Source organism: Maniola jurtina, chromosome 4, assembly GCF_905333055.1.
Source record: "Maniola jurtina chromosome 4, ilManJurt1.1, whole genome shotgun sequence".
Classification (NCBI taxonomy): domain Eukaryota; kingdom Metazoa; phylum Arthropoda; class Insecta; order Lepidoptera; family Nymphalidae; genus Maniola; species Maniola jurtina.
This window is the reverse complement of record NC_060032.1, coordinates 9512356-9656534: the sequence shown is the minus strand read 5'-3', so window position 1 is coordinate 9656534 and position 144179 is coordinate 9512356. Positions and strand designations below refer to the sequence as shown.

Sequence of the window (144179 nt, the reverse complement as noted above, 5' to 3'; positions counted from 1 at the left end):
TACTAAATTATTATCCTAATTTACAAAAAAATGATATGGATGTCGTTTTCGGAGTTTTCCAGGGCGCTGATTTTGATAACGATATTTATTTTGAAATCCAAGATGGCGGACATGCACTTTTTAAGAAAAAAATTGATATGGGTGTCGTTTTGTGGGTTTTTGTGGTGAATTGTGTAAATTAATAAATAAGTTCGGTTTAATACAATATAGTAAAACCTAACCACGTCACGCGAGCTGCTTTAGCAGCTCGCGCACCGAGCAAAACACTAGTTATACTATATATAGCTCAATTACCACTGACTGACTCACTGACTCATTGACATAATTGTTCTCCTAGAAGGAGACGGAAAATGATATAATGATGTGGGGGAGTTGTGTTCGGATTCGGGAACCCTCTGGGGAAAAATTATGACATTTCGGAAAAACAAGATGGCGGCCGACGTGCTTTTTGCAGCTCCGTTGTTTTCCAACCGATTTTGTTGAATTTTGCAAACTTTGAAGAAAGAAGTAAATGGTTAACAGAAAATGTGGAAAAAATTGGAAAAACAAAATGGCGGCCGAGCCGTAGCGTTTTAAAATTTTTGATTTTTCGACCCCGAACCGCGGCGCCACAGATCCGAGACGGGGTAATCGAGGATAATTATTTTTTTTGGTTTCGCCCACGATTATCCTGTATTTTGACAAAACGGGAGTGGTTTTTAAAAATTCAAGATGGCGGCTGTCATGGCGGCCGTTTTGTTCGAGGTACGAAAAAACGCAATTTTAAAAGTTAAATATCTCAAAGTTGGCAACATCGGAGCGATTCGGTTTTTATGAAGCGATTATACGTATAGGCTCGAGGTATAGATTGGAGGAAAAAAATTACCCCATTTTTAGGGAAATTTCAAGATTTTCGGGAAATTGTAAAAAATCGAAATACGCACTTTTAGCAAACTCCGAGTATGAGCGATTACGTGTTTTGCTCGTGCAAATGACATTTAGGTACTTTTGTCGCCGGCGACTGGCAACACTAGAATTTATCAAAGCAAAAGTGATTTTCGACATGGTCTTTTTTAGGGGCGATCGGTTCGCCTGGGTGCGAGCGAGATGAGAGATTGAAACGTCATCGGGAGCGGTATATTCTGTAGTTAATAGGAAAATTATGAAACCGTGTAAAATCTTTCTGTGAAACGAGTTGGCGGCCATTTTGTATTTTTTTTAATTTTTCGAAATTTTGATCACGTTTTTGAGGCAGTTGGCAACATTTTGGAAAGTCAATATGTATGAATCGATTGTGTATCTCGGCTGGCAGTATGGAGATATGCAACCAGTGTTGCCACTTTTGGGGAGATTTTCGAGATTTTCAACTAAGAAACTCCTGTAAAATTTTGTATGAAAATTTTTTTTTTCACTGATGGTGTTGTATAGAAAACAAAAACTTAGTAAGCCAAAATTATGGAGACAGCTGATGATTGAGGATTTCGGAGACGGGTGAAGGGTCCGCTTAAGGTATTGAAGATAGGTGGGGGGTGCTCGAGCAAATGTCATTCATGACGTCATCCAATTGCCAAAAAGCTGAAAAAAAATTCAAAATAGCGAAAAAAAGATGGCCGCCATACAAATTTCGCCGGCGTCCAGCTCGGAGGGTATAAAAGATGGAGGTGCGGTTTCTTGGCAAAAGAGGATCAGAATCCAAAGATTTACTCGATGAATAGAAAAAAAATTCAAAATGGCGGAATTTAATTTTCCATACATTTTGTATGGTGAATATTGAATGCCTCATTCTTCTAGAAAGAGACGGATAACGATACGATAATGTAGGGGAGATATGTTTTGGTGCGCAATATGAGTAGGGAAAAATTATGACATTTCAGAAAAACAAGATGGCGGCCTATATTGCAACTCTTTTGCTTTCCAACCGATTTCGTTGAAACTCGCAATCTTTGAAGAATGTAGTAAACGATTAATAGAAAAAGTGGAAAATTTTGGAAAAACAAGATGGCCGCCGTACAAATTTCGTAGGTGTCTATCTCGGAGGCTATAAAAGATGGAAGAGTGGTTTCTTGGCAAAAGATGATCAGGGTCCGAAGGTCTACTCGGTGGAACAAACTCTGCATGCTCGCGGACCACTTTAGTGGTCCGCGCACCCACGCACCCTACTAAATTATTATCCTAATTTACAAAAAAATAATATGGATATCGTTTTCAGGGTTTTCCAGGGTGCTGATTTTGATAATGATATTTATTTTCAAATCCAAGATGGCGGACTTACATTTTCTACAAAAGATAGAAATGCCTGTCATTTTATGGGGGTTTTCGGGGTGAATTATGTATCTTAATAAATCAATTTGGTTTTATATAATAAAGTTAACCTTACCACGTCACGTGAGCTGCTTTAGCAGCTCGCGCACCGAGCAAAAACTAGTTATACTATATATAGCTCGATTACCACTCACTGACTGACTCATTGACATAATTGTTCTCCTAGAAAGAGACGGAAAATGATATAATGATGTAGGGGAGTTGTGTTCGGTTTCGGGAACCCTCTGGGGAAAAATTATGACATTTCGGAAAAACAAGATGGCGGCCGACGTGATTTTTGCAGCTCCGTTGTTTTCCAACCGATTTCGTTGAATTTTGCAATCTTTGAAGAAAGTAGTAAACGGTTAATAGAAAATGTGAAAAAAATTGGAAAAACAAGATGGCGGCCGAACCGTAGCGTTTTGAAAATTTTGAATTTTCGACCCCGAACCGCGGCGCCACAGATCCAAGACGGGGTAGTCGAGGATAACTATTTTTTCGTGTTTCGCCCACGTTTATCCTGTATTTTGACAGAACGGGAGTGGTTTTAAAAAATTCAAGATGGCGGCTGTCATGGCGGCCGTTTTGTTCGAGGTACGAAAAAATGCAATTTTAAAAGTTATATATCTCAAAGTTGGCAACATCGGAGCGATTCGACTTCTATGAAGCGGTTGTACGTATAGATTCGAGGTATAGATCGGTGGGAAAAAATTACCCCATTTTTAGGGAAATTTCAAGATTTTCGGGAAATTGTAAAAAATCGAAATACGCACTTTTAGCAAAACTCAAGTATGAGTGATTACGTGTTTTGCTCGTACAAATGACATTTGGGTATTTTTACTGCCGGAGGCTGGCAACACTGGAATTTATCAAAGTAAAAGTGATTTTCGACACGGTCTTTTTCACGGTATCCCCTTTCGCGTGGGTGCGAGCGAGAGGAAAGATTGAAACGTCATCGGGCGCGGTATATCCTGTAGTTAATAGGAAAATTATGAAACCGTGTAAAATCTTTCTGTGAAACGAGTTGGCGGCCATTTTGTATTTTTTTTAATTTTTCGAAATTTTGATCACGTTTTTGAGGCAGTTGGCAACATTTTGGAAAGTCGACATGTATCAATCGATTGTGTGACTCAACCAGCAGTATCGAAATATGTAAACAGTGTTGCCACATTTGGGGAGATTTTCGAGATTCTCCCCAAAAACTCCTCCTGTAAAATTTTGTATGAAATTTTTTTTCCCACTGATGGTTTCGTATAGAAAACAAAAAAAAAATCGAGGAAAAATTTGGAAATAGCTGATGATCGAGGATGTCGGAGACGGGTGATGGGTCCGCTCAAGGTATTGAAGATAGGTGGGGGGTGCTCGACCAAATGTCATTTATGACGTCATCCAATTGCCAAAAAGCTGAAAAAAAATTCAAAATGGCGAAAAAAAGATGGCCGCCATACAAATTTTGCCGGCGTCCAGCTCGGAGGGTATAAAAGATGGAAGTGTGGTTTCTTGGCAAGAGATGATCAGGGTCCGAAGGTCTACTCGATTAATAGAAAAAAAATTCAAAATGGCGGAATTTATTTTTACATACATTTTGTATGGCGAATATTGAATGTCTCATTCTCCTAGAAAGAGACGGAAAACGATACAATAATGTAGGGGAGATGTGTTTGGGTGGGGGAGGCGAGTAGGGCAAAAATTATGACATTTCAGAAAAACAAGATGGCGGCCTGTATGATTTTTGCGACTCTTTTGTTTTCCAACCGATTTCGTTGAAACTCGCAATCTTTGAAGAATGTAGTAAACGATTAATAGAAAAAGTGGAAAATTTTGGAAAAACAAGATGGCCGCCGTACAAATTTCGTCGGTGTCTATCTCGGAGGCTATAAAAGATGGAAGAGTGGTTTCTTGGCAAAAGATGATCAGGGTCCGAAGGTCTACTCAGTGAAACAAACTCTGCATGCTCGCGGACCACTTTAGTGGTCCGCGCACCCACGCACCCTACTTTATTAACCTCAACTACCCCGTTTTTACAAAAAATGATATGGATGTTGTTTTCAGAGTTTTCCAGGGTGCTGATTTTGATAACGACATTTATTTTTAAATCCAAGATGGCGGGCGTGCACTTTTTAAGAAAAAAATTGATATAAGTGTCGTTTTATGGGGTTTTCGGGGTAATTTGTGTATCTTAATAAAAAAAATCGGTTTAATACAACTCATAAACCTAACCACGTCACGCGAGCTGCTTTAGCAGCTCGCGCACCGAGCAAAATACTAGTATACTATATAATCGAGAAGTATATGTGTACAACAAATACTTGTCTTGTCAAACGTTATGTACAAAGATTATATTTTATAATAGCTAATAGTGCGATTGCACTTCGTCTTTCGGGTAACCGAACCACTTATACCCAAATTCGTGCACCGATGCCTTCTTAACAAGGCAGCCGTAATATTTTACGCTAGTTAGTTCAAATTATTCGTTTACACTTGCTTGTTACTCCGAATATTATAAATATCCAGAATCGGAGAATTGGTATAGTTTTATTGTGCTATTATATAATAGATATTTAATACTACAAAGCTAAGTAGGTAGTATTGAGCCAAAATAATTTCTTAAATGGTATGAATTGACTTAGATTCTCTTTGCGATAAGGCGTTCGGATATTCACACAGTGTCATTAATATAGTCTATTTGATAAAATTCTATAAATCTAACACTAACTCAGAACCTTAGGTGTGGTTTATTCTTCATCATGTGCCTGTAACAAAACATATTCTTTATATCTTAAACATCCATATATTATAAAAGCGAAAGCCTTAAAGGTTAAACTGATTTTGCCAAAATTTGAAACCCAAGGTAGCTTTGCATTTCGAAGACAGACATAAGCTATAATTATATTCCGGAAGATCAAAGTTTCTACAGAATCTATTACAGCTTAAGGGGTTGTAGTCCACAGAACAAAAATAACTCCAAGGAGTTTTGATCACCCACCCAGCAACACCCTCGTTACGCTTGGGATTTATCCCAGCGCCCGTGACGTAAGACATTACATTACGCCCATGTTGAATAATCTCCTATTATATTGTCGCCGAGTAAAGCGGCGGACGGTTGCTTGCACGTACTTGTCAAGGGTCTCCCAGAAGCCGAGCAGAGCAGCGCGGTCCAGATGCCGCTTGGTGCGGCTCAGGTTGAGAACAGTGACCGCCCAGCGCGCCACGTTCGCGTCCAGCTTCATCTCGTCGAACTTCAGGTGGAACGCGCATACTGTTCGACAGAAACATTATTGACGACCTTCTACTAATAAAACCACTGCGGTAGGAATAGCGCAGTGGTTTTATTAATAGGGAGTCCCGGTTTTCATCCTGGTAGGGGAAATTTGGCATTTTATAATTTCTAAATTTTCTCTGCTCTGGTCTGGTGGGAGGCTAGTTATCACCCTACCGGCAAAGCCATGCGCCAAGTGATTTAGCGTTCCGGTACGATCCCGTGTAGAAACCAAAATGAGTATTGGTTCAATAAAAAAAACTGCCATACCTCTTCCAAGTTAGCCCACTTCCAGTCTAAGACTGCATCATCACTTACCGCCAGATGAGATTGCAGTCAAGGGTTAACTTATATCTAAATAAATAAAAAACAACTACTCTGCTGGTCAATCTCGAAAAAGCTGCATCAATATTATTTTGAAACCACCCTCATTTAATCTTTTGTATACTTTACAATAATATATCTCATATAAAAACTTGTAATGAGGAAGGAATACCAGTGTACAGAAACCCGATCAGGTTTTTGATGCACCGTAAATTAGGAAAAAATAAAATAAAAATCTGGAGGAGGCCTTTACTCAATGAGAGGTCCTTAAAATTAAAAAAAAAATCATTTTTTTGTCAACCAATTCTTTGTTTAGAAATTTATTAAGGATAAATATAAGGCTTTTTTATTTTCATTTTTATATTTATTAAATTACGTAAATTAAAACTTTTATCCTATTGATTACCAACTTTTGTAAGCTTAACTAAAAGTACAAAAATATACAAACTGTTAGCAAAGATTTGAACAGGATTGCCGTCCCAGGGCCATCCCTTGAACTGCCAGGCTGGACCCTGCACGAACACGGCCACCACGCGGTCCCACTCGGCCGCCGACAGCCTGCCCGGGCTGTCCACCACGCGGTATGGCACCTGTACACATAGACTCATGGCGTAAGTTGTCGTCAGGCTATAGGCGTCCACTGCTGGACATAGGCGTCCACTGCTGGACATAGGTCTAACACAACCCACGGTGTTGGGCCGCCTGAATCCCTACAACTCGTTTAATGTCACCAGTTCACTGAGTAGGGGATCAAGAAGCCTTTATGGGTTCTCCAGCAAGATTCCGTGAAATCGTCACTGACCTGTTTGGATTCTGGATTGAGCTTGGCTGGCCAAAGTGATATGGCAGGGAGCCAGTCTCACGTACAACAGACTGATAACATCTACTTGATTAAAGTAATGGACTCAGGGAATAAGTAGAAAACAGTGGCGGTATTTGTTCATCCGCGCTCATACCAGTTCAAAAACGTCCATATGTACGAAAATTAATAGATGTTGGGTACAACTGGCTTTAAGGTTTGTTATGCTCCTGAGACAGTGTCCTTTGACACTGAAATTAACTCTTTGAACGACTAACTTGTCGGGTACCGGAACTCGTGTTTTTGACGAATTTAATACTTCTTCTTATTTTATTTAATGGCTTTTAGTAGTGCCACACCAGGAATTTAATGCTTTGAGTTACTTCAATCTACTGTTAAAATATTTCAAACTATACAGAATAATCAATCTAGTAGCTGGAGCGAAAAGAGATGACATAATCAAATCACAAAAATTAACAATTTCATTGCAACCTTTTTTTAATCATTGGTTGGTCTATTGGTTTTCTATTAATCTATTATCAATCTACTGTTAAAATATTTCAAACTATACAGAATAATCAATCTAGTAGCTGGAGCGAAAAGAGATGACATAATCAAATCACAAAAATTAACAATTTCATTGCAACCTTTTTTTAATCATTGGTTGGTCTATTGGTTTTCTTCATGTTTGAATCAAGAAAATCAATAATTCATGAAATTGTAACTACATTTGTTTGTAACAACACTTGATTTAACAAAAATGTTGCAAATCAATTTAAGTTTACAAACCGTCATTGTTGTGGCATTGTTGGGCACTTGGTCACCTTGTGGACCTTTTCTCCTTTGTAAGAGTACTTCATTCTCACGAGCTGCTCCTTCTGTTTTCTTTTGCTCTACAGGTACAAATCTGTAATTGATTGGAAATAATTCTTTTCTAAAAATGAGCTCTGATACAGAATCTGTTTAGAAAAATTATTGGTTCAATTGCCGCCGCCTGCAGTCGTTAATGTAATATTAAGTTGAGGTGTTGAAGTATACATACTTGAGGTCTTGCAACATGTCTTTAACGTTATACATGGATATGAGCGAAGTGGTAGCGGCGGGGATGATGATGATGGGCGTGCGCGAGGGCCGCTTGCCGCCGCCCGTGGGCGCACGCGCAGCTGCCACTGGCAGCAGGTCACGTCTGCCCGGCGTTCCCGGAACCGCGCCGTTCTCTGAAAATACAGGGTGTAACCAGAATGTTAGCAAAAACTTAGCGTTATTATTATACTACCTTAACACAATCCAATGCCAATAACCATTTGCTTTATCTTGTAGTTTTAGTGATTTAGTATTTTTCAAACCCGCATTGTATAGCGTGCAAAACTCAGGTTAATGCCCCACCTATGACGCGGCATTGGCTTCGAGTGACCTATTTACGGAACGTTCGTTAACCTCTAGCATCAGTCAGATGCTTTATTAAATAAATAAATAAATAAATAAAATCGTTTTATTGCAGGTTAGGGACCCATATAAACAGTAAAAAATACAAAATATAATATAAAAATTAAAATAGTTTAAAATGAAATAGTTAGTCATTTTACGTTAGGGATCTGGTGTACCCGTAGCCAGTGTTTATAGAACACATTGTCAGGGGACGCCTGAGCGACGACTTTAAGCATCTTATTTTTAGAATTGCGGACTGTTTCCCAGAAACCCGCAATTCTATTTCGTATAATGGCGTAGTAGTCCGGGACTCCAGCGTCGGCGAACATGCCCGACGCACTACAATACCTTGGCATTTTTAATAAAATGCGAAGGGCATCATTATACTGTACCCTGAGGATGTTAAAAGATCTTTTGGTGTAATTGATCCATAGTTGTGAAGTATAAAAACTCATACAATAAGCTTTAAACAATGTAACTTTAACATCCTCAGAGCACCGAGCAAATCGGCGAGCGAGCATGTTGCACCGTATTGCCAGTGACCTTCGCTCTCGTTCTATATCAAAATCGTCGCTCAGGGATCCCGTTAACATGTGTCCGAGATACCTGAACTGTTGCACAACCTGAACTGGTGTTCCATCTAACAAAACTGGTGGTATCCTCTCCGGGCCTTTACCAGCTCTAAAAATCAACATTTCTGATTTGCGTACATTGTATTTTAATCCATGTCTCAAGGCGTAACCTTCGCAGATCGATACTAATTTACGGAGACCGTTTATTGAGGGGCTAAGCAGCACCATGTCATCGGCGTAACTTAAGTTGTTAAAACAAACTCCGTCAATATGACAACCGATGCCAGTACCACTTAGCTCCTCAATCAGGTCATCAACGTATAGATTGAACAGGTCCGGAGAGGTTAAACCGCCCTGACGTACACCACACTCTAGTCTAAACTCACTAGAGGCTGTGTCGCCCCAACGCACAATGTTCGTTTGGTTCTCATACCAGTATCTCATCAGCCCGACAATACTGCTATGTACATTTGAGTCGCGCATTTTTCTCCATAATATATTATAATTAACAAGATCAAATGCGCGAGTCAGATCCAAGAAACACGCATACACCGATGTATCACGACTTTTATAGTAATTTACGACGTGCTTCAGAGACAGAATTGCCGAGTCTGTAGAGAGACCGGGACGAAAACCAAACTGAGCATCACTAATCTGTACATTCTTCATCAGTTCAGGCTGCAACAACCGCTCAAGTACCTTGCCGGCAATTGTCCCCAGCGAAATGGGCCTATAGTTAGCTATACTGGACATATCGCCCGTCTTGTTTTTTGGCACAGGAACCACTACCGTCTTTAACATATCTGCAGGAAGATAACCATGTTTAATGCACATATTAAATAGCGTTGACAAGGCCTCATACAATTTGTTTCCAGCGTATAACATGTGCTCAACACTCAGACCATCATGGCCTGGTGATTTACCACGTTTCATATCTTTAATCGTTCGGAATATATCAGTTGGACTAAAGTGTACTGTTTTAGGTGATGGTGACAAAGGCTGAGAGTGGAGCACATGTGCAACGTCTAATGGTTTCACGGAGAAATGTTTTGCAAACATGTTGGCTATCTCCCTGCTGTCCTGTACGTTACTGACACTCACTGGCCTACTTTCTTTTTTATTTAATGATTTAGTCGCTTTCCAAAACTGTGTAAAATTTTTGTCAGCTCTATGCGTCGCTAAAATGTCCATTTTTATAGCTTCCTCATTATTCTGGCACCATTTTAATTTCTTTTTAAATATAGCACGAGTCTTTGTCATGTCATTATATATTTCTCCACTACTGGGCTTACCACAGTCTATCCAAAACTTAAAACACAGTCTTGCAGTTTGATAATACTCTTTTACGTGATGATTCCAGCCAACAGCCAATTATTTGCAATATATTGTGAACTTTTAAAAATTAAAGATTTTTAAAATTTCTTTTTCGTAGTTTTTTTTATGGTATCTTATCAGTAATCATCAGATCTATCATCCGTTTTCTTTTGTGCTAGCGTTCTGATTACACCCTGTATTTTTATATGCAGTTGAAAGTAGATAAGTGACTTGAGTTGTCTGGTCCCATCATTCTTACCACCCAAAACCTCTACAAGAGAGTAAAACCTCTATAAATGAGACGTTTTCATGTCTGGACCTCCTTAAGAAGACTGTCATATCTGTGTACTACACATAATCGAGAACCTCATGAAAAAAATAAAAATTATTTGAAATTTTATTGTTTCAAGCTGCTGCTATATTTGTCAATCTTTAGTTTTTAAAATAAACCTAGTGTTTCTTAAAATAGGTTGTTTTTTTAATTCTGTATTTATATAACTTCAATACTTACGTGGCATTTGTCTTGGGTGGTTCGGCGTTTGTGGCGCCCTGGCCGGTGCAGGCGCGCTGGGGCCCTCTGTCACAGATTTAAGGGTCATGCCGTGGTATGTACCCATAGTGTCGATTTTGAAGCCCTCAGTTTCTGAAACAAAACAAAAAGATCATACAACTTTTCAGCACATGCCTCTATAGATATAGGCTATATATTATACAGTATATTATCATTTATACAAGACAATTATTTTATACCAAAAAATAAAAGTACTACAATTCTGTTGTGCCTAAACTAAAATGACAGGCCAAAATATATTGCTATCCCTTTCATATTTCTACCGAAAGGATTAGCACTAGATTTAGACCTACTGATTTAGTTTTTAGAGATAATGTGCACAACAGAATTAACCACAATATTTGTGACATGTATGAAGTTTTGAATTCAGATCAAAGTCAAAGTTAAATCATTTATTCAAATTGGGTACCATTGTACACTTTTTGACTGTCAGTTGTGGAATTTGTAAGAGGATGATGTAATGGTGATAATTATTATTAATTGTATAAACTTAAAACTAAAGCTACGAGTGAGCATTACATACCTTCCTTTTGCCTAATGAATCGTTCCTGATCGTATCTGTTGTACTGCGTCTGTTGCATGGGCATCGCGGTCGGCGGTGGCATCACCACGGGTTGCGGGCGCGGGATGCCTGGCCTACCTTCCTCACGGGCTCTTATGCTACCCAGCAGTGCTAAAATGCTCTTTGCGAATGTCTAAAATATAAACTAATATTTAGTGTTGGCAAACTAGCAGTTAAATTAGTCAATTTATTTACGAGGGTTGCTTGTTTTTCAAAAAAAATTCTTGATATTTGGGACATTGTAATAATAAAGCTGTATTTAAGTTTTTTGGCATTTCAACTATCAGCAGGACTCACATAATATTTAGTTGAGTATGCCTGACAAATCTTGTGAGTCCAGGTGTTTGATATTTATAATACATATATTTAAGTTGTTATCAAGGCAAGATCCAGCACTATGGCTTCAACTCTGTAATTCTTATAGTTAAATAAAAAATTGGGGTCTTTATTTTTGATAGTTGTATACACTTAAATAATGTTGCACAATACTGCACTGTTATCAAATGTCACTTTAAAGTATAATTTCACCACAATCCCTTTGTTTATTATACCTTTCCATTGCTCTGTAATACTGTGGTCCTAGTTCTCCATTGCCTCTCCCGGCTGATAATATCTTTAGTGAGATCCACATCATAGTCCAGAATAGCTCTAAGGTCTGATCCAACAACACCCAAAGTGTCAGCATAGTCATGGCTTTTTATAGTTGTCCTCTTTTTGGCTAAACGTTTAGCTTTGATAGCTGCAATTTTCTCCACTGACATAGCCTCAGACAATGACCTAAAGTTAAAGTCTATAGTAATTACAAATCAAGTAAGGATATGATATTACATACGTTCAACAAGTCTGTCTAGACAGATTTGTTGACAGCAATCGTGCGGTAAGTGTGAAGAGAAATTTATAGTTAATTTAAATTTTTATAATGAATCATAGTGGGGCCACTCCTACTGTAATGTGTGGTCAGTATAAAAGTTTTCTTATAATTCTTACTTTATATTATCAACAGTGACTGAAGCTTCTTTAGGGGCGTCCAACCGAGCTGCCAGCTGTTCACGAACTTTTTGTACATGAGTTTCCTCAATGCGAGGCTTTTTAGCAGCTGATTCGCCACCATCATTATCATGTGTGCGTTTGACCTGTAATTTCACATCAAGCCTATTCATTTTGCAATACATATTTTGATTCAATCTTTTTCGCGGCTGAGAAGTGAGCTGTGAGTGCTGATTCACAAAGATCATTGCTGGGTAACTACTAAGTACTATCTAACTTCTCAGTCACTAATGAGTTTGAATCCTCCCATAACAAAAAACATACATTTGAAAATGAAAAGTGATTTGACCTGTGTTGGAATTTCCAGTGGTGCACTTTTGTCTATTGATGCACAAGTGGCTGTTTCACCATTGAGATAAGCAAGCAGCTCTTTACGATCAGGACGACGTACAGGTGGAATATTCGCTGCCTGCAAGGGAAAATAAATTGCTATTTCTTGTCACTAATGTAACCTAATACCAATGTCAAAATAATACTTACAGCTGCTTGCTTGACATACACAGGATGAGCAAGTTGTATGTTTTTAAGGATAAACAGCAGACATTCCAGAGTATAATATTCTTTATCGCTGCCTTCCTTGCCAGACCTATTCCAAAATAACATTGTATAGCAGTCAGCACTGATTATTCTAATTATGAAATTATAAGCATAAGTTACGTTTACTTACCCCCACATAAGATAGTTAGTTTTGACATTCTTGGGCCACGAAAACTCGCCAAATATTATTTGACCGTCACGCTCAATAATTTCTTTTTTATTTACATTATACTGTCGGAGTAAACTGAGGGGGTCCGCCATGATTACGATTTATTGTTCTTGTAATCAACACTCAATAAATGTTTTATCCAACAAAAATATTGAAGGGTCACTTTTTAATGATCAAATTGCATAGTTTAACCTGAAAGTTAGGTATCTAAAGCTCAAAATATTCATTGCATTTTCCACTTATTTATTTCAAGTTCCGCGTCAAACACTCCATTTTCGACACACCGACACCTGTCAAACCTGTCAACCACTGTCACACCACTGTCAACCACAGACTAATATAATACTGGCTGTCAACTGCTGTCAGCAGAGCATTGCCAGATGATAAGACGTGGCAAATCATAAATCTTACGAGTGAGACCCTAACCCTAAAACGACGATAAAAGCGGGGGATATGAAATTTAGTTTTTTTGAGGTGTGAACGGCAGAAAATGGTAAATGGTCCTAAATAAGTCTCATTGAAAAGGATACAAAAATAAGACTGAAGATACGAACGTGACCCAAAATTATAAATTAAATCCACAAAAATTTAAGGGTACACCATGGGTACACTGAAATTAGTAACTTTAGATAACTACCTACGTGTTTATTGAATAACAATCAAATTATCCAACTGTTATTATTATTCGAAAACAATCAAATAACAACTAAACAATCGAAAATCAATCGAACGTTTTCAATTGTTCATTTGTTACTTATCGCACGAATCTATAACGAATGGATCGAAAATCAAATGCAATTGTGCAATTAATTTAGACTTTCAATTTTTCGTTCCAGACCGTGCGCTTCACATTCGTAGATTTAAGAATCGAAAGATTTTCGATTATTATTTTAGTGTTTTTGTGAAGATAAATAAATCTACAATCAATTATTCAAATTGGTTGATTGTTCGATTCATACGATTGATTTTTTGCAACAATCGCCCTTGCACCGTTGACACCGTAGACAGAATAACCAAACAAAGTCTGTATTGTATTAAAACAGGCATCAACCAAAGATACAGCCGTGTAGTAGGTACCTACTGTGTACACCAGGACTTATACCTATGTCCAATGTCCAAAGCATAAACAAACATAAATTTGACAGATTCAAAATAAAATATGGTGTCTAATATGGCTTCCGGTCGATTCTTATTTTATTAAATATTTTAATTTTTATTACAAACTTTTAAATAATTAACTTTGGAAACCCCCATAATTTGTGTTAATATGTCAGTGAATTGAGATCAATGTAATGATGACTTCTACTCCAAAGTCAGAGAAATGCGGACAGGGTAAGCTATGCGCTACTAACATTCCATCTTTCTGTAAACTTTATTAGTATTCTACTTTTGTTGTATATAAAAATAGACACTAATTTGGTATTTAATATTACCCTTGCATCAGAAATTCATCTACTATGTTTAAAATATGCGTCTTCCTTGTTTTCTGACTCTATAGATTGTAAACTATATTAACCAATATACTTGCTAATTAATGTAATGTACGTTTCTTAAATACTAAAGTCCGATTGTTCAGTGGTTTTCTATATAGGTAGCGGATTGCGTTCCTTTAATGTTAAGTGATACTGCAAACTATTGTTGTTTCGTTTGTGGTATTAGTGCACAAAAAATAAACACTCATATCAACAGAAGCACAGATATAGATCTATGCAATAAAATATTACGATTTTCTGTAAAGAATAATATAGAAATCAATTTTATTAAATGAAATGAATAATTTTGTTAATTGCATGTAGAAAAGTTGTGCCACTTGTAATGTTTCTAGACTATCAAAGGTTCAGAAAGCAGGTTCTTCTGAGTAGAGCCGGCAAGAAACTTAGTGGTTACTCTTTAAAAGGAACAAAATGTAACAATATGTAGTACATAGATATGCAATACATAAGCTATGTAACTATTACACTACATTGTGGGCTGATAAATGCAAAACCGACCATTTCCATGCAACCTTATAATTAAGAAATTTGTACCTTATTGCATTATGATAATTGTGACCTAACAATGGTTTCTATTTAATGAGAGTATTTTCCCATGGATTCCTATTGTCGTGCTCTATAATATTCATTTGAAACATCTTTTAACAGTTTATTTTAAATAACCATTGACTGTCTTAGTTAAGTAACTCTTAAGTTAAATAAAAAAACTCTCCATAAATGTCCCATTATTGTACAAGAACTTCTTAGATAGTATGCACTACATATTATTATAATTTAACGTTGCCTGCAGCTCTGAGTTCGTGTTTGTTCAGACTAATCTGAGAAACTACTGTATAGATTGTCATATGGTTTTCATCAATAGAAAGAGGAATTATCTAAGATAGTATAAGCTGTAATTTATGAACATTTTGCGAAAATAAGCCACCGCTATGAAGCTATTAGGATTGTGAATTAAATCGAAAAAATTCTATCTGTGAGATTGTGTTGCTGTGTGAAAGTTATGCCAGAAATATGAACTTATTTCGTTATGATGTGCTATAACCATCTGTATGGTGTAGCAATAACATTAACTGTGCACTGTCTGCCCTTCCACTACTACACCTTTAGAAAAAGCAAGCAATACTCACTAATCATGCCAAACATTAGGTGTTGATGCAATCTAAGGGAAGTGCCTGCCTTGTAAGTGCTTATTCATACCTCTTTTGAGCTAGCGTGGAAAACGGAAGCCAAAAGAGCATTACATATTCTAGCTGCTCTAGCATACCTATTTATTCCACGTCATTACGATGATACTTCGATTCTGAAGTATCAACAGAAAATGTTGACTCTAAAATAGCGTAAATCCCCAACACTTTGCATTATATGGTTTCATTTACTGAGAGTTACAGTTTTTTTTTATCTGAATAGGCATGCGCTTGACTAGAATCATACCAGAATAGGTGGAACGCGCCTAAATGTTGCCTATTCATTCTTCTTGAAAAGGTTCCAATATTTCAATTGGGTAGGGAAAATGGAAGCCCATACAGCATTCCATATTCTATGAATATAATAAACGAGGAAGCAAATCGATTATTACAAGTCCATGGAATTTCGACTATGTAGGGTTCAGACCTTAACAATATTTTAAATTATAGCAAAAAAAACTTTTTCTCGTGTAGGCTGATACTAGCCTACTTAGGCACTTATTCTAATTCAATTCTTTATTTGCATAAATGTGGGTGTGTGTACATACAGATGTTACAATTCCGAGCTTCTAAATATCTACGAATGATGACGAATGCAATGCGTACTATTCATACCAACAACTAAGCATTTTGCCTTGTGGGAGGCTATGGCGCCCAGGTAGAGTTGCCACTCTTCCTGGGCGCGTTTGGAACCCTCGTAGCTTTAATTTTAAGTTTACGTAATTAATTATCATTATTGCCTTACAAATTTAACAGTTGATAATCAAAAAGTGTACAATGGTACATACCCAATTTGAATAAATGATTTGACTTTGACTTTCCCACCAAAGAAAGTCATGCCGCCAAGCGATTTAGCATTTCGGTAGGATGCCGTGTAGAAATTGATAAGGGGTGTAATGGGTTTTAATAATAAACCGCTAACCCTTTCCAAGTTAGTCCGCTTCCATCTTATACTGCATCATTAATTAGCACCAGGTCAGATCGCAGTCAAGGACTAACTTGTAATAGAATAAAAAAATACCTATAAATTGGTAGCAAGTATTTTCTGTAACCGGGTGTTTAGGATGTTTGGCTTTTCGTAATTTAAATTGCAAGATGTTTCGAGTCGCGTGAATCGTGATGGTCATGGTCAACTAGATCACAACTGTCACGCACATGTGTTGTTTAAAAAAATTAGAACTTTTTTCACGTTTGTTCAACTACACTTCATAATAATAATGTATTTATAATGATAAAAAAATGTGGTCCATAGCTTCTTCTTTTTCTTCGTGTTGGTTTTGCGGCTATGCAGGGCACTTCAGACCCTGTATCACGTTGACCGTGCCGATTTATGGTGATTTTACAGCCACCGTTTTACAGTTCTCCATAGCTTGCGAAGATATAAAAATTTACATTAATCTTATTGTTTAATAGTATACGGTTTGTTCGAAATATTTAAATTAATAGTTTAACACACGTTAGTAGAAATGGCTTTAACGCCAGCATTTTGCAAACATTTTGTGTGCCAATGTGTCGTTGGATTCGATTGGGTCATTTGAGTTTCTAGTCGGTTGTGAAAGTTTCGTTTCTTCGTGCTTCCCCGGCCACTTAAATTAGCCGTGAAGTGAAAAGCGTTGACATTTTACATCTACTTTTTAGGGTTCCGTACCGGATGGGTGCCAACGGGACCCTATTACTAAGACTCCGCTATCCGTCTGTCCATCTGTCTGTCTGTCCGTGGGATGTACCTGTCTCGTGAACCATAATAGGTAGCGACCTGAAGTTTCACAGAATATGTATTTCTATTGCCGCTATAACAACAAATACAAAAAATTTCAAAATTGCCACCATGAAAATCAAAAAATTTAAAAGTGTTATTTCTTATACGATGGTAGTACGGAACCTTTTCTGTGCGAGTCCAACTCGCACTTGACTGATTTTTGATAAAAATATAGCAAACAAATACTTAACTAAACCAACAATTATATCTGTCTAATAGCAGACATTTTATACGGATAGTGGTTCCACTAGGATGACCATCTCATTTTAATTTAACTAAGTAGGTAAAATCAGTTGTTTCTCGTTGTCACAAACAAGTCGATTTCTTTCAACTGAGAGGTACTAGTAGGTTAGGTAGGTAAAGATTTTACCATATACAACATCGACAATAGCTGCGAAATTCTCAATAATATAGTTAGCTACCTATATCTTACATCTCCATAGTTTATCAGTTCTTTGAGCTACGTAACACTGCGCTGTCCAGTGTCACCAGCTTCGTAACTCGTAAATCTATGTAGGTTACTCTAGTTCTTCTACAGAGCTTTTCATTCTTGCTTTGAACACTGCATAGATTGTACAGAACACCTAGTATGGCTCTTTCTACTCGTAGCATGGGCGCTGGCCGCTGAGTGACGATCTCAACCGAATCGCAGAGCCTATTTCAAAAGTACAATCGGGCAGATTAATTGAGATTACTTTTGAATAGCTACAAAGAATTAATGTCAATCAAATAAAACGGGACGTTTTGAAGTAAAAACACAAAGCGTTATTATATTCCACCGTCTTTCGTAACGGGACCGACTATTCTTGAATAGGGTATGTTGGAATTAGACATAGCTAGCTGTCTGAGTTTGAAGACGCGATATTATGCATGCTATTCGGTTAGCTTCGGAGCGCCGCCGTTCGTCCGTCCGACTATTTTATTAATATTCCTGCGGTTAGTGCTTGGAAAACGTCTTAACGCCGCCATCCGACCACATAAATATAGCTATACCGTAACCAGTAGGTACCTATATACACTGAAGAAGTTCGCAACTTACGAACTATCACAGAAACACGATTTTTATAGTTGTCAAAAGTTTTATTTTGAGGGAGAATGTATATTCTGTACTAAATACTCTGAAGAATTTGACTCCACTTGACTTTCTTCAATCAGAAAACTACTTTTATATGCAAATATCAAGAAAAGCTTATGACAAAATAATTTCACCTGAGAGCACCCGTTTCATAAACTATACAATGCATCAAAAAGGAGTGCTTTCTCTACGGCATAGGTCTCTACATTCTTGAAATTTTTGCGCTAAGAGCAAGGGACAGTTATTTTTATTAATGTCATTTACATAATTAATGAGCCTCGATAGCTCAACGGTTGAGGAGCCCTACGGAACCCTAATAAGCTAGCCTAATCCATATATTTTTTATTCAGTTACTTTGTACATTTAGATTAAGTGCATGAACTTCGCTTTTTCCATTAAAAAGTTGATGCAAACTTGTAGCCCGATTATAATTATTGTGATTGGATACCAATCGATACCAGTGATCACGAGCCATCGAGCGAAGTCTGAACGTGATTGCGGCTACGTCTAATACTTTTTTCAATCGAGTCGCGGCTTTTTGCTTTGATCTTTGAGAAAAATACGAAAAGAGAAACCTAGGCAACTAGCAAATTGGAAAACGTAGGACGTCTACGAAGTTGAAAACGCTGCGAATTCAATGAATTTGTCACAACCACCTAGAACATTAATTTCATAAAGTTCAATGAAACAAATATAATGTATATTGAAGACAAAGATGTATGAACTGACATAATTACATAGTTATTCCGAATGGTTCTAATTGTGTTAGATGCAAATGTAGAATCGATTACTTTCATATGCTAAGTCCAATATGGCATATTATGCACGTTATGCAGATATTCTACTAGCTCACCGTGCTCTGGCCTATCTGTTAAGGCACTGTAACGGGATCTCGTTTGCCGACAAGAGTTCAAATACCCAGCTTCTATTGCCTTACTAAATTTCAATACTCAGGTATCTATACACTTTACTGAAGTAACTAAAAACCCGATAACTAGAATAGCTTAATTACTCCAAAGGTTTTTTTTGCATTGCAACCGAATTGGGAAAAAGGTACTGAGATAGCTTGCATGATGTATCTCTGAGACAGACATATATGGTACTTTCATCCTGTAAAAGAGTCCTCATGGGATTAAAAAAAATCTGAATCATTTAAAAAACCACGCAGATAAAGTCGTGCCTTCATCTATTTATTCATAAATCACTTGCGTGTATCGTAAATGAGACAATAATTTGGCAAGTGTTGCATGTTCCCATAGACCTATAAATACTCCATGTTCCAAAGACCGGCGATTGTTATTGTGTAGACATTGAAAATCACTGAAAGATTACTAAGAAAAGACACTACAGAAATTTTTTCAGTGACTGAAAGAATTTCTATGAATAATTATTCATAGAAATTCTTATAATATATATTTTTCTTCTTATTCTATAATAATTATTCATAGAATTTCTATGAATAATTATTCATAGAAATTCTTTCAGTGATTTTATTTAAGAGATGTGCGACGTGCGTTTCATAAAATCTATCCTTGATCTGCCTCCCTTCCACGCCTTTTGTCTATCATGCCTTTAACAATATTTTTATTGAAGTCAATCATGTCCTTGATCTTTATGATATGAATCTTCTCTTATACTTTGTAATGTTCTAGTTAATATTTCTTTTCCCTTCTCAGCACTTCTAAGTTTATTATATTTTCTAATCAGCTTATTACGCAGCATCTCGACTATTTCCAACTTCCATTTTTTTTGTGCCATAATCCAAGTCTCGCTGCACTTCCTGATCTATAATGGATGAAGTAGTTGTTTTTTTAATTTGATTGAAACTTCAAAATTACCTATTAGCTGTCTATTTCGTGAAGAATTTTATTTGACTGTGTTATATGTATGGAGGTTATATTGAAGTCGATTTTGAAATAATTGATACCTGTACAAAGCTATAAAAATCGGCCTGCATGCGAAGTACTACAATTAATATATAGCATACTGGATGATACTCGCGACTTCGTTCGTCTAGATTTAGGGTTTTTAAAAATCCCGCGGGAAAACTTTGATTTTCCGGCATCAAAAGTAGCTTTTATCCTTCCCCGGGATCCAAACGGCGAGTATCTCTGGACTAAACGTCAACGTTTGGTACCAAGGATGGGCCGTGAAATGCTAGCAGACAGACAGACACTTTCACATAAATGTAATTATAGGTTTTGTGTATGAGTTTCAATGTTCTCACGAATTGCATTAACAGCATTTTTTTAAATGCTTCAAGTCAAGGTTACTAGTAATTAATAAAGTTTAGATTTTTATCAGCTTGTTAAATAAAAGGAATTATGCAACTACATCACTCCTTCATAATGGTTTTAACCAAAGTTTTTCTATGTTAAATTGTATAAGTTTCTTTATACACGCCGCACTTTTATATTATATTCTAAGCTATGCTATGAGCAAACTCCGATACGGCCTGTTTTCTGGATTATGCAAATGATGATGATTAGTTATGCAAACCAAATAATTTCAAATTACTTATGACTAGTCTTATGATTATATTATACGTATTGTACATAAAAACGTATAATGTAGTAGATTATCATAAGTTCGCGTCACAGTGTTTCATAATCTGTTATATAGTTACATACAAATTTCAACCGTTTGTGCTATTTTAACGTTATAAGCGATTTTGCAAAGCCGTTATGGAGAACCCCACTCAACGCATGTCGTTATTTCCTCCATTATCCTAAGCTACACACGTATTACTGTTTGCGCAATTGTTTGTTTACCTATTCTGTGGTAGGTAGGTGCCTTGTGAATCTCAACTCGTATAGGATTTCGAAGCAGCAGGTGGTGGTAGATTGCCTAGCCTTGACTCGGTCGGTACTCGGTAGCATTAGGACCTGTCGATCGTCTCATTTACAGACGAAAGTGAAAGGCGCTAGAAGTCCTTAGAGTCTAGTGTCAAATTATGTTATGATATCTGCAAAGAGTCAATGACACTTGATGCTCTATGATTGGGTTACTTGGGTAAATTACAATGCTGGTGATATTAAATATGAGCTACAAATACAATATAACAAAGTAAAAGGGAAATTTAATTAAAGATATCTATTATTACGATTAATTAATTTTGCAAAGACGAGCTCCGATATATTTGGTGGTTGGCATCAACCAAAAACCGGCTAAGTGCGAGTTGAACTCGCACACGTAGGAATTTTAGGAATTCAACAATTTGAGCCTGGGTATTAAAGACATGACCCTATTTTCAAAAGGTGAATTATGTGTGGAAGATGATCTTAGGCAGGTACATGTAATTGCAGAGGCCGTAATGATGGTTGATGGGATGTTCTCGTGATTTAAAAATGTTGTAATGCAATAAATCATACCAACTATGTGAATCTTTTGATGTACGTAGGTAGGTCAATTATAGCGCCATTAAAATTTTAACTATCATGTATATTTTGTGTATTGTAACTTGAAAATTTAATTGATGTTAGCAACCGTTGTAAAACGTCGAGACAAATCGATTAGTTGCTCGTTATCCGTTACCTAAAATTATTGTAGTGTATTGCTTAGCTAAAGCCTAAACGCTTGCGTAACGGTGTAATAAGAATTGTCGGTATGATTTGTTCGTTGGCATTAACTTGTCAATGGCTAGATTATCTCACGTAACACTTTCATATAAATTTATTTTAATCGCTCCGCTTACCTTCCACGTTACAACAATAATTGTATAACAAGATAATAAGTTTATTTATTATCATCTTTTTTGTACGCCTTCGCCTGCCCTGTCCTGTGATGTGATGTACGTGATGATCAGGGAAAATAAACAACTGCGCAGTTGCAGAGCGATACTACGAGAAAATTTAGGATACCGAAACTAAAATTCAAAACTACTTACTAAAAATAAATTAGCTTGATTACTGATACACCTACTGCTCAGCCTTTAGCTTTGCTTAATGTATCCTTCAGTAATATAGAAACAAAAAAACCCTGAATTATTCATACTAACCAAGCACAAGCAGTACCAGTTGTGACAAATTGATTTCGTAACCTTTAACAGTTAAGACATTGTGTTCTAATAATTCTTGCCACTAAATAGACCTTCATAAAATCCTTCGCCTTCCTCTTATTGATACATTTCACGGTTGCCATTGTTAACATAACGTGAGAGATGAGCTGTGAAACAGTCGTTAATTGCCCTTTATCACACTCTAATAGTTAATACATACTTGGTTTTTGATGTTGAGAGAGTTACTTATTTATATGAAAATAAGTTAAGCCGTTTGCAGAATCATAATTAATTTCTTTTACGTTTAAATTCTGTAAACTTGGTTCGACAGTCTCGTTTGATATTACGGAACTGTAAACGTGATGTCTATCCCACCAAAAACATTTCATGTAAAAAGGTAGCCAAGACTCACAAGTTCATAATGTTTTCACTGTTAAAAAGTTATGAGATCTCTAGTAGAGCCAAGCCCCTAGCTGAGCTTAGATTTGTGCTGGCCATGGGAGCTATCCCAAGTCCAAAGTATATAGCTTTTAAATGTTCTTGACTATATGACATTTAGAACAATAAATAACAAATCACTCTACTTACAAGCTCTGATTCTACAAACCCTACATCTTGGTAAAAAAGGACGGCTTGGCCGTTTAATGTTCGTAAAACTAATACATGACATAAATATTTTAAGGCCATAAGGAATAGTTTGTTCGACAATTACTAATTTGTATTGTACTTCGTGATGGTCGCAGAAGCTATTCCGGGCTTAAATGTTATTTCAGATAAAAAATCCACGAACTGTAAACGGCCAAGCCGTACTTTTTTACCAAGATATAGGGTTTGTAGAATCAGAGCTTGTAAGTAGAGTGATTTGTTATTTATTGTTATAAATGTCATATAGTCAAGAACATTTAAAAGCTATATACTTTGGACTTGGGATAGCTCCCATGGCCAGCACAAATCTAAGCTCAGCTAGGGGCTTGGCTCTACTAGAGATCTCATAACTTTTTAACAGTGAAAACATTATGAACTTGTGAGTCTTGGCTACCTTTTTACATGAAATGTTTTTGGTGGGATTTCATTTCTTTTTGGCAGGTGCCCTAGATTTTTTTTGGATCTATTTCTTGTAGGTACATCATTTACATAGCCCACTCTCTATCGTTACCTCTTTTTTTAAAAGCTTTTATTCAACTTGCAATGTACTCGTATGTAAATATTATTGGCGTCACTCAGAAAAGCAGGTATTATTTAAATATTTTTATCGAATTATTGGAATGTCCTCTCAAACCAACACAAAAAACATCAGGTTCAATGTGTAGAGGTTATCCGAGAGTTTTAATCTAAAAAAAACTAATGCCAAAATAAATAATTTAATTAGAGCGTGATTGCTATCACAACATCTAATTATCCAGTTCACAATACAAAAACCGAAAATATGCGATATCGCCCCGAATCTCGGAAGGAGACTAAACTAAAACCTTCGAAACACCCGTATTTATGCAAGTTCAATCTTGTTGACCTCCTAGCAACAGATTGTATGACATCGAATGAGCCAAATATCGATTTTATCAAACTACCTGCATTAGGTAAATTAATAATTTTTATATTATTTTTGACAACTCAAATCAATATTTTAAAAATAACCTTACAGTTCGGCCGTCCTGAATTTAACACGTCCTCGTGTTTCTAATCAATCTTGTCATGTCAGTCGCGGGCTTCCCTGCCCTAAGTCAAATCCAAATCATGGGCTATCCTGCCCTCCGTCAAATCATTAAAACCTATCCATGAACTGCCGAACTATCAGTTTTAATATCAAATCAATAATAAATCCAAACGACTAACCTCTCATTCGATGTACACGAAATCTGAATTACTTACTGCAAGTTACTTTCCACTTCACAAAAGACTAAATTCTTTAAAAAAAAAACTAAAAATTTTAATCACCAAATCAAACTCAATAAAAATTTTAATCAAATGTGGGTTGTTTACAAAAAGATACCAAAGCGAAATTAAGACAACGTGAGACACGTCCCGCTTCTGAATTATTGGCGTCACTCAGAAAAGCAGGTATTATTTAAATATTTTTATCGAATTATTGGAATGTCCTCTCAAACCAACACAAAAAACATCAGGTTCAATGTGTAGAGGTTATCCGAGAGTTTTAATCTAAAAAAAACTAATGCCAAAATAAATAATTTAATTAGAGCGTGATTGCTATCACAACATCTAATTATCCAGTTCACAATACAAAAACCGAAAATATGCGATATCGCCCCGAATCTCGGAAGGAGACTAAACTAAAACCTTCGAAACACCCGTATTTATGCAAGTTCAATCTTGTTGACCTCCTAGCAACAGATTGTATGACATCGAATGAGCCAAATATCGATTTTATCAAACTACCTGCATTAGGTAAATTAATAATTTTTATATTATTTTTGACAACTCAAATCAATATTTTAAAAATAACCTTACAATATGTTTGTTCGGGTAAATCTTGCAACTCAATTTTGAAGCAGATATACCAAACTTCAGTCTTTTAGGACTTCAGGAAACACAGACACTTGGTACGTTTGATAAATCTGCCACGGACATCTTATCTTGAAAACTTTAGTATTCGAGTAACAGATTTTACAGATATGCATCTCATATACGAGGGGATGAAGGGGAACCCGATTTCTTAATTTATCTGTTGTTCATAATTCTTGCAATTCCTGCTTAATGCCAAATTTCAGTCTTCTAGGACTTCAGAAAGTACCCTAGAATTTGTGACTAGAAGTTTCGACTGTCAATAAATCTGAAACTATAAAAGCTAGACAATTGATACTCAGTGCGTTTAATACATCTGCCAAGGACATCTTATCCTGAAAATATCAGCATTCTAGCAACAGAATTTACAGATTTGCTTTTCTCATAAGAGGCGTAGAGGGGGGAAATTTCCAAAGTCTTAATTTTCCTGTAGTTTGTATGCAATTTCTAGTCTATATACCAAATTTCAGTCTTCTAAGACTTCGGGAAGTACCCTAGAATTACAGACTAGAAGTTTTGACTGTAAATAAATCTGAAACTATAAAAGCTAGACAATTGATACTCAATGCGTTTAATACATCTGCCAAGGACATCTTATCCTGAAAATATCAGCATTCTAGCGACAGAATTTACAGATTTGCTTTTCCCATAAGAGGCGTAGAGGGGGGGCAATTTCCAATTTCTTAATTTTCCTGTATTTTGTATGCAATTTCTAGTCTACATACCAAATTTCAGTCTTCCAGCACTTCGGGAAGTACCCTAGAATTACAGACTAGAAGTTTTGACTGTCAATAAATCTGAAACTATAAAAGCTAGACAATTGATACTCAGTGCGTTTAATAAATCTGCCAAGGACATCTTATCCTGAAAATATTAGCATTCTAGCGACAGAATTTACAGATTTGCTTTTCTCATAAGAGGCGTAGAGGGGGGGCAATTTCCAATTTCTTAATTTTCCTGTAGTTTGTATGCAATTTCTAGTCTACATACCAAATTTCAGTCTTCTAGGACTTCGGGAAGTACCTTAGAGGTTTTGAGTAGAGGTTTTGATGATCATCAGTGAGGGACGAAATCGGCGTATTTTAGGTATCAATAAATCTGTAACTATAAAAGCTAGATATTTGATACTTGGTATATTTAGTAAATTTGCTGAGGACACCTTATATTGAAAATTTCAGCTTTCTAACGTCATCCAGACCGAAGTTATGACGGGTCGAAAATACGGCGAAACACTTCGAGAAAAAGGTACGTAGCGCCCCGGCCGCCGTTTGGCTCGTCTTGGCGGGGGCACTGCCGTGCCCCCTGATACTTGCACTCATTGGCGTACCTACAGCGTTAACTCAACTCTTGTACATAATGTAGTACCCCAATCCACTGTCATTAGAAGTCGTGATGGGATGTTCTGTCACCGCAATGTTGAGTCAATCGTGATGAATGCGTTTCATAATTACGTAACAAGAATTTATCTAGATTTCCAAGTAAAACTTGGCGCCGCTATTACTCTGTAGAAAAAATGCTTCGTACGTGCTAAAACGCGTAATATGATCTTATAGGTATTTGAACGTTCTAGTTACAAAATGCTATGTATTCGGCAAAAATCTTATTAGCAATGCTTCTACCCCAAAAGTGGTACTAATTTTATTCATATTTCATCTCAAGAAGTCTTTTAGTGCCAATAAATCGTAAATTGAAAAGAAGTCTTTCCTTGCCATGAAGAAGATTTGATTAATCGCGATGAGTTCATATTTTTAGTGCGCGCTCAATCGCAAGTTGTCACAATATATGCAGTGTCAATAAGCTTATTATTGACACTGCATACATTGTGACAACTTCGTCGGATTTCACCTATTTTGGTTTCAAACTCGCATTAGTAGGTAGGTATTTGCAGGTTGAATAATTGAAAGATGCCCAGCTATAATGGTTGGGCGAGCTAAGTATAAGGCAACGAGTAATACAATCCCGTTAGACTAGGTATCGCGATCGGGCTAGTTTATTGGAAAGTGAGTTGGTTGGACCGTGGCCGAGCGTGCGTCTGGGTGGGCTTCCAGTAATAGGAAGAAAAAGTATCTAAGCAACCAACGCTCATTACTGCATTCAAATATTTAGCGATTTGCTCTTGACATGAAAAACAGCAATTTCCAGCATTTCATTTCAATTTGCACCGAGTGCTTCATTTATTAGAATTTTATAAGTGTATAATTCCTATGGCTGATATTTTAATTTTGAACATTGTATTCATCGGTTTAGAATTAGTACATTGCATTGGTATCATTATCAAATGTAACTTACGTTTTCCTTTGGTGATCAACAATTTTGATCACCGTTTCGAGATACTTCTGATATCGTTTTTAATTAACATCGCTGCTGCTGTAAATATAAAGGACTTTATATTTTCCTTAAATATAAGTAAAAAGATTTCTATTATTTTTACTTCCATTTCAATCTTGTAACGAAAACTTGATATAAGTTACTAACCTCTATGAGAAACTAAACTTCGAAAGAGAAGCGTACGTTATAAAAAATTAAATAACATTTTTATTACTGGGAAAATACCGTTATGTATCGGAAGTTAACTACTCTGGCAAATATACAAAAGGTAATACTTAGCCTAGAATATACTTCGTGACCAGCACTTCTTTATTTGTCTTGTCAAGCGGCGTTCTCATGGAGCGAGTCAGTCGGTCAACTTTTCGAAGTAAAATAATCGTTTACAAAATAATGACTTCAAAATACTGCAATGAGAAGGAAAAATGAATTAATTGTTATCAAATATGTTGTGTATGAAATTACAGTAGGTATAATTTCATCCACAACATATTTGATAATAATAATAATAAATTCATTTTTCCTTCTCACCTCGTACGAAGCCTTCGTATAATTATGATAGAACTTCACTTACAGGTAGGTAAGTTCGTTTAATCATTATAAATGCGAAAGTGTTTTCGTCTATCTGTCAGTTTAAAATCGATTTTGATGAAATTATGTAATTACAGAGTTAGTTTACATCTCGGGGACGGACATAGGCTACTTTTATCCCGGAAAATCAAAGAGTCAAAAATCAAAGAGTTCCCACGGGATTTCAAAAAACCTAAATCCACGCGGGCGAAGTCGCGGGCATCGGCTAGTATTTAATATTTTTAAAAAATTGGACCTGTTGACATCGTTGTACTTTTATTACTTTTTTACTTAGTTGCGTGATCGGTACTGGCACAAGCCTTGCGTGTAACCCTGGCAGCTGTCTGCTAATGGTCAAGTGACACAGATCTTTAGCACAATTCTATTTTACCTTATCTGTATAATTACAGATATAATTAATACACAAGTGTTATTAGGTACCTTATACCTACATGTTAGGCAGTGGCGGTCTTAGGGGGTGGCGAACGGGGCAATCGCCCGGGGCCTCGCTCTCGCAGGGGCCTCGCGCAACAACCCAAGCAAATTATAAAAAATATACATTTTTTTAATATATTTTTTAATTAAAACTTTTGATTCTGATCTTTAATTACTTATTAAGGTTATAAAATAACGCTAAATTAAAATAAAGTTAGTTAACTAATTCATCGCTCGGGCAATCCCCGTATTTTACTTCGTTCGTCAGTTCTTGTCACCTTAGAATTATTGTGCTTGTAGTATGAGTTACAAAATTGTTACTGGTAAGGTTTTGGGGGTTCAAACTCCCAGATAAAGAAATAGACTAATTCTCGAATTCCTTCAGGCTCAAAATGTTGAATTCGTAAAATGTTGAATTTGCAAAATGTTGAATTTCGGAGTTGCTAAATGTTAAATCCCAAAATGTTGGATTCGCAAAATGTTGAATTTGAATTCCCAAAATGTTGAATCTTAAAAGTAAGCTTTTAATTCGCATATGCTTATACGTAATTCACAAAAAAAAACTGGCCAATTGCGAGTTGGACTCGCGTACCGGCGAGGGTTCCGTACTCGGGTATTTTTTGTGACATTTTGCACGATAAATCAAATATTTCAACATTCACACAACAAATTCAACATTATAAGAATTCAACATTTTAGGAATTCAACATTTTGGACCTGAAGGCTCGAATTTACCATTCTCTTATTTAAATATATCGAAAATTTTGCGCTCACTTCGCTCGCGCTTTTATATTGTATTAGTTGATGCCTGGAACTTCGTTCCCATCGATTCGGGTTTTAAAAAACGCCGTGAAAACTCTGATTTTTCGGAATAAAGTATCTGTGCGCAAGCTATCTCTGAATAATACCAAATTTTAGCTAAGAAGATGGGCCCTGAAAAGGACTTTGGCTAATATTAATATGGTTTTTTTTTTCTAATAATACATCAAAAATTTCGCGCTCGCTTCGCTCGCGCTTTTATTGTATATTAATTGATACCCGGAACTTAATCCACATGGATTTAACTTTTTGAAAATCCCCCTTGGAACTCTTTGTCTTTCCGGGATAAAAAACATGAGAAAAGTAGAGTGAGGTGCTTTGAAACATAAAATTTTGTTATGGCTGAGCTCGTTTATATTTCTCTTTTTTATCTGTATTCAACAAAAAAATTGCGCTCGCTACATATCTTTCAATTTTATTGAATACTAGTTGACCGGCCCCAGCTTCGCACAGGGAGCCTATCTATTCCATAGACAAAATATGGGTGGTATTATGAACAGGTAGACTCCCCGTGCGAAGCCGGGGCGGGTCAACTAGTTATGACTAAGAGTCTACTTTCTACTAAGCTATTATACTGATCGCGATCGTTATGCTGTTACCCGTTGAAGAGTTCCAGCCTCTATTTCCGAAACTGTTCATCAGATCTTCACCAACCTTACATGGTACAAACCTGACAGTACTATACCTTTGTAAAAAAAAGAATTGTGAAAATCGGTTTAAATTTTACGGAGTTATTTAGTAAAATCGATAAAAAGTTTGATCCTGTATCTCGAAGAATCCTTAATTTTTTTGGAATGAAAACTACCCTATATAATTAACCCGGAGTATCAGCTTTCGGTGTACCTTTCATTTAAATCCGTTCAGTAGTTTTCGCATGATGCGCGTACAGACAGATAGACAGACAGACAAAAATTCTAAAAAAAATTGTTTGGGATCTATATCGATAATAATACTTTCTGCGATTAAAATTTTCAAAATATATTAAATGTACAGAAATCGTTCAGTTACAGTTTTATTCTAAGTATCCAAGATTACGTTCTTATAGGATTTAAAGTATTGAGTGAGCTAAAAATGTGTAAATTAAAGTATTTGAAGTATTGAGTAAGGTAAAAGTTAAAAAAACTGTGTGATACTTAAAAATTATTTCTGACTGTGCGAAACAAAACAAGATTCACGAAATCAGTTCGCGTGATCGTGAAGCCGGCAGAAAAATTGAGTCAGGTAGTTCAAAAAGGAAACGAGGTATCAAAAGAAAGCAGCTAAATCTACGTGGATCTTTCGTCTTATAATTCGTTAGATTATTGTGCTTTAATTAAAGATTTTAGTCTTAGGAAAAGCCACTTATATCAATTTTAAAATTTATCATCTCTGTATTTGTTAATTTTGTAAATCTTTTAATGTAAAATATTTTAAAACTCTATTTATTTGTATAACTTTAGCATTTCTCCTCAAACATGAAAAATACCTAAACAAACAAACAGACCTACTTTCGCATCACATACTTTTCACGAAGAACAAACTAGGGCCTCGAAAGATCTGCCGCCCGGAGCCTCGCAATGGCTAAGACCGCCTCTGATGTTAGGTACCTATACTGTACAAAATCAATATTTGGTTTGATTTAAAATTGTGTGATTTAGATGGAGCTATTTTTGTAGGCAATTTTTTTTTAAATACTAGACTTCCCTCCGACCAAGCGTACAGCTTGTGCTAGGAGTAGGTACGACAATAGTGCAACGGGTGGGGTTTGAACCGCCGACCTTTCGGAATTCAGTCCACTATGCAACCGTTGAGTTATTGAGGCTCTCTAAATATCTGTTGTTGTGGAAAATAAGTGTAGTAGTCACGTAGAAAACGTGGTCGTTGAGAGAAATAATTGCAAATATACCTTACATTACGATACCTAGGTAATAATTTATCATCGTTATCTTTAATATTGTGGAACAGTTATAATAACAGTATAAAACGTTCTGTGCAGGAAGAGTTATGTTTATTAGATAACGTGTATTAACCATAGTATATTATCGCAATTATGGCGTTTGTGAGGACAGGTGTGCGCAGACGCAGCCGAAGTTGCGGAGATGCATGGATCTAGCACTTTCACTCTCGTCGGTCCGGCATCAGCCAGGGGCCGCTGGCGCAGTGCCGCCGCGCCGTTGCCGTCGGTCGCACCGTTTTCTATCGCGTATCTCGGTAAATGATCCGCAGACCGATATCTCGTGTCAATAGTATGCTCTGCTGCCCATTTACCGCGCCTACTCGTTGCTCTGCTGAATATCGAGATCTCGTGAAAAACGTTTAGATATTTTTAGAATAAGTAATTCATAAAATCTGTGTTAGGTAGTTGAAATCATATCTCACCGTGACACCGTCTATGCTGTGGATTTTCGCAATTTTTTATATAACATGTGTTTGTTAATTGTGGACTTAAATATAAGAGCAATATCTATTGTTCGCTGCGAGCAAGTGCGGTTCGAAATCGGTATTCAAAATTTAGTGTTGTTTATAGAGAAAGCCGTGAATTCCGACGCGTAAAGATTTCCTCTCTTGTAAAGATATAAAAACAAATAGTGATACAAAAGTGTTGTGACTAAATCTAAATTCAAAACCGCGACCAAATCGAATAAATAAAAAATATTGAAAATAATTTTGAGATATTCAGTGGATTCAAATAAATTGGATATCAAAATTACAGTGTCAAGGTAAAAGCTGTAGACTGGACAGATGCCGGCATGTGATCGAGTGATGCGCACATAAAGCTCCCTGTAAATAAATAATGACCTAATTGTACCTTACGTCTTCGCTATTTCGGTTCCTGAATGACACGCGATTTGCTGGCCTGATTGTGAATGTCAAACAGTATCATGCAACAACTTGTGACGATAGTACCTACAGGATTACATCAATATTCAGAAGAGAAACTTGTCGCGAGTGCAGTGCCTACTTTCGAAGATTTCTAGAGGGCACTCCCTTTCTCTGTCGCCATCTAAACATACTAAAATGACAAGTTTCACAGTCAGTTCGAAGGAAGAACACGCACTGATAAAAATGAGGATTTCTTGAGAAATGGTCTGATCACTATGTACTACGCCGACATGCCTCATTACGATGAGAGCTTTTTTCACGATGACAATCAGAACCAGAGGAGAAATAAACGCAGCTATCGCGTTTATAAAACTGGATCCAGCCCTTTGGGTTTTTTTGACTCAAATGATGTTATACACGTAATTGAAGATAGAGGTACTTCGGTCATTAAGCGGAATATAAGAAATATCAAGCACCGTGGTAATCGATACAAGCCCGATCCAGCGACTTCATATCCTTTGACACATACTAAATATACAACACCGGATATATTGATAGATCACTGTCCCCGTATGAGTGTTTTTGACCCAAACAAGTTATATGATCTGCGAAATAATAACATAATATCCCCGTTAAGTCCCTGTAAAAGCTTTGATAACTTAACGCTAAGACAGGGCAAGAGAAATGTACCAAGGGATAAAATAAGAAATGGAATAAGTCTCCAAAATTTGGCACACGAAGAAAGTTTGAAACATTACGTTTCTCCTGAAGAAGATTATCTTGCAACTCATCAGGGGGATGTTAGAAATTCTTATTCAGTAGTGGAAGCTAGACGTAGACCTTTGCAACGTCGGTTTTCTCGAAGTACTGCGGCTCCCGGTGTCGGTGTCTATCGTAAAATCTGTGGAGACGGTGCGGCTGCAAGTTTAAATGGTATGAAAGTAATATTATTTCTGTATCAATATTGTATCTTAATCTCCATCTGCTTAAGGTTCTCTTTTAAAGTTTCTAATTTAACTTCTTCGAGCGCAATATTCGAAAGATACCGCAGAACAAATAAAAATGCATTTCCACGGAAGTGAATGTGGCATGCTTTCGTATTTCTTCCCCTTGTCGTTGAATTGCTTAGAGCTGCATGTAATGAAGTCTTTGATATTGTATAATAAAACGTAAGAGACGCGGGAACGGGCTATTGTGTATTTGTGTCTATTGTTGTGGTAATGTTAAGGCCATTGTGGAAATTACAACTATTTTGTACTATTTTGGTTGATAAAATATGCAGATTTGGATATAACTAGTTCGTACCAGACGATAAATACCTACACAAGTTGTAACATTTAATTTTGACAGAATTAACACTTTTTTAAATAACGACGTCATTCTTTACTATAAGGTGTAATTGCTGCTCAATATTATGGATCATGTGACATGCACCATTTTAATTCTATAATTGTCTCTACATTTAATTCTACCTGCTTAATAGTCTTATCGGCATTAATTTATACTTCACATGCATGTTTAGTAACTACATAGAGGATGTTTATTTTCATTAGAATCGTGACACAATATATTAAACGATTATTAACATAGATTAGAATAGTTACATCGTTGGAAATACCTAGCCTTAATTCAATGTACGCTGGTGAAGTGATTTTAAAGTTCATTGACACATTATGAAAATGTTATTGGCAACTTTTTTAAATTCTCACCTCGAGCATTTGTGTACGCCATAATATATCGATGGTGTACGCGTACGTATGTCCAGTTGCAACGTCAGAATTCGAGTATTGTGCTTATCGCTGAAGCTGCATAATAAGCAGAATATAAGGCTTGGTTTAGACTGTCAGCGAAGTTTGAACTTTTAAATGTAGCGATTTGCTATCATATTTTTTTTTTCTATCTATTATTTTTATCTATATTCACGAGTTGTGTTATAATTTTACTGAGATTTTCAGTTTTTATCACTTTCTAAAATAATTATTGAACTCTTTAGTAAAGTGTTTGTTTGATGTTCCTGTAATAAACTGCATCTACAAGTGACGTTGCCGCTTGCATTTGATTCTCAAGATTTCGTAAACCATAAATTTCTAGTCCTAGCAAGAAGGCTATTCAGTTGGACTCGTTTTGTTAGTTACTACCTGCTTAATACACTAAAACACACGACTATCAATACATAAAAATTATTGCCGGAAGGTTTTTAACATGTAGTACCATCAACGTACAATACTTGGCACGAGTTGTTTGTTGCAAAACAACAAGCTAGTTACAATTCGCTAAACCAAATAAGTAAAGCACCAGATAGGGTAAGGCATCTTGTATTTTTGTTCGCACAATAGAGTCTTACTTGAATAATTGATATCCGTACGTACTTAGTTGAAATTCCTCGGTCACGTACGAAGCGATTTGCTTTTTCGTTTTTAATCCGAACCGCTAGGATATGGAACACTCTTCCGGCATCAGTTTTCCCTTCCACTTTTAATATGGGTACCTTCAAGTCAAGAGTGAATAGACAACTTCTAGGCAAGGCTTAGGATGATGCAGCCTAAGATGGAGCTCTAGCTCCATCTTAGGCTGCATCATCTCTTGCTAGCAGGTTTGATCGCAGCCAAGCGCCTAATCTATTCATTAAAAAAATAATAAAAAAAACCGGCCAAGTACGAGTAGAACTCGCGCAGCGAGGGTTCCGTACTCGGGTATTTTTTTGACGTTTTGCACGATAAATGAAAAACTATCATGCATAAAAATAAATAAAAATCTGTTTTATAATGTACAGGTAAAGCCCTTTCATATGATTTCTCACTTAAAATAGTTATCTTACTATGAAAATTTAAACACATTGTAATTTTTTTAATGATATAACCACAAATTCACGGTTTTCGGATTTATTCCTTTACTTGTGCTATAAGACCTACCTACCTGCCAAACTTCATGATTATAGGTTAACGGGAAGTACCCTATAGGTTTTTTGACAGACACGACGGACGGACGGACAGACAGACAACAAAGTGATCCTATAAGGGTTCCGTTTTTCGTTTTGAGGTACGGTACCCTAAAAAAAAATTATATGTGGCCATTTGTTCTTCGTTCGTTCGTTCGTGGCATTCGTGGGTGCTAAACCTTAGTTTATGTTTATGATATGTATGACGCACTCGAGCCCAGGAAGCGGGCATGACCCGGCGTCCGTCCGGCGCGGCACGGTGCGGTGTCCTCAGACTTCAGAGCCTGTCTCAACTCTCAGTCGTCACGCGCTGCGGCCAGGGCGCGTCCTGCTGTCGCCTTCGTGTATATTTATAAACTCGGGCGTCATTGATAAAGCTGTGTGTTTAGTGTTTATTTCCCCCTACATACACATCTTATTACGTTTTTATAACGTTGATATGAGGACATAAGCGTATTTGGGGCTGCTTTTGGTGTGTTGAGTGAAGTTTTGTGTTCAGAACTTACAGATCTTTTCTTCACAGGTATAGCTGTTAATTTTATAATATTACTCATTTCATGTTCGTATAAGGATAATGCATTTGTGATTTTGTGTCACGATCCTTGTTTGTCAAATTTATACAAACTTGTTGAAAATAGCATTAATCAAGTGCCTTGACTTAGTTAATTACTAAATATATCACAATTCCATTGAATACTTAGTAGGCGACAATAACATATGCGTGTAAAATCAAGATTTGCTTTATATCTGTTGAGTAGTTGTTGTCTTTGTTTGTTCGTCATATTTACGTCAACGTTCTGCAGAACCTTTTGCGGAGCGTTATTGTTTAGAATTGTATTTTGATAATGTTGACATGCTATGTGCGTCAAGTTTATTATTTGTTGAGAAGTTGTAGATATCCAGCTTTTAGATTTAGATGATTTTTTGGTTTAACTTAGATCTTCCTGAACTCATAAATCCAGTCAATCTTCATCAGCTTAGAAACTTGAAAGTGTGGAATATATTACTGTTAACGATGGTTTTACTATGACATCTCTCTCTTCATTTCTAGTCTCTATCCTAAATAATTCTTATATCCAGCTAAAGGATTTGTATATTCAAGAATTCCGTATCGTATTGATAAGTGGCAAAAGTAATACGTAAATACCAAAATTTCAGGTTTGTAACTCATTTCGTCTACGAGTTTAGAGACCTGTGACACGCTGACAAACAGACAGACAGATAGCAGAGTGACATTAACCCATTATAGCCTGAATTATTTTAAGGTCTCAGAATTGAGTTTTTCATTGATATGTTGTTATTATGGACCCTATTAGTCAGATCTAATCATCAGAATTTTGGTGCAAGTCTTACTTCTGGAAATAACCATGGATGCTGCATGGCACCGCTAGGCTCCTACCGTGTCTTTTCAAATGTCTCATAAATTTCTTATGACTGATTGTTACCAAAATATTCTACCACAATTTGATAAGAATTATTAAGGTATTAACTCTTGTATAGTTCAAGGTTCAAAATTGATTAAAAGATCCAATATATTACATGAACATTTACATATACTTCCATAAAATTACATATTATTTGTAGCAAGCTTGTAGGTTGCAGGGTGCACAGAGGCCCACGATGCATTTATTGCACTGTAGTCTAGTCTGACTGACAATACTGTAACCCACACTTGCGGCATGACTTGCTGGGTACCAATAAATGATTTCTGCTGTCTTAACATATGCTGTCAGACCCAATTGCCAGTATTTTTTAGATGTTTTTGCTTGGTGTTTGAAGCTGATAGACGGCCACCACCTTGTGGCGTATTTTTGAACTGAAATAGGTATGAACAGATGTAGAGCCTAGCACTACTTCACATCTAGCATTGAGTTGCTGACCAGTGGGATTATTTATGAAACCACCCTCGTCTTTGTCAGATAGGATTATAGGGTCTGGAGCTTCAATTTATAGCAATTGAGGCTTGAGTTCATCGTCTTCTTCTAGTATAGCAAGTGCCTCATGTAATGTACAATCTCCATTGAAACAAAAAAGCCATTACATAAGGAATAACCAAAGAAAATACATAAATTAGATTTTTAGTATACATAATAAAAAGACAACATAATGACCTAGCGGTGCTGTACGGCATCCATATCTTTTAACATGCCATAATCCAAACAATAAAACAAAATACGACAGTATTATGATATGAACCAGTCAATGCGAGGTTTGGCATCAAGTGTAAATGCATAAAAGTATTACATTACTCAAAATAAAAAAAATATGATCCCCTTACTTGAATGTTGCATCCATTATTGGCAGCAATTTCACATCACTGATTTACAGGTGCTCGTGCAGGTCACAAAAAGCTTATGGGACAAAACAAAGTAAATGGAGTAATGGCTATGTCCCTCTAGCATGGCATTGACAACAAACCACTTGACTTCACCTCTTATTATAAGGACAGGGCCCGACAATTTAAACATACGAAATTGGGTGCCACATGGCACCGCTAGGCTATAATGGGTTAATAGGGTTCCGTTTTTACCCTTTGGGTACGGATCTTTAAAAAGTGGTAATATCGAAAATCTTCAATACATTCATCTTAGGCACCTATTTTGAAACAGGCCTCAGGTCACAAGTTAATTTTCCGGTTTGAGAATTATTAGCATTTATTCGGCCTTGTGGGTTGCCTTGTCTTAGTGATGTCATGCTTCTCATTCTGTAGCTTATTTTGATATGTCTACATTTGTATATGCAATCATGATGTAATTTATTATCAATTATATTTATGTTTTCACTGTGTTATAATAATTATTGTTACAAAATGTTTCACTGATTGACCAATTTATCTTACTAGAGGATGCCCGCGACTTCGTCCGCGTGGATATAGGTTTTGAAAATCCCGTGTTTGGTTTCCGGGAACAAAAGTTGTCTATGCCAATAACATGGACGCAAGCTACCTCGGTACCTTTCATACAAATCGGTTGAGCGGATGGGTCTTTAGGAATCCCTTGGGAACTCTATGATTTTTCGGGATAAAATGTAGCCTATGTTCGTCCCCGGGATATACCGTACCAAATTTCATCAGAATCGGTCAAACTGTTGGGCCGTGAAAAGGTAGGCAGACAGACAGACAGATAGAAAGACTCACTTTCGCATTTATAATATTAGTATGGACTAGCTGACGCCCGCGACTTCGTCCGCGTGGACATAGGTTTTTTTAAAACTCGTGGGAACGTTTATAATATTAGTGTGATAAAAAAAATGTATGTGTCTGATCTGTGTGTCTGTTCGTTACAGTTGGGTTTGCACATAGTTCATCCGATTGAGTCAAAACTTTGTACAGCTGCAGATATTCTTGGGACTTGCGGACGTTTCTGATTCATGGTACTATCATTAAAAAAATATGAAAAATTATCTTTTAATTTTTAATGGAGTATCCATCTAATGGTTTTAAATGCATATAACTCTAAGAAGGGATCGACCCCTGGACCCTCCATATAGAAGGCTGAATTCTTTAACCTCTAGCCGCTAAAATAAATCTTAGTAGGTATTGATACAATATTATCATGCAGCTAGTAACACCCGCGCGCTCTATGTAAATTGTCAATCAAAACAATTAGTACGAGTAGCGATAATTACTCTACAAATAGATATGACTACAAATACGATTGTTCTTGTTTTGATATGAGGAACTAAAAATGCGATCCAGAACTGTGATCGTTCTAAAATGTAAGGAAAGAAGTGATTTAATATGCGTTAAATCTACGAATAAAGATAGTAGTGAGCTATGGTAATTTAAATCAGGTTTCAAAAATACTCATAGAATTTTTTTGTAAAAATACATTTCGGAATAATTTTATTTGATGCCACGTGATTTCGAATAAATACAAATCCTGTAGAATTTTATTGAGTTAAATAAAAGTGTAGTAACAAGATAAGGTGAGGTTCGATTTTTTGTAGTGTTGCGGGTTTCTAAACACGCCAAAAAAAAGACACTATCAGTTATCGGTAGACTGACTCTACACTCTAGCCACTGAGATACGGAATAGGTCTATAGAGCCTTTACTATATTATTTGAAATGTGCTTCAAAGTAAATAGAGAAAATAGATTTATTTCAATCACAGCTGGTCATGAGACAGCCACTGCAGTCACTGTACGTCCCCATAAATGGTTGCAGAGAACGAGGTTTGCGGTGAAGCGGGGTCGGGGCACCGCGGCTCGTTGCGCGGCGCCAACAAACTAGCGCGGCGCGCGCGCTCCTTCAAGGACGACCTACTGGAGCGCATCTCTAACATGCGCTCGCCCGCGCAGCCTCCACATCCGCCGCATCTCGCCTCCAATATCAGGTCAGAATGTTATCTAGCCCGTTCGTTGACACGGTGTACACTGTGTGGTTCGAGTTAAAAAAAGTCGGCGATTATCGTTTCTAGACCACACTTTTGATGGGTCAACCCTGGTAACGGGTCGCCATTTTTTGAGGACTATGACCCGCGCCAATAGCTATTGAGTCTGTCTCTATGCGTCTACTCCTATCACAGACACTTGCGTATGAGCTTTGCGTATCTGGAGTTTTATAATATCTTTGTGATTGGTATAACTAATGCTAGTTTAGTAAGAAATCATAGATAGATTTAGATATACTACATAGGATATCAATATCATATATTTAGTATAGAAATAATAAGAATTATTAGAAATTCCCAGGTAATTTAAGTAAATGTCTACGCAGCTGTTGAAAGTTTTAGTTAATCCTGTGAAAACCAGTGATAAACTTTTTAAGCATTTAGTTTATTATTAATAATTATTATAAATAAATGATAAAATATGCAAGAAAAACGATAAATTTTCTTAGTAATATTATCCGTTGTGAATAATCCAACATGTAACTGCGTTCGTAGTCATGCCAGATGGTGATAATGAATAATGATAACTCGTGAGATAAATCAGCTGTATTATTTCTGTTTGTACACATTGTTTTGGATGTTTTTATGATGTGTAAACGTTAAAAGGTGTTCACGCTTCAAACAGCGTGGGCCAACTTGTTAAAGTAGCTTAATTACAGTGTAAAATCGCTGTAATGATTCACTTAACCATTTCATTGTTTTTGATCGTTGTTTAAATGAGTTCATTAGCTAATGAAAAATTCAAATCAAAACGACTAAGTTGATATATCATTGATAAATAGTACATTAATGAAAAATACTAGTTTTAAATGTTAAGGTTGGGTTGCACATAATCTGGTTTTATGAAGTTGTTATATTGGTTTTTGGTCACGTTAACTAGCAAGTGCCCGCAATTTCATCTTTTATTTCTATAGGCTCTCTATGTAAGTGCTGTGATCATAAGACACCTACTTCATTTATGAAGGTTAGGTACACTTATTATCAACTAGATAAAGATTTCAAAACATTTTGGTATGTACTTAATTTATTAGTAGAATTTGATATAACAGTGGAAAGTCATTATAAAGTTATTAGTTTACTTATCCTTTATGTTTGTCATCACAAAATCTTATCTTACCGAGTTGTGTACATAGCAATAAAACGTACGCGCAAACTATTGCCTCTTATCTAAATTGATAATAATGTTTCACATACATAATTCCAGTATCTCGTTGGCAGCGATTCAAGAAAGTGTCACTCATTTTAACAGTACTATCTGGACTTGTAGAATTGTAGGTCGAGCAATACGGAGGCGTGTCGTTATAATTGTGGAATTGCAGACTAATAAGGGAATTTGATAGATTCATAATTGCAACCTTTGTACGGTATTGTGGCTCGTTGTGCATTAAATGTAGCGGTTATTATGAGTCACGCACGGCTAGACTGTCGCGCGCATTAATGACATTGTCCGCTGAAATCTCATTAGTTCGGTGCGTGCAATGTTAAGTGATTACATTTTAATGTCCCCGACCGCGCTGTCAGTGGGTAAATCGTTTTATTTGCTATGCAGTGGACTGTTTATCTCGTGTGAGGCTATTTGAAAGTAGATCAGTGTGTGGATATTATGATCTAGTGTGGGCAAGTGTCGTTACGGTTCAGGTGTTTTTTGTGTGCCAAAACATGTCGAACGCGGCTCGATCGCCAGTTTTTTGGATTACCAAGCGTAGGAGTAAACTTAAACTCCTCGCTAATAATGAAAAACGGTATGCACATTACAAAGATTTTATTATTATTACAGTTTAAGCAAGGCTTTGGACTGACAAATTACTAAGTATTTAATAGTGAATGCTATCTTCATTCTGCTGGCTCGACAGTCAAGATCCAAGCCGAACTCGCATTTGGTTCGCGAAAAGTGAGATTTTTAATTTTTAGTACTTACGTACTTAAGTTCTGAACATACGAATGAAAAAACGATATATAGGTTTAGAATCACTCGTTTCGTATGCAAATTAGAAAATTTAAAAAGAAAGTTTTGCAAACTGTACCATGTCAGTGATACTCAATTGAAAGGGCTTCTTATGACTTGAAATATGATATTTTTCTTATAACTTTAAAATAAATACATAGTTAGAAAGTTATTGAAGATAAAAATTTACCCCATTTTTTTTATTCAGATAGGTACAAATTAGCCCTTGACTGCAATCTCACATGATGATGCAGTCTAAGATGGAAGCGGGCTAACGTGGAAGGAGTATGGCAGTTTTCATTAAACTCATACTCTTTTGGTTTCTACACGCCATCGTACTGGAACGCTAAATCGCTTGACAGCATGGCTTTGCCAGTAGGGTGGTAACTAGCCACGGCCGAAACCTCCCACCTGACCAGACCAGAAATTTGGTAATCATAAAGTTCCAAATCCCTGCCGGGAATCAAACCCCGGACCTCCCACTAATAAAATCACAGCGCTTACCACTGCGCTAGGGAGGCCGTCAACAATCCCGTTTTCCCCTTTTCAGCCTCAAAATTCATTCCAACGGGTACGCAAAATAAACGTAGTGCATATTCACGACAAATATGTTCAAAGAAACACAGTGTCATTAAGGCTAATGCAATTTGTGAGAATATATTATGTGTTTACTATGCGCTTAAACATTATTTGAATATGCATATTATAGTAAACTGAACCGGGACTTTGAATATCAAATAAAGCTTAGCTATGCTATTTGCGCGCGGCTCGCTTGAATATAAAGTGGCTTCTTTCGCAATACTAACATTCCGGCCAGTAGCACATTTCGGCGATATTTTTATGCAATTGCTCTGCTTAATGTTTTTAAGGTTTAACATACGAAATCTAAGTAAAATCAGGTTAATAGGTACTGTTTATTTAGTGCGGACTATAATAGGTAGTCTAGCATGATTAAACGGAAGTGTTTGTTTTGTTGGGTTGTCCTTGAATCGCACCGCAACGGATCGACGTGATTTTTTGCATGGTTGTAGTTAAAGGTCTGGAGACAACTTTTTATCCCAGAAAATTACAAAGCCTCCGCGGGATTTTTAAAAAACCTAAATACACGCGGACTAAGTCGCGAACACAAGCTAGTTAGGTAGTATACAATAAGAGATCCAATGCAGCAATATTATTATGAAAGGGCTTTTCTGAGAAACAAACATGTAGGTATTATAGCCTAATTCATGAAAAAGAAACAAAACATCCTACATTTTAAAAAATCGATATTGAAAGCGTGGCTTTAATTTAATAATACGGAACCGTTGGCGTTATAATTCGAGTCGCATTGGGCGAATATTTTTTATCGAATTGCTCAATTCCTAATTGTAAACTATACCACGGTAATGGTATCGTGACTATACCGAGTGTCGTGTCGCATACTTACTCAGTTTTAAAAGTTAACCCTTTTACGACAGCCGGCGCTCTCTTTGCTCTTTGTGAGAAATATTTTTGTGGTAGATAGTCGTTTGTGAATATTGTGACTCTAACCACGTAGCGAAGCAATAAAAAATTCAATACCTACCTTGAATTTTGTATTTGTATACCTAATGGAAACCGCGATTGCGTATTACGTCTGTGTATTATAGTTGTAATATAATATTGAAATGAGTCGGCCTCCACTATTTGCGTTCCGGCCCGAATAGATATTTTATATTTTACTAGCTCACCCCTGACCTCGTCCACGTGGATCCCGTAAAAATTCTTTGATTTTTCGATATACGAGTATCTATGCAAAAAATCTTACCGATCCGTTGCTCCGTTGAGGCGTGATTGAAGCACGAAAATCAACAAACAAACACTTTCTCATTTATATAATAATGTGTACTTGTAGTAGTGAATGTGATACACCAAAAAAATAAGTAAATAGGTTAAAATAATCTTGTGCTTAGAAAAACATGTTTGTCCGGATATTACAAAAACAATTTATCGTCTAATGTAATCACATAATGTAAATTTGACGTTTGAAAGTACATACAATTCTAGCAAAAAAAAAAATTAGTAAATATTGAGTTGTTGCGCAAGGTATAAATATTATGTCACAGTCGGCCCATTAAAATGAGATACTGTATACCGGCTGTAATCAAGAGCATTATTTGTGAAACTTTGTTATCTAGCACACACATATCCATCTCTCACATCATCTCTTTGGAGCACCGCTGTTGGTGCGGTAATGGATATGCAGCTTCGGCCCAGTTTCCAGTTTTCATCCAAGCGGGGCGGTAAGGAGATGTGTTCAGTCGAGCAATCGGATTTTTAATCTGAAAAAATTATCACATATTTTTTTTAAAATCTGTTTGGTCGACTGAACACATCTCCTTTCCGCTCTGCTTAGATGGAAACCGTGCCTTAAATAGATATATTTATTTTAGTGTTTTTACCCCTTTTACTGTAGGTACTACTAATATTTATTATGTAAATCTATTAGTAGTAGACTAGTATAATCTTATTAATAGTTTTTTTTTTCTATTTCAGATCGCACTCCCCACTTAGTCCGAAACCTCGGAACATGGGGGTGAAAACTGTCACAGCGGAAGAAGGTGAAATTACACCAGCCAAAGAACTCGAACGGCTAGTCAAAGAGGTTTGCATACCTACTATTTACCTATCTATCCTCTTTAGGTGCGTTGGACATTTTGGGATAAACAAAAACTTCAAGGTCGCTTCACCGACATAACGTTAACATGAATGAATGAATGAATTCATTTTTTACAGCATTTGCCACTTATGATATGTCAAGACTCTACCCTACTCAAAAGAGCTGACAAAAATAGTGCTTAGAGATGTAAAAACTAAAATGATTTTAATTTACAAATTATGAAATTTTAAGTTGTGTAACTACAATTTGAAAATCCAAAACATAAACCACTGTTACTTTAAAGTTTTTAATGACTGCCAGTTTTTGAAATGAAAACTTCTTTAGGCGTTGGGCGATTTTGGCATGGGTTTACCCTTCAGAGATCTAGATTGCACAACGCCATCCAATAGAAAATTAACATGCCTTCTCTGGTGCCACATTTGCTAACTTGAAAACTTACAATAGGATCTCGGTACGCTATTGAGGCTACATACATACTTGTTCCAGGTCACATTCGGCTTAAAACATTTCTCCGATGTCATCACAAAGAGGAAACTGGAAATGTTGCCGGACAACGGCACTATTGTATTCGAATCGATCGCGAACATACACAAAGGTAAATTCATTATGCAACTCTTATCGGATCGCCATCTCTACGCGTGTATTGTGGCGATGCCGAAAAGGGGTATTGTTTCATACCTGTCAGCATTTTAATGTGTTTGCGTTCAATGATACGGTTTGACAGAATCAACTAAAGCTTGAAACACACGACTTTTGGTTCAAATAAATAATATTTTACACATATTTTTGAATTGTTAAAACAATTCACCAATATAGGCATGCGCTTGGCTGCACACCAAATAGCATTAGTGCATTGTGATGATGCAGTCTAAGGTGGAGTGCGCCTACCTAAAAGATGCCAGTTCGCTCTTCTTTTGAAAGTCCCAATAAAAAGTTGCTTTACAAGGAACTTTATTAAGGCGTTCACATCGCAAAGGAATAGTACCTGTAAAAACGATTTTTATTATTAGACTCCTTACGTATCATGCGGTTTAAAGAACAAATAAAAGGTTTATGCGCTCTCAACGTCTTGTTTAAGTTCAACCTAATGATTCACAAAAACATTTCAAGTATAGATAGTTTTTTTTAATTCAAATAAACGAGAAAAACGTCAAATACATTTTCCACTGGTTCGGAATGCCTTTCTTTCCGATATAAATGATACATAATAATACATCGATGACCAGGGTTTCCTCGGCAACTTTTTATATTTTATATTATTTACAGCAATAAAACCATACTGCAGCCGGTCCCCGTCACTAATGAGCGCCGTGAAGAGATTATGTACAGCGCTAGCAATGCTAATACGCCTATGCGATGAAGTGACTGTAGTCAGTTTGCGAGCCGACGCTGATAATACAGAGATAGATAGATCTACTGCGGCTTTATCACCAGAGCATGTGAGCTCTGTTGTGAAGGGTGTGACGTCAGCGGTGGAAGAAGTAGCAAGCCTCGCTCAGCAGCATATGACCCGACCGGCCTTGTCTCCGCGGTCGGCGCTCGTGTCTCCCAGAGCGTCTACACAGAGGAACTCCTTACCCGGTATGTATAGGAGGAATCACTGCTATATTATCGCTGTAGCGAAAGTAAAGTACGTAGCTTGGTTGTCAATTGTGTGACGTCAGCAGAGAAAAAATGGCCAGTCTCGCTCAGCAGCATATGAGACGGGCTTTATCTGGGCGGTCAGCGCACGCTCTCTTAGAATGTCTACACAAAGGAACTCTTTGAAATTGGAAAATGCCTTGAGATGTCGCAGAGGTACCCAACAAAAGCGAAGGTGACTCCCATGTGTGATACACCCATATTGTTTTTCCGTTCGTTTAAATCCTCGGCGAAGATTTTCGGGGAGTGATCAACTAAATTAATTCGTCTTGTTGCAGATATCCCCCTAACTCCCAAAGAGCTGTCGCAGCTGACAGGCGAGCCCGGCATGGAGCCTGGCGGTGTGCGCGCGTCTCATTCCTCGGAATCTATACTGGATGCGCCAGACTCGCCGCCTCCGAAGCCTGCCAGGCCCAACCGGTGAGTAATCAATTCTGTCCGGATTTCTTTTCCGCACTCTGTACTTGATTAATCCCCAAAGTATGCCCAAATTCTAAAATGTTTCATTGTTTACTTATATTAGTTTAAAAAAATCTGTGACCTAAAAATTCGCTAGGATTTGAGATCAAATTAAAAAAAAATCTATTGGCATCCAAAAGTATAGAAATAAATAATTAATTCTTGTGAAAGTTATTTAGATAATATAATAATAGTGGTTTTCGGATATTTATGATTTTGAATATTAATTTGAATAAATTAAATTGGAAATTGGTCATATTGATTAAAGTCAAAGCTGGCATTGTTTCCTTTCATTCTGGGTAGTAAGCATTATAGTAAAATAATGATTATCATGATGATCACTTTAAAAATGTAGGTAAACAAGGAGTAAGTCCAGATTTTCCGAAAATCCCAAGGGATACGGATTAATGAAAATTTTTTCGCCGAGCGAAGCTAAGTGCAATCCCTAGTAAGAAAATAAAGTGAGTCTCAATAATAATTGAATAACATTTCATGATTTATCAAAATACTTCTTTGAATTGATTAGCTGGGAGGCAGCTATCGACTTTAGACTTAATTATTAAATCCGCGAGTTAACGATTATGAATAATTTGCTTTCGACCATCCATCTATTTGATTTGATTCGATTCGCCATTAATATGTTGATTTTCGTTTTCTTTGAATATTAAACTTCACAAACGGTAGAAATCTTACATATATCTCCAATTAATTAGCATATGTCACTAACCTTGACTCCCCGTCCGTAATTTCACTTTTCTCTGTATAATTTGTTATCAGGTTCTTTGGTAAAAGTGAAAGTTTGTTGCAGGAAAATCGAGTTGGCCCCTCCTTTGCCTCCGAAGCGCAAGTCAGCCAATGATAACTCCTTACTGGGACTGTCCATAGACAGGTTAGGTATAATAATAATTATACTTAATAATATAATTGATATAATTAGTTTTTATTACCACTTTCCCTTTCCTCTTACGCATTGCTATGATACTACTTAACCATATATGGTTAAATTGACATATGCATGATATAATGATTAAATATCATTCATAATTTAATCATTCATTATTCAAACAAATGGTTAAAGCATGTATGTAACAGGATATCGCTGTTTTAAGTCGACTTCTGACGCGCGGCTAACGCAAATCAATATTACGTATTTTACCCTATTAAGGGCTGTAATATAAAAATGTTGTAATATGTTATCTGTTAATATTGTACTTAGTCAAAGTTCCGTCGCTCCTAGATTGAATTCAGTTCCAACCTTTGTCTTTCTCAGTTCAAGATTAAAGATACTCCAGCCCTTTTATTACATAGCGACTAACCTTAAAAACTAGTTTTCTAGTTATCGTTTAGTTCGTTTTTTTTAAGAAACATTCTTTTGGCTGTAACTTAAAAATTGCTTTTTGGGGTTAATCGCATTTTAGCAAAAAGACGACGGTTTCACCTTTTGCCAGACCTAAGGAGAACTGAATCTGAAAACATCGGAACGACGGAGTTTCCAATTTTGACGTATCATTAATTTTATAGTGCATACAATTTGAGAACCACTCGCCATTTTTGCTCTTCGCCATCTTTGTCTCAACTCATGTCAAAAGTACGATATTAGGCCTTATTCTAAAGTAAACCATATTTTTGACATGATAGTTGAAAGAGAGCAATAGAGCAGAAGTGATGCATTATACTACTGATATTGTCTACTGTTCACTTAAAATAATTGTGTCTAAAAATGTATTCTTTTTATGTGGTAGGCTATCCCTGCAGTCTCACAGCAGCGGCTCTCTAGACTCAATGCTCAACGTGTCAAATGACGAGGATCGGAACGCGCATGACTCTATGAACCATGAAGTGTTCGTGACTCCACCTAATTCGGATTTAGTTGGTATGTTGCACCTATTTCCACTTCCTATTATTACTTTTAACGATTACCGGAGAATAATGACGTCAGTAATTATATTGATGTGTATTGGATTGTAAATTAACCGATCCTTTATGATGTCAAACTTACAACTTTAATTTTGATAAATGCTGTGTTGATGTAGCTTTAGTTTTAAGTTAACGTAATTAATTCACCAATACATCATTGTTTGACAATCAGAAAGTGTACAATCTTTCAATTTGAATAAATGACTTTGATGACTTTTCCATTAAAGAAACCCATTAAGAAAAAGAAGAAGCCTTCCATGCATGCATAAAATGTAAAATTCTGATAAATAAAACTGAGTTTTGTATTAAATGAAACTACAATTGTGTAGATTGCCAATGCCCATACATTTGAAATCTATGTCTACTTATTAAACGAATCACTTGACGCCGAATTTTCTCTATTCATCTATTTCAGGTATTTGCAGTTGCAACAATATAAGTGAAATGCGAACGTCCGTCGAGTCGCACGACTCTCATATGAACAATGTACATGGACATAATAATCACAATCGGTAAGTGATGTCAAACAATTTAGATCATATACTAGAACTATTATAATGAAGCTGTCAAAGTTACTATGACACTGGACATCAAGTTGCAGCCTGTAAATTTTATTATTTAGAATGACCCATCTAACTAATACTTGAGAGTTGGGACTCGATGATATTTTATTCATTAGATAGTATATTAAAGACGTACAATAAAACTAAATTTATAGGACTAAAAGTAGTGCTGTTCTTTTCGGCAAGCAACATTGTGAAAAGAAAAAAAACGGGCCCAGTTAAAAACCTTACACCTTTCCTCTGGAACCTTCAACCTTTTTTCTGGAAACCGTGTAAAAAGCTCTACTTTTAGACATGTGATTTTTGAAGAGATTTGTATTCAACAGGATTAGAACGGATAAAAAGATAGTGTCATCTTTTATTTCAAGCTTTTCCAACGAATCCGGCTTCGTGTCGGTGGGCCACAATGAAATTTCTATGGAGCACAATTTCTCGTCGACGTTGTCTACGCATCATTACTCGAGCCACACGGACAGGTGACAATTTCTTCACTCGTCACATTGGTTTTTTTTACACTTTTTGTCTTGTTTGTTGTACACTCACTGGTTGTATGTATTATAAAATTTTGTTTGAATCGCGTTTGGGGCATTCAGTTATGTGCAACTTAAAACTGATTATGTCTACTTTATGAAAGTCAAAGTTAACGTTATAAATGTGGTACCATTACCAATACATCATACATTGTATAACAATTAGGAGTTATAGAATGCTGTGTATTCGTCTTCCTATACATGTTTCACTTCTAGAAGTATAGCACATAAGTAGGTGTTATTTTTTTTACTTTTTAGTTGCTTTGGAAGTCGGTTTTTTGACAAGATAAAGTGATTTTCAGCATTTTTGATTGAATGTCCCAAGGCATAACAGTATAACATATGTTCACGTTTAACTTCATTCACCCTATTTGATTGTGTTTCGTCATGCTTCCGTGTTATTGTTTGCAGTACTTTTGAAAGTACAGAGTATGTGAGCGAAATGAAGTGCACTCTGCAGAGCGTTGAGAGCCGCATGAATATGTTCAGTGTCAACTCTGTGACCAACTCGCACAACTCAAAGTGAGTGTCTAAGGCCGCGATTACACCTGTAAGTTTTCACTTAAGAAGCTTAAAGTAGCCGGCAAGAAATATTGAGAGGACGTTTGGTCGGTCTTAATGACAGAGACAACGCTTTAATAAATATCTCTTTCTAAAGGTCGATGTACAATATTTCTTGCCGGGTAGTATATGTAATTACTTGACGTCATTTATGTTGATGTAAACGTGTTTCAAAGAGTGTTTACATTAGTAAATTTGCCGTAAGTTAATCACGTAAGCTACTTACGTGAGTAAATTGTACAGGTGTATGCGCGGCCTAATGTTATCGCGTTGACCAATAATATTTAAAATCTAAGATTATAAAAGTGACTGATCTATCAACGCACAGCTCAAACTACTGGACGAATCGGACTGAAATTTGGCATGCAGATAGCTATTATGACGTAGACATCCGAAAAGAAAGGATTTTTGAAAATTCAACCCCTAAGGGGGTAAAATAGGGATTTGAAAGTTGTGTAGTCCACCCGGACGAAATCGCGGGCATATGGCGGTTAAGCCCTTAGGCTGAATTTTCATAAATGCTTTCTCAGGGGTTGTCTACATCTAGCTCTATCTGCATGCCTGGCCCGGTCTGTCCAGTACTTTGAGCTGTTCATTTATTCCAAGAGCTTCGTTCAGTTTTTCTATTTCTATTATACATATTTTAAGGCTCTGTTGATTCATGTATTTTGATGTTACACTTTGTTAGAGTAGCACAAAAATAGAGATACATAGAAAAGTAGAAAGAATCACTGTATTGTACTTAATTATTTCACTGTCACTAATATTTTTAAACCGTCACTTATCGCATGTTTTAATTAATAGTTATAGATATTGTTGTGCATTTCTTAATCATTTTCTCAAGTTAAAATATGTGTTTTAATAAATTGCGTTAGGTGTGTGTGGCGTGTTTATAGAAAAAGGTCATAAGTGCGACAGGTTTAGATGCAATAGTTTCGCGGAATTGCTACTCGAATTCCGAGACCATCCCGTACCTGTTATTTACATTATAATGTTACTGGTGTATAACTCGGTCGCGCAAAAGTTTGCACCTCGCTGGAATGCGGCGCCTCTCCTACTTCCCCGCTCACCTCCCCGCGGCCATCTTGTCGCGTTAGTACGGCTCGCATATCGTACCTAAGGGTCAGTGTGACGTAATCGACGCGAGGTGCTTTAGCTTGACCGAGTAGTAATAGCGTGTGGTTCCATCAGGTTGGCCAGCATCACATCGGATGAAAGCGAGACGCCGCCCGAGCTGCCTGCCAAGACGCGCCGCAACATCCGCGCTGACATGCAGCAGTACTTCCCCAATGTTGAAATCAGGTACGCAGTAATCCATACTAATCACACTTCACACTAATATTGTAAAGGCGAAAGTTTGTATGTGTGTATGTTTGCTACTCTTTCGCAAAAAAACTACGGGATGGATTTGGCTAAAATTTAAAATTAAGACAAATTGTACCCTGGATTAACGCATAGGCTACTTTTTATCCTGGAAAATCAAAGAATTTCCACGGGATATAAAAAAAACTAAATCCACGTGGACGAAATCGCGGGCATTCTCTAGTACTAAATAAATAATAATAAACTCCTCTTAAGGAAACATTTTTTCGATAAATTTAATTTGGTCCACAGGAAGACACCGCCATTCTCCATACACGACGCACGCCCGCATACGCTGGCCGAACATAACCACCAGCGGCCGCCGCCGCTGCCGCTCAAGAAAAAACACAGTCAGTATCTATTCTTACTATACGTATCTGTCGTTACTCCCTGTAAAACCGGAAATATACTAGCGTGTCGTGTTGTGTCGTGACGCCTCACAAGCATATTGGTTTCATACATTTAGGGTGAGATAGATAGATCTATAGAGTGCAATCAGACTTTGCTTAGACTTAAGACAGAGTTAAAACGAGACCGATGTATATCGCTCACATAAATCTGTCTCGTTTTAACTCAATCTTAAGTTTGAGCAAAGTCAAAGTGCGCTCTATAAATCTCACCCTTAGTATGGATACATAGTGACATGACTCAAGGCTAACCAAAACCAAAATAAATTTAAATAATGATAAATTTTTCAAATATCCACTATATTCAAGGACCCTAAAATATAGATATCAGGAGGGGTCTGAAAAAAAAAAACCGATGAGCTTCTGACGCGTCACGACAACACGACCGCGAGTACGTTCTCGGATTAATGCTATTAGAGTTCCCGCTCACTTCACTCGTAAAATTGGCAACTTTACTAAGATGTGAGTGAAGTTAGCAGGAGCTGTTAAAGCCGTCGTATTAGCGTTAAAATGAAGTAAATGTCACAGGGGATGTGGGTTATATGATGTTCATCCCTCATTGTGGTTCCCAAAATAGTACTGCTTTTAAGCTGATCGCAGATTATAGACATAGCGCACGCTCTGCGAGAGCCGCACTTGTCAAATGCTACGCATTTTACAGTACTCATTCCGGGTAAATGTAAACGGGTGATTAGAAAAATTGTTATTAAAAAATATACATGTATTAGGTGATGCCCGCGACTATGTCTGTGGGGCTTACGTTTAGCATAAATCTTGTGGGAAGTCAGATTTTCTGGGATAAGAGTAGCCTATATCCTTTATCCATTACCGGAATGTAAGCTATCTCTGTAGTTTGTACTATATAGACGATGCCCGCAAACTCATCCACGTGGATTTAGATTTTTTAATCCAGTATTCAGTTAAAATCGATTAAACGTCAAAAGGTAACAGACAGACAGACATACATGCACACTTTTGTATTGACGTTTGGTGTCCATACTAATTATAAATAAAATCAATGTCAATACTAGTTAAAAAATGCGCATGGCATCAGCAGCAGCTGCTGAATTAATTCGGCGCTTGGGACTCTTGCAACACTTGCGGCTGGTCTCTGGTTTGCGATCAGCTTTAGTATCTAGGGACAAATCTAGCGGATTTTATCACCACCAGACAAATCTAAACGGTAATTTCACTACGATTCTGCGACATAACGAAGGTATAGTTGTACCACAGCATAAATACATATTGTGAATAGCTTCCCTTGATATTTGCGGTTATACGATCGTAGTATTTACATGCCAGATCGACTGATCCACTACTAAGCAAAACAGTTAAAATTTGTTCTGCTGACTTTTGTTGGTCGGTATAATCCCTCTACCGTCTCACTGCTGTGAATCTGCCCGACTGCTGTGTATGTCGTCTCTGTAAACCGACTGTATTAAGCATCTTTAGGCTGTCGTTGTACTACAAATGATGATATTTTGTGTATAATGCATAAATTTTGAAAAAGGACTCTCCATATTTGCTCTATGTGTCAGGACTAATATCGTACTTTTGACATGACAGTTGACACAGAGTAAATGTGACAAATCTTTTCTCAATGCATTATGTCAACTGGATAAAGTCGTGGACGCATACGAGCAGCAGCGCGGTCTTGTTCACGCAGATATGTCGCTCTTCCAACGTTTCAAAGCGAGACACAAGAAGAAAATTCCGCTAGATTTGTTCATTACCTCAATTATACGTATAAAAATTAGAAAATGCACTTCACTCATTTTGTGCTTAGCTAATAATATAAAGCTGAGTTGAAATTACAAGAGTAAAAGTCAGTAACATTGAGTAATTTTATTGCCCAGTTAGAGTCACGAATTTCTTAACACGCAGCTGGTTAAACTAAAGCACGCTCTATCCATTTGTAGTGCGATCAATTTAATTGGCTATATCAGACGAAATTTCTCTTTGATACCTCAACCATCTATTAAAGTTTTATTTAAATTAGTCGATATTGGTGCAACTTTTCTTTTTCAATTTGAGAGCGAGTATTTTAATGAATTATTATCTGCTCTGACCTCTGATCTTCATTAGATAACAAAGAAGCAAAATCTTTTCTCAGTTATGTCTGACTGTTTGACTGCATGCAACTTTCACTGGAAATGTACACAATTTGAATGTATATTTGTATGGTCTAATTTCCTACCTTTATAGAGATACCTAACCTGCGAAAACGATGTGTGTTCGGATTTTGTTAGTGAATGTTGATATCTTCCTACATTATGTTTATATTAATGTTTGGCTGATGGGGATTTAATGCATCACAGTCATTAATGAATCGGATACAGTCCATTTCTTCAATCTTATTCTAATAAATAATTAAGAAAGTGATTAATTACATTTAAAAAATTCTTCAAAAACGATAGTTTAAGAATTCGAAGGTACCAGAATATAAACTACTGTGTTGTGGTGTGTTGTAAGTTGTAACTTAATATAATTCTGACGTGACCATCGACCAATCGGAGCTCAGTTCAAAATCAATGAGTCTGATCGCCACGACAGACTATTAGGCTGAGCTCACATGGTCACTTGACCCGAGTTATAGGCCTACGGCGGTGCTTCTCTTCGACGGCACTCACGTAACTTATCTCCTATAAGAGAGAGAGAGAGAGAGGAAGAAGAGATAAGACTGAACACGATAGAAAGAGAGGTTTTGTTAAATTTCAGGCCATAATGCTGTGCGAGCTCAATTGCACTTTCATGCAAATTCGTTTATTTAGTACATATGTTAGACTAAAATGGCCTTCTGCCGTATCACGACTTACCATAATACAGTAGTTTGTCTGATTTTTTATTCGACTATTAGAATTGTTTTACGAGTTAAATCGATACGTGAAACCATTTATCGATAGTGTTAGCACGCACACTCAAATTTCGATGAAAACAATGCTTATTATACGAGTAAGTCTCAATACAGACAGTAACTAGTAAGGTTGTCTGGTTGTAACAAATTGTCTGTATCCAATTCCCTCGTACACAAATGTTCCCTGGGGGGTCTGAAATATAACGGCATGTTTGTCTGTTGTGCCGGTGCGTCGGGCAGTGTTTCAAAGCGTCGCCTACAGCGGTGAGTGGATTGCATGCTCGCGTTAGCCGTTAGCCAACTACCGTCACTACTGCCCACGATAGATTGATAGCCTTAAGCGCTGCGTTGCATTCAGACGGAGCTTCAGTTGTGCGATGTTTATCTCGGTCTCACGTCTCTTGGATATTCATGGTTTGGATTTATTGTTTATTAGTTGCAGCTATCCTACGCTAAATTCTTATTGTAATCAATGTTTTAAATAATGACTCAAGTTAATAGAGTTTAGACGAAAAATGATTATCGAAGCTTTAAAGGAAACTACTTACAGGCCAGAGAAATCCGCTGCTTTTTATCGTTCCAAAGAGTAGCCGGCCTTCAATTACTTTGCACTTTGCAGTTTACCACCAGCTTTCCACTATTTCGATAACATTAGGTTTCTATAAGCTGTTGAATTGTTCTATAGTTTAAGGACTAGTTAACAATCAAACCCACATGACGGCACAATTTATTAACGGATTTCAAATATTCAAGTTAAAATACCTCTCCTCTTTGAGTCTTCTTTCTTAATGATATTAGAACCATTTTCTCGTACAACTGTTTACGCTGCAGAGTCTGAATGTTATCCAGCATTTTAACTCGTCGACTCCAAAAAAGCAGACGGATTGGAGAAACTATGTGTGCTATTTTAGCTTTCACCAGCCATTTTAGTAGGAAAATCACAGCTTGCTTTACATTATGGCTTACGGCGCTTAATTATGTGTCAGTTAATAACACACACGGAATTTCGCGTAGTTAATTCTCACCTTAGATGATGGATGTTGTTAGCGCTTAATTACAGCGCTTTTGCTGTTTCATTAGGCGGCATAGAAGTACATGTTACGCCTTTGTTCTTAGAATACGTTTTTTTCGTTGGTGTATTTTTAGGTGGTCGTTATATTTGTATCGTCCGATTTTCAGTTATGGCTTACATGGAGATGTTTGGAAACTGCAGTCACACGAACTCGCAAGTTTCGATAAATCCGGAGGCGCCGCCTGATATGTTTCGGCATTCCATACATACTTATAATTTAACTAGGTAAGTTGTATTGTCATACCTTTAAAGCCCCTTGTATACGTTGACCTAATTTTATCGGGTAAGTTGTATTGTGATACCTTTAAAGCCCCTTGTATATGTTGACTTAATTTTATCGAATTCACACAGCAAAAGTGGTAAAGTTAAAGTAACGTATATATTTGCCTCCTGGGACCAGCGCAGGTCGGCTTGATGACTGTCTGTATTATTGCAAATTTTTAAAGACTGGCCACAATTTTCAACTATTAACAATTTAGCCGGCACTCCCGGCCGGAGGAACTTATGCACAATGTATGCACTTGTTAACAGTCTTGCATTTATTTAAATGAAACATTTGGACCAATTCTATTGTATATAATCTCTGAACTAAACTAAACTGACTAAATAATCTATCCCTTTCATAATGTTTTCTGTAGAAAAGGATAACACTAGATTTAGTTTAGACATTGCCTACAACAGAATTAGCCACATAATTGATTTGAACTCATGCGCATATGCTGATAGTATCGAATATTTCTCATTGTTTATTAATTATTTAGCTCATTATTATGTAGACCAATGTGCTCAATAACTTGACACGGTTTTCGAATAAGTTTTGTTTTAATTTTGTCCGGTTCTTGATATACAGTTTAATATAATATGTATATTATCGTATATTTATTTATGCATTAACATAAGTCCCACCTTCTATTTTGGTTATGCCTATTTTTCTTCCTTTTACAACCTCTTCCGTTGCCAAGAGGAAAAGACAAGTCATTGTTGGTGTAATTTTAGTTATTTTTTATTTCATTGTATTTTAGTGCACAACACTCAAGCACGGGCACTATAAGCGTGGGCCATCATCAAGTTCAGAGATCGATGGCTTCGTCACTAACAGTCCAACACTTGAGCACACCACCACTCAGGTATGCTAACTTTATTAATGATAGTTCGAATTGTGTTTATTAGTTAAATATGTATTCGTGTCTTTCCAATCTGTTAAGCAGACCACTTAAGAACAGGTTTGACTGTTAAGCTCTGGTCACGCACAACGTGTGACGGTAGCGACGCGTGACGGCAGCGAATCTAAATCCTGTAATTTGTAACCAAGGAATTGTATGACAGAGTTCATACCGTGGGGCGCCTCCTGTGATGCTCGAATTTCTACTTAGGAAGCAGTTGGGACGAATGGGTTATTGGATTTGATTAGTTCGTATGCTAACCAGGACCGAGGCGTGCCGCGTGAATCCATGTCGGAATGATGTTAGAATCGTAAGGATAGCTAAGGACGTGCTTAGGGTGTCTTTTGGGGGTAAGATTACTAATCTTAAGCCTCAATAGCTCAACGGTTTAGGAGCGGACTGAATTTCGTAAGGTCGGTGGTTCGAACGCCACTCGTTGCACTAATGCAGTACCTACTCCTAGCACAAGCTTTACACATAGTTGGAGGGGAAAGAGGAATATTAGTAATGATGGCTTATATTCTTTTTAAAAAATCCATAGGTATTGCAAATCGCGCGATCAATGTGATGTCTAGCCATATTACTGCTGTACTGTCACTAGTCACTACCGTCGCGCGTCATTTTCGACCAGGGCCTAATGCCAGCCTGCGCAAGCGCGCCTTTACAAGTCAAGCATGTATGTAGTCAGGTCGCCTGCGCATGTGTTTCAAACATGAAATTTTGTGTTCCATAGTGGTTCAGAGGACAGCGTGAGTATGAAAACTTCGAGCAGAACTAGTCCTGTGCCTCCCGAACCGCCGGCGCTACCACCAAAGATGAATAAAAGTAAACAGGTAACATTTCCTTTATTTAATGGCTTTAATTTTGGCTAATTCTGTTGTACACAATCTATAAACTAAAATGACAGGTCTAAATATTGCTTTCTCTTTCATTTCATTATGAAAGGGATAGTAATGTCGTTTTAGTTTAGAGATTTTGTACAATAGAATTGACCACATTGGTGACAAATAACTTATTTGACAGGTATAAGTATTGCCAATATTTTCCATAGATAAACTGTTTTCCAACTGTGGTTTTTGTGGCGCTGATTGTAATAAAAACTCTCTGTATATTTTAAATGTAAATAATAATAAATAAATAAATAAATAAATATAGATAATGAAAGGATTGGAACAATTTTTTTAAACTGTCAATTTGGTTTAGAATTATATATTTTTTTTAATAGAATGTGCACTATTCATTATTTTCATTATGGAAAATTATATACCTATTATTTTTCGAATCAATTAATCAGGCTTTCATTGAGTCTAGATATCTAATATTTGATGAGCCCTTTATTTGAAATAATATCATAAGAGCAAAATATGTAAACGAATAGTTGCAATTTGATGATTATTTTGTTTACTAGATTTCAATGAATTCGAGCAATGAACTACTGCCCCCGCCCTCCCCGCGGCCTTCGTCCCACAATAGCTCGGCAGATGAATCTATGTTAAATCATAATGTGGTATGTAAATATTTCAGCAAAGTTATTATTTGCATTAATTCAACATATCATGCGCTGAGTGATATCAATAAAACCGCCAATCAAAGTTTTTTTATCGATTCCAAATTAGCCCTTGACTGCATTCTCGCCTGGTGAAAATGATGATGCAGTCTGAGATGGATGCGGGCTGACTTGGAAGGGGTATGGCAGTTTTATTAAACCCAAACCTCTTATCGGTTTCTATGCGGCATCGTAACGGAATACTAAATCACTTGACCGGCTTTGTCAGTAGGGTGGTAACTAGCCACGACCGAAGCCACCCACCAGACCAGACCAGAGACAAATTAGAAATTATAATTTCCCAAATTACCCCTGCCGGGAATCGAACTTGGGACTCCAGCTGATAAGACCACAGCGCCCACCATTGTGCCATGGAGGTCGTTAGTAATTTAGCTTGAAAAAGTAAAAACTTAGAGAGAACTAATGTAAGTTTGACTTTATTCGATTTCTACTTTCTATTGGTACTGTAAAAAAATGTTATTAGCATTAATCAAATATTTTATTTACTGTGTTACTTAATAATATCGATATAAAAATAAATGGTCAATAAAAAGAGTGGCGTAACTAGGAAAAAGTAAAAGAGAAAATCGATTTAATATAAATTACTGTATTCGTTGTTGATTGGAGCAGTTGATAGTGGAAATTTTTCTATATGTGTTACATATTATGTGTTTGGAAATTTCGTCTCAATTGGTATATAGATTTTTAGTTACGCGTGCACAAATAAACAACTAAAAGACTAATTTCAAAAATATTAAATAATCCAAACTAATATCATAAATGCGAAAATCTTTCTTGTTTGTTTGCTAGTTTTTCACGGCCCATTCATTTAACCGTTTTGGCGAAACTTAGTACAGCTATTTTTATCCTGCGAAATCAAAAAGTTCTCACGGGATTTTCAAAAAGATAAATACACGCGGATGCAGTTGTGGGCTAGTATTTTATAAGCGTAGAGACTCTGAGGGAGGTAGTTCTGGGACATTCAACTCAGAACCTGGGTCGAATTTTGGAGTTTTGGGAAACTGGAATGTTTTTACTTGATTTTTTTAAATAACGTAATTAATATGATGTTCTAGTAATAAATTAGTAATTAACTTACTTTAATACTAAATTAATAAATTAAAATGAATGTGTTTCTGTTCAGAGTTCGGATGACTTGTACATAAGTTCAACGTCGCCAGGCAAGTTCCCTGTGGATGATGAGGATCTGGATCGACTCGTGCGCCCCATGCCGTCGCCCGCACCTTCACAGGTATTGTGTATATCTGCTAATGATTACAACTAGAGTTAATACTAGGTATTTTAAGGTTATTCTTACTCCCTTTTCTATACGTATTACGCTGATTAAGACTCGTACAGTACTCAAATTAGGTAGTAGTTAACATATTTTGGAGTGGTTGTACGTACAACTATCCACTTACCATGCAAGGCTTTGATAAACAGCTTAAAGCTAATAGTAATAAGAAAGGGCATCATGCCTATAATACTAAAAAATGTAAAATCAGAACAGACACCGATATCAACCTAAATTCTAGCCATAATAATTGTGAAATTTAAATGGTACCTATCATGGATTTTCCGGTCGGAAGCAAAGTTTCGAAGAGGTGTTTAGGAGTGCCGTATATCATATTGATTGTTATGTTACAGAGAAGCGAAAGCAGTACAGAGCCAACACAAGCGGCCACAGACGATAATGCAACAAGCATAGCCGACCCCGACGATATTATACTACAGACGGAAGTGAGCGGTTGGCTTCTATTGAAAGGAACCAACAAGGATGGCCCCGAAGTACGCGGCGGACATCCGGACGCCTTGATCGTACTCGCTACTAAAGCTACCAAAGGTAAGCGAATCAAATTACGTTTTATATCTCACTGAATGATACCCGCGATTTCGCGTGGATTTTGGTTTTCTAAAAATCCTGTAGGAACTCTTTCATTATTACCTTCTTCAGATCTTTAACTATATCCATGCAAAAAATCACATCGATCCGTTGCTCCGTTACGGCGTGATTGAAGGACAAACCAACAAACAAACACTTTCACATTTATAATATGGATTGTGATATTTATTAAACTTTGGGTTATGGTTAAGCAAATGTCCTATTTAAGTCATTCATTACAATTAATTATGGAAAAAGGTTTTTAATAAGTATTTAACGTGAAATAACATGGCATGTAAACTTAAGGGTAGGTAAATTCGCCGACGCCTAGATGCCCTCATGATTGAATTGAAGTAAAATAAGGTTTATCATATACAAGAAACACTTAAATTATATTTATTAAACACTTAAATTATTTTTACACTATAATTATATTAAAGACATAGGCTTATAAATTTCTATCGAACTGTAACTGCATAAACATTTTAAAATTACAAAGAAGATGACTGATTTCGATGTAGTAGTCTTTCTAAAATTTGTATTTTGAAATACCCAAATTGGCAAATACCCAATCACATTTTCATTTTTTTTTTCATAATACAAAATTGTTATAACTAAGTGGACAGTACTTAAATATTGGCATAAGAATTCTATACCCGGCATCGCTTCTAACATCTTAACTTTCATGCTTTCACTTTACAGAATCGGACGAGTGTAAGTGAATCGTAGTATGAGTTGGGGCTGACAGACACTAGCTGGTTGATTACTAATATTATTAAAGCTTAGCTAGACTTGCTTCATATGGTTTTAGAGGCACGATTTGCCATTTTCGCAGCGTTGCGTCACTTCTTAGTCACTAATTCGTAAATTTTACGCTTAGGTAGGTTCCTTAGGTAGATTCCTTTACAAAATAGTTGTTTGTGGAAAAAAGTCCACCTAAGAATCAGTCGACCAATCAGATTCATAATAGATAACGTATATGTTCGCATGAATCAAATTCGTACGAAAACACATCCAAAGTGCGGCTAGCCTCAGGCTGAGATTTATAAAGTATACTTTAATTTTGTTCATTCTTAAGACAGTAGAGATATAAATCTGTCATCTTAAGAAAAGTAGTATAGATCTGGGCCTAAGCATAAAATTTCGAATTACTCACCTATGAAGCGACGCTGCATTGACATTGGCACTTGCTGAATTATATTATATTATTATGTATTATATTGAGGGATATTATACACTTGCAATAACACACGCAATAACTCGCCGTACTACTTTAAAACACGAATAATCATATAAAGCATGAAATTTTAACCAGTATTAGTATTTGTTTACGTATAATTTATGAAATATTATGAATTCAATATGAGTTAGTTTCGCATAGCGCGTTCGAGCACCCCAGCTTTGGCTTACGGTTACACTTTTTCTTTATAATGTAATAAAAACGTGTTACCGGTTTATTTTTGCAAAGAAAGAAATCGATCTGATATATGGTAGTTTCTAGAAATGTTGGTTTCTGTTTTGTGGGATTCTAGGCTATTTTTGATTTCAAATAAAGCTAAAATTAAAATATCTATAAAAACTACATTATTTAGTTATATATATGCGTAAATACCATATATCAGATTTCGCAATATCTCCCACACAGGTGCGAATTTTCAGCCGAAGTTTTCACATTGTTCGGCCCAAGTTGTTATGATACATAACTTACATAAGTTAATACTTACTACATAAACTAATTTATTTGTTCACAAAACTCTGAACTAAAATAAATTGGCAGATCTTAGAGCTATCTTTTTCGCAATAATCCCTACGAAATTAACCTCACGCAAGTAACAATTTTCCACCTGTATGGAAGAGCTAAAATTCTCCGATGAACTCGGAAGTGTACATTCTAATTCTCATCTCTGTGTACAGATTTCGCGTACCAGGAAGCATTCTTGGCTACGTACAGAACATGGGTGTCCCCCAGCGAACTAGTGCACAAGCTCATACGGCGTGCGCATCACTATAGGCCCAGACCACACGAGCTTCGATCCACACTGAGTCTGCTCACTAGAGTCGTAGCTGATCTCACGTGCGTACTATATTGCTGAGATTTTATTTATACTTTACTTGGAGCTAAGCGAGATAGAGCCAGAGACCTTGTCCCGTTACACACTCTTAAGGTTGAGATATACAGAACGCTCGTTGGCTTTGCTCAGACTAGACGTTTTTGTAACGATGACAGCGTTAAATCGGTGGCATAAATCTGTCTCGTTTTAACTGAAACTTAAGTCAGCAGTCAAAGCATCGTCTATAGATCTCAGTCTAAGGTTGAAAACTATAGAGCGCCCTTTGACTTTGCTTAGATTTAAGTTTCAGTTAAAACGAGACAGATTTATGTCAGTTGTATAACGCTGTCTCATCTCTCACCCTTAGTCTGGGCAAAATCAAACTACACTATAGTTTTAGCTTTGCAGCTATATAAAAAGATGTGTTTTTAGTATGAAAATGTCATGAACTTAATAGCCGGTTTATTAATTAACTAGCTGATACCGCGTGTATTTACGTTTTTCAAAATCCAGTGGGAACGCTTGTCTTTTCGTGATAAAAAGTAGCGTATCTCCAGGTCTTTACTATATCCTTACAAAAATCACGTCGCTCCATTGCTCTGTTGCGGCATGATTGACAAACCAATAACAAACACGCTTTCACATTTATATAATTTATGAACAGTGATATCGTTCAAAGACATGTTGGTAGTTTTAATACTAGTCTTACTATCTTTTCATTCTGAAATGAAACAAAATCAATGGACTAAAGTGATATTACCATTACAGAATGTCAGACTTAGACCGAGCGCTGATGCAAGAAATCATGGAATTTATTTACTGGCTAGTGGAAAGAGAAGAGTTGCCTATTTCAAAAGCGCTACGACAAATATTGGTTGATAAACAGAAACAATTGCATTTCCAAAATGTAAGTACATTAATTCTACCACAAACACATTGTAAATTTAAATCCTTGTAATTTTCTTGCCCCTAAAAGAAAACCAAAACCTGAAAATATCAGTATCCTATAATTTGTTTCCGCCTTAAATGGGAGAACGATGCAGAGAGAGATGCATCTTTCTTTACTTTTTTCCAGACAAACAATAGATATGAATACGATTCACCATGCTATGGAACTGTTTCACTACGACGAGACACGCTCCTGGACTTCAAAGCGAGTGAGCTAGCGGAACAGATGACGTTGTTGGATTCCGCACTGTTTGTGCGTATAACGACCGCGGAGGTGCTCTCGTGGCCACGCGACCAGTCCGAGGAGAGATCGCCAAACCTCACGAGGTTTACGGAGCACTTCAATAAGATGAGCTATTGGGCGCGATCGAGAATATTAGAGCAGGTAAGAATCGTTACCATACCTCTTTCTTATTTTAGAAATCTTTGTTTTATATCATCCTTTTATATTAATGCTCGGGGTTATTCGACATCCTTCATAAAAAATATGTATTTTATCGTCGAAAAAAGATGTCTCAGTGCTTAGGGAGGGTTTTCACAAGGAATATGCATAGTTTGTAGCTGGCTGGTTGGGCTGCGAATCTGTGGTTTCTCTTAGCGTTGTCATGCAAATCAGCCGCAAACTGCGTACTGTACGTTAGTGTAACTGTTCCATTAGAAATAGGGTCGGATGCTAACTCGGTAAACAACTCGTCCGTATTTCTGTAGCTTGTGCTGCTACGCGTATGTACGTACATCACACACAGACAAGCGTATGAATTTGGTGTCACTTTAAAATACTAATGTATAAATTTCAGCTATCTGGAGTTTTATAATCTTTGCTAGTTGGTATTGATATCAATTATCAATACATCGGTAAACTATGTATTAGGTTTGATACCTTTATTTCTCTCTTATAGTCCAACGAGGCGCGCGAGCGTGAGAGATACGCAAACAAGGTGTTAAAGGTGATGAAGGCGCTCCGTAAATTGAACAACTTCAACTCTTACTTGGCGCTAGTATCAGCATTGGACTGTCCACCCGTGCGGAGGCTGGGCTGGCCCCGCGCCGTCGTGGAAGCGCTCAAAGACCACGTGGCGCTTATTGACTCATCGCACTCCTTCCGCGCTTATAGACTGGCTTTGGCTGAGACACAGCCTCCCTGCATACCTTACATGTAAGTCAGTTTATTGTATGTATTATGAACAGTGGTTGGGAATAGGGACATACTGAGTAGTAATCGGTAAGGGGAGTTTTCTTTACTCTGAGGCAACAATTAAACGTCCAAAGATCTGTCCACCGATACGTACGGTTCTTAGGTTGGTTCCGAGCCGTTGTGGAAGCTCTGAAAGACCACGTGGCACTTACTAATTCGTCGCACTCTGTTCGTGCTTATAGACTGGCTTTGGCTGACGTCTTGTATGATGACGTCACACACTCTTTGTCTCCCTCGCCTAGTAACTTTCAATACTACATTGCCATGTTTATTCCCAGTGGCCTCTTCCTTCAAGACCTGACGTTTGTTCACGTCGGCAACCCAGACTTGCTCCCCGACGGCAGCATCAACTTCACCAAGCGGTGGCAGCAGTACACTATAATGGAGAATATGAAGCGCTTCCACAAAGAGTAAGTATTTCTATACACGGACTTATCTAAACTGACTATGTATTTTTATTGAAGGCAAACAAATGCATATAACAGAGTTCTATATCGATATTACAACGGCGACATAACAGCAAATCAGTTTACAAAAATAAGTTAACAAGTCTAACAGTAGTGCTCCTACTTTTTCTCAATGAATTATAGAAAGCATAGCTTTTAGATTTGTCAATTCATTTTAGAGATTTGTGTATAACCAAATTAGGACCTTATTCAGTGTTTAAGCACATTCACATCCATAATCATCGATATGTGACTTAGGAGCGTTCTAAATGCATGGCGCGACTTGTCCGAAGGTATTAATGGATGGATTTGCCCACAGGCAGTACAAATTTAAGAAGAATGAGCGTATCCAGGCAATGTTTAACGAGTTCGACGACGTGCTCAGCGAAGAGACCATGTGGCAGATCTCGGAGACCATCAAGCCGCGCGGCGGTCGTTCGCGCAACGCTTCGGCGCCGTCGCCGCCCGCCGCTGCGCCGCCGCCCGCCGCCGCCGCCGCTGCCACATAAGGTGCACTACCATTTGCTAGCACGTATGCGTAGCGAGGAGACCATGTGGCAGATCCTACTAATATTATAAACGCGAAAGTTTGTATCTATGGATGGATGCATGCATATTTGTTGCTCTATCACGCAAAAATTACTGGACGGTTTTGGCTGATATTGGAATGGAGATAGATTGTACCCTGGACTAACACATAGGCTACCTTTAATCCGGGAAAATCAATGAGTTCCCAAGCGATTTTTAAAACCTATATCCACGGGAATTAGCTAGTCTCAGATACTATCGTTCACGCAACACTTTCGCATCCTCGCCACCCGCCGCATAAGGCACATTCCCATCTGCCCGCTGTATGTTCAGCGAGGATACATTGGGGCAAATCTCGGAGACCGTGATAGCCGTGGTGTCGGGGGTTATAAGGGTACAAAGTCAAAACAGATCTCAGAGGGCGCCTCAAAAGATCCGGCCAATCAATGTCAAATCCATATTGTTTGTTTGCTAGCTTTGCCAAGAATTGTTGATATCGATACAAAGTAGATTGTTTCGTGAATTATTTAAAGATGCATGATATCTAGAAGCTCGTACAATTAAAATTATGGCGTTTAACATTGCAGTATAACCGGTTCCATAGATGATGTATGGCTGGTTGAGCCGGTTCGCTTATGCGCCACCTGTCAGGATAAATTGGCAGTGTTCCCCTTATAATCCTATTATTTCAGTGATCTTTTTGTGATATTGTCACAAAAAAAGGTCATTAAATGTAGTTTTTCTGTAGTGCTACGAGATCTTAAATTTTTTTTATGCAGACTAGGCGTCTTCGCTCGTGAAAATATAAATCATTCAATATTTCGTGAGACTTTTTAAATCGGGCCTTAATCTGGTCTACATTATAAAGGAAACCTGTGTTAAAAATTGCAGTTTTCTAGTTGTAATGGATTGGCCGTTAATAAGTCAGCCAGTAAGTCAGGACTTTTCTTTTTATGTGCTTAGATAACCAAAGATTCGGTTCACTATTTCTTCTGCGTGTCTGACCGTTAAAAATGTGCAATCAGCTTCATTTCATACTCTATTTCATAATCTGTCAGCATAACACTGGCGATTGTGTCACTTTCGGTCAAAATTATTTATTGTTTTTGTTCCATACCATCGACCTCGTAGCATGATGAAAACCGCACATTTTTTGTTGCGTGGCATTGACTCTTATATTTATTATTGTCAAGGTTTTATTTTTGAACTAGCTTTTACTCGCGATTATGTCTTATACCTATGAGGGATAGGTATGCGACTGTTTATAAAATTGAGTTTTAAATAATCTGTTCTTTGATGCAGGTAAACACTAGAAAGATCCAAAGAAAAATGACGAGCGAGGTGATAGAAAAAACGATTCGACATAAATGTGAGATTTTGTCTATGAGGAATTGTTTAATTTAGATAAAATATTGTGATTATCTGTCCTAAAATGGCCTAATTATTTTTAGTGTATTTATTGGTAAATGCGATTTCAACTGTGATTGGTCCGATTGCGAATAGAGTGCTTGACAGAACAACACAACATATTAGAGTGCATATTTGGTTTTTAGACCTATCCTATAACTTATTCCGTTTGATTCTAACAATATCGATATTTGAAAAATCTTTCAAACCAAGTAATTGTGAGTGAAATATTGGGAGTGGTCTTTATATTACCAAATCAAATTATCGTTAACTCTCGGATAGGTCCAATAACCAAGCAGGAAACAAAGCTTTCACTAAAAAAAAATAGAAAAAAACCAAAAATTGTTTATCAGTATTTATACCGTTACTGTCATACATATCAGCATGTGACTTGCATAGAGTACTACAAAGAATACGAGTGACGCATAGATGTAGGTTATTTCTGGTAATCTTCTTGTTGTTGTGATTTGCCATTGATGTCAGTATAACTTAAATAAGCCGACTTCGAAAGCTAAATCTCAATACATCGAATTAGTGGAATCCATAAGTGTTAAGATCGTTAGGTGATTTGCTATACATTTAGTAGCTTTAAGTAGCGCATATGGTGAAACTAATTTACAATACTTTGATTTTGAGGTTATTATTAAAATGTATAGGCGTGTGATAGACTGATTTCCTAGTAACGTATTCATTTTTATATATAGATCGAGAAAACTTCTTTTTAACCGACTTCTTATTAATCATACAGCACAGTTGATAATAATGCTGTATCTGAGTAGATAGATGTATCTGAATACATTTTGACATATAATTGTTTCATCATATGTAATCTAGTCTATAACGCGTTGCGTGACTTTTTGTAATGTCGGAAATCTTTGAATTGGACTTTTGCACGATATCTGCTTTCTGTCATAAAAACGAAATGGGACGATTTTTTCTTGTTAAGAAATTGGATTGGATAACAATTTTGACCTAGATTGTGCACCTTCAATCAGAGCTAGTTTTCTCAATTGTCTCACCTTGAAGTTGATGACTGGAGCATTTACAAATAAATAGTAAGATAACACCAATATTTTACATTTGTGCATGCATTTTATAGTCAATATTGTGAGACAAATTAAGAATCTATTTTAGTGATATTTACACGAACTATAATATTATGACTTGTATATATATGCTCGTACGCATGCTGTACGTACGCATACTGAATGAAAACGTTGACATTGAAATTGCAAAAAACTTTTAGATCTTCAACACAATTGAAACAACCAAGTGTTATTCATAAGTCATAACAATCGCTTTGATAAATTAATTATAACAATTATTATTATTGAAAACTTCAAGTTAACGAAAAACAAGCTACTGATATTTAGTAGTAACATTGTGTGCCAAATATCGATCGAAAGAAGCGTCCCATTTCATTTAAGTAAAAGTGTATTTTTGAAAATGTTTGGAATTGCTTTTTTATGTAGTACACACACCAGTACAAGACTTATACATATTGCGCAGGATTGCATATTAAGTATACAGTATTGTTTAATTAATTACTGAAGCTAATTACTAATTAGGCGACGCACCCTGGCTTCGCTCAAGTGGTATATCTATCTAAAGGCCAAAATCAATAATTTAATAAAATCGCTCTATCTGCAATCCGGCGATAAGTTAGTATTTAGCAAAGTCGTAATTTATCAAAAATTGTACGGCCTTTTTTGGCAAATAAAAACGTCGCTAATAGTAACTATGTTATCGGCAGATTATGGATAGATAGATAGATTATTACTTTGGACGTTAATGGGCTATACTTGGCGATTTACCACAAGTGGCTGGCCCTAGCTACTCTAATAGCATTAAGTTCTATGGTGCAGTGTAAACCAATACACTTAGAGCGATGCAGACTTGAAAAAGACCGGTTTTGTAAAAACTCCGTTTTAATATGGTATTTGTATAAGATCGCCCTTACACAGATCTGCCGAGTGACCTTGGTGTCTTGGTTCTTGCAATGCCTGTGAGTGGCTATGACTTCTTTCTAGATGGCTAACCGCCGTCAGCGCAAATATAATTTACACTAAATATTTATATTATTAACGTAATATTTTACGCGTGCTCTTAAAATAAAATTTAACACATTATTTTTGATAATCAGAAATTATATTTTTCCTATAAAATGCGGCCTGCAAGGTGGCAGATGTTTAAGAGTAATCCTAATTTTGGAGATCGAAACATGTTTATGACATCTTCACAGTTGGTGTCATTTTATTCTATTTTAAAATTAAGCTTTAGATGCAGTGAAAGCTCTTTCGTAGCGATAAATGTATTTAAGGATTATCTTGAACTGTTAGTGTCAAATATTCATAACACTTATCAATTTTTAATAGTAAATATGAAGAAAACAACTAACAAGTTGTCAGTCATGATGAAACTTCGCCTTAGACGATTTGGTCTTGAAATAGCAATATCGTTTTTTTTATTTTGGAAATTGCTGCACATTTGTGATAGTTAATTAATCGTTCACTTTTTCGGGTGCCGCTTACTACTCGGTTGACGTCCTCTTATACATAGAGAAATTATATTAGACGAATATTAGTATTTTAAGAGTACATAAACCCCATTGTATCTGCTGAGGTGGGTATGCGTATTACTTATACGGTTATTTTATTGGTCGCTATTATATTAGTCCATCGAAACTCGAGTTGGTCCGATATGACTAACCTTACACTTGTCACTCTAGCACTGTGTAGTCACCCTGTTATGTTTTAAAAATGTAATTTGAGAACTGTTTACTAAATTCAATTCCAAATAATTATATATTTTCCATTAACTCTCTTCAAAGAAAAATAAGCTATAATTTGAAATTGAATTTGTGTTGTTATTTTTATTATGTTACGTATGACATGGATTTTTTTACTATTTCAAAATCCTAAACAGAACGGACGTGTAAGGTTTTTCATAAATTTTAGAATTTTCAATAATTAGATCATAGTTGACATATTGGCGATGTAGTGTAATAATGTATTTGCAACGATCTGGTAGTTCGTTTATCTTAATTGGGGCGGACGCCCCTCGCAATAAATAACTAGACCAATATTTAGAATGTTTTACAGTGCTTTATTGATACGATATGCTGATATTGTAATTTGTATGTAAAATAATTTGATTCGTAGTTAAGTTGTAGGTATGTTACCATATTTTTTGTTGTCTGGTATCGTATTGTATATTTATTTATCATGAGCTCTAGTTTTTTAGAACAGCAGTGCCGTCGCGTAGCGGCCACGATTTGCATCGAATGACATCACTGAAACGTCTTTTGAAACTTGATGGTATACGTTCCGTTTGTGAAACCTCGTCGCTCACTCACATCACAGCGCCTGGCAGCGGCTACAATATTTCGGCACTACTATCCTAAGAGACCTAAGCTATACGGAATAAGGGCAGATACGGAAAACGCTGAAATAAAAGGTGTTTCACAAAATCAATCGATCAAGAAAGTAGTGAAGTGGTTGTTCGTTTTAAGCTATTCTCACCCACATTTCAAATCATCAAAAACTACTTATAGCTAGAAGTATCAGCCCTTATTCTGTAACGTGTTTGTATGTAATTGAAATATATTAAAGACTGCCTAAATTAATTACTCAGTATAATGGATGTGTAAACTAGCTACGTTTGATTAAATCTCTTGTGTCACAGCGTAGTGATAACTACATTTATTTAGTGAAAAGTCGCCTGTTGCAATTTTTGGTACTGTAGGTTCTAATATGATAATTGTTTTCTAGCGATGTCGATATTTATTAAATTTTATATAAAGATGTCACTTTTAGAACAGCGTACTCTGTTGTATTAGCAAGTTCAGTATTATGTTTAATGAAATGCCATACTGTATCAAATGGATTTATATTATTTTGTTATGCGATTGTTTTACTTTTATAAAATAACGTTATGATTTAGCATTTTCTTACTATAAATTAAATGCGTTTGCATTTGTAAATTTCTTTTGATTAGTTTTGCATTATCTATATCTGAATTGCATGCGTATTTTGTACAGTTTACATTTTTGTGTGTCAAGTTTTCTTTGTAATTATTTTGTAATATAAATATAGCACGTTATTTACAATCTGAAATTGTATGTAGTTTTATTTGGCACACGATGGACCAACCAGAAGCTGTCCCGAACTGAAAACAAACCACACTTAGGCGGTTTTAGACTGCAGCCGCACTGGATTCCAAACAACAAGTTTCTGTATTCACATGTAAATCGTGTCACAACCGCGCCGCAACCCTGTCGCACAGGGCATGCGCATACGCACCTTCTGATGCGTATGCTATAAACACTGATAGCCGAAATTAATAACAATAATCACGAGAACCTCGTCAGAGCTGAGACGGAGAAAAAACGCACGCACAATTTGGCTCACGAGATTACCTACATGTGGCATGTGGAGTCCACTGAAACCATTGCAATCGTCATAGTATCTGTGAATTGGTTGATCCCAGTCAGCCTCGCTCACCATCTGAGGCGATTGGGGTTCCATAGCAGTTCGCTCGCAGTCAGAGTGCAAAAAGCGGTGCTGCCAGACTCGGCTAGGATAGTCCACCGATTTCTCAACCTGTCGCCCTGACTCCCGGCCGTTTTATATTTATTTATTTTGTACACGGGCGTGAGAGTATAGAATATACAAATACTTAATAATAATTAATTATCAATCCTATCGGTAATCTATCGATAAGTTAGCAACGTTGTCGTATATTATCAAAATCTTTTCTAAATATGTGTAATAGTCGCTAAGTAAATTATCGATAGATTACAGATAGGTTGATTATTAATTTCGCATGTGAATTAAGGATAAATTAGGATCTCTTTGTTTCTGGTTACGATTAATAAACAACCAATATGACTTCTATTTTTTCTTAAGTAGGTTAACCAGTTTAAAATAAACGCAACATTATTTTGGAATAAAGGAAAGAACAGAACGTAAGTTTGATATAACGCATACATACTAAGAAAGGGAAATCAGGGCCGCCATGTTGTGGCGTATAGAGTTCTCAATATGATCCGACTAGGCAGGGTTAGCAATAAAATTATTTACAAAAAATAATAAATTAAATAAATAAATCTCGAATAAAAATGATTTAATACGAATGTAGCTCTTCAATTCCACTGATATCTGCATCATTCTTAGAGTAATCATCATCATCTTCATCATCACCACAAAGAAAAAAAAAGGTGTTAACTTTTATTACCAGTAGGTATTTAAAGTAAAATTAAAGTTTTCACCCTCACTTTCAAACCTCCTTTTGCCGGTATTTATTTTCGATTCGCTTCACGTGATTTAAATTTTTCTGCCAATCGTCCCTGGTTAGTCGTGCTGTGAGTTTTTATACAATATGAAACCTTAAATAATGTCATAATTTAAACAACAATGTACAAAAAAGTTTTGTATGCAAAATACTTGCCTTGCCATTTTTATGCCAACCGTATTTTTTCAAATGACAGTTCACAGATAGAGCAAATATGGCGATTCCATTGTTAGTTAGGACGCATTATATTGTCTATTATCATTGTCATTGACCCTTATAGTTTTTATCAGTAGGCGCACTACTAAGGAATGTACATAATCGCAACATCCCTTTGTTAGCGCCACAGGCTTCTTACATGATCACTTCTAGATAACACTACTTATTGCGAAACTAAGTAATTTCATCAGCATGGGCTTAGATTATAGTTATCTAATTAGGTGATCGATATTATATTACCTATGTCCCTGTATCTCTATTTAACTGAGCCGCATTCATGCATCCTTCAGTTAGAAGTCTGAAGAGTTTGGCACTGTGCCTACCTATTTACATACACATAGGTATTATCTTTCATTATAAGTTTAACTAGGCAACGCAATGATACTAAGTGCTTCTATAATAGTATTAGTTGTAGCAATTTTTGTGAATGCTGCTCCTGTTGCAGAAATTGAGGGGCCATTCACCGATGATTATGGTAATTACATAGACTTTCTTTTTTGCTTATCCCCTCACCTCACTAGTTCTACTAGATTTTGTCACTAAATTTTTCATAAGCAGCACATTGTATTTGGTAGGTATACCCACAGAGAGTATACCTACCTATTTGGCTGTCCAAATAATGCGATTGTGCATAATCACTTGCATGCTTTTAATTTATAAAAATATCTGAGGGGAACACGAAAATATTATTACCTACGAGTATACTTAATCTCTATATCAAAACGGTAGTAGAGGGTCCTGCAGTTTACACGGTCTTACAAGTGCAGTAATCGGCAATCCTATCGCCCCTTGCCAGGAATTGGTTTTGGGCGGGCGGGTGTCTGGGCCTTAATCGAATGTTCTCATGAGAAAAAACCTTTTGCTTCTTTTAAATGAGAAGAGCTAAAAATATTCTGTTAATCCCCACCTTATTCCTTAGTGAACCTGTGCAAAATTTCAGCCTTCTGGGTCCAAAGGTTTGGACTGGGCGTTGATGCGTGAGTCAGGACTTTTCTTTTTATAAGTATATTTTTGACAAGTATCTACTTACTAATTACCTTCCTAAACCTTCTTGTAGATACCGGAAAGGGAAATAAATTAATAAAAAATACCTAAGTATTTTAAAAGGGGTATCAAATATTACCTTAATTTCCTTTGAATATTCACTTTCCGCTAATAAATAAACCGTGTTTTCTATTTAGAGGTTTCTAGTGTAGACGCAGAGCTAGGAGAACACTTTGAAGGCGACATTCTACTTACTTCAGCTCAAAAGGAAGCTATTGAGTCTCAGAACGCTAGTATTGAACGCAATGGAATCAAAGACACAACAAAGAGATGGCCTAACAGGACTGTCGTGTATCATATTGTGGAAGATGACTTTAGTTAGTACCTATAATCATTCATTTTTAACCCCCGACCCACAAAGAGGTGTGTTATAAGTTTGACGTTTGTATCTGTCTGTGGCATCGTAGCTCCGAACTAATGAACCGATTTTAATTTAGTTTTTTTTTTGTTTGAAAGGTGGCTTGATCGAGAGTGTTTTTAGCTATAATCCAAGAAAATCGGTTCAGCCGTTTGAAAGTTATCAGCTCTTTTCTAGTTACTGTAACCTTCACTTGTCGGGGGTGTTATAAATTTTTAATTTACACTTATTTTATCTATAATGTAAGATTATTGATCTGTGATAGCATGTAACAATCCAATTTTGACCACATTGTTGTGGGCTGGCCTTTGCTATACATGGGAACTTTCGAGTTCGATTGGATGTTGATAGAGGGGAGGATGCCTCGAGGAAGTTTGATGAGACTTGGGAAGTGACGGTAGCTAAGTAGTAGAAAAACCGTGCGTACCACGAGATTTAGCATTTCGGTAGGTACTTACTTATAAGGCGTTAGTTACCTTTTACACTGATTAAAGTTGCTGGTTCATTAGAATACCGATGGTAGATAGGTACCACAGAATTCCTAAGGTGGTAGGTATACCCTTCCCAGGTTAACGCGCTTTCATAAGTCTACTTCGTTACTTACCAATTACCATAATATTAGGGGGAGATAGACTACGCTACATAGGATACTTACATATTTAGATAATTATTACTCATTGGACTTATAATTGTACCCTGTACCACTAAACTGGAAGCAGTTAAAGGAAGCTGTCCCCGCGGCAACTGTTAGATGCTTTTGTTTAGTGGATGCTGGTATCTATGTTACGGGCAATTTGATAAGTCCGGGCACTATTAATAATGACCGGTCCTTATTAATAATGCCCAGTTAATCACGTTGCCCGTAACATCTACATAGGTACTCGCACACAAGGCGGCGTAACTCAAGGCGGGGCATTGTCACCTTTACTCTTTTTAATCATATAAATGAGTGAATATAGCATGAATGTTAAGTAAGTAGTTATGAGTAAATAATATTATTCATTATGATCGTTAGACGCGACGCAAGTGAAGATGATTGAAGAAGGAATGGCCGATATTGCCAATAAGTCCTGCATCAAATTTCGACCCCGAAAAGAAGATGAACACGCTGTTATCATTCAGGTAATGGTTTTTCTATCATTTTTAATCACAAATAAAATTGGATAAATAGCTTTCGGTGGAAGCATGACATCAGAAAGCCCGTAGGCTAAAAGCGGAAAACCTTTTTAACCCCCGACCCAAAAAGAGGGGTGTTATAGGTTTGACATGTGTATCTGTGTATCTGTCTGTAGCATCGTAGCTCCTAAACTAATGAACCGATTTTAATTTAGTTTTTTTGTTTGAAAGGTGGCTTGATCGAGAGTGTTCTTAGCTATAATCGTTTCAGCCATTTGAAAGTTATCAGCTCTTTTCTAGTTACTGTAACCTTCACTTGTCGGGGATGTTATAAATTTTTAATTTACACTTGTTAAATAACAACAAAAGAATAGTGATTCGCACTGGCACGATGTCGTATTGGCATTGCGATTTGCCAATGAAATTTGTTTAAGTAGTGGAGAGCTGAGAAACTTACTCTTCTATAAGTGGCAAATGCAGTGACGTAATCCGCATATCTAAATACCCATCTGGTAATAATTATTGCGAAAGCAAATTGGTATAGGTAGGATCACTTTAAAATTCACTGTGAAAGCTTTAAAATACTTTTTGATTGGGTAAAATCAAAAACTTTTAATTTCAAACTAGTTTTGAGAGTAGGGCGATATCCTGCGCCAGAATTTACGAAAGTGACCTAACAACTTTCCTACGTAGGTATAACTTTAATTCATGCATTTATTTATAATTTGGCATTAATTAATTATTATTATTAGGTATGTACTACTACCTAACTTAATCTGTTCGCAATTCTCAATATCTCTCATTTCTCGTCGAAGTTTGTCTAGGTTAATTTTTAAACAAGGTAAGTAGCCGCGGACTTTGTCCATGTTAACTCCCTGTACCTATAGGTACTGCCATGGGGTACATATTATAACTAGCTGATGCTCGCGACTTCGTCCGCGTGGATTTAGGTTATTAAAATCCCGTGGGAACTCTTTGATTTTTGGGATTAAAGTAGCCTAGATATCACTCTCGAGGTCTTTCACTATATCCATGCAAAAAATTCACAGCGATACGTTGCTTTGTTACGCCATGGTTGAATGGCACACCCACAAACCAATAAACCAACAGATAAACACACTTTTGCATTTATAATATGGGAAGTGATTATGCCATAGATATTATTTGGATTTCTGTGGATTATGCACATACATACCTAGGTACTTTTTAAGAGGACCTGGAAACCGAACCCACTAGGTACTAACCTGCCACCCCATGTACTTATAGGAATATTAGGAACTTTATGTTCCTATTAGATCCGTAAAATATAGGTAATACGTAAACTTTAAGTAAAAAAATATTATAGGGTTCGGAAAACGGTTGCTTTTCGAACGTCGGTCTTATTACCAAAGAAGATAAAGAAGACCAGGAAGAAGGCGAGGAAGAAGTTCGCCAGGTGCTGAACCTCGCCAAGGGCTGCTTCAGACATGGCACCGTTGTGCATGAAATGCTGCACACCCTCGGATTCTTCCATATGCAAAGCACCTACGATAGAGATGACTTTGTCAAGATTGTTTGGGAGAATATACTGTCAGGTAAGAATAAGTCCATCTATAAAACTACGGATCCCCAAATCCCTAAAAATTTTCTTCTTCTTGGTCATTGGAGGCTGTGCAGGGCTCTTCCAGACCCTGTGTCACATTGACCGTTGCCGACCTATTGTGATCGCCCTCATTTTATGGTTCCCGTCCTCTGATTGCCGCCTGGAACAGCAGCAGCTTCTTGGCCGAGATGTGAATATGATAATACTTATCTACATAGCTTAGGTATTTAAATGACAACCCCGCAGCAAACAAAGGCAGCGTTGGAAGACCCCATTCAGGGGACGGAAGTTTATTTCAGCAATGGTTGTCATTTGTCTATCGGTTGAGACCACGAGGTCAATCAGATATATAAACCTAAACGTAGGCACCTAAGCTTGATATAGAAAATTACTATGGCGACAAGTTGTTGAATAATCTAGCAGCTTATATTATACTCTTGGATGTAGGTAAAAAATCCTTTCCTAGTGAACTCAAGTAAACGGAACACTTTTCAAAACGTAGACTCTGTACGCAGTGCGCCCGATCTGAATCCGAGAATTCTATCCGAAATATCCGCAGCACCTATCTATTGGGTTAGGTATTATTATTGTATGAGAGATTGTGCACTAAATCCGAATTCCGTTTTCCGAAGCTGTGAAACAAAATTCGGATCTAGTGCTCAACCCCCATTTTTTTTTTGTTATTAAGATATACAAGTTAGCCCTCGACTGCAATCTCACCTGGTGGGAAGTGATAATGTAGTCTAAGATGGAAGAGGGCTAACCTGGAAAATTAATTATAGTAAGTAAGTAAATAGCTAGGTATAGCTACCTACGGCTATGGTATTGAGAATTCTCGGATTCGGATCGGATGCGGTGCGTAAAAAAACCTTAAGTGTCTGTCTGTCTGTCACATACGTTTAATTGTTATTTTATTAACAGGTGTAGAATATAATTTTAAGAAATATACAGTCGACACAGTTACGGACTTCGGTATTCCATATGATTATGGAAGCGTCATGCACTATTCATCTGTGGCTTTTACCAAAAACGGCAACAAAACCATAATCCCTCTTCAGGTAAGTTGAAATCAATATAATATAACGCCTGTGATTAAACACTTTTAAGCAACATAGGAGGTATCTATTAAGTAGTAGTCATAGTTAATAACTTGAATCCGAAATTTAATCCGAGTCATAGAAGACTTCCTATTTGGAATTTATGATTTTTAAATTGTCTCTAGTCTGGTCTGATACGTCTGACCGGATGTCTGAATGGCTACATAGTAGTACCCTTACGGGCTACGGCGAAGCCGTGCCGCCAATCTATTTGGCGTTCCGGTATGATGCCGTGTAGTTAAACCGACATGGGATAGGGGCATGGGTTTATAATAAAACTGCTATACTCCTACCAAGTTGGTTCGCTTCTATCTTAGACTTACCTACATTTAGGCATATTTCCCATCATTTACCAACAGGTGAGATCGCAGTTAAGGGCTAATTTCGAATATATTAAGTATTGTTTTTTTTTTTACAGGAGAATGTGGAAGTGGGGCAGAGAAAGGGATTATCTGAAAAAGACATTCTTAAACTCAACAAAATGTATTGTTATGAAGTCGGAGCGGAATCAATAAGTTAAATTAAACATAATTTTATTCATATAAAGTGACAGACATAAATATGCCTATATAAGTATTATGAGAAGAAATTATGGACGCGATGTAATATAATATGCCACAACGAATAAAAAGTTTGATAACGCAATCTCGTAACTTACATAAAATACCTAATTACTTATCTATGTTTTCATTTGCAATAAAACGTTTGTTACAACTTACATTATTTTATTCTTCCTGTTGTACCTAATTTAATTTATATTGACAAATAAATAAAAATAATTGAGTAGGCAATAAATACCTAGGTCTATAGGTGTTTCGATAATAAGATATCTTTTATGAAGTAATCCCGGCTGCTACTTTAAGACCTATAAATTAATTATGTAAGTCCAAATAGTCATTTATTTTCTTACTTATTGGGTAACTTGAAGCCTCAATAGCTCAACCGGTAAAGGAGTGGACTGAAAACCGAAAGGTCGACGGTTCAAACCCCGCCCGTTGCACTATTGTCGTAGGTACCTACTCCTAGCACAAGCCTGACGCTTAGTTGGAGAGGAAAGGGGAATATTAGTCATTTGACATGGCTAATATTTTTTATAAAAATAAAAAATAAAAATAAAATGAAATAACTTCTATTGAATGCCTTATTTATTTGTTATTAGTAATACATGCTACAATTAACGTATAAAGAAGGGCATGATTTAGTCAATTTTAGCGCCAGGATGACCGTACCTTTGCGAGGGAATCTTCAGGAGTTTTCAGGTGTAAATTGATTGAAATCGTAGCTATGGCTAATTAGCGTAACTTTCGTCAACTCTGACGTTTTATATGTTTAAAAACCAGCCAAGTGCGAGTCAAACTCGCGCACCGAGGGTGCTGTACCTACTCGGGTATTTTATTCGACATTTTGCACGATAAATCAAAAACTATTAAGTAGGCATAAAATACCTAAACAAAAATCTTCAAAAATCTAAATTATCAGGTAAAACCCTTTCATATGATACCCCAGTTGGTATCCGTATAGTTATCTTACGAAAACATTATTTGTTCATGAACACATTTTAAGTTTTTTTGGGATGTAACCACAAATTCACGGTTTTCGAATTTTTTTTTTTACTTGTGCTATACCACCTAGCTACCTGTCAAATTTCATGATTCTAGGTCAACGTGTTAGTACCCTATAGGTTTTCTTGACAGACACGACTGAGGGATAGACAAACAGACAACAAAGTGATCCTATAAGGGTTCCTTTTTCCTTTTGAGGTATGGAACCCTAAAAACATGCTTCATGCTCCATGTTATCTAGGTAAGTTATACCTACATATTTAGGGTCATACGCATCAAGATGTGTATCTAATGATGATCTATAGCAGACTAGCAAAGTGATTATAGGAACTAGCCATAAGGTCCTTCTAAGAGTCGATCGCAACATCGATCGATCTTGAGCCTTATGGCCCAAGATCGATCGATGTTGCGATTAACAAGAGTTAGAAGAAGAATAAAATCAGTTAACCTGTGATCCATGAATAGATAACCACTTTACTGAAGTTGGGAGGCGAAAACAGCGCGGGCGGGCGGCGCGGCGCGGCGGGTTAGCGACTGAAGGTGTGCAATAAATAAATAATGAAGATTATCATTACTACATTATCGAATATATGGAAATACTCGAACATGTAGTTATGAAGGTATCTTACCAATAAAACGGATGCAAAAATTAATTTACTTACATACCTCTGCCTTATCTAATTAGGTTAGGGTTATCATTGCATTGGTAGGTACAATAATAATTGGTATGTGCCTGCTATTTATATGGTCCATAAATCATACCTGTTAGGTTTTTAATGAGTGAGGAGTATTTTCAGCTATGTGCTTCAAAAGTTTAAGTACCTATACATATGTATATAAAATGGCTTGTGTTCAAGATCTAACTAGCCAGTACATTTTTACAGGTAACAATATGCCAGGACCAAGTGTTTTTTTAGTGATGATTTGGGCATATCTTGCTAATGCCGCTTCTATTTCAAAAGAACTTGAAAGCCCTATATATAGTGAGTTACAAAATTAATTATTGTTTCTTGATTTTTAAAAACTTTATCCAATTTTATTCTGTAATATCAGTTCATTGTCAAAAAACCGGCCAAGTGCAAGTCAGACTCGTGCACTGAGGGTTCCGTACTCGGGTATTTTTTCCAACATTTTGCACGATAAATCAAAAACTATTATACATAAAAATAAATAAAAATCTGTTTTAGAATGTACAGGTAAAGCCCTTTCATATGAAACCCCACTTGGTACATAGTTATCTTACTTTGAAAATTGAAACATTTTAATTATTTAGCAGTTTTCATACTTGTGCTATAAGACCTACTGTAGCAGCGAATGTTACTGATAAATGAAATGCTGCTTACATATTTACACTTTGTATTATATGAGTAATTATTATTTACAATATGTGCCTTGGTTACAATTTGAAACTGTGGTAGAAAAACGAGGGCCGGAGCTTGATGCTAGACCAAGGTGTTTCGGTCTTGATGATCTGAAGTGAATTCGCTGCCCGGAGTTCGTCCAGACCAGCAGGATATTTTGAATCGTTCCGTATCCAAATTGTGTTCTCTAAGTGACAGCTGCAAAGTATGTTGTTTTCTTCACAGCTGCCAGTTTTAAAAGAGGCTGCATGCCTCTACACTACCTACCTGCCAAATTTATGATTCTAGGTCAACGGGAAGTACCCTATAGGTTTCTTGACAGACACGACGGGCAGACAGACAGACAGACAACAAAGTGATCCTATAAGGGTTCCGTTTTTCCTATTGAGGTACGGGACCGTAAAAACGTACAAACTTATATAGCTACTACAGAGTTTTTTTTAAATACAGTAGTACAAAAATTAGTTACACATAAATCTTACTGACTCTAGAGGTCAACGAACGTCGCTTATTAGGTGCCGCGGGGTCAATATCGAGTCGTAGGCGGGGGCTTGACCCTTAGTTTTGCACGCTATACATTGTGGGTTTGAAAAATACGTAATCACTAATATACTAGAAGTATAACGCAAATAATAATTATCAGTATTGTATTAAGTATAATAATAGCACTAAGTTTTTGCTAGCGATCTAATACACCCTATATATTGTTTAACATATTTAATATATTGTCTTCTATTGATATATTTAGACAATTCGAAAGCGGAGCAAGGAACATACTTTGAAGGGGATATGATCCTCACCACTGATCAAATGGATGCTATTATGTTTGGCAGTATTAGACGCAATGGTATCAGAGACGTCACTTTCAGGTGGCCTAACGCGACTGTTGTGTATCATATTACAGAAGATCATTTCAGTTAGTATCATTTAATTAATATGTTATTTGTTTTTATACATCGGTCATTATCATCATCATGATCAACTCATTGCCGGCTCACTACTGAGCATGGCTCTGCTGTCAGAATGAGGTGGGTTTGGCCATAGTCTACTACGCTGGCTAAGTGCGGATTGGCAACTTCACAGTTCACACACCTTTGAGAACATTATGAAGCACTCGCAGGCATGCTTGGTTTCCTCACGATGTTAACCTTCACTGATAATGAATATCCCACCAAAAACATTTCATGTAAAAAGGTAGCCAAGACTCACAAGTTCATAATGTTTTCACTGTTAAAAAGTTATGAGATCTCTAATAGAGCCAAGCCCCTAGCTGAGCTTAGATTTGTGCTGGCCATGGGACCTATCCGAAGTACAAAGTAATATAGCTCTTAAATGTTCTTGACTGTATCACATTTATAACAATAAATAACAAATCACTCTACTTACAAGCTCTGATTCTACAAACCCTACATCTTGGTAAAAAAAGGACGGCTTGGCCGTTTACAGTTCGTGGATTTTTTATCTGAAATGACATTATGAACTTGTGAGTCTTGGCTACCTTTTTACATGAAATGTTTTTGGTGGGATTTCATTTCTTTTTGGCAGGTGCCCTAGATTTTTTTGGATCTATTTTTTTGTAGGTACATCATTTTCATGGCCCACTCTCTATCGTTACCTCTTTTTTTATAAGCTTTTATTCAACTTGCGATGTACTCGTATGTAAATATTATGTTTGTTCGGGTGGAATCTTGCAACTCAATTTTGAAGCATATATAACAAATTTCAGTCTTTTAGGACTTCAGGAAACACAGATACTTGGTACGTTTGATAAATCTGCCACGGACATCTTATCCTGAAAACTTTAGAATTCGAGCAACAGATTTTACAGATATGCATCTCATATACAAGAGGATGAAGGGGGACCCGATTTCTTAATTTATCTGTTGTTCATAATTCTTGAAATTCCTACTTAATGCCAAATTTCAGTCTTCTAGGACTTCAGAAAGTACCCTAGAATTTGTGACTAGAGGTTTTGAATGTCGATAAATCTGAAACTATAAAAGCTGGACAATTGATACTCAGTGCGCTTAATGAATCTGCCAAGGACATCTTATCCTGAAAATATCAGCATTCTAGCGATAGAATTTACAGATTTGCTTCCCCCATACAAAGGCGTAGAGGGGTGAAATTTCCAATTTCTTAATTTTCCTGTAGTTTGTATGCAATTTCTAGTCTACATACCAAATTTCAGTCTTCTAGGACTTCGGGAAGTACCCTAGAATTACAGACTAGAAGTTTTGACTGTCAATAAATCTGAAACTATAAAAGCTAGACAATCGATAATCAATGCGTTTAATAAATCTGCCAAGGACATCTTATCCTGAAAATATCAGCATTCTAGCGACAGAATGTACAGATTTGCTTTTCTCATAAGAGGCGTAGAGGGGGGGAAATTCCAATTTCTCAATTTTCCTGTAGTTTGTATGCAATTTCTAGTCTACATACCAAATTTCAGCCTTCTAGGACTTCTGGAAGTACCCTAGAATTACAGACTATGAATTGTGATGATCATCAGTGAGGGACGAAAACGGCGTATTTTAGGTATCAATAAATCTGTAACCATAAAAGCTAGATATTTGATACTTAGTATATTTGGTAAATTTGCTGAGGACACCTTATACTGAAAATTTCAGCTTTCTAGCGTCATCCAGACCGAAGTTATGACGGGTCGAAAATACGGCGAAACACTTCGAGAAAAAGGTACGTAGCGCCCCGGCCGCCGTTTGGCTCGTCTTGGCGGGGGCACTGCCGTGCCCCCTGATTTGCTGAGGACACCTTATACTGAAAATTTCAGCTTTCTAGCGTCATCCAGACCGAAGTTATGACGGGTCGAAAATACGGCGAAACACTTCGAGAAAAAGGTACGTAGCGCCCCGGCCGCCGTTTGGCTCGTCTTGGCGGGGGCACTGCCGTGCCCCCTGATAATCAATCGCATTAGGTACTGTCGTCGCGTCGCGTCGGGCGTTTATCCAAGCCTGTTATACTTATATAATAATATTTTAAGTACCTACTATAGTTACTTACTTTTATTAACACAGTTTAATAGATATAATTATTATTGTCAGATGAGAAACAAGTGAAAATGATTGAGGAAGCAATGAACGAAATATCTAGCATATCCTGCGTCAAATTTCGTCCACAACAGAATAACGAGCACGCTGTAATCATTCAGGTATTGGCAGTTAACTTTTATAATAACTTAACTAAATAGGTAGGTAAATTATCCAAGACGTGGATATAATTTATCTTTGGTGAAAATAAATTAATTAAGTAGGTACCTACTTAAATAGGTAAATGTAAAAAGAAACTTTTTATTTAAAAGTTAGCGCCCTCTCCACGGACGATAGAATCGCGGCGATAATATAGTCTCTCGTGCCGTTACATTCGATACAACTCAACACATGAGTAGATATTGTGTTGTCAGTTGTGTTGTGGCGATACTATCGCCGACGATAGTTGGTCGGATTCGTTGCGATTCCGTCGCCCGTGGAGTATGGCGCCTTACACGACTGCCCAAAAATAGGAGAGTAATGTTTTCAAGGTTCATGAAGCTATGTAAGTATATGCGAGTTTCTTTATTCCTCCATAACTTCTAAGTCGGTATCATACAGATTTGGATGTATGGGGTATCGTTAAGATCCTTACATGTCATCCTGAGTAAAGAACATGGTTAATTTATTTAAAAAAATTCAATATGGTGGCTGTATGGCGACATTTTCAAAAGTGAAAAACAAAACATGACTGGGCCGGCACGACTGATCGTTGCGACCAAACTACGAAAGACAAATATTGAAATCTAAATGCCAAAATTGAAATAATCACGTATAGTTTGCTATCCCGCTCACTGGTTTTGCGATCGCGCATGCGATCTGGTCCATGCCATACCGCATTCACTCAGAACCAGTGCAACAGCTCGACGGCTGGCTCTCGACCAGCCGTGCCCGCAGCTTGACCGGAACTTTCTGCGACTAAGATTGCGTCCAGGACCATGACTGGCAGTAAACGTGGCCATCTATTGCGCGAAGTGCCTTATTCTAGCTAAGACCGAAGCGCTATATAACCAAAAAACCGTCGCGCGTCGGTCAAAAGGTATTCCTTGTATCAGAATTCCTACCAACAGGACTAGTACTAACCTATATATACCTACAATATGTAGGCATGAACTTTTAATGATTCTACATATAATGCAACTATTGTATTGTCCTAATTGCCAAGTAAATAGGTTACTGGTCACTATTTATTTAAAAATCTTTTCTACTCATCATGATTTGGTACCTACCTAACTGTCCTCCCTTTATTTTTTTATTAGAGAGTAAGGTCAGGCTGCTCTTCGTGCGTGGGCTACAGGGTCAAACCAGTTGAAGGATGCACAAAGCAGACACTGAATCTCGGGAACAACTGTTTCCAGCATGGCATTATCATGCACGAATTACTGCATACCATCGGTTTTTATCATATGCAGAACTCGTATGATAGAGATGACTACGTCAAGATTTTTCTGGAAAATGTAGAAAAAAGTAGGTAATTAATTTATACTCGTATCACTGCTTCACTACTCATATCATCATTAAGTATATTACAATAATATCATCATCATACAATACCTAGTTACTTACTTACTTATTCGTAAATGGGAAAGCGTTTGTTTGTTGGTTTGTTCTTCAATTAGATAGGTACGTCGCAACGGAGCAAACAGATCGACGTGATTTTTTGCAAAATTAAAGATGGAGAAGATACTTTTTATGAAAAACAAAGGGTTTGCAACAAGAGGGTTGCAACCCCCTCTCTTTCCGTGGTCCGCGGGTGATTTGAAACAACATAAAATTAATTTATTTTGAAAGTATTTTATGCATAGATAATATTTTTTTACATGCCGTACATTTTCGTTGGTCCAAAGGTTTGCAGGGTTTTTGGATATTATATACACACCCTTTCACTTCAGTTAGACGTCATAATGATGTTTTCATATTATCAATTGCTCTGTTCAAAAATATGTTAATGCCGTACAGTATCAGATGGCCAAAAAGTACTACACCCTTAAAATGGTAGCGTCATTTTCATCAGCCTAAAAGATATGGTCTGCATTAAAATGTACGGCATAATTTTTTCCTAATTTATTTATTTTAATACTATTTAAAACAAGGGAAAAGTGTAGAAAATTGCTATATTTTATTAATCTATGAATATTTAAACTTTTGCAATAATTTGAAAAATTTCAGTTTTTGTATTTCTCTATAAATTTTTTTAGAACAGTTTCTTTTGAACGGCAATACTATATAACAATAGTATTTTACAATATCATGTTAAAAAAAAAGTTGCCGTATAGAGTCAAATGATTTTACAGCTTTAAAAATCAAGTATATCATGAAATTAAGATAATTATTGATATACATTCAAATGAACAATAATTTTTATACGGCATTATTTTTAATAGTACTTTTAAGTGCTAAATAATGTTTTGGAACCAAAGCCGTACTTTTTCAAATCGCCCCCCGGAACACGGAAAGAGAGGGAGTTGCAACCCTCGATTTTTTCCCCCTGTCGCATGATTTTTGTACGGCGTTGCGGAATAATGGATTAGAGGCTGTATTGAAACGGTATGAAACTAATGCCGTACAGAATGAAATGACCAAATTTACCCTGGAAATTGTCAGAAAATCAAAAAATTTACCGACTTTGTGGCTCACCATTTTTTTACGGCACTGCGCGCTTTCTTACTATTTTTCATGGATCTATCGATGGTAAAAATGCCGTACACGTATGCCGTATATATGACCAAAATGTACTCACTCTACCTGCACTTTTGAATTCTCACCAGCACTCTGTTGGACAGCTTACAAGTGACGGCATAGTGCTGAATCGTATTATTTTATGCTCTTATATCGTCCTATATACGTCACCTGGTGGTTCATATGACCCATAATTTTTGTGGGCATGGACCAGTAGTCTATACGCTTCCTATTTACGCCTATTTTGCACCCTATTAGGGGTTGAATTTGAAAAAAATCTTTCTTAGCGGATGACGTCTACGTCATAATAGCTCCAGTCCGATCCGTTCAATAGTTAGAGTTTTGGGTTGATAGATCAATCAGTCATTCAGTAGGTAAGTCGAGTTTTCCTTTTAAATATTTTTTTAAGATAAATTAATATTTCTTCACATCATTTTCAAAATATAGGTATTTAATAAAATCGTCCAGCATTTTTAAGTAATAAGTAGGTAGGAGTACCTACGAGTAGATAATAATAGAGCCCAAAAAAGCTTTCACGGTACCCACATTCCTTATTTAGGGTTCCCTTAGGACATATTTGATTTTCCGATAGTAGGTATGTCCGTCCCAAGCTAATTCTGTAGGTACTTTTCTTTAAAATCAGTTGAACGGATGAGCCGTGAAAAGCTAGCTGACAGACAGACACACTTTCGCTTTTGGACTTACATTTTAAGTATGGAATAGTATGGATTTATATAAATGCTTTTATTTTCATTTTTTAACAGACCAGGAGCATAATTTTCTTAAATATCCAAAGGAGATTGTAACGACCTTTGGTGTGCCATACGATTATAATAGCATAATGCACTATGGAGAATACTACTTTAGCAAAAATGGCAAAAGAACAATAATTCCTCTTCAGGTAAGAATATTCGCAATTTCGAATTAATTAGTCTAATAATAATTAGCACTAATGGAGGAATATCGTAGCAAAGATTGCACCTAAGGGGAGCCATGATCCTCGAATTGAGGGAATGACGCAGAAAGAAGTCAAATTAGTAGACTAGCTTATGCCTGCGACTTCGTCTGCGTAGACTAGGTACACCAATTTTAAAATCCCTATTTTACCCCGTAGGGATTGTATTTTCTAAAATCCTTTCTTAACCGATGTCTACGTCATAATAATCTGCATGCCTTTCAGCCCGACTCGTCCAATAGTTGGAACTGTGCGTTGATAGATCAGTCACCTATATATTTAACCTTTATATATTTAACCTGCCTATTAGGTAGGTAATATTATAAGACGATGAAAATCTATTCAATGATAAAACTGTAACGGAACGATCAAAAGTCAAAATCATTTATTCAAAGTAGGTACAATATACTCCTTTTGATGGTCGAAATTGTTTTTGTACGATATAGTGGTGAAAAATAATTACGTAACTTAAAACTAAAGCTACAGTTCACGATAAAGTTACGAATTAAGTAAGCAGGGCGGATGCTCTTAAAATCGGCACTTTAAAGGTTGTGTCGGCACTGTAAAGATAAGATAAAGATAAATTTATTTGGCTTAAAACACTTTAAAAAATCGTCGACGTGTCAAACCAAGCTATTTCAGTAATCAGTACGATGTTTTTTTTGTAATAATTTATACTTTTGAGTTTGTGAGTCAACAATTGAAACTTGTATTTTATAATATGCAAGTATTTTTTTTAAATTATTAAACAAAACCGGCCAAATGCGAGTCAGACTCACGCACCGAGCTACTCGGGTATTCTTTGACATTTTGCACTTTAAATCAAAAACTATTATGCATAAAAATAATTAAAAAACTGTTTTAGAATGTGCAGGTAAAGCCTTTTTAATGATACGCCACTTGGTGCAGTTATCTTACTTTAAAAATTGAAATATTTGTTTATGATCACATTTAAATTTTTTTTGTGATGTAACCAAAAATTAAAGGTTTCCGAATTTTTATTCTTTACTTGTGCAATATTCAATAATGTAAACTGATTTCAACAATTATATTTTTACTATAATAAATAATATTATAATAGCTGTTAGTGATAGTAGTCGGAACCGACTACCACCAAATACCTATTATTATTATCCTCCAAATCTCTAAATCCATCCACTTAGCGACTTGAGTCAATGTTGCTATAACAACTTCCACTTGAAAACGATTTTTCAGAAATTCTTCCCAGGCGAAGCCGGGTTGGGTCAGATTATAAGTTAATATTAAACTGTTGTTTACAGGAAAATGTTACGATTGGACAGAGGATACACTTATCCAAAGGCGATATTATAAAACTTAACAGAATGTATAATTGTGTATGGTATCTATAATATAATATAATAAGTGACAGAATCATGAGAGAAAATAAGGCCAACTATATATAACACGGAACACCTGTGTGTGCGAGTGAATTCTAATTTCTAAGCAATAAAAATTTTCATAACATAATCTACGTAATTAGGTACTAGTACTGTTGTTAAGTACTTAGCAATAAAATATTGCAGCATGTTTCAGTGTTTTACATTTTATTGCTCCTGCTACAATTTATTAGATAAGTGTTGCCCGCGGTTTCGCTCGCATGGTAAAGTTAATAAGTCAATTGTTGCGTCGGATATACTTATAATGGCTTTTAATTTTACGACTATTATTTTACGCTTTAAAGTATAAAGCTCATAGCTTATTAGAGCCATCCGGCGCCCGACCTGCACCGTCTCGCCTCGAGCGGTTAGTATTCTTTATATGGACTTGTACGGACATACGCTCACTTAATCAACTCCGTAGCGTCAGCGGATCGCCTCGCTCGCAAGCAGTCCTCGCATGCTTGCCTTGCGTTGACCGCGCGCTGCCCACGAGTGATTCACACTGGGGATATTCGAGACCTAGTGCCAATCGCTGACAGACTAATCGAAAATTTGTAGAAGACGCGATGTCCACTCGTTGTCCACTCGTTGATCATGCGACGTTCACTCGTGGATCACGCGAAGTTCACTTGTGGATCATGCGAGGTTCACTGGTGACCCGTGGACCACCTGTCCACAACGAGTGGACGCCGAACGACGAGGTGGTGCTGGTTGGGTGCCGGGTGGCTCTAATGGGCTATGACTTTAACAATGTCGGGTGTTATTCAATATTACTGCCAATGTTACTACTACCGCCAACAGTGGATAGCTTTATAAAGTTTAAGTAGGTACCTATTTGAATATTTTTGCAACATTCCGATGTAGAAGAGATTGTTGAAGTTGTTGAGAATTATTGTGTTCGATTTTTTATACTTACTTACTTGAATTATTTAATAACGGAATTAGATACATACTATTAAATTCATTAAAAGAATTTAGAGTTATGGTGATATAGGTAGAAGGCAACCCAAAAATATACCTAAATATTTAGGTAATCATCTGTCTGTATTACTAAAAACAACGTTAGTTTTTAGACTTCCGTACCCGAAGAGTGTCAAGATTATTACTAAGACTGCGCCGTCCGTTCGTCCGTCTGTCTGTCAGCCGACTGTACCTCGTGAACCGTAATAAGTTAAGAGCTGAAATGACGGAATGTGTTAATTGCCGCTATTACAACTAATAAAAAAAAAACAAAATGGTTACCATGAAAAAAAAATAGGGTTATTTCTTGTACGATGGTACGGAACCCTTCGTGCCCAACTCGCACTTAGCCAACTTTTAGACTGAAATACCCACCCGGCTGTCAGGTTTCTTTTTTATTATTATTTTTTACTTTAAAGTCGTTATTTTGAATGTTTTGCACTGTTTTTACATTGCAAACTGTGCCTAATCGAAATAACTAGACCAAATAGTATAACCTGCGTGTTATTTATTATACCAAGTTGCGTGTAGTATGTCGAGGGGGCGAATAAATTACCAAAAATGATTTTTTACAGAAAGTCTAGCAATAGATGTAGTAATTTTTCATACTCTTTCTTGTAGTGGAGGAACGGGCCGTTGTCACCGAACGCGCTGTCGCAAGCTGCATCAACAGTAGCGAGACAGCGACTTGTGAAATGGTCGTATCTAACACTATATTAATTCCCGACCCGCCTCGGTGGGTTTTGTTTGGCAAAAACTACGCTGCCTATAGCGCGAAAAGTTTCGATCGCAACTTGCTAGTCTGTAGCGTTACCAAAACAGTGCAATGTGGCTCTACCGTTAAAGTGGCACACTTTTAGCCGATTCTCTGAATGTTGACGAGGGGACAAACATACTAATGTATTTAGTTTTCAATTTCACGTAATATAACGACAAGAGTTTTAAATATGAAGTGGCCTAGTTATTTAGTTATATGCCATGTGTGTGTGCTTAAGTGTTTTGCGATGTCATTGAACGAACTAGAGGATTTTAGCAATTTTCTTAGAGAAACATCTCAGTTGGATCAAAATGTGAAAAGTAAGTTGTTAATAAAATTTTTGCAATATTACTGTATTTGTAAATATTACTCTCTTCGTTTACGTTATAATAACTCATTGTTAATTGAACATTTGATAAGAGCAACCGCCGAGTTTCTTGCTGTAGGAGAATTTCGATAGGAATGGCACTCCGAACCAGTGGTAAATTCTTTTGACGATTCAAAAACACTTGTTAAAGTTTTTTTAGTTAAAAATGTTTCTATTCAATTCTACTAATATTGCTTATACAGAGGCAAAGCTTGGATGTGGGTGGTTGGATCTCTGGAACTAATGATCCGATTCTAAAATTCTTTCACTGAAATAGATCCCCGCTTATTACGTTATAAATTGACGCGAACGAAGTCGTGGGAAAACGCCAGTTTCTAATATAGAGCTAATCTTTATTCTTTATTTAAAAAAAACTATAAATTGAAAATTAATAACTTTGTTGAAGGTAACTTACCAAATGACGAGATCGATGAAGACGAACTCATACAAGACAATGCATGGGAAACGAGTGGGAAATTCGAAGGTGATCTGATTTTGAATGAGAAGCAAAGAAGAATGATTCTCACTAATGTAGCGGAGGGATTAGCAAGAAATGGGTTGACAGATAGTACAAAACGCTGGCCGAACAATGAGGTCATTTATTTTATACAACCAGACCACTTTAGTAAGTTCACTTATATGATAAGAATGATTTAGTGTTTAGATCTATTTCTCGTCCTATATCCAGTTATGTATGTGCTAAAAATTTTAGACTTTTTTTGGAGGTTCTATTTTTCGTAGGCAAGTGATAGAATATTTTATTGAAGTGTTTGCTTTTTATTAAACTGAACCTGTACCTATATCCTCATGTGTATTAAGTAATCAGAAAAGATGGCAAGTATCTACCTACTAAGTTTCACCACGGTAAACGTTTAGCGTGCAAATAGGTACCTACCTACACCTAGTTACAGCATCTATGTCGTACAGTATCTATTGTTACATTGTTGCGACAAAATTCGTAAAAAGCTGCAATTTCTCTGTGGGTTCACCGTTTACAAAGAAATTGCCTAATAACTTCAATTTTTTGCAGATAGTGCTCAAGTAGAAGCAATACAAACAGGTATGGCTGATTTGGCCCGTGCCTCTTGTGTCAAATTTAGACCCTATGTAAAAGGCGATAAAGATGCAGTAGTTATACAGGTGAGATTGCATTTCATGATCACGTCTCTTATTAATATAATAGCAATATTTTATTTACCCAAGCAAACTCCGAAATAATATTCCCCTGTGTGTATACGCCTAAGCTACTGGGCCGATTTTGATGAATGAGGTGTCAATTGATTCGTTATAAAGACCCGAGTGACAGGCTATATTTTACACGAAAAAAAAGACCTAACGGATGTTACATCAAAAAAAGTAGGGGTCTCAAAAAAATTTCTTTTGCTTCTGTATTGAGTGGGATGTCAAATGAAGGAAAAGAAAATTCTGAGTTCATAATATAAAATATCTACTACAACATTAAAATATACCAAGCGACTGAAAAACAATTTGATTATAATATTTCAGCGTTTATTAAGACGATCGCAGATTTCAACTTTATCTTATTCTTCTAATAGGGTAGCAGACGTGGATGTTTTTCACAAGTTGGTTACCAAGGAGGTTATCAAGTTATGAACCTCTTTCGTCGCCACCCAGTCGGCCGAGGTTGTTTTCGCCACGGAACTGTTGTACATGAGCTATTACATACGCTTGGATTCTACCACATGCAGAGCAGTCCCGATAGAGACGATTACATCGATGTGTTGTGGGAGAACATTATTAAACGTGAGTAGACTGTAACTTACAAAGAATGTATGAACGGTAAATTGAACGAAATTACTAAAAAAATAAAAATATTGCTCAATTACTTACCTAAGTATGGGATGCTGGGTTCAATACACGCCATGCTTGGCAGGATATGTGATGGCCTAATGACAAATTGTAAATAAAATGCATAGAATAATAATTTTAAGTTACTTTTGCATGATGACTTATGAGATGAGATGCTGGATTAAATAAATTCAATAAATTTTGCACGCCATGCTTGGCAAAATATGTGATTTCACCTATTATTTAAGACCAATGTAAGTTATAAATACTATATTTTAGCAAATAAAAAAATATATGTTTTAAAAATATTCATTAATTGTGCCAATGAAATTGTATGATGAAACCGGAAAATGATATCTGCAGAAACGTGTAGGTAGGTACACTGTACTGTACAGAATTAGATAACGGTTTTAGTAATTCACCACTATACCTGTGTGATTTGAATACGAAATACTCACCGTCAATCGTATATCTGTTCACATACTCAATACTTTACAGTTAGACAATGCAGGATTGCGTAATGATGATTTTATTATCGAAGTACCTAGCTACCTAGGTACAACTGGTACCTAGGTACGCTGTCAACAACTTCAAGATATACTTACCTAGTAAGAACACAAAAAGGAAAGTCAAGCAGTTATAAGCTTTTGAGAACTCAAGGCACTCCGTGGGTTTTGCATATGTTACCTATAGTAAATTAATTCTATTTCGATACCTATTTATTGTATACTTTCATAGTAGGTAAGTATTCTTCACATACACGATTAATAGATATCATTTTATTTTTATTTCAGCATCCAGACACAATTTCAGAAAGTACAATTCGTTAGCGGTGTCGGATTTTGGCGTCGGTTACGACTACGACAGTGTCCTGCATTATAGTCGCAAAGCTTTCTCTTCGAATGGTCTAGACACTTTAATACCTAAAAAGGTGAATTAAGGAATTTATTGGATACAATTTTCGACAGAATAAATGATTATATGGATGGAACTTAAAAGAGCGTACTTTTTATAGCGTGTGTTTTGCTTGTTTCAGCTTGGTGCAGTAATTGGGCAGAGGATAGGTCTATCTGATAAAGACGAGCAAAAGCTTAACATAATGTATTGCAATGCAAATCCAGATCTATTGATTGAAGACAGTAGCGATACTCCAAAGAAAAAAGTGACGATAAAGCTGATGACGGCTGCTGAAAGCAAGCCATTTGAAGGGCATGGCTTAGGATACCAACAAGGTAACATAGTGATTATAAGATTGCCCAGGCCAGAAAAAAGACAAATGCAAGATTTACCTCAATTTCCTATATTTGATTATTTTAGTAAAACGACGGAAGAACTGCCGCAGCAGGCGTTTGTTCAAGGAGTTGGAGTTAGAAAAGAAGTGAACCCATACAGTTATGAATCTCGTGATTCTTCAGATGAGGAGGAGTATGCAAAGTCTGCTACAGCAGCTAATCCACAAGAACAATATGAATTTAAAAATCTACGAGCAATAAAACCCGATGACGAAGAAGATGGTAGGAACGTAGAAGGATATGATACACAAAATGATAACATAACAGAAGATTTAATTCGTATACTATCGGACATAGAAAACACTCATGATAATCCACTTCGACTACCCGAAGAAGATGATAACAGCGATCCGAGAATGCGTTTAATTAAGGAATCAGAAGAAAATAAATTTAATTCGTTTTTAGTTTCACCCTTAATTAATGATAATATAAAAAATATCAATAACTACGTTATTAACGGACCGTCATCGGCAGATGTTAATCAAAAATTAGAACATAATAAACACAGGGAATTTGACGGACGGGTCCCTTTTCTAAACCAACCTTTGGAAATATCTGATTCAAAAAGTCTTACAGGTCAAAACTTACCAGATAATAGCATTTGGTATAGAAAAGATAGTACAAAACCTAAACACGCTAATGCTCTCGGTAATTATTATCCATTGGCTGATCAAGAGCAAGTAAACTATTCATATTTTAGCAAAGAATTTCCGAAATTCGGAAAATGGTTCAATAGTGACCAACTGAAACGTGAATCTTACAGAGACCGAAACCCATCTACAGTAGAATACTATAGATGACATTATTGAATAAGTACATAAGACTATTTCATAGGACTAAATAATTATATTTATATAAATTGTTAATGTTAGGTAGTTAAATGGTGAAGCAATTTGTCTCTCATTATGTGATTTTGGATTCTAAGTTAGAAGATATCTAATAATAGCCCGGTCAAAATAGACATTCTAAGTTACAATAATTTTCATTGAGCAAAAAATTTGTACGAATGTTTGGAACACTATAATTAAAGAAATGCGGAAAGTCTCCATCGATCTGACATTTACAAAAAAAGTTCGCCAATATGGGGTTTTGCGTTTTTCAGCCAAACGGTAAGTTTTACTTTCAAAATAAGTAGAACAAAATTGTAGATCATGCAATTATCTATAAAAATTGTTTAAGATTCGTCGTTTCTGAATTATTAAGATTCAAACAGGTGAAATGGTCGTTTTACGTTACTGAAGCTATAATAAAAGTAAAAGTATTTTCATATCAGTCTGTTTATTTAATACTCCGAACAATTACTACAACAAAAATTTAGCGTTTGGCTGAAAAACGCAAAAAACCCATATGTGCGAACTTTGACCTTGAATAATTTTTTTGCAAATGTTAGATCTATGGGGATTTTTTACATATTTTCATTTATTATTATTATTTAATATTATTAATGGTGTTCCAAATATTTGTATTTTCAGCTCTATGAGAGTTAATGTAACCTTACCCCTATTTTTTGAGCTTAATTGACTGGGCTTTAGGACTTAAATAATAAATGTTTTAAAATATTTGTTGTTGTTATTATTCATTTTATTTATAGCATCGATGATTTATAGGTATTGCACCCAATGATCCGATTCTAAAATAACTTATTTAAAATAACGTTTTCCTTACAGTTGTTTCAAGAACTGTTTGTAGTATCCAGTAGCTAGCCACTGAAATATCGTTGTAATTTTTCTAGTCTTCAAAGAGGAATGTTTGTAATATTTCGGCTTCAGTGGCGGCATAAAAACCCCTTTGACATAAAAGGGCATAACTACATACAGACATCGAGGTTAATATGTACATCTAGACGTATCGGTAGCAAAACAAGGAACGAACAGGACGAACTCTAAGGGTACTAGCTAAGGGCAGTTTCTTTCAGATCGTCTGACGACATTATATAATCTCTGTCGGCTCAATGAGTGCAGGAATATCGTTACTTTATTTTGATGCTCATTAATTTTTGCAGGTAGACCGTCTGTCTGTGTGTCACAGCCATTTTAAAAATATACCTAGTTAATGAGCTGTAAAGTTAAAATTTAGCACAGTACCTACCTAACTATTACCGCTACACAAATACATTAAAATTTTGAAAAACAATTCAGGGTACCTCCCACAAAACCAATGAATACCTACTGTAATAAATAATTTCCAATTTTGTGTTCCTCCTGTCCCTGAACACGGAAAAGACGTGAGAATCGAAAAAGTACCTAAACCAATTTTTTTTTGTTATCGAGTAGACATAATAACTTCGGAGTAATCTCTAGGAACACATATTTTATAATATAAAATATAGGTATTTACTTACTTTGTCTACTGTACCAATGTTACCCGTTTCTACTGTAGTATCAAGTGTCAAACTTGATTGACTTTGACATAAACATTTATTTTGACAATTGACTGTGAACTGTGACATTGACGTGAGTCATAAAAAATGGGCTGAGAAAATCGATGTCAAGTGTTTTGAAAAGAATAGGAAAAACAAATGTTTATAAATAATTATAGTAGCCTGACTAATTTACTGTCGCGTTTTGAGCATTAATATGATATTAAGATAGCGATGAACTAAATATATCAACCATGGTAGCTTGCCGTCGGTGACACAGTGGAACTCGTATTTATCGTGAGTTTTAACTTTTATTTTGTGATATTTTAATGGGTAGTACTGTATCGGTACAACAACGCAATATGATGTTCTTGTTTGGGAAAAATGCACACAATCCTCAGGAAGCCCGAGCAAGATTAGAAAGGAAATTATATCTTGCCCGAGAATCACCTGAACCTGATTTCGATTTGTCAGACTGCTGCCTTCGGCGTTTGCCGTCAGGTATATTTTCTATATGCAAGGTATTTAGAAAAGACAATTTATATCTGCATAACAATCGCCTGCAATCCTTAGAAGAAGGTGGGCAGCTGTCAGATCTGTTACTCATTAAAGTCCTCAATTTAAGTTGTAATCAGTTTTTTCGATTGCCGAATAGCATAAGATATCTGGCAAGTCTAACAGAGCTATATTTACAACATAATTTTCTTGAATCTATACCTGATGGAATAAAGTTTTTAGAGTGCTTACAAGTTTTGGACTTATCTAATAACAAATTGAAACATTTGAACCCTGGATTATGTAATCTCAAATGTTTGAGACAGTTAAAGATATCTGATAACAAGCACCTCACAAAACTTTGCCCAGAGCTGTGTCTTGCTACTAATTTGCTGTCTATTGAATTGAATGGTGACAATTTTACTTTTCCACCATCATACATAGCCACACAAGGGACTATAGAAATTATGAAGTATCTATGTTCTGAAATGAATATTGAATATGTAGCACCCTTACCTTCTGATATTTCACCATCACAAGTACCAAACATGAATCATAATCCTTTTGAAAAACAATTAGGAATAACATGGGAAGAGCAAGAAGCTGCAATGATTGAACAAGAAAATAAAATTCACAAAGCTAATCTGCAGCAAAGAGAAAAATTTCTGTCTAAGATTATACAAGAACAACAAGATTTGGATAGTGAGATAGCTAAAGTACAAGAAGTAAGAGAAGTAGAGAGGCAGAAGCTTATGAAAGCTATACAGATGGAAGAAGAGGAAATTGAATGTTTGGTTAAAAACTTTATTCAAATTGATAGACTGCAACCTGAGGTGGTGCAACAACAGCTGGCTTACGAGCAAGCTGAACATGACCGCCTGCTGGAGATCACTCGACAAAATTATGATAATGTAAGGAGGGCAGATATTTTAAAAGCAATGGAAGAGCTTATAGAAAAAGATTCTTCTATTCAAATGTATAAAAAATATTATAAGGATGACCTAAATAACATTAAAGAAAATATGTTAATACAGGAGACCGAAGGAGCAATGAAGTTATCTGAACTCTTAAATGCTAAAGATGAGTCTCGTACCACATTAGTTCAAACACTTCTAGAAGATCAAGATATTCAGAAAGCGATTGTTTCATCCCTTCTAGAAAAGGTTGATGCCAAAAGTTGGAGTCTTAATCAGGAAATATCACTTATCTCTACAAACTTAGCAAGGCTTAGTGTAATTGAACAAGAGAAAAAGAACATGCAAATTGCCTTTAATTATAATGAACTTTTACAACAAAGAATTCATTTGGTAGAGTTGTTGGACAACCTCCTGGATCAGAGAAACATAAGAAGGAAGCAATTAATTGATACCTTAAAGGAAGTAGAAACTGAAGGTGTCAGATCTAGTGATTTTTGGCTCAAAAGTTATCAAAAACTCTTGGATTCAGCACCCAAATCATTGTTTAATGTTCGGAAGTTAGACCCTGTTTTTGCAAACTACCTCTTACAAGAAGGTGTGATACATTGTTTGCCTTTTCTGGTTAAGTATTTGTTTTCTAGTGAATCCTTATTAAATATCACTAATGAGAATTTAAGGGAGAGTGGAGTAACTCTAAGCTCAGACAGAGAAAGTATTTTGAGAGCTTTACAGTTGTATGTGCAGTCTAAAAGTCAGAACTATAATATAGCAGAACCCAATAGTAGCACCCAACCAAGCGCACCTTCAAAATCTGATCAAGAACTAAATTGTTCAGGAGTTCTAAATATCAATGATAAAGAAAGCTCAATAGTGGATGGTGAATGTGTAGTGTGTATGGATGCTAAGTCTGAAATAGTTTTTGTGCCATGTGGTCACATGTGTTGCTGCCAGCCATGTTCACAAAACCAGTTAGAAAATTGCCCCATGTGTAGGATGGACATCGAAAGAACAATCAAAGCAATTGTTGCTTAATAATATATTTATAGGTACCTAATATAATTATAATATATTGGTCAAGTTAAGCTGCTCACCAAAGTTTCTGCATCTGAAGCTTTTTTAAATTACAGTTTTGATATTAAATAATACTGCATAAGTAACCTTATTTAATCTGCTACTGATCCAGATTATTAAAAACAAATTATTATTGTGGTATATTAATTACTTAGCAAATTTCACATTATTTTATTTTGTATTATGATATTTTATTTTTTGGTCATCCTTTATACTTGCCATTTTCACATTGGGTTCCTTATAAGTTATAACCCAGATTGATCAGATAAAAGGAATATTTTTATCTTTTTAGGTGAAGGACCAAAACATGTTATTAAATAATGTTGAGATTGATTTAAGTGTATTAATAAACATTAATAATAATTGTATTCAAAAGACTAAAGAATAACAATTTTGCAATATTTTATCTGTAATTGTTATATATTTACACCTATGGTGTTTGACTGGTAATATTAGTTTACTTTTTAATATTACTTATCTGTGAAAGTGAATCATCTGATTGTAATTTTAGTAATCAGATAAATAATTGTGCAATATGTTGAAAGTTAGAGTGATTCATTAGTTAGTTGAATTTAAAAAGTCCATTGTGAAATGTCAATTTGATAATGATAATAACAAGAATAACAATCACATCTAAGGCTGGACGTCCTTTGGATCGCCAGAGCGATCGCTTCTTTTCAACAGTGTGCTACTTGATTTTATCATATTACATCCTTTGAGATGGACGCAGGCGGGTCAGTATCCTAATGGACGCGTTGAGCAATAATTCATCTGCCGAAAAATTTGCTGCCATAGAGCAGCTTTAGATACTTTAGTTGCTATTGCTGCTAGAGAAGCTACTCGTAGACACTCAGGCGATATTAGCCAATGTGCACAGCAACAAAATATGCTAAAACTTCAGAAGTTAGCTTCTATTTCAATTCTAGAGAACTTCAATACAAAAATGCAAGTTGTTGTTTAAGAAAATTTTTGTTTAGTCGCTACGTACAAAAAACTAGCTTTTAAATGAGATTGGATTTGAAAAAAATCAAACTAGATTTGTCTCGACTGAGCCTCTAGCAGTACCTACTGAGATTACAAGTTTAAGAACTTTGCACAGTATTTTGACAAAGTAATAAAAAACGCTACTAGTGCCTTCTAAATGTTTGTTGTATCTATCGTATATTTTGTTACATTTGATTTGATTTCAATTTTACATGTTAAACCAGTTTTGTATTAAACTGTGATATAATGATTATTACTGATATGCCATTTACTTCTAGTACATAATTATAAGTTGTCTCAAAAGTCAAAGTTGTGTATAATATTAATCATGTTATGTTATATGATTATGTAAAATATTATTATTTTAATTTAGATTGTAACTGTTATTACCATTAATAAGGGAATAAAATAAGTTTTTTTTTAAATATTTATAGTACTTGATAGTATAAAACAAAAACATTGTTAATATATGAATTGAGGATGCATTTAAGGATAAAATAGAGCACTTTTTGATGTAAAACTGGTTAATCTATGTTGCTACGTAAACTCATCCCCAACCTCGTCTAGTACAATATGATAAACATATTTTTATGGCACAAAATAACCTTTTTTTACTTATTAAATTTTCATAAGTATAAAATTGTGCTGAATGAGAGAAGTAATGAGTTGATGCCATCTTATTATTTAAGGGACCATTAATTAAAGTGCGAATGTAGAGCATGCCTGAGTTATCCAATTTGTGGCTATTGAATAATAAAGTAAATTATGTAATTTAATTAATCCAGCTTGTTAGCCTATATCTCTTCTTCTTTATAGTCGTACTAGCTTTTGCCCTCAACTTCGCCTGCGTAAATTACACAAATTTCTAACCCCTATTGTACCACCTTAGGGGTTGAATTGTCAAAAATCCTATCTTAGCGGATTTCTATGTAATAATTCTTCTATCAGCATGCCAAATTTCTGTCTGATCCGTCCAGTAGTTTTTGAGCTCCGCATTGATAGATCAGTCAGTCGGGTCGGCTTTTCTTTTTATACTACCTATATATATTAGATTTCTGCTGCTTACGTGTCATTACGTGATTAGTGGACCCCTATCCACTAATCACAATAGCAGGAGTTCTCTTTGGGTAATAATGCAGTGGGTTCCCAGACCCTTCTGCATAAGTGCATACAACTCAACTAAGAAAACGAGATTTCGAGTCTTACAGTTTTATTCATAAGAATCCCTTATTATAACTTTTAACTGTTCTATCGGAGTCTGAGGCATTTTTATATAAGTCGCTGAGTGCCGAGCTATCGCGCGAGCAACTCTGGCACAAATGCGGCTTACAGTTGGTTGAGACAACCCATGTAAATCTCCCCCATCTTCTTGAACCTAGACAAAAAAGTACTTACACGTTAGAAGAAATCACATATATAAAGGAATAATTACATGAATAGGAACTTCGAAATTAAGTAAGGACTTACTTCACGACGTCCCCAGCATCTTATGGCAGTTAAAACTTGCAACTCTGGTGAAGTGCCACAGCCTCTCGAATCGAGTTGTAAATCTTGCCTGACGAGATTAATAATGAACCTTGTATCCTCTTTATTGAAGCGGTATCGCCGTTTAAAGTCGATATCCGGCAAAGAAAACGGGTCATATCTCTTCTGGTACCGCTTCCGACGACGACGTGTAGAGTTTTCGACATACTCAATGGCGGCTATAGCTTGCAGAGCTTGCATTATGATACTTTGATATGAGAATAATTACAAATTATGTACAAATTACTTAATTACAAATTACAATGCAATGACACTAGAATCAACCAAAATAACTAATAACCTCACTTCAATCAAATTATCAGCTGTCATCTGACGACTAGACGGCGGCCATCTTGTTCTTTAATAAGGGTTTATAGTAGGCAGGTAGGGTTCGCCTGTTATACGTTATGGAGCCGTTATTGAATACTTATAGAGCATTATACTTCATGCTTCGTACTCGAGATTATATAGACTAGGTAGTATACGCGTGCATAGTGGATACCGTTCACTTTATTGAGATTTATGAAATATATTTTTAAAAATAGGGTAGGTTGATATACTATTGCCTTAACGCCCGTACGTCGCCGACTCATTCGCTTTTTAGTGCGCTACCGTTCCACTACGCCTTCGCCTAGCTTAATGTGAAAGTGTTATTTAAAGTGATATTTAAACTGTAAAAAAGGTAACGAAGTATCATTTTTATAATGTTTAAACATAATGGTGATAAATGTGAAAGTATTAAAGAAAAAATTAAAAAGTTAGGAAGGAAATTACGACGAAAACAGCGTCGACCCTACGAGCGTATTAATTTTTAATACTTGATGGTGATTTGGCTCATCGTAGATTTCACATACATGCTAAAATGCACCGTTGGATTATCAAGGTAAGGTTGGATATTACGAATGATGGATGATACGAACTCGAGAAATTAGTATCGTAGGCAGTACCTACGTTGTGACTGATTCTTCAATAATTACACGAGACGGTTAATTTTGTGAATAAGTACTAACCCTTGAGCAGGGACACAGTATTGTGGACAGTTCTTGTTTTTTCGCATTGGGGCTGTTTCTTACTGTTTATTTTACTCGTGATAACTAATAAACTTAAATGAATATGTTTCTTTTTTACGAAACACACAGTATTGTGGACAGTACTTGTTTTTGCATTGGGACTGTTTCTTACTGTTTATTTTACTCGTGATAAATAATAAACCTGAGTGAATATGTTTTTTACAAAACACACAGTATTGTGGACAGTACTTGTTTTTGCATTGGGACTGTTTCTTACTGTTTATTTTACTCGTGATAACTAATAAACTTGATTGAACATGTTTTCATACGAAACACAGTATTGTGGGCAGTACTTGCTTTTGCATTGGGACTGTTTCTTACTGTTTATTAATAAACCTTAGTGAATGTGTTTTCTTACGAAACACACAGTATTGTGGACAGTACTTGCTTTTGCATTGGGACTGTTTCTTACTGTTTATTGGTTAGTTTGTGGGCAGTACTTGCTTTTGTATTGGGACTGCTTCTCACTGCATATTATTCACTTAAGTAGAAGTCTATTTAAACTATATGACTTACTATGCGGTAGCTATCTATTAAAATTATGAATAGTAGAATACAAGAATAATAAAGTAAAGAAGTAATAGAATAAAAGAATGATGGCGTCACGCCGATCTTAAACGGAGTTTAAGGATCTTAAACGGAGTTTAACGAACAAGAGCCGGAAATAAACCCAAATTCAAGCCCGGGTACTTCAAGTGCGGTTCTATCCAAACTTCCGCTAGAATATGGTTCTTCTAAAGAACTTATGAATAAAAACTGATTCTTCGGAATATTCTATTCGGAATACCTACAGCTGAAAACTAGTACTAAACTAGTAACTAAATAGTGAGTTGTGGATATTATTGATATCTAGATATTCTTCATATAGAACCATTGATAAAAAATTGGCAAGGAAGTACAAAAAGATTTCTGTATTAAGTTCCAGTATTGCACCACTGTGAGTCTAATAAAACAACAGTGTAAGTAGCTAAATGAAAAATATTTAACTTCTGAAACTTTCAAGTTGATAGCTATCCGCCAATATTAAACGCAGAGATAAAAGCAACTGTTTCATATACTGTAACAACGCGATAAAGCAATAAAAGACAATCAAGCTAATATGTCTTCGGCTATTAGTTGTAATTATGAATCACACTGTTATTCTTAAAACAGAGATATACTACTTTGCTCAAACTATGAACGGGCGCGTCGCTTTACGGCAAAGAAAGCGCCCTTGCAAGGAGAAATTATCTTATGTGCGGAGTAAAGAAAGAGCTCCAGGAACAGCTAGAACAGGTTTCTTTACGGCGAGGACCTTTTGAGACGTCGAAGTCGGCAAAAGCCATACATAGATCAGGAACTGATCCCCAGTACCCAAGATATTTCCAAATTCTGCCAGTTCATACTAGAAGGGTCAAGGCCCGGCTCGCAGGCCAGTGAGACCCACAAGGACCAGCGATGGCCTCGAATCGGCAAGTCAAACACAGTCGGTAAGACTACTCGAAGCAGTAGCACAGCAGCGAGCTATAAACGTCGATAAACATGGTAAAACCTGCTGGCTAAAAAATCTATTTAAGGTATGGTCTATATGATCACTAACAACCCTGTGGTTCTTTCATACATCAAGGATTACAAAATTCCTTTTTCACATTCGTGTTCGCCACGGGTATTCACCAGTCCAAAGAGTACCTCTTAGTAACCGTGTATAATGTATATTATAGCAAATAAAGAGTACATTTTATGATGCTATTAGTAAATGATTTAATAGCTTAGACGCTATTTCAAAATGTAAAGCTCAGTAGGTAACATTCTTATAATACCTACATAATTAATGGATAGAGGTGCTTTATTTATGATTTAAAATCATTAAACAAAACAGATACGAATCATTTCAAGCTGAAAGAATTAAGAACTTTTCTAAAATTAATATGAAAAATAATAGTTTGATGTGCACAATAGACTTAAAAGACGTGTATTTTTTAACTTAAGATACATGAGGATAATCAAAGTTATCTCAGGTTCCCGTTTAATAATTCTATTTATGAATTTAAGGCCTTTTGGCTTAAAATATTATTGCTCCTTTTGTGTTCTATAAAGTTATGAAAACGGGAGTAGTTATTGAAAACATGCTAAAACATGTCTACTTTATACTTAGACGATATTTGTCTTATTGGATACGACTATGAAACGTCATCGAAACTTACAACAAACCAGAAACTTGTTTATGAGTCTATTTTTCATTATAAATAATGAGAAAAGTAATTTTAATCCATGTTAAAAGTTCTGAGGATATTATATAGTAGACATAGAAAATTTTCAAGTCACAAAACTTAATAGAATCAAATCAAATCAGAAATTATAAAAATTTCGAAAATCAACCGTAAATTAGAGTGTTTGCCAGTTTTTTCGTTTATTGGTATATCTGCTTGCTCTGCTGTTCAGTACGGTTGGCTTAATACAAAACTTTTTAATAGGTGTAAGTACCTAAGTTATTTTGAAAATTTCATGAATATACAAAGTACATCAAAACATGAGTTTGAATGGTGGGATCGTACTACTGGCCAGCCAGTATGTAAAATTAATATTAAACAATTACCTGGATAATTTTTTTCTGATGTCTCAACGACTGGGTGGCCTTGCCTGTGGAGATCAAAGAGCTAGTGACTTATGGAATGGCAATGAATGTAATGCATATATTCATTTTTTGGAAATTTTAGCTCCCTTCATTCGTCTAAAAATATTTGCCGAAAAACTGTTTACACACAGGTTACACTTCCTAATTGATAATAACCACAGCAATTTCATACGTTAATCCAATGGGTTTAGACATTTGACAATTAATGTTAATACAAAATAATACAAACCAGCTGTGGCAATGGTGTGAAAACCGAAAATTGTATGTTTTTACTTCATTTATTAGCTCTTCGGAGAACTCTAAACCAGACCAAGAGTCTAGACGTAAGTGTGCATCCAAATATTGAATGGCAACTTGTAGATTACCTACGCTTAAAGCTTAAATTATATATAAGCTTGATTCTCCAAATATAGATTTATTTACAAATCGATTGTTGAATAATAAATGTCAGAGATACGTCTCATGGCACAGTGATCCACGTGCGTACGCAGCTTTTACTATTTCATGGTTTAATCTTTGTTTTTATGCATTTCCTCCATTTACTATGGTTTTTTAAATCGTTATGTTAAATTATTTATGATAATTCCAAAGGTATAATGATTGTTATAGACTGGCCTACCCAGCCATGACATCCACTGTTTAAAAATATTTTAGTGTTAGAAACGTTGTAATGTTTATGGCTGACAATGGATTAATCTTATCCAAAGATTGCAGTAGCCACCACGTAGGTAACTCTACCTGGTGGCAGGAGTCTTATCCATTCGGAGAAGTGTTCCAGGTCCATCTTTGGATATCGTTATGAGCTCTCTGTCAGAAAACACTTATAAACAATATGAAGAATGCTACAAAAAGTGGCTCCTTTATTGTAATCAGAATAATTTGAATATGTCTGAAGTACCAATGCCCGATATTAAAGCTTTGGTAACTACGATATATGATAAAGTTTTTTCGATATGGGACATTAAATTCATATCGGTCAGCTATAGCGTTGTACGACGATGTTAAAAGATTTTTTTTAAGGACGTTTGTCGTTCTTGATCAACGCGGCCAAAGTATGACGATACATGGAATAGGTACGTCATTGGTCTTAAATTACCTAGGTAACTTATACATTAATTAAATCATAAATCTTGAAACAATTTCTTAAAAATTAGTTACTCTTTTAGCACTCATTACTGCACAAAAAGTGCAAACTTTATCAACAATAAAAGTTTGTAACATATATCTATCAGATATCAAATAAATATACTAGATTTTATTAAAACCCTAGATGGTTGGAATAAACCAACCCTTCTTAGTCATTCCTGCATTTTAAAGAAAAATCACAGTTTAGTCCGGGAATAACGGTACATACTACATTTACTAAAAAAAAAAAAAAAAAAATTACTAAATCACTCTGGAAAAATGCAGAACAATAATTATTGTTCATTAGTTTAAAAAAAAAAAAAAAAAAACAATTTTTTCACAAACTTTATCAAGTTTCCTTGAGCCAAAGCGGAATTGATACTTATACGTTTTTTCCGACATGCTGCACAAAGATTAGGTCTTTCAGTAAGTGCATCAAATTATGGAAACTGCAGGCTGGAACTCAAGTTCCCATACTTTTGCTAGCTTTTACATTCGGCCTATTAAGGCCCAAACATTTATTGTTTTAGCAGGTCTATTATAAATGACTCAAAAGAAATATAAATTGTTAATTGATTCTTATATTAACTCAATAGTTATTGTTTATGATTAGAGGAAATACTCTTTATAGTTATTTGTTAAAAATATAATAGATAATTTGTAACATTTAAATCAAAATTTTTTTTTAACAACACGCTTTCTCATATTTTACGAATCTTATCTCTAAAAGTCTACCTAGTCTATATAATCTCGAGTACGAAGCATGAAGTATAATTAATGATTAAACGAACTTACCTGTAAGTGAAGTTCTATCATAATTATACGAAGGCTTCGTACGAAGAGATTATAGTAACCCTCCCACCCTCACGCTACGCGTTTACCCTTAATCGTAAAATATGAGGCGATAAATAATTTTATTAGCTAAACTCTAAACTAAATGAGTCGGCGACGTACGGGCGTTAAGGCAATAGTATATCAACCTACCCTATTTTTAAAAATATATTTCATAAATCTCAATAAAGTGAACGGTATCCACTATGCACGCGTATACTACCTAGTCTATATAATCTCTTCGTACGAAGCCTTCGTATAATTATGATAGAACTTCACTTACAGGTAAGTTCGTTTAATCATTAATTATAGCACTATTGAACGTTATAAAGCTTCTATACATTTTTATGAATAATTTTACAGTTATTATCAGATGTAAGTGATAATAATCTGGTCTCGGATAAAATAATACTCGTGTCAAAAGTCAAAACTCAAGAAAACTTATAAAAACACATAATTTAATTTGAAATAACTCAAAATGTAATTAAAGCTTCTTTTATAGTACTTGAGCGTTAAAATATTTACGTTATTATCTCTTTATCCTCTAGCTATATAATTGCGTATTTTATTCAAAGTTATTGTATAAACTATTATTCCTATATACCACCTGTTTTACAAATACATACGATTTTAGCACTTTTATTGTGTTTTATTTCACTTAGAACCTGGGGCATCAATGCTTAGGTACAGCCTGCAGACTGGTTACTTATTTAATTACCTTACCACCTTACTAAATTACTACCAGAACACCGGCTCATCCGCACACAAGTCGTATGTGTGGGTAACGGTAGGACAAGTCTGAGCGAAGACAATCGAGCGGGACAAGGACAGCGCTCTTACGTAAGCAAAATCAGTGCTCGCTCGCATGATAAGGTGAGAAGGATAATACCATGGTACCTAATACACTGTGACGTTTGTCTGTTTGTTTCGAAGGTTCCTTTTGACCGCTAAACATTTGAATCGAAACTTTACAATCTGGAGCTGGACTTAGATACCTAGATATAGACTAAGATTTTCCATGGAGTGACTTGTGAGTAAAATGCGAATGTAAGCAATCTAGGTACTGCTAATATGTACAGTACTACCTAAATTAAATATCAAATATCCACTGAATAAATAGGTAGTGCGAATATCTACTAGGTAAGTACAAGTGACATCTACTGGCAAAGTGAGGTACCTACCCATTTACTTTCACAAGAAAACCTCAACTCCAATCTACGGAGGAAAATATAGAAACCATGGGTTTAAAACTGACCCCGGTAGCTGGCACTTTTACATAATCTGTCTCTGTGAACCCTACCTACATGATTTATTTAAACGAATACTGTATAGATGAGTACCTTATTGTTAAATAGGTACCTAAGTAAGAGTACGAGGATACAGAACCTTTTGTGTGCGAATTCGACTCGCTCTTGACTGATTTTTTGGCTCTCTACTTATATTGAAAGGTGTTCTTTTATTAGATAGACGATAATATTATTATGATAGATAGGTAGGAAGATATTTGTGTGATTCTCGGACACCTTAAAGTGGCTTTATCGTAATAAATACCTACTAAGTATATCTCTACATTGTACCGTACCTACCTATATTGGTATACACAGTAGGCAGGTAAGCGCAACATCCACCTGCGTAGCCAAATGGTAGGCGGCTGCTAATTAAATGACTCCAGTAACTAAGCGTAGTTAAGCTTCATGAATATGCAGAATAGCGGCCATCTCCTGCATACATGGCCCAGCTAGATACAATCCAACACAACGAAAACAACCAAGTTTAATTTAGGCCTACTGCAGCAATAAATCTACCGAATTACTTAGGTGCTTGAAGTGCAAACTGCAGCCACATAGGTATGCCTGCCTAACTATAACATTAGGTAAGGTAACGAAGTATAAGAAAATAAATTTACTGTTCACATCTCGTCGAAGGGTTCCGTACCACTGATCGTACAAGAATTAATAACACTTTAATTTGCATAGCGGCCATTTTGAAATTTTTATTATTTGCTGTTGTAACCCCCCATCCACACTGCTCTACTCGCGCAATTAATCGCTCACGCGCCGCACTAGGTCGCTTGCCTTTGCAACGCGATGGACGTCGAAATTGTGCCAGCGTGCGCGCTATTGCATACTTACCGACAAAATAGGGAGCGATGGGCATGAACGAGGAACATGCGAGTAACGCGGCCACACTACGTCTCTGCCTCCGTTCCTCGCTCCTTTCCATGCCACACGGGCAGTGTGTGGACGGGGGGTTACGACAACAAAAATACACATAAGTATTGTGAAAATTTTAACTCTACCTATTACAGTTCACGAGATAGAGCCCGCTGACAGACAGACGGACGGACATGGTCCTGTTGGCATGGCCCGATGGCAAATATATCCGAGAAAATGTAGCCTATGCTCGCGATCGACATATTCAATTCTCAACTTCTTCAGCGAGTCACCGGATAAAAGCGACAAAACGACTGTTATATGGCAAAGTCTGCCTGAGACCTATTTGTCTATCAGTTGAGATCCAGCAGTGGATGACTATCGGTTGAAATGACGGCTATGTCGAACGACGACACGGTAACACAGTCTGAACTATTTTAAAGATTAGATCTTGTACAGTAAGTAAAATGCGTTCAATTTAGTACCTACTAGAGATTAGTTAGTTACAAGTAGGGATGTTATGGATATATAATTTCGGATCCGGATATGGATATGGATATTAGTAAAAAATAATATCGGTTTCGGTTACGGTTATGGATATTAAATTATTTCGGATTATCCGATAGTTTCGGTTACGGATATTAATTTTTTAAGGAACTGTAAAATCTGAACTGATGAAGGTGTCGCATTCCAGCGGAGTGCACAGTTAATTCGTACGAGTGTAGTATTTAGTTAGACTCCGCCCTATCCGAAACTATCCAAAACTTTTATTACGGATTCAGTTACGGTTACGGATATTTTTTTATTTCGGATATCCGATAGTTTCGGTTACGGATATGGACATCCATAACAACACTAGTTACAAGCAAACAAACAGGAAATTCCTAAGCAGACCAATTGGAATATCCTGTCGTCTGTCCCGAGGTTGGATGTAAACGTCGTCTTACGTGTACCACTTGTACTGTGTAAGTACAATACAATTTATGTATTTGTATTAGGTAGGTAAGTACATACAATGAACACTGACTGCCTATAGTATGAGGATCGAGCAATGCTTCTATAGAACGGGATCAGCTGCGCGGCCTTCCGCGGCACTCAGCCGATTCTGCTGAGCTTATAGATCAAGTAATCAATTCAAATAGGTAGATACCTAACTAATATGTACTTTCTATGCCAAAAAATATGTCAATGTATACGCGTGGAGTGTGGGGCGGTGGGCGTATCTCAGTGGTAGAATTTTATACCTAGTGCATTTTAATTTAATAAATCAGGTAGGTAGGTAGATACAGGGTGCAACCAGAACGCTAGCAAAAACGAAGACAGGTGATAGTACTGATGATTACTGATAAGATACCATAAAAAACTACGAACAAAAACTAAGAAATCCTGCATTTTTTAAAAGTTTACAATATATTGCAAATAAAACATCTGATTGGAGTTAGAGTTCAATGAACGTTCCGTAAATAGGTCACTCGAAGTCAATGCCGCGTCGTAAGTGGGGCATTGACCCGAGTTTTGCACGCTATAAATTGCGGGTTTGAAAAATACTAAATCACTAAAATTACAAGATAAGGCAAATGGTTATTGGCATTGGATTGTGTTTAGGTAGTATAATAATAACGCTAAGTTTTTGCTAGCGTTCTTGTTACATCCTGTATTTTCTTAGCCAAAATACCAATTTTCTAAACATAAATTATATTTTATTCGTTATTCATCTGTAATTTCGAATCTTTTTAAGAGAGTTAACTACCTAGTTACCTACCCTCAAGAATTTTTCTTTGGCCTAAGCATAAAATAAATATTATGCAAGAGCACACCTTGTGTAGAGCCAAAAATGTACATTGTCACGGTTATGCCGACGAGTTGAAGCCTTATCTATATCAGACAATTCGTCCACAGTTCGTTTAAGTCTATGTAGCGAACATTTCCAATTTCATCGATAAACTCTATAAAAAAAAAAAAAATTAGAAACTATTAAATTCGAATTGAGATTATACAGAGAAAGATCCCGACATTGCAAAAAATCGGATAAGTAGGTAGGTACATTCGCTGGAAGCAGAACAAAATTACAAGGTTTCTCTCCGTAACAGCTTTGATTTTCAATAACATTGGGGCATGTAATGTTAGACGAAAATAATAATATAGGTACCTATTTGCCGTATGTATATAATATGTAATATTAGTTTAAGCTCACGACTAAGACCGCGTAGACTACACTTTCGGACCCCTATTGTACCCCCTCTTTTTGATTTCCGGGTTTGATTTTCAAAAACTCTTTCTTAGTGGATGTCTACGTCATTTTAGCAATCTGCATGCCCTGCCAGATTCATCCAGTAGTTTGAGCTGTGCGTTGATACATCGGTCAATCAGTCAGTCACCTTTTCCTTTTATATATTTAGACTGGGTACAGTGATATTGGTATTATGATATTTCAAGCACATACGCAAAACACATTGTAAATATTGTGATGATGTCAAAATTCTCTCGTATACCTATTACGTCGATACGTGATCAAAGATATCGCGTATCGCGTGATAACATTGCCATTTGCCAGCTCGACCACTTTTAATTCTTTTTGTAACGTCTTTGGTCTTTGGCATTATGATGAAACTAGCCGATGCCCGCGACTTCGCCCGCGCGGATTAAGGTTTTTTGAAATCCCGTGGAAACTCTTTGATTTTCCGGGATAAAAAGTAGCCTATGTGCTAACCCAGGATATTATCTATCTTCATTCCAAATTTCAGCCAAATCCGTCCAGTAGTTTTTGCGTGAAGGAGTAACAAACATACACACACACACACACACACACATAAAAACTTTCACCTTTATAATAGCGTGATTTTTAAAAGAAATACCGTATAGGGCAGGTTGGTAAAGCACAGATGAACCCCCTAACGATATGATACCATATTGGTACCAGCTGAAAAGCAGTTATCATATCAATCACATTATTATCAAAATCTCACAGGGTTATCAGCCCAGCTGTGTAGTTCACTCAATGTTATCGGTCCATTGACAGGTAAAACAAAAAAAATACAATAACTTTACTAATGTCATTTTATATAGTATTCTTAACCTCCGATCCAAAAAGAGGGGTGTTATAAGTTTGACGTGTGTATCTGTGTATCGGTCTGTGGCATCGTAGCTCCTAAACTAATGAACCAATTTTAATTTAGTTTTTTTGTTTGAAAGGCGGCTTGATCGAGAGTGTTCTTAGCTATAATCCAAGAAAATCGGTTCAGCCGTGTGAAAGTTATCAGCTCTTTTCTAGTTATTACTGTAACCTTCACTTGTCGGGAGTGTTATAAATTTTTAATTTACACTTGTTAAATGGATAGATACTACAATATATTTATATAATAGACAAAATACAATATCAATTCATAAAGATTTCTAACAATAGTTGTTTATAATAATTAATTAATATCGAGATAGAAGGCGCCTCGAGCCGTCGACAAACTGGATTGTCCCATGTACTGTTTTTCATTATTGCCACACGAACCCATTTCGTACGAAATATAGGAATCACATTTGACGGACGTGTATTCACTGCCGTTATTTATAGACTCAGCAAAGTAAACGTAGGCGCACGTGTGTTCACAGCTCACTGTAATAGAAAAAAATAATCTCTAAAATACACAAACATAAAAATTATTTCAGTGATCTATCACTGAGGTCAAACCTGCAGATGCAAACCTCATGCATCAATTTTATTCTCTAATTGATCCAAATAAGGCCATGGATATCAGGGGGAGTTTAGGGTACCTAAGTTTTTAACCAAATATCATAATTTTTGCCTACAATCATGATTTACGACTGCAATTTTAAATTCTAAAAGCCCACAGTAGGTTGCTTTATAAGTTAAAAAATATAAATGAAGTAGAGTGCGTACATGTGTCTTGAGTATCGCAGCAGTGTGGCTGCCAGTTGCCGCCATTGGGGTAGAAGTCTGCATGACCAATGTCGGAGACGTAACCCAGAGCCTCGCAGTCAGTGTGAATGATGTCCACGAAAGAGGCTGCTTCGCTGGTGATACCCGGCAGATAGCTTGGTAACTCGAAGAATGGCCCAGCTGGATCTAAACCTGAGAATATGAAATTGCTGTGAGTGGGAGATTTAGACAGTTTAGTTATAGTTTTCGAGTGCAGTAATTACGCGTTCGATATTAAAATTATTATTATTATGAGTACTAACTGAACCCTGCTAGTAGTAACGAGTAGGTAACAAAAGTCTTCTTGAAAAGAGGGCTCTCTCCGTCACTCGTTTCCACTCGTTTCATACAATCGTAGTTTCAATTTCATTTGAATATTAAGCAACCTAAGTCCATGAAATTTTGCAGACATATTCTAGAAACTAATATCTATGTCTGTGGTTTTCCAGATTTCTGTTAAAATACTCGGTTTCAAAGTTACCCGGTCTTAAAAATTTTCATACAAATCTTGGAGCCCCTGTAATTTTAAAACTACATATTTTTAGAAAAATCTAAAACACCACAGACACAGATATTAGTTTCTAGAATATGTCTGCAAAATTTCATGGACTTTGGTTGCTTAGTATTCAAATGAAATTGGAACTATGATTGTATGAAACGAGTGGAAACGAGTGACGGAGAGAGCCCTGTTAATCATTAAATCTTTATGGATTTGCCAAGTATTTTGCAAAGGAAGAAGTGGAAGAATAATTACCCGTCACACGTGCCACGATAAACTTGTCATCTTTAAGTTTTTCGCCAGCCAGCCCCATGACGTGTGCACCCAAGCTGTGTCCAATTAAATGCACGTCTCTGCTTTCAAGTTGATACTGGAAGGCCAGTGACAAGACCATGTCCTTGACCTGGAAAAACATACCTACTTAATTTTTAAGCATAAGTAGCAATACTTTTTCGATAGAATTTAAAACCGGTAAGTAAGGCCTGGGCCTGTCATCTGTAACGAAACTGAGCGATGTGTTTAGTCGATCAATAAGAATATTTTTGTGAGGTGAATGACGTAGGTACTAATTTCATCATGTCCGTGTCGTGCTAGTTGTTAGGGTTCCGTACCCGAATGGTGCCAACGGGATCCTATTATTAAGTCTCCGCGTCCGTAAGTTTATACGTTCTTCCGTTAGTCTGTCTGTCAACGGGCTGTACCTATCTCGTAAACCGTAATAGGTAGAAAATTGAAACTTTCATAGAATGCCGCTATAGTAACAAATAATAAAAATTACACACGCACCACACGCGCCCCCAGGGTAAATACACTCCTATATATAAATAGTTACTAGTTACCTTGAGTAGATAATAATATCTCTTAACAAAACTAACCTTTTCAGCAACCAACATTGTCAAAGACGCAGAAGACAGGTAATTCTCATTCGCTGCATCTCTTTGCCAGTCTACAACTACTACATTCACGTCTTCCATGTTCAGATAAGCGTCTTTAATCAGCTGTGTGGCGTTGCTGTTACCGCTACTCATCCACCCATGTGTTACCATGACCAACGGTCTGTCTGGTCTATACAAACTGCTTGACTTCACTTTAAATAAAGCATTTATTGAGAAACGTGCGTATATTTCTTCGTGGTCGTTCACATTGTCCCTGTAAATAAACAAAAAAAAAAAAACGTTCAGCCATAGGACTCAGGGTTCAGTGGTAGATAAACATTTAGGCTATGCGACAGCTCTTGTGCAGCAGCTGTGCGGCAGGAGATTTCACTGAATTTTACAGCGCTTATGCGCGTATGAATACATCGATGTATGTACCCTATTGTAATAAATTATTATGATAAACTAATGAAGTATGACACGAATATGACACAGCGTGAAGCGCTTGCTTCATGTGAGAAACGCCTCCGCACAATTTCCTTCCAAAAGTCGCATAGTAGTAGGTAATTGATACGTGAAGTGTAAAGTTTGATAAGAGTTTGAGGTTTTTGCCTCATTTCTTGAACTTCTGGAAATGAAATGATATGACAATTGTTTTCACAGAATTCAGGGTTTTCATGAATAAATATTATTTCGTTTCAAAATAGAAAAAATAAGTTAGTATATTTAATTTATACCTATATTTAATATGTTTATTTTTATATTCTCCTGTAACAAATTCTTAAGAGGGCTCTCTCCGTCACTCGTTTCATACAATCGTAGTTCCAATTTCATTTGAATATTAAGCAACCAAAGTCCATGAAATTTTGCAGACATATTCTAGAAACTAATATCTATGTCTGTGCTTTTCCAGATTTCTGTTAAAATATTCGGTTTCAAAGTTACGCGGTCTTAAAAATTTTCATACAAATCTTTGAGCCCCTGTAATTTTAAAACTACATATTTTTAGAAAAATCTAATACACCACAGACACAAATATTAGTTTCTAGAATATGTCTGCAAAATTTCATGGACTTTGCTTGCTTAATATTCAAATGAAATTGGAACTACGATTGTATGAAACGAGTGACGGAGAGAGCCCTGTTAATAGCACTGTGTAGAATGCGTGTTATACAATTATACAATTACACGCATGTTTAGTTTTACTTAAAATACCCTTGAAATCATCGTCTCGTAGCACATAAGGTGGCAGTAGTGTGCGCCATGGGAGCCTATTATTGGTGGCAGATACTAGGTTCGCTTAACGGCAGGGTAATTTATGAATTCACTAGATGTCGCCCGCAACTTCCCTTGGAAACTTTGGTTTTCCGGGATAAAAAGTAGCCTGTATCGGTCTCTGGTATGCAAGCTATCTCTGTATCAAATAAATGATACCCGTGACTTCCTCGGTGTGAAATTGGGTTCTTTAAAATTCCGTGAGAATTTGTTGATTTTTCGAGTTAAAAATGATCTAGGTCCTTCCCCAGACTGAAAGTTACTATGAGCCATAGGCCGTGAAAGGCTAGCAGATAGACAGATAGAAACCCAAACATAATTCACATATCTAAGTACATAGTATAAAAAAGTCGCTTCCCGCTGTCTGCATAATATGTAGGTATACGCTTAGATCTTTTAAACTACGCAACGAATTTCAATGTGATTTTTAACCAATAAATAGAGTCATTCAAAAAGATACGGATAGTTTATGAATGCTATTGTTAATTTGCGATAATCTACTTTGCACCCGTGCGAAGCTGGGGTGGGTTACTACTTATTATTAATAATTTAAAAACAATTTTGTTAGTAAGAAAAATATTGAAAATAAGTTGATGTCACCTTGTGTAGAGCCAAAAGCGAGTGCTACCGGAGAAGTGCTGGTGGTTGAAATATAAATCTAATACGGAATCGAGCGGAGTATTTAAGTCAATGTAGTGAAGATTTCCTTTTTCATCGTAAAACTTGATTTTCTCTGCCATTTCTCCATTCTGCCTCCTGAGATAACAGTTTGATTTGTATACGCCTGAAAGAACCAGATTTGATTTGAATTGAATAGCGTTAAGAAAATAACGAGGAGGGACGTGTGGTAGGGTGTATGTATACCACCAGTAAGTTACACTGAGTAAGCAATGTTGTACCTAAACCAGGTAAGTACTGTAAGAGTATAGGCACAAGGGTGTTTCAGTACGGGTGGTCTAAATTTGGTCTCTATACGTTTCGTCTAAGGCTTAACTTATAGGTGCGTACCCGGGATCAGATACGGATATATATGGAGGCGGATGTATTAACCACTTGGAAAGAAAGAAAACAAGAATTGTTAATTCCAGTGCTTTCTCCAATTGACCATAAAAGCCAATAATACAGAAGAAGCGCCGGAATAAACTGTGTCATGTATGGCACAACCCGAAAAAATTCTAGTTCAGCATAATGCTGCATTAGGCTTTCACGGCTAGCTATAATTATACTTGGACTAGCTGAAGCCCGCGACTTCGTCCGCGTGGATTTAGGTTTTTCGAAATCCCGTGGGAACTCTTTGATTTTCCGGGATAAAAAGTAGCCTATGTGCTAATCCAGAATACTATCAATCTCCATTCCGAATTTCAGCCAAATCTGTCTTGTGGTTTTTGTGTGAAGGAGTAACAAACATATACACACACACATACAAACTTTCGCTTTTATAATATTAGTGTGATTTAAATATAGAGTAATGACATTTTTATATTGTAGTTCCACGACGTGACCACGACTCCTGCAACTGAGTCGAAATATCGGCAATTAAAATATTAAAATTATCGTGGTATGTTCCGTTATTTACAGTATCAAATATAGAGCTTAGAAAAAATTGTGAGTTCACTTTATCTCATAGAAGAGGATAGCACTGATAATGGCCTCTGATTGCCAATTACGTCGCATGTCGCGCGAGTTAAACTAACTGCAACATCAGTAATTTGCTCGAATGTGTCCTAGCGGGACGGACGGACATTGAATTGGCCTCGTGTGAGCTGAAATGTTCTAGGAAATGCATGCCCGCAGTATCTCACCAAACGAATTTCAAATTCAAACTGCAAATGAAGTTCCGACTTAATTTTCATTCAGTGTGTTGAAGTTAAAGTATCTTTCTAGTATTTTAAATACTTATTAAACGGAACTGACGGAACTCGAATGTTCGAACACGCGCGACGTTTAAAATTTCTTCCAGCAGTAAACAAAAAGTAATATAGGTATTATAACATAATAAAAAGTAAAGTTAATAAAATGTAAAGCTGTGAATCAGTGGCGAGCCAGGTTTTTGGGAAAATCGACCACTCGAAAAACTGTTAAATTTTTTGGCAAATAGCATGTCTACGAAACCATGCCTTATGCGTGTTCTGACGCGCACTTTTCTCATTAAATTAAAATCATTATTTTAGGTTCATCGCTGAAAAACGATCCATTTAATAAGACTGGTACCTATTAGTAAAAATCTTTTGTAAGAGCACTTACCTATTGCGGAACTTCTTATGATTCTTCGCTGATTGAGAAGTTTCAGCGTCGATCAATGTAAATTTTATACTTCGGACTTGTCCCGAAAAGTTAACCCCAAAATTAAATTAGTTAAAAGAAAAATTGGGTTTCTAATTTGAAATTCGGAGAGGCGGTCGTCTCTAACGGATTTTAGTAGCTTGTAATTAGGAGTGGGAAGAAACAAACGCAAAGAGTGATTAGAAGAATTTTTTAATTGTTCTTCTTTAGCAATAAGGCTTTGGTAAATCGGATCCTATAATCCGACCTAATTAAAACCTTATACAATAAGCTTCAGCAGGTCAAGCACAATCAATGCGACATACATCTCTCGTAGCTTTTCCAATGCTTAGTCGATGAAAAAATGCGAGAAAGTGTTGTCGCACTAATGGTTCTTAGACTGCAAGGCAATATTATAAGCTTAAAGCTTTTCACCTATTTTAGGGTCAAAGCCTAGAATTAGGATAGCTGAAATGGAGATGCAGACCTAAAATTATTGAGAAATAAGATGGCACATGAGGTAAATTCTGCTGAGCTATACCTACCTGTTTCTCGAGTTTTTGTCGCATTCGCGACATGTCGCAAAGAAGCCTCAGTCAGAACCGTACCTATGCGAAATAGAGACGAAACGAATGAGCAAACGTATCAAATTGAAGCAGTTTTATGTCAATCAATGAATTAGAGTTATGTCTCTCACATAAATACTATTATTCTACCGGTCTTAGCTTTTCCACACAATATGTCTACGTATATCGTATGGGATGTTGGATAGGGTATTGTGGAGATGCACTCAACGCTTATGAAGTTATGACACGAATTGTTTTCGATAGGCATTTATTTTGCATACACAAAGTTGCAATATTGGATATTTCGGGCGCCAGCTGCACCTATTAAGCGAACAATGTATTTAAAGCCTATAACGCGGTATGACGCACTGATGAAAAATGTTTTCCGTTTTAAACAAAAAGGGAGGCGTCAAAATAAGTTCATTTTTCACATGTTTTATGCTTCGATAGACTTAGTTAGCCACATCAAAAAAGTTTTGGGTCGAGTTATAAACTGTTTTAATATTAATTTCAGTTTATGAAAACTGTTATAAAATTATACGTATATTTTAATTTCTAAAGGCGTTTTGTATGAATGGTTTATGGCTTTAGGTGCAAATCTAACGTGAATGAACAAAAATAAAAAGTGTGCTTACTAAGTTAAATAAATACCATAACGTACTTTCTGCACTATACTCAAAATACCTTTCTAATCTAATTTCCTTTCTGAAATATTTATTGGATCGAAATATTCAATTGAGCAAATCCTACTCAACACTGTTTCACGGTCATTTGAGGAGAAAGGACCACTCGGCCAGTATGAAAAGCGAGTAACGCTTATTGAATTTCAGCTCAAACGAATTCAAATATGCCGTCCCTTTGCAGATAGATTGAGTAGGTACCTACCTACTTCTATTTATATCATTGAAATCACTAAAATAGATATGTATTATATACAAGTATGTACCTACCTACGTCGGAAAAGGTGTGCCATACAAAATTAATATTATTTTGGTACTGATTCGAAGCACGCCAGAATAGGGATGTTTATTATGCCAAAAAAACCGGCCAAGTGCGAGTCAGACTCGCGCATTGAGGGTTCAGTACTTGGGTATTTTTCCAACATATTGTACGATATACTAAAATACTTTTATGCATAAAAATAAATAAAAATCTGTTTTAGAATGTACTGGTAAAACCCTTTCATATGATACCCCACTATTAGTTATAGTTATCTTAATTTGAAAATTGAAACGCATTTTAATTTTTTTTAATGATGTAACCACAAATTCGCGGTTTTCAGATTTATTTCTGTACTTGTGCATCAGACCTACGGACGGACGGACGGACGGACAGACGGACAGATAGACAGACAGACAGACAGACAGACAACAAAGTGATCCTATAAGGGTTCCGTTTTTCTTTTTGAGGTACGGAACCCTAAAAAATATATTTCTCAGTGATTATTAAATAGAGGGTCTCCCAAAAAACGTAAAATTCACGTTTTTTGTTACTTTTAAGTGTAGTATGCTTATATTAGCATTTATTTCATACACAAAGTTAACTATCGATTTAACTAAAAAAGCACGTCACTATCTCCTAAATCATGTTTGTAGCTTTACCTGGCAGACAGTAAGTACCTACTTATTAAATAATTTTAATTAAAGAAAGAAACTTGCCTGATTATATTTTATACATTATAAAAGCAATGTATTTTTAATGCGGGCGAGTAAGAGAAGCGTTTGTGAAAATAATTTTATATTTTCAGGAAGCGTGTAATAATTCTTCAAAGCCGACGCTTGGGGCGTGTTAACGACGTTGATTATATTTTCAGATATATCTACGTAGGTAGAACGAATCATACATATACTAAGGGATTCAGTTAAAATGGTCAAGTGCGTGACAGAACATAAACGTATTGATATTTTTTCCAAAAACATCAAGGCACCTAGCATGTAGGCACGGCAGCACTTGTCGTAAAAAACAAAAGTTGTAAGTAAATATATAAAAAAGAGGTGAATATTGAGAATACTTACAAAACAGGATACTCCAAAGCACGTACACCAAATGACAAAATGACGTCATGTGTTTTTCTTGGCTATACTTACTTAATTATGAGGATATAAAAAAATTATAATATTTGATGAGGGGCCTAATTACTGTTTAGTAAAAATACACGCAATATAAATACACAAGCAATACGTAAGTAGTTATATTTCTAACAGAACAATAATAATACTGAGAGAACAAAACATGTTTTCTTGTTAGCTTCTGTATTGTATTAACTGGAGAGTCCGTGGCTAATTCTGAAGGCTCGTTTGATAAATGTATCCATGGAGAGTAGAGCTCTTTCTGTTACGTGGTTCCATACAATTGACAAAATCAAAATACATAAATTAAGTCAGTGCGTGTCAATCATTATGAGTGACCAACCAATGACAAACGAGCCTACGCTTTCCGTACTAATTTGTTTCCATTGATAGAGTAGTACGGAAAACAAAGGCTGGTTTGTGATTGATTGGCACCCAAAACGGTTAACGCCCACTGATTTTTTGGCTTTTCATTTGAACGTAACAGAGAGAGCCATACATTAACTTTTCTCCGTGAATAGAGTATAGCTTTGGTAAAAGCATATTCACGAACCAGATAAATATTTAAATATGATTGTGTTACAGTAATAAGCAATGATAGCCTTATAGACTTATAGATAGATTAGACCTCGGCCTCCTAGACGGTGAGTCCTGGGTTCAAGACCGGCCACGCGATTCCGATTTTCCGCAGCTATGTGCGTTGATTAAATATCTCTTGATTTGACGGTGAAAGAAAACATCATGGAAATCTGCTTGCCTGAGATTTCTTCTTGAAAGATATATGTGAAGTCTGCCAATCTGCACTTGGTCAGCATGGTAGAATAAAACCAGAATGAAATCTATCACTGAATAGGTGGGACTTTTACCATGAAGACTTGGTAAATAGGTTTTACTGCAAAATCCTAAGATGCACCGTGATTTGGGCTTTTAAAGTAACATAATTATACACATTTTAGCTGGTACCCTGTTTACCTCTGCATTTCGGCTGGCAGGTTTATCTACTTTATTTGGGACCTTGTTTTCTTCTGATTCAGCTTTTATTAAGCACTTCACTGAAATATCCTACAGGCTCTAGGGCCATATGGGGAAACACGTGTTTCATTTTCATGATGGATGGAGGAAAAGGTTTGCTCAATCCATTTGCATGACTCATTTAAAGCAGACTAATGGGTATTAATAACTAGCCTACGATCTTCACTGCATCACACTGAGTGGCCCGAGAATGCGGCGTAGGTGTTATACCTATCTTTCTCATCATTATCATCATCAGGTATATACTTAAATCTATTGTTCATAATATAGGTCTCTATATGTTGCGCCAGTTTTTTAGGGTTTCGTACCCAAAGGGTAAAAACGGAGCCCTATTAATGTCCGTCTGCTGTCCGTCCGTCCGCGTGTTACAAGCCTTTAGCTCGTAGATGAAATGAGTTACAAACCTGAAATTTTGGTATTTGGAGTAGAACGGTTGTGATCTACCTCAAAAACGGAACTAGTTAGGAATATGAAATTTCGGTATTTTATGTAACCTATTTATACAGTACTAGCCGATGCTCGCGGCTTCGCCCGCGTGGATTTAGGTTTTTCGAAATCCCGTGGGAACTCTTTGATTTTCCGGGATAAAAAGTAAGTAGGGTAAAATTGGGAGTTGTAGCTCACGTCTCTAGATAAAGCGCGGCGCGTCTAGCGGTCTAGCTGCGCCGCGCCGCGCATCGTATAGACGTGAGCTACAACTTCCAATTTCACGATCGATGTTAAATATAATCAGTAACAAGAGAATGATCAGGTTGTCAGAAACTCCTCGAAGATGATTCAATGGTGATATTATTCTTGGATAGCCTACTTATCACTATTGACATCTCATTTTAGAATTATTTGGATTTATATAAGTAATCGATTATTTTAAATCGTTCAACAAATTACTTTTAATGTGTCAATTTCAGATAAATCCTAATGACTCAGCTTTATAAGGTTATTTATGAAAATCAGACGATTTTAGTTACACATTAATCAGCTGATGGTATCAAGTCAACATACTTATTATTTATTCTTAATACGCGTGCGGAAACTTTAAGACCTTTATAATAAATGTTGGATTTCTTTGAGATCGTTGATATCAGAATACCATCGTATTCCTTATAGTTTAATATATGTACATGATGCAGCCCACACAAATTCCATTTTACAATAACAACGTCAACTAAATCATTAACTTTTAATATCATTTTTATTTGTTTATAATTATGATGATTACTTTGAGTTTTTGAAAAGGAATGACTTCCTTAGACCATGTACATGAATAAACTAAAGTCGTATTAATCAACAGCTAATAAAAATATTGACTATACTTTGCTAGTCATACTTATATTACTAATCAACCCTTAACAAAAGGAAAGTAAATAAAACTACTAGATATATATTTTTTAGAAAATTTTATTATCGAGACACCATTTTCTTAAAACAAGCACGTTTTTTAATGCACATATTGAAGGATGGTATAAACAACTAAACACATCACTATTCGTTTCGTATTGTTCATACAAACTTAATAAGCTAGGGCAAGATTTATCTTCCAAATTATAAACACTATCGCAACCAAACATTTTCGATATCCACTGCACTTTTTCTACACCTTTAGCATAAACACGTTTATTATTTAAATAATTATTCATGTTTACATATCCTTTGTAGTTTAAGTATGAAATAAAACCTTCTTTCCAATGTATTCCTCTGTTTCTTTCTATCCAACAAACTTGTTTTCTTTCCGTTTTCGTTAAATTATAAAATGGGTATGGTGGCTTGATTAAATAAGTCTGGATATGGTTATTACATAATATAGCTATTTCTTTTACTATAAACTCATTGGAATCCGTCTTGAATCCTTGTACATCAATGATGACATTCATGACAACTTGCGAACAATATTACTTAAGGGTTTATATTCAAAGAGGCGATCGTTTATTATAAGACAATATGCTGATGTTTTATCAGGGATATCTTGCGAACTTTCAATTTCCAAACGTACGTCTACAGGTCCTGTCTTTAAATTCTCGTTTTGTCTTGAACAGTCAATTACAAACAGTGGTGCCTTTTCTTTAAATGTGATCAGATCAAACAACGGGTCAACAGGAAGATTATAATAAGACTGACGAAATTGAGTGTACATTTCGTATAATATACTGTATTTATTTTCATCAAATTTCAAATTAAGTGAATCGTATGGGTAATATTGTGAATTTAAAAACAGTGTTACATTTGTTAATTTGCAATGATCAAATATAGAACTATCATTAGTCTTACTGTTTTTCCTATTAGTTTGTAGACCAAAAATAACATATCGAGGCTTTTCAAGTTGAGAAGTAGTTTTAATTGACCACGAATGTTTTGTAGTTTTAGGAAGTAAAGGATATTCATATAAATCCCAATTTCTGAATGCTATTTGAATAGGTTTGTCTTTTTCTAAATACTTAAGTAGTGAGAGTCTTTCACGATCCGAAACTTTTATATGCGGCACACGCCACTGAATTGTTCGTACTTCTATATGTATATTATCATCCTTGTGAATTGTTACACTATTTAAATTACTATTACTTCTATTCAGAATAAGTTCATGTTTACAGTTTATAATAATTTTATTATAATCCTCGGCAAATCCCATTATTTTATTCAATGGTATAACAGCATTAAAATATCCCTCTGTCATTTTAAAACCATCCATTTGCCAACCCCACAATGCTGCGACTTTGCTATCCCCCTCATTCATCGATATGTATGATTTTAATGTTGTGGTTATTCCAGGGTTTCTTACGCGATCTATTTCAATACCGTTCATTTCATACCTAATGTCTTGAAATAGAAACATAACAGGGTTATTAGTAAAATTTACAGGTTTCTTTATTTCTTTCCCCCGATTGATCTTTTCCAGTCACTGTGGCAAAGCCTTCAACATAAATTGAACTATTACATGGTAATATGTATATGTCTTGCTGATGTATTGGAATGCGAATTTCATCATTTTCTTTAAAGCTGTTATTGTATGGATTGTACGTGTGGATTTCATAACTTTCGATAGAATTATCGAATACTGGGGTGTTATTAATATTTAGAATATTCATACTTTGAATCCGAGTGATCGGAGAAAATCTTTGTTTCTTTTTGTTACAATATTACGATTTGCTTTAATACGTGTACGCGCTTTAGTAGCAGGCAAATGATTGATTCTTTTCACCTCATATCCAAGTGTTTTATTAAACACTATCATTTTGCTCTACGTAAATGAAGCCTCAGTTGGATATTTTCTTCTCTAAAATCAATATTGTTACCGTTTTCGTCAATGATTTTAACAGTTATGGATGATATATTACTCTTATTAACAGGAAGATAAATAATATTTTTTGGAATTTCTATATATCGATATCCTGGAGGAACGTTAGGAATAAATTCATGAATAATATGTGATGCAAACCCATTATTAAATGATCCGAATATAAGATCACATTCGATCCTGATGACAGACAAGGGAAGAATGTTAACTGGATTAACAGACTCATGCCATTTATTTGCTTCAAGTTTTACATTTGGGAAACCAAGTAAGCGTCCTAAACTGTTTTCTACGTCAAAATGTACAGTTTTGGAACAAAAAAGCGAGCATGTTAAAGTATTATTATTTGGTTTTATTTCAATTTCACAGTTGTCTAACTTACTCGCAAGATATTCTCTTATGTCATATAAATCATAAGTACCATATGGAATTTTTAAATATTTACATTCATCACCATATGCAAATATGTTATTGCTATGATTTATGTTTGGTATTGAGTTCAGAGCAGAAAAATATAATAAACCGCATTCATATTCACCATCGAGAATAAGAGGAGGTTGAAAAAATGATTCCAACACAGATTTGTGCCCGGTAATAGTGATTGTTACAGACATGATCGTAAACTAAATATTTACTGATTTTACTGAACTATTTATACATTTTATTTTGTGTATTCCAAAAACTTCTTAAAAACTTTATACATAGATGACCACAGTTATAAGGATGACTACCTTGAAAATTTTTGTAATTATAACTCATACCAGTTCCTAAATATTGAATTAACTCTTTAGGTGGTTTTAAATTTCCATAGCTGTCAAAGTATTGAATTTCATTATTTACTTTTGCATAGGCTACCCAATGAGAGCCAGGATTATTGGAGCTATCCAAATTAACTATACCACATTCTTTTCGAAAAGGATGTTTTGGCATCTCATCTCTCATAAATACCCCTCGAAAGTAAGGAATGTCTTGCGAATGGTTGATGATGTCAATATTGGTGAGCGCTCGTTTGGGTAGCCTTTCTCTCAGTTTTTTTCATTTGAAATGTAAATTCCTAAACTACCTCTATGCGGTTTGATATGTAAACCTTTGCCTATATGGAGGGTTTCCATTTTTTCATGATGCCTCTTTAATTCTGTAAAACGTTTTTTAGCGTCTTTCAAATCATTTATAACTTTAGCGATTCCTGCAGCACCACCAGCTAAGCTACCCGCAGCAGATAATCCGGCAAAAATAGGTATCAAAGGAAGTACTCCACCAGTTTTTGGAATTGGTATAATTCGAGGAAGTTTTATTGACGAGTCTTTAGTCAATTCTTTAGCTGCTGCTATGGCTAATTCTATAGCCATTTTCTTACATTTGGGTTTCATTTTTTGCACATGCTTTTTTGCATGAGCAACAACATGTTTAAAGTGTTTTTTCAAACCAGTGCCTGAAGCGGATTTTTTTGGCGACACTGTTTTAGAATTGTTGGCTTTACTAGTCAGTCCCGACCCGGTATACAATTTAGCTATCATAGCTTTATTAACTAAATTTGCTGCTATCTTTTCTCCCAAAGTTGCATCAGATGCTAAAGCACGTTGCTTAGCCCTTTTCATCAATATTTTATCAGCCTTATGACGATCACTTAATGAAGTTGACAAGTCGTATGCAATATCGTGTTGTTTACAATATTCATCCAATTTATTTACACCTTGATCTCCCCGTGCAAGCCTTTTATACAATTTTGTACCAGCACCACAGTAATTATATCCAGGTAGATGAAGTTCAAATGGTAAATGATTTATAAACCAATTCAGAATACTGCTCTCTTTCATTACTTTTATTACAATGAATGAAAAATAACTATACTATCACTTAAATAACAATAAATAAATTGGGAACTGGTTAGTTATAAAATATTCGTTCTATCTATCCAACTATTTTCACTCGATGGAAATCCTAACCACTTTACAAATATCTTGTTTCCTTTTCTTTTTAAAACTTTTTCAATAAGATAGACATTAGGATTTTCTGTTTTTTGAAGTTCTTCTGCATAAAATGAGCCCAAAATTGGCTGATGTTTAGCATCTTCTATAAGGTAAGTAACAGGATTCGTTTTCTGTACTTTTTTAATTTGGAATATTTCGGTGGACCAATTAGGAGTATAACCTTTTTCAAAAACACCTTTATACTTACTAATGCGCACAAAATCTCCAACTTTTAAATTTCTCTTCTTCAGGATTTTTAACTGTTTTCCTACATTAAATCTTTGAAGTATAAGTTTCTTATTATTTTCATTAACTTCGTTAGGAGATAAACCGATCGTTCTGTGTTTAGAGGTGTTATAATTTTCAACTATTTCTTCTAGCACACCTTTAGTCCAAGTGTAGTTTCCTTGGAAACTGAATTGTTTATACATTTTATTTTTTAAAGTTCTTATAAGTCTTTCAACTATAGAAGCTTTTTTAGTGGAATATGTAGAATAATGATTGATGTTAAATTTTTTGACTATCTTTTTAAAATTTTCGTTGTAAAACTCAGTTCCAAAATCTGTTTGAAGGTTTTTTGGAATACGTCCTTTCTTTAATATAGATTCAAACGCTTTAGAGACCTGATCTTTATTTTTAAACTTTAGTGGAAATGCCCAAGCATATTTTGAGAATGTATCAATTATAACTAAAATATATTTATAACCTGAATTTTGTTTCGAAAGAGATTTCATATCAATCAAGTCAGCTTGCCATAAATCGTCTATATCTCTCATGACAACATGTCGACGAGGAAAGTTTACTCTTGCATTTTTATGTATTTCATTTACGACGCTGTTTTTGCTCATGTTTTACTTTACTAGCCTCGGTGATTTCGATCAAATTACTTACTTTAATATTTATTTCTGTAATAAACTGATTAATTGATGATATTTTTTTTGAAAGATTGTCTGCCAAAACATCAACGTATTCTTTTGTTACACAATCGTTAGAATCTACCGGTTGCGCAAGATTTTTTACTCTTTTATGCTGAGCATCCAAATTATTGTTTGTACACTTCAAAGCGCATTCTAATAACACTCCTTTCATTCTTCGCATCTTATTAACATGATGTCCAAACTTATCAACTTTCATGTTCAACCTGCTTATCAATACTGAACACGCTCCATAAATGTGCTTTCTTTTATTCTTTTATTATACCCGCTTCTTTTAACTCTTCAATAATCGAAAGAATTTCATTATCATGATTAGTGTTGCCAGCGTCTCTGGACGCAATAATCAATCTTAATCTTTCAATTAACTCATTAGGATCATCCCAATAGATGAGATCAGTATCAGTTTTGTATTTCTTTAAAACTGGTAGCCTACCACCGTACTTTAATTTGTTTGTTTCACACATATCCTTTTCATAAAATAATGGTTTGATGATTTGAGAATATTTTTTTCCTTTGTCACCTTTAATTTGATTAGCAGGATTGTAATCCCTTTTATGAGCACTAGTACTAATTAAGATATCTTTATATGTGATTTTATCACTTTCGGTTACTTTATTCAAGTTTGGTTTATTTCTTAATAAAAGTTCTATTAAACCAGCAGTTAGTTCATAACTTTTATCATCAATAGTAATAAAAGTTAATTTGTTTGAAGACATATCATCTACAGTTGAAAATTTGACGGGGGTATTTCCTATCATCAATTTTTTGTTAATGCGACGTATACCAAATGGTATAGATACATTGCTTTGCTCGCCAAACAGATCATTGTCTGCCAGTGTTTCGGAAATGTTGACTTCATCATTTAGAAATTCCAAAGGTTCAGACATTTCCTCTTGTTTTTTCGGATTTTCTTCAAAGTTATTATCGTTGTGAGTAATTTCAATATCACCATCTTGTTTTGAGTTTATATTTGGAATTTCAGGCGATTGATTATTTCCAACACTTGCGTTGTTACAATTAGTTTCGTGATAAGATTTGTTTGTAGCATATTTACTTAGTGTAACAATTGCTTTCAAAGGATCAGACAGTGGTTTAAATATTTTTTTCCGCCTCAGTTCTAACTCTTCATCTTCATCACGTAATCTTTTTACTTTACTTTTAATAGCCTTTACTGATTTAATTAACTCTTTTTTCAAACTTGTTTCCATTTCTTTTTTTAATTATTTTACACAACCATTGAACTATGTAGTAAAAATTAAAATGAAACTAATTTTAAATTACAATCTGTTTAAATCATTTCATTCAAAATTTTACAAAAACGTCGAAAGATTTTCTATATCTACCGTTATTTAATTCACAATCTTTGTTAATTATTAAACATGTGTATGGATCTTTCCATATATCTGAACATAATTTTTTGAAGTCTGACCAAGTCATGTCAGAATTGACATGTTCGTTATAGATGTGTTTCAAATTTATATCATCTTGTTTAAAAATTATTAAAAAATTTACGTTATCTCGAATTAATTGTTTTGGTATCTTAGAATATGTTTGAGTCAAATAAAAACAGTCGATGTTCTTATGTCTACCCATTGAAAAATAATCTCGGATATTTACTTGGTTCTCGCAAGTAACATCATCAAAAATAAATACGGAATTTTTCAAGGCTTCAGTAGGAGGAATAACCTCTTTATCATCTTTGAAGGTAAAGAGCTTAACAGCTGGAACCATGCTTAAAACTTTATTCAAAAAACAATATTTTGGTTGAAATGTTGTTTTAGAATATAGGTAAACATTTTGAAACTTGAGTCCATTTTGATGTAGTAATAAGCTTAACATTGTGTTTGTTTTGCCACAATTTGACGGTCCACATATTATACAGCGAATCGTATCGGGCAACAGCAAACTATGCCTTTTTTGGATTGATGACGCTTCTATATTTAAATTGTTAATTTCCAATGTTACTGGTTGTTTGATCAACTTCATTGTGTTTTCTGTTAAAAAAGATAAAATCCTGTTATAAAGTCTTCACATTATATTCTATATAATTTTATAACTAAAATGTAACATAATGTTAATAACCAATTTAAAGAAATGACACCATACACGTGTAAACTCGGAATGCGTTGCTGTGTCACTAAAGATTTGTTTTCACTTTGCTCAAATTACCCATTTGAGAATACAAGATTATATAAGATTTTACTATCGATGCATGTTCGTTCCTGTTACAGCTCTCGGGAAAAACTTGGAATGTGATGCTGTGTCACTAAAGCATTATGTTTTCGTTTTGCTCAAATTACATCGTTTTAGATCGCAAGACAGTATTAGATTAATTATTATTTATTAAAGCTTCATTCCTGCTACAGCTCCCGAAGAAAACAGTAGCCGCGCTCATAATTTTATCATAATAAATATCGAGTATTTTACTTGGTAAGTTATTATAATTATTTTATAACAATGTGCTGACTTTTAATAAAGCATGTATTTTTTTTTACCGTTATTTATTAATTATTTTTCTTTTTGTTTCAGAATTATGTCGACTCCTATCTTACCCAACGAAAATCTAACAAATCCTTTTTACTACGCACAAGATGTAAACGGGTTCGCGGAAACTGAATTTCAGAGACTTTGCGAGGATTTAGCTCAAAAACAAGCAGCAGAACCAGTTCAAGCATCTAGTAAAGAGATGAAAAAAAAGAAAAAATGCAGTTTATCACTATTGAAGCCTGTTTCACCCCCGACTTCTACATCAACATCCTATGTTATTCGCAAAGCAACTGGAAGACGGCTTCATTTAATAAAAATAAATATTTATGGACTAAATGGAGGAGAACAAGATGAAAATATAAATGGTGATACTCCTAGTGTTAGTGCACAGTATGTAGTCAAGGATAATTACGATGAAGTTATGGATGCTACAGAAAATTTGATAGGTAAAATAATGTCAAAAATTACTCACTCCATATAAATGTGAACTATTGTTGAAATGTAATTTGCTTATTTTTAAATATCATCATATTTTTTGTTTATAAAAATAGTGTTTTTTAGAGTAAGGAGCTGTAGCATGAATTCATTATATTATGAAATAAACGTGGTTTAAAGAATAAAATTGTTTTTTTTTTAAATTTTAAATTATTAATTGAAAACATTATGATTGTACTAAGTACCTTATAATATTAACGTATTCCATGTAAATATTAGGTAGTACAATCAAGTTTTTTCAAATATTTCAAGGGTTCGATTCCCTTAAATGTAAAGGTTTTTAATTTTGCTTAATGTTTGCTTACTGCATTTTCATTTCTTGACCAAGGTGATAAGGATATAATGTTGAAATTGAAGGTCTATATAAACAAACGTAAAGGTCAGTAAGCAAACATTATCACCTGCTATGATATCACTATAACTCAAGTTATTGATCTCGATAAATATAAAAATAAAAAACTAAAAGGTAAAATAATAAAATGTAAGTGATGATGAGTAGTAAATATTTATTTCAATATTTGCATGCATACATGAACAATCAAAATTGCACAGTAATGAATAACATAAAATCTAGTACAAATTAACAACTAAAAAATTGTACTGTAGTGCCCCCACGGCAACGTTTTAAATTGCTTCTTTAAAATTTGTCTTTTATCATCTTCACTATTTAAAACTAACTTATTAATTTTTTGGGTATATACATTATGATTTTTAGATCTAATAACACACATATTCTTTCTGACTGATTCATTGTAGTATAACACATTTTTGTATTTATCTATATCCAACCTTTTGGTAACAGATGTTGTCACTCCTTTTGCCTTTTTAATAGACATTTTTTGTGATTCAATACAATACAATTTTGCTCGTAAGCCAACAAATTCAACAATAACATCTCCACCCATCTCATCTTTAAAAAACCCCGGAATTTTCATATTTGCTTGAGGGATATTGTAAACATTTTTATCGCTAAAATTGCTGGTATCGAAAAACTTAATATTCTTTTTCATGTCTGAATAAAAATCATCAGTATATATGCGATATAGTAAGCTATCAGTATCAGTATAACAAAGTTCAATATTTTCTTTATATAATGGTTTCATTATAGAATAGTGAAAGTTATATAAATGTGTTTTAGCTAACTCTAAAACAGTAAACCCCACATAAATTGGTCTATCCAAAATTAATTTCGTTTGTTCTAATTGGATTGCCACCAAATTATCTGTAAATATCGACAAACATTTAAAGTTAGGCGCACTTACATACTTTTCTGCTCCAATAATCCTGTTTGTCTTATTATTCTTATCTGTCCATGTATTAACAAGTTTTACATTTACTTGTTTTCTTTTATTTTCTATGGTTTTACCAAAAATAGCATTATTTTGTTTTTTGAAAAAGTCTTTTTCAAATTCAGACTCTGCTTTTTGCCTCAAAGAGGTATTCAATTCAATATATGGTTTCAAAAATTCTTTTTGTTCAAATGATAGAATTCTATGAATTTTTAACAATTTTAGACCGTTTTTAAGACATTCTTTTAAATGGATGTAGTGAATAACATAGGAACATTTGTCGTATAAATTTGCAATAAGCTTGGCATTTCTATGACCAAAAGGTGTAAATTTTTCAGCAGCAAATGGTAAATCTGAGTGAGCGTCATGTATTTCAGATGGATAACTAAGATCTACTTCAAGTATATAACCAATGTTACTATCAACAGTAATAGAATCAATTTCAAATGTCTCAATTTGGTCTTTGTTCAAAAATTTAAAATTACTTGTAGGAAGTTTCATCATCATTGCATAACCATACAGGTTCACACAGTCTAAATATACCAAAAAGCTACTTGATTTGTTGATATCATAGTCAGACATATATTTATTGTTAGCTTTAGCATATCTTAAAGAACACTGAGCTAGACCACCTCGTATACCTTTTTCAATCATTTGATACATCTCCACATCAGTTATAAGGTCTAATTTTACATTGGTATGCAAAAGCATTGCATCCCAACTTAAAGAAGGTGAAGAAACATAATAGCACGGATCTAAGCAATAGGTTGCTAAGCTAATTTTCCTGAATTTTTCAAAACTATCTGCTAGTAATAGTACATCACATTTTAAATATAAATCTGTATATTCGCCTAAATTTTTTATTTTAAAAGTTTTCCAAACTTTCATTGCATGTTTATAATCTTCTTCCGAAATAAGTTCTGCAGTAAGTTTATTAAAAAAATGTTTTCGTTTTGGTAACTCAGTTTCATCGTAACGTTTTAAAGAGTCTATATAATCATAGCAGTAGACACCCTTTCTGCAAATCAAATCAAATAAATACTGATCACTGTAATACCTACGCAAGTTTACGAAGTCGTCTTGATGTAAAGATCTAGCTAATTTATCTAAGCTACAACTGAGAAAATTAAAAGAATCGATGAATTTCAATTGAGCAGCAGTTTTTGAATCAACTGATATAAATTTTGTGAACGATATGTATTTTTCTTTATTTTTTGGAATAATATTTATACGACCGTTAATACTCGCTAACTCTTTAATAAAAAGATGGCAATCGTAATTACTTAAATTATGAAATATAATAGGTATAAAAGGACATTTCTTTGCACTCAAGTTGCAAATGTTGTGAGCCGCGCCTCTATATTCCCCTGTAAAATGATCATGATCTGCTACAATTTTATCTGTGGATGTAAATTTTTGTTTACATATACAGCAAACTTTTGCATTATGAAAACATTTCTTTTCAGTTTCAGTAAGTAGTTTCATGGGATTATTTTCTAACAAAATTGCATGTAATCGTTTGACATCATTTGAAATTGTTTCTACAAATTTTTGAGCACAGTTAGCTCCTATGTATGAAACCAGTTCATTAAGTTCAGGTTTAGACTCACAACAAATATAGTACGCGAAAGATGTGGCTTCATGAACCTGTATGGTTTCAGTATGCCCAGATTTACTTTTATCAGAATATTCTCTTAATAAACTTTCAAAATCACCATAAATCACAATTGGTATTCTTTGAGTTCTTTCATAATTATCAAAATATAATTTACTATTTTTCTCTGGAAGAACAGTTTTAATTCTAGCACAATTATGTTTGCATAATTTTTCTTCTGAATTGAAATAAATGAAGCACTCCTCACATAAAAAAATTTTAGACTTATTTTTAGTAAGTTGACTATGAACCAACCGTTCAAAGTTTCTTATCAAACAAAAATGTCTTTTATTGTTTTTAGTAATGTAAAGCAAATTAACATGAACAAGTTTACGCTTGCTGGTTTTGTACAGAGGTCCATTAATATCACCATTTTTTTCTAAACTGTATATATTAACACTTATGTCAGAATTATTTTTTTCAAATAATGTGATATCCTCAAAAGATGGTGGAAACGACATACCATCTATTTTTAAAACTTTTGAATAATGAGGATATGAAGATACTCTATTACAGTTTTTATTGGTGGGATACATATGTGCTAATATACTCCACAGAAAACACTTATCATCACTATTTTTAATATTTACACAAGATCTAGTTTTCAGAATTTTTATTGGTAGTGGAATATAGGAGCCTGTCCTTAAAGGATTGTATTTATTAATGTTTACTTCTAAATTATTCAAAGAGTCAAAAGACCAGCCTGATTCTGAATGTTCAAACTCTGATAATTTGTTAAGCAGGCTTTTTACACACTCTAAATATATATTTTTTATGTTTGTGGATTGAAAAATTTGTACATATTTAGTATTAAACGACTTCAAAGATTTTTCATTATTTTTTGGCAAAGTAAAAGTCGCAAATAGTTCAAAATTTATTTTAAGAGCATTATGTTTCTCAAGACTTCTTTTTACTAAATTACATATCGTATTTACAACTTCAGATAAAAATTGCTCAGGTAACAAAAATTTTTTTGATGGACATACACGATAGCTTAGTATTCTGTTCTTAAAAGCAGTTCCAATTATTTGAACATTATCGAATTCTGTGCGAAGTAAACAATTAGACTTATGAATATAACTTTTTTTGTGTGAAAAGTATTTTGGCACTGTTAAATTACAAATATCACAAAAAGTCATTATGAGATTATACTAAGTAAGAGTACTTATTATTTGAAGTTAGTAAAATGCAGTTAAAATTTTCATGCTGGGTATAGTGTAGGTTTAACCCCTTTAAAATCTTCCTTAGCAGCAGCGACCAAGCGATTCGTTGCCTGCCAAATTTCTGAGTTGGTATCCATACATGACTTATAAGTAAAAAGGGCGTGACGCCATCGATTACCCGGGCTTATCTTTGATGCTTCAGCAGCGTTATAGATGCGGAGTTCTAAGTAATAATCGCCTTCCGTTATTAATTTCTCTGGTTTTCGCTGGGTAGAATACCCTGATGCTATTTTCTTGGTGATAAAATTTTTAAGTGGTTCAAGCTTTTGCACCACTTCTTCTTCGTACTGAAAAGACAAAAATAATATTTTTAGTTATTAAAAAATATTAACTCACTTAATAAAATGTTTATTAATAAATTGTTTATAGGTTTCCATCAATAAATTCAACAACCCAGAGTTGAGTTGCGAAACCTCTCCTAAAGCTAACAATTTATTTGATCCAGCTCAAGAATCGAACTTTAGACCTTAGGCTCCATATTCAAACGTGCGAAACTAATATTAACTAATAATTAAATAATTAAATATAATGATGTAAAAAACCATTAATATCTTCTCAAAGAGTTTAGTTGATGCTTATATTCAGTCAGAATTCTAATATTTCTTGAAAACAATTGTAATAATATTATATTTACCGTAAAAATAAAGTGTAATAACTCACCTCAGACTCCCATGAAGGACGTACAGCCTTGACAGGCTTTTTTTGAAGCGCTTTCTTACGCTTTACAGGTGGTTCCGGTTCAGATTCTGAATCTGACTGCCGCCTTTTTGATTTCTTCGTTTTATTGAGTGATTTACTCTTTGAAGTTGAATTTGAAGCTATAGGTAATTCGTCATCCGAATCAAAAGGATTATTACTAAAGCTCGAAGCCCTGTTATAGAAAAAACATTTTTTTAATGTTGTTACATCATACTATTAACTAGTTCTGAAACAATTAAAGATTTTTTTGGTGAAATGAAATTTAAACATGTATGTACTTAATGTAACTTTTTAAAATACTATTAGGTAAGAAGTTAATATTAAAAAATATATTATTTTTCTGTAGATGCAACAACTCTTTCATTAAAATATGTAAAAAAAATAAAAATAAAAAAATACATACATACTGAAGCTAAACAACTGCTTATTTGAAATTTAAAAAATGATTTTTTAAGTGAATTAAGTAAACGTTTGCTCGTTGAAGTGCTCACAAAAGAAATGCGTAGTGAAAACAGTGCTTACAGAATTTAGGTTCTTCTAATAGTCAATCAATAAAGTCAAAAGTTCATAGTATTTGCATAGAATAATGACTCTTAAACATAAAAGTAATTAGAATGACATTCAAAGATCTCATTATTACACACATACATAAGATGCCGCATGCATGTTTAGGATTCCCTATTAGGAAGCAAACTGCAAATATGCAATCCTGCAATACGAGTCATTAGACACCGAAAAGAATCACTTTTAGTTAACACATGATGTATCCCGACTATACCTACTTTGATATTATTTTTTAACACTCATGGCGTCTGTTCTGTATTTCTACATTAGATAAGTATATGCATATTATGCACTATGTAGGTAATGTTTACAGCAGTTGAAATAGTGTAATGCCAAAATACAATATAGTATTTAATTAGTTACTTACCAAAAGCGGATCGATTAATAATAATAATTTTATAAAAAATATCGCCTATTTAGAGAATAAAAAGTACTTATACTTACTTATATGAAATATGATTTTATCGACAAAAATAGTTAGGTAGAAAAGTGTTAATGTAAGTATTTTATGGAATAGTAGGTCTATCAACCGAACTCGATCTACTCTATGAGTCATGATAGCATAGTGATTAAGACGCCCGCTGCCTCCGGTTATAAGTCGGGCAGGGGTTCGATCCCAGGCATGCACCTCTGACTCGGACACTTGCTTTAGTGGGATACCATAACACTAGAATGAATGAATGAATGAATTGGATGAAAATTAATACTACAACACTTGAATTTTAACCTTCTATTATAAGAGTGTGGTTAGTAATTATTATTGATACTTATATACCGACATACTTACCTGTTCCGGCATAGCATGCTTTCCATCCTAAACTGACACACCACTTACCATGTTTTGAATACTTGAATAAATGAATGAATGAATGATTGAACGATCGTCTTTGAACCTTTATACCGCAACACTTGAATTTTCGATAAGGGAGTGTGGTTACTAATTATACTTATATTAATAAACTGACAAACGTACCTGTTCCGGTTTAGTATGCTTCCATCTTAAACTGACACACCACTTACCATGAATTGAATACTTGAATAAATGAATGAATGAATGATTGAATGATTGATCGATTGTCTTTGAACCTTTATACCGCAACATTTGAATGTTCGGTAAGGGAGTGTGGTCACTAATTATACTTACGAGTATATTAATAAACTGACAAACGTACCTGTTCCGGTTTAGTATGCTTCCATCTTAAACTGACACACCACTTACCATGAATTGAATACTTGAATAAATGAATTAATGAATGATTGAATAATTGAACGATCGTGTTTGAACCTTTATACCGCAACACTTGAATTTTGACTTTACGATAAAGGAGTATGGTTACTAATTACTTATATTAATAAACTGACATACCTGTTCCGCTTTAACATGCTCCCATCTTAAACGGAACCTCTGCTTAACATAAATTTAAGATGAGTGCTACATTAATTGCATTAGGTAGGTTCTTAAGGGTTCCAGTACAAAATATAAATTATTCTAAATAATCTAATCGATGCTTAAGAATAGAATTTCTATAAAATATTCCAACTCAGTATCGTAACTAGTTGCATCACTTGAGAATGTGCTAAATCAACCATTGAATCATCTTTCTACATGAGTTAGTAACAATAACCTGATCATTCTCTTGTAACTGATATCTATTGTGAAAATATTGTGTGTTCTAGCTTAAGTCTTATAGATCCGGCGCGCGCTGGCGCGCCGCGTCATCTAGAGACTTGAGCTAGAACACACAATATTACCCTACTAAAGTAGCCTATCTCAATAAATAGTTTATTTGGATAAGGATTAGTATTTGACGATAATATGATTAATAAACATAGGCTAATAAATTTAATTACTTTTATTCTATGGAAAAGTGGTTATAATGGCTAAAATATAAATGTTTGGTTTATACTATCGCGGACTTTATTGTAGGCATTATTGAGTTCTACAACTTTTCTTTAGAAGTCAACCATACATCTCTAACCATTTAGGCAGCGTTCGCGAGAATCGTTAACGTACGGCAGTTTTTTCGACGCCTTACTCCACAATTTTCACTACCACGAAAAATCCTATCTATTTTCCGGGATAAAATATAGCCTATACGGATTCGGAAGAATCCCTCTAAGTAATGGTAAAAGAAATTTTAAAATCGGTCCAGTAGTTTTTGAGCCTATTCAATACAAACATACAAAAATACAAAAATACAAAGGTTTCCTCTTTATAATATTAGTATAGATTTAAATAACAAATACTGAAAACAACGTTTTTTAAAATAGTAACCTGTCACCAAAAGAAACGAACTTTTATGGGGTTTTCTTTCAGGTTTATTGCGATGTTCCAATTCGGAAAATAAATATTTCATACACCCAAAATATGATGTTCATAATATGTACGGAGCCCTAAAAGAGCGAGGCCCGACTCGCACTTGACCGGGTTTTATAGGTGTAATTGCAGTCGGACATTGCAGGCTGCGCTAAGTGGAAAATTCCCGGACCAGCGATATATATGGACTCGCATTTAGACTGTTTTAGAAGGTGTCTGTCCAGGTATTCTAAGCACTGTTGAACCTCTAAAGTAAAGGCCAAGTAATTTTTACTTTTTTACTATGAGTGAAAAAATGTTAGTGTGCTATGCAGCTATTTGGCGCAATCTGTGCCCAGCTCGTATTTCTACTTTGTAATGTTCGCATGCTTAAATAAGTAGTTTTATTATTAAATGTGAATCGTAATGAGACCGCAAACCGCAGTTATGTACGTAGGTCTTAGCAAAATTATTTAAATCTCACTTAAAAATATTTTTAAGCAATTACATACATGTAAGTAGATTTTCATCATTTTCCTCCTTTCTGGATATAACAGTGTTTCACAGTTGATATAAAATAAAGATGAATAATAGAATTTTTTATTTATTAATCATACGAGATTTTGCCCGTGATTTTAACCGCTTGAACTTCAGTTCTTTATAAATCTCATGGGAAACCTTTGTTTTTCTGAGATGAAAAGCCATTGATTCATAGTTCCCATTAGATTGAACCAAATGTTCTATCAAAATTTGTTTAGCTTTTCCGGAATTTGTCAGAACAAAGACAAATAAGCGAAAATTTCTATTTAGTTATTTATATGATTATATTTTAGCCTAACGTCAACACTATACTAAAAGTAATAGAAACTTTGCCTTTCTGCACATCTGTTGCCTGAATATCTTCTAAACACCCATGATCAAATTTGTACCCTGTTATTGAATTATAACAGGTCGGCAATCGCGAATGGAACGGTTAACAGACAATATTGACTTGTACGACCAAGTAATTCCATTTATTGAATTTCTTGCTGTTAATCGAATCTATGTATCGAGGTGTTCGCACATGGTAACGAACTGTGTAGCTACTATACTGAGTTTTATTATTATTTCAGCCAAGAGAAAAACAAATATCGACTAACAAGCTTAGTAGCAACATTTTGTTATCTCAGTGTGAAAAGAATTTTTGATAATTCTGTATCCTTATGTATTATTAACTAGGTCACAATCACACCAAGTAAATATCAGCGCATTCCTCTTTCTTTGTTCTGTGCTTAGAATTGCAATTATTATATCGTATACTTTACATATACTTACCTATTCTACTTTTCCGCCCTAAAATCTTTTGGCACGCCTTTAAGTATAACAGGGTACCTACCAGTTATTTATTGGAGTTATTACTACTACATTAAAAATAAATTATTTATTATTATTGCATCGATGCTTTACTCCAATCAAAACTTGCCTAATCTAGAGATTGATGGTATCTGGGATTAAAGGATTTGCAAGTAATTGATATCAATTAAAGCGGCGTCGAGGTTCTTCATAATGTCGCATTCCTCAGGGAGAGCTCGCAAATCTAAATCTTTTATCAAGATAGTCACTTCGACAAATTGTGTTTGAGAAAAGTTTGCTGTTCTAATAGGCGACGTAATAGAGTTTGGGAAACTTATATTTTAATATTAACGTTCTAATACACTTTAACACTGCAAAGACATTTAACCCTTTCTACACTGCAAGGAAAAGAAAAACTCTAATTAATTTCTGTGACAAATTTTGTTTCTAGACGAATCTATGACTAGAAAAGTATCTACCTATAAGTTTTTTCCCTTGCAAAAATATTGTGAAACTCCATATAGGTAGGCAATTGTATCTTTAACCCCCGACCCAAAAAGAGGGGTGTTATAAGTTTGACGTGTGTATCTGTGTATCTGTGTATCTGTTTGTTGCATCGTAGCGCCTAAACGAATGAACCGATTTTAATTTAGTTTTTTTTTGTTTGAAAGGTAGCCGATCGAGAGTGTTCTTAGCTATCATCTAAGAAAATCGGTTCAGCCATTTAAAAGTTATCAGCTTTTTTCTAGTTACTGTAATAACCTTCACTTGTCGGGGGTGTTATAAATTTTTAATTTACACTTGTCTTGTAAGAAGTAAAGATAAATTCGTATATTATACTGTATATACGTGTGTGTGACACATACTCGTAGCAGCTCAGACTACATTATTTATTAGCACGAGGCTTACGCACTTTTTGACATCTTCGAACGTGCTCTTCTACAAATTGCGGCCTACTACCAGTTTTGGTTCATAGGTGCATTATTTGTTTGCTGTCATTCTATACCTTTGAGCCGCCAAGAGTTCCGGCACGAGATTAACTGAGGCTGCTCTTATGAATAGACGTCTGCTCGTCTGTATTCGTGATCTGTGGTTTAGTGAATACCACAGATCACCCCCTGTACAACAAATGCACAGTTTGGAGTGTGATCCAAGCCGTGCGTTTCTTGAGGTCTAAAAAGATCTTAGAAACGCACGGTGTATGACTAGATAGCTTCATGGTATGCTTTAAGTTGAGATAGCATCTTCACTTGAGCTGGGTGGCTATTTCTTGCGGACGCAACATTGTAATTTCATTCATAATATACAACATAATCATGGAAACTTACCTTTCATCCGTTTCAAAATCTACAATGCAAAAGGCCTAAGGTAAATATTCCCCTGGAATAATGGAATAACAAGCTTGCGTTGCCAAGAGAAACATATTAATTTTTCTCAGCGTCGTCGCTTCCGTCGCCCGCAGCGCTGCAAATACTGCGGCTACGGAGCTGAATTACACACTTATTAAATGCAAATTGGTCGCCTCTTTCGTTTGCAGTACAATTCCAATTCCAGAGGTGAATAACGTTATTTAATCATAATATTATATTAACGTATAAAGTATTCACCACTAACTATTATCATCTAATATATTTATTATCTTTATATGTGGTGTTATAAAGTAAGGTAGATTGATATGTAGTTCTTTTGAGGTGATTGCCAGATGAGGAAAATTTTATTCTATTAAGTTATTTTATTTTTAAATACATATTTTCACAAACAGACACATCAATTTTATTTATATAGTAAATAAGTATATATTTATGTAGATATGATTGCGCAAATGGAACAACTTTACGCTTGTTGAAAAAATATTTTAGTTACAGTTAAATTTTTACCTAGCTAGAATGGCAAGCGATTAATTTTTTAAAAAGTATTCTTCTGTTCTATAGCTCAAATCCCAATTTATAGATCAGCGTCCTTGGGGTTTGAGTTAACAATTGTTTTATTTTATACGCGGGAGATTTATCTTTGTAAGCTTTTCTTTTATTAAACCGTAAAGAGATTCTTGTTTACGTATAGAGCCTTTATAATGTGATTGCCTGCGCTCGTCCCCCGCTCAGCTTTATATGCACAGGCTGAGACACGCTTTCGGGATCAAGTAGCTTTAATAGCTTCCTCTCGTAGTAATGTTTACATTATGTGTAACGGCTAATAGAAATTCTTTTTATCACAGAGCAATGATTTTTTGAGATATTATATAAACATATAAAAAAGTCCTAACTCACTCAATGACTTAGAAAGCTCTGTGGCATAGACATTAATTACTACGGGACCGAAGCTGTAAGTTTCTATAAGGTACGTAGATTTTGAGACTATACTTAAATACTTTATTTAAAGCTAATATAAGGGAGAATTACTATGTGTCTCAAAAGAAAGCTCAAAGTCACAGAGAGAACTGTGCTTGGAGTTTCAGAGTTTTTAGAAAGCTTAGCGTTGGCAGACTCACTAGATGGATATAGGACATCAAACGAATCGCAGTAAGCTTGGATTCAGGCGGTGCAAGACCCTGGCGTGTGGAAGTCCTAACAGGAGACTTCCGCCCAGCAGTCTATCCAGAGTAAAGATGAAAGAAAATAACATAAGTGTAAGCTCGAAACGAAATATTTAGTATAGCCGGCTATTCTTAAGTATATCATCAACATTAACATTAGCCGTAACATTTAGAACATGCTTTTTGAAAGTAGGTAAGTTTTACTTAAGTTTGAAGTACACAGAGTAAGCAATATCGTATCCCTGGTATTTCTCAACGGAGCTTAGTACGTCCAGAGTGGTATATTGGAGTTTGTTGGACCTTTTCCAACTACTTGTTTGCTTAAAACTACGTAAATCGACTGTAATTTTAAACTCTTTTCTTGACAATGCAACATTACTTTGCTTTTAATGCAAAACGTTTAATATAAAGAGCTTTTACTGTTTTTCATTTATTTCTTCTTTTCGATAATGCCTTTCAGGAAGGGAGGTATTTGGAGTCATTTTCCCAGAGAGCACATTAAGGTTTTAATATCAGTATTTTTACTAAACTGTAACAATAATCATTAGGTTAAATAGGTTAGGTTAAATCTCTACGTTGCAAACCGTAAAGGCTTTGAAACACAAAAAAAACAACCGGCCAAGTGTAAGTCAGGCTCGCGCACCGAGGGTTCCGTACTCGGATATTTTTTCCAATATTCCTTTACTTGTGCTATTAGACCTACCTACTTGCTAAATTTCATGAGTCTAAGTCAACGGGAAGTATCCTATAGGTTTCTTGACAGACAAGGGCTCCTATAAGGGCTCCGTTTTGTTCTTCTGAGGTATGGAACGCCTAGCTAACAACGCGCGACGCGATAGCAGTGACGAGCGACATGTTTTGTATCGACGTGGCTCCTAGAAGTTGTGATACAAGGAGTTCTTTGTACTTATCACAACTTTTATGAGCCACATCGATTCGAAAGGCGTAAGAAGTCGCGACCACGCGCCGTTGGCATGACGTAGTGCCTTTCTATTGTCGTCATGGTTCATTGCTACCACACTCGGGACTTTTGAGAGAAGTTTTCCTAGCGCTCTTCATACAAACGTAGTTTTGTTCAAAGTCAAAGCCATATTTATTTAAAATAGGTAGGTACCACTGTATAGGTACTTCTTGACCGTCAATAAGTACACATTTTTACATAAATCTGGCAAACTAGTTTCTAGAACGTGTCTAAACATTTAATTGAGTTTCGTTGATTAATTTAGAAGAGAAGTTTTAAGTTTAAGTAAAATAATCACCATTACATCTTTAATTAGGTACTAAATGTTACATTTTTTTCAAATGAGAACCAAAATACGATTGTATGGAGCACGCTACAAATAAACTCCTCTTAAGTACTCAGTGCACATATGGATATACAAACCGTTTATAACCCCCTAATGACCTTCTCCCATATCCAACTAAATGTTTAACCATTTAATTATGAGTATGGTATAATTGTGCTTCGTTTGCGTAGTTATAACAAGAGATCAAAGTTTACTCTCTACCTACTAATTAACGGTATCCCTGCTCGAGCGAGTTATTAATTAATAATATAATATAATAATATGATAATAATTGAGATTATCTGACTGCACCACTTTATTTTTGATATTAATCTATTCATACTTACCTACTATAGCTACTGACATAATATAAGTACTGTACTACGGCCAGAGAGAACTAGAGTGAGGATACTCTCGGTTTGATCCTGAATCAACGATTGGTCAAATATTAGGCTATGGGTGATGTGAAAAAATAGGCGTTTAATAGGCTAGTTAGCGTCAAATGTAGGTAACATTTGACGCCTACCAGTGACGTCGAAGTCTCAACATCTTGTTACAAGTTCCTTAAGTGTCGTGAACTATGCTACAGCTCAAACAAGTGTATTACTCGTATCTAATAGAAAGTTAAAAACTTAACTTACCAAGAAAATATTCTGTTACACTTCAACGGGATCTTTAAAAACCCTAAATCCACATGTACGTCGTCGCAGGAAAAACTATTCATAGTAGAATAGTATTAGTAGAATGAATACTCTTCATTTTTATACCATCAGAATTAAAAAAAAAAATAGGACTACATAGACTGAAATAGGATACAAAAGGCAGCCTCTTGTATCCTATTTCAGTCTATGTATTTCTATTATCCGCGCATGTAGCAGGCAACCTTAAAATTTCTTACAAAATAAAACAAAAGTATAATTATTCTGTTTAGAAACATTTTCACGTTATTTCTGTGTATTATTTTTCCAATATTTTATTTATGACAAACGTGATATTTTTATCCCATAAATCATGATTCAATAAATCTTATAAACATTCGCAAACTTTTTATCTCAATTTCCACCTGTTTCGTAGAGAGGCATACAACTTAACATACTGTTTTGATAACGAGACCCTCGTTTAAAGCCGCTATAATGCCTCCTACTGAAGAACAATTTTTTTAAGTAATTCCCTGAAATATGACAGGAGTTTGATTCGGGTATACGACTGTGAAAATATAGCGAAGCTTTTTTTGCAATGTCAAAACGTAGCTGAAGGAATAATCCTGCGAAATTTCTGCTGAAGACTATTATTAA

At 35.5% G+C, this 144179-nt stretch overlaps 8 protein-coding genes across 21 annotated transcripts; 5 read left to right on the top strand and 3 right to left on the bottom strand.

Annotated features, from left to right (window-relative positions):
• Positions 1-4555: 4555 nt before the first annotated feature.
• On the bottom strand, positions 4556-13166 carry LOC123864530 (parafibromin). The gene is made up of 12 exons (XM_045905026.1): positions 12824-13166; positions 12637-12742; positions 12446-12565; positions 12097-12242; positions 11661-11886; positions 11071-11242; positions 10488-10619; positions 7705-7879; positions 7452-7569; positions 6312-6453; positions 5398-5539; positions 4556-5033 (listed from the first exon to the last, which is right to left on the bottom strand). Exons 1-12 carry the CDS (start codon positions 12952-12954, stop codon positions 4997-4999), a joined length of 1647 nt encoding a protein of 548 aa, XP_045760982.1. The 5' UTR covers positions 12955-13166; the 3' UTR covers positions 4556-4996.
• Positions 13167-13999: 833 nt separating this feature from the next.
• Positions 14000-70401, top strand: LOC123864525 (guanine nucleotide-releasing factor 2). 10 transcript variants are annotated; one of them, XM_045905007.1, is made up of 29 exons: positions 31177-31229; positions 31377-32774; positions 38946-39114; positions 43631-43739; positions 44241-44349; positions 45021-45335; positions 45674-45815; positions 46663-46743; positions 47597-47727; positions 48187-48283; positions 48703-48810; positions 49276-49386; positions 50617-50727; positions 51040-51137; positions 54289-54312; positions 55228-55345; positions 56143-56247; positions 57017-57116; positions 57692-57790; positions 58974-59081; positions 59477-59672; positions 60414-60425; positions 61626-61785; positions 62531-62669; positions 62838-63095; positions 63610-63866; positions 64184-64315; positions 64671-64861; positions 66182-70401. In XM_045905007.1, exons 2-28 carry the CDS (start codon positions 32117-32119, stop codon positions 64858-64860), a joined length of 4137 nt encoding a protein of 1378 aa, XP_045760963.1. In that variant the 5' UTR covers positions 31177-31229; positions 31377-32116; the 3' UTR covers position 64861; positions 66182-70401. The 10 variants fall into 10 exon arrangements, with proteins under 10 accessions (XP_045760970.1, XP_045760962.1, XP_045760968.1 ...); XM_045905014.1 differs by lacking the exons at positions 31177-31229; positions 31377-32774 and adding an exon at positions 14000-14194; XM_045905006.1 differs by having other exon boundaries at positions 31112-32774; positions 64671-64863; positions 66185-70401.
• Positions 70402-71935: 1534 nt separating this feature from the next.
• LOC123864533 (zinc metalloproteinase nas-4-like) lies at positions 71936-77720 on the top strand. Of its 2 annotated transcripts, none has more exons than XM_045905031.1 (6): positions 71936-72269; positions 72991-73155; positions 74212-74318; positions 75658-75886; positions 76816-76952; positions 77410-77720. In XM_045905031.1, the coding sequence occupies exons 1-6, from the start codon at positions 72173-72175 to the stop codon at positions 77509-77511; spliced, it is 837 nt and encodes a 278-aa protein (XP_045760987.1). In that variant the 5' UTR covers positions 71936-72172; the 3' UTR covers positions 77512-77720. The 2 variants fall into 2 exon arrangements, with proteins under 2 accessions (XP_045760987.1, XP_045760986.1); XM_045905030.1 differs by having other exon boundaries at positions 71939-72269; positions 72976-73155.
• A 1674-nt stretch (positions 77721-79394) lies between these two features.
• Positions 79395-88105, top strand: LOC123864718 (zinc metalloproteinase nas-13-like). Its single transcript, XM_045905340.1, has 6 exons — positions 79395-79536; positions 80663-80830; positions 82980-83086; positions 84224-84431; positions 86408-86544; positions 87879-88105. Exons 1-6 carry the CDS (start codon positions 79395-79397, stop codon positions 87966-87968), a joined length of 852 nt encoding a protein of 283 aa, XP_045761296.1. The 3' UTR covers positions 87969-88105.
• Positions 88106-89539: 1434 nt separating this feature from the next.
• On the top strand, positions 89540-94245 carry LOC123864527 (seminal metalloprotease 1-like). 3 transcript variants are annotated; one of them, XM_045905020.1, is made up of 7 exons: positions 89540-90035; positions 90489-90707; positions 91113-91222; positions 91639-91846; positions 92686-92822; positions 92928-93123; positions 93209-93408. In XM_045905020.1, exons 1-7 carry the CDS (start codon positions 89906-89908, stop codon positions 93271-93273), a joined length of 1065 nt encoding a protein of 354 aa, XP_045760976.1. In that variant the 5' UTR covers positions 89540-89905; the 3' UTR covers positions 93274-93408. The 3 variants fall into 3 exon arrangements, with proteins under 3 accessions (XP_045760976.1, XP_045760974.1, XP_045760975.1); XM_045905018.1 differs by having other exon boundaries at positions 92928-94245; XM_045905019.1 differs by lacking the exons at positions 89540-90035; positions 90489-90707 and adding an exon at positions 90987-91008 and having other exon boundaries at positions 92928-94245.
• A 1401-nt stretch (positions 94246-95646) lies between these two features.
• LOC123864526 (E3 ubiquitin-protein ligase LRSAM1-like) lies at positions 95647-100551 on the top strand. The gene has a single exon (XM_045905017.1). It carries the CDS (start codon positions 95872-95874, stop codon positions 97984-97986), a length of 2115 nt encoding a protein of 704 aa, XP_045760973.1. The 5' UTR covers positions 95647-95871; the 3' UTR covers positions 97987-100551.
• Positions 99924-100969, bottom strand: LOC123864534. The gene is made up of 2 exons (XM_045905032.1): positions 100477-100969; positions 99924-100384 (listed from the first exon to the last, which is right to left on the bottom strand). Exons 1-2 carry the CDS (start codon positions 100732-100734, stop codon positions 100220-100222), a joined length of 423 nt encoding a protein of 140 aa, XP_045760988.1. The 5' UTR covers positions 100735-100969; the 3' UTR covers positions 99924-100219.
• A 10647-nt stretch (positions 100970-111616) lies between these two features.
• Positions 111617-138782, bottom strand: LOC123864532 (pancreatic triacylglycerol lipase-like). Of its 2 annotated transcripts, none has more exons than XM_045905028.1 (6): positions 119750-120005; positions 115507-115690; positions 113632-113905; positions 113012-113159; positions 112219-112410; positions 111617-111933 (listed from the first exon to the last, which is right to left on the bottom strand). In XM_045905028.1, the coding sequence occupies exons 1-6, from the start codon at positions 119796-119798 to the stop codon at positions 111743-111745; spliced, it is 1038 nt and encodes a 345-aa protein (XP_045760984.1). In that variant the 5' UTR covers positions 119799-120005; the 3' UTR covers positions 111617-111742. The 2 variants fall into 2 exon arrangements, with proteins under 2 accessions (XP_045760984.1, XP_045760985.1); XM_045905029.1 differs by lacking the exon at positions 119750-120005 and adding an exon at positions 138607-138782 and having other exon boundaries at positions 111618-111933.
• Between the last annotated feature and the right edge of the window lie 5397 nt (positions 138783-144179).

Coding starts and splice junctions, on each gene's coding strand:
- LOC123864534 (XM_045905032.1), bottom strand. CDS start 100,734: ATGCAAGCTCTGCAAGCTATAGCCGCCATTGAGTATGTCGAAAACTCT. Junction 100,385..100,476: donor GATGCTGGGGACGTCGTGAA/GTAAGTCCTTAC, acceptor TTTTTTGTCTAG/GTTCAAGAAGATGGGGGAGA.
- LOC123864527 (XM_045905018.1), top strand. CDS start 89,906: ATGAAGTGGCCTAGTTATTTAGTTATATGCCATGTGTGTGTGCTTAAG. Junction 91,223..91,638: donor AAGATGCAGTAGTTATACAG/GTGAGATTGCAT, acceptor TTCTTCTAATAG/GGTAGCAGACGTGGATGTTT. Junction 92,823..92,927: donor ACACTTTAATACCTAAAAAG/GTGAATTAAGGA, acceptor TGCTTGTTTCAG/CTTGGTGCAGTAATTGGGCA.
- LOC123864525 (XM_045905006.1), top strand. CDS start 32,117: ATGTACTACGCCGACATGCCTCATTACGATGAGAGCTTTTTTCACGAT. Junction 59,082..59,476: donor CGTCGCCCGCACCTTCACAG/GTATTGTGTATA, acceptor GTTATGTTACAG/AGAAGCGAAAGCAGTACAGA. Junction 64,316..64,670: donor ATGAAGCGCTTCCACAAAGA/GTAAGTATTTCT, acceptor ATTTGCCCACAG/GCAGTACAAATTTAAGAAGA.
- LOC123864530 (XM_045905026.1), bottom strand. CDS start 12,954: ATGGCGGACCCCCTCAGTTTACTCCGACAGTATAATGTAAATAAAAAA. Junction 10,620..11,070: donor ATTCATTAGGCAAAAGGAAG/GTATGTAATGCT, acceptor GTTTTGTTTCAG/AAACTGAGGGCTTCAAAATC. Junction 6,454..7,451: donor ACAATGCCACAACAATGACG/GTTTGTAAACTT, acceptor CTATGTGTACAG/GTGCCATACCGCGTGGTGGA.
- LOC123864526 (XM_045905017.1), top strand. CDS start 95,872: ATGGGTAGTACTGTATCGGTACAACAACGCAATATGATGTTCTTGTTT.
- LOC123864718 (XM_045905340.1), top strand. CDS start 79,395: ATGGCTTGTGTTCAAGATCTAACTAGCCAGTACATTTTTACAGGTAAC. Junction 83,087..84,223: donor AGCACGCTGTAATCATTCAG/GTATTGGCAGTT, acceptor TTTTTTTATTAG/AGAGTAAGGTCAGGCTGCTC. Junction 84,432..86,407: donor TCTGGAAAATGTAGAAAAAA/GTAGGTAATTAA, acceptor ATTTTTTAACAG/ACCAGGAGCATAATTTTCTT.
- LOC123864532 (XM_045905028.1), bottom strand. CDS start 119,798: ATGACGTCATTTTGTCATTTGGTGTACGTGCTTTGGAGTATCCTGTTT. Junction 112,411..113,011: donor TATCGTGGCACGTGTGACGG/GTAATTATTCTT, acceptor TCATATTCTCAG/GTTTAGATCCAGCTGGGCCA. Junction 111,934..112,218: donor CTGCGATACTCAAGACACAT/GTACGCACTCTA, acceptor TTTCTATTACAG/TGAGCTGTGAACACACGTGC.
- LOC123864533 (XM_045905030.1), top strand. CDS start 72,173: ATGATACTAAGTGCTTCTATAATAGTATTAGTTGTAGCAATTTTTGTG. Junction 74,319..75,657: donor AACACGCTGTTATCATTCAG/GTAATGGTTTTT, acceptor AAAATATTATAG/GGTTCGGAAAACGGTTGCTT. Junction 76,953..77,409: donor AAACCATAATCCCTCTTCAG/GTAAGTTGAAAT, acceptor TTTTTTTTACAG/GAGAATGTGGAAGTGGGGCA.